Genomic DNA, 137,779 nt, shown 5'->3' with positions numbered 1-137,779 from the left:
TAAAGCAGCGAATGACGCACAAAGATACAAGAGTGAGATCCGTGCTCTTGAGCAGCATATTGCACAACTGAAGGTGTCCTTGGACTCTTCAAAGGTTGCTGCCCCCAAGTGGGGAACTGACAATAAGACCTATGCATTGCATCTTTCTGATGGGAGAAAGAACAGCAATGCCCAAATTTTGTCCAACATAGCAGTACCCCAAGATCTCGATTTTGATGATATACAGCGCGACCGGGAGTGTGTCATGTGCTTGAGTGAGGAGATGTCCGTGGTGTTCCTCCCTTGTGCCCACCAGGTCGTCTGTGCCAAATGCAGCGACCTCCATGAGAAGCAAGGGATGAAGGAATGCCCTTCATGCCGGACCCCCATCCAGCGCAGGGTGTGCGCCCGCCCCGCAGGTTTCTAGATTTCACATATACCATTTGGATTTTACTTTTTTGTTTCACCTTGATTGCTCAGCTTGAGTTGATGGAAGATTGGAGAGAATAATAATGAGGGGTGAGTGGTGAAACTTTGACAATAATACATCGTTAAACATCAAACAAGCCCCAGTGGACAGTGGGTACTAGTTGGGTTTGTTATATGGATATACCGGCTGCTTCTGAATGCTTTGGTTTTGCTGCACTCTGGTTCTAAGTCCTGTACGTTTTGGTAAAAATGCCGGTTTGTGTGATGCTTGGCAGGAAACCTGTTGATCGATGTTGTTATGCCCTGTTGCACTTCATCTGTAGCTATTGAAGTCCTAAATGAAGTGAGCTTCACTTGTCTCCTTAACCAGGTCTCTGGATATCAGTTCTCACGGTGGCACACTCGTCTCCTTAACCAGGTCTCTAGATGTCAGTTCTCACGGTGGCATGGTGCCAGGGAGTTCCAGTTCTATGATGCGAGAGTGGTCTGATTGCAGGCAGTGTAGGCGAAATTTAGACAGAACCTTGTGAAAATACCTTAAAAATGGGACTTGTTTAAACATTGGAGTTTGTAGTATGTATAAATCTCCACTCTCCAACTAGCATTTAACGGCTGTACAGATTTCCAGGTCCATCAGCCCACACAGCAGGCCACGCACAGTAGAGCAGCACAAAAGATTCTGACAGTTTGCAGGTAAAGCAAAAATGACCGGCAGCAACTCGCTCTCAAGAATAAACTAGCAGCCACCAAATAATATTTCTAAAAACACAAATAACTTTCTACATTTTAGTTCACATCTATATCTACATTTTTCTTTTTTCCCATATTATTTCTCTGTTAGCCTCCGCTCGATTTTTTAGTTGTTTTTTATTTTGCTGAGTTGAACGATTAAACTAATGGTCTAACTCATAAACTGGAATCCTAAACAGTTTACTGTCTAATCTAATCTAAATAAAAGTATAATCTCGATAAAGGTTGACACGTGAAAAATCGAGAGGTCTATCATTTATCATGAATTCAGCTGATGGTTTATGCGGCTGATAAGTCAGCTGAAACTGATTTGTTGTGAGAGAAAAACATTGTACCATGGCTGATAAGTTCAAGCGAACAGGCCATGCTAGTTATTATTAAACATGCAAAATTTCTCTCCACACATTTTTTCAATAATGAATACGGAGGCCTATTCCAATACGTATTGGGTTATGCCCTACGTATATCATATATGACTCGGACACATGACCATGCTTATTAAAGTTAAAACAACTCACATCTAACGAGATACAGAGTCTGGTTCCTAAACGTGATTTCGTTGCATCGCACCGGCACATTTGCTAGTAAATAATAAATCTATAAACTAAGAGGGGTTTCTTGATCTCGATACGTTTTCAGATTTTTTTTATCTCGGTATGTTTTCATTTTTTTATTTGCTTTTTTGGTTTTCCTTTCTTTCATCTGCTTCGGTTAGCGGAGTCGTTAATTTTCTAGTCTTCCTTTTTCCAACCGCTAAAATGTATAGAGCTATTTGTATTGTTTTTAGCTATATTACTTTGTTGGCTACCAGTTTTATTTTTGACAGTGAGCTGCTGCCGGTCATTTTTGCTTCACCTGCAAACTGTCGTAATCGTTTGCTTGAAATCGCTTGTGCTGGTCTACTGTGCGTGGCCTGGAAATATGTACAGCCGTGAGATGCTAGTTAGAGAGTGGAGATCGAGGCAAAGTTACATTGTGACTTTGCTTCGTAAAGTCACTGAATCCGGCTGCGGGGCGGGGAATCAGTGAACAGTTCTCGTGAAGCAATCGTGGGGACTGTTGCTTAAATTTAGGATGAATAGTTAAAATGAAAACTATAAATCTCTTGTGCGTTGGATGTGTATTTGTGGACACTTCTTGCGAGTCACTGTAGGTGTTTACAGTTTGTCCATAAGGACCACTCAAAGTCACCTATGTGAAACAACTTGTGAAATTAACGTCGATGCCATGTTTAGAGTTGGGCATGTTTGTTAGGGCAGTTCTAACTTAGGGCCCGGCACGGCTCCTATGGCTCCGGCTCCTACCAGCAATTTCACTGTTCATTCACTGTAGCAGAAGCTAGATTTCTCTCCCCTTTCCTCTCCCTCTCACAGCAAGCGGCTCCACCGGCTCCGTAAACAATATCTGAGCTACAGTGAGAGAAGAAAGCATGAAAGAGGAAATCGACTCTGAGCTACAGTGTTCCTGCAGTGATCGGCGCAGTGATTGTCAGACGGAGCCGGAGCTGCCCGGAGCCGTGCCAAACGGGCTCTTAAAAAGAGAACCGTTTCTATAGAGTTAAATGATAAGACGGCTAAACAAAAAAACTGATGTGGCAATCCAATTACTCTGCCAAGATTTAATATAAGTCCTCCTTCATTTCACAAAAAAAGAAAGAGAAAAACTAGTACAAACGGGTTTTCAACTGAAAAACAAAGGTACTTTTCATGTTGGAAGGAAACAAGCCGTTTCTTGTTAGGTGGGTCCCGCAATGGGAGTGCTGTGCCTATACGGCGTTGCTTGCCAATGTGCCGCCACGCTCAGACCTCATGCACTGTTCTGCCATACCGTTTGTAGTGCTAGATAGAACTAGAGGGAAAAAATTAGTGACAAAAAATAATAACGGATCCACGTGAAGAAATTATGTCCTAAAGTTTTTTATGAATGATCTACTATAGATGTGAGCATCTATGAAAACTACTATAGTTAAAGTTAGGATTACCTCTAGTGTCATTGTGATAATGGGTAGCGGTTTACAACCTTTGCGTTCAACCCCCACCCCCACACACCACCCACTAATATTTGAATATTTGCACAATCCCTAATCTACTTGACATTATTTGATCATACAGGGCGACTAAGACCCTATGAGAGCTTTGGTGATCAAAGTGATATGCTTGAAACATGGTGACGAGTATATGCACAGTAACTATTATGGCGACGAGTATGGTGACATGTTTGACTATACTTACGTCGTGTATTTTATACAGGTATCGTACACCGACAAGCTTACCGTGTAAAATTGCTATATCACATCCTCTTTAGGGTGAATTTAAAAAATAAAAATTTCTTAGAGAAATTATTTTCCTTCATCTTGAGTTTTGTTGCATCCAACCTTCCACCGTTACCACCCCACGAAGGAGGGGCTTGAGACTTAGGATTGGAATTCTACTTATGGGTGTGGATAACCACGGATATTACATTCGATAGGTGTAGTTGTGGGTGTGGATAACCACAGATATTATATTGGAAACTCTAAGTGACGACCCGTCGCGCTTCTGCGCGACCAGCGCTCACGTGGCCTGGCCCGCCTAGTGCATGCGTGCGTATACCGTTTTGATAGTGTTTGGATGATTCACGCCATACGACCGGCCCGCCGCCCAGTGCATAAGGATGAAAACCGACAGAAATGGACGAAAAATACCTCTACCATTTCCGTTTTCATTTTTTTTACGGAAACGGGAGCGGGACAGCTGGGAGCGGAAACGGTAGCGGAATAAACGGTAATACAAAAACGGGTAAATACGATCGGAAAATCAACAGAAACGAACGGTAGCCGGGAACTTAAGCCGGGATTACATATCAGGTATGATAACCAAGATACAAAAGTAGAATAAGTAAACGAATAATAAATCTCACATGATTAGTAAAGGTGAATAAGCTAAACTGCTCAGCTTGGCTACTTCCTGCTGCTACGCTCGGTAACGCTACCAAGTCCCGAGTCCTGACCGCCTGTGCACACATGCATCTAACTAAGAGGAATAGTGACACTACACTGCATGCACACATGTCCTGAGGCTACTTCTTGCTGCTACACTGCATCTACATGCACACATGCTGCCACAGTGCCACACCCAGAGCCAAGAAACAGCGACGCAGGATCAGGATTTGGGAGGCGGGAGGCCGCGAACGCCGACCGAGAAGAACCAGGGTGGCCAGCTGATAAGGCGCATAGTGATGGGCTTATCCCGGTTACGACCAAAACGGGATGAATACGGGATTATCCCGGTAAAATATGGTATACCATAAATACAAACGGACAAACACTCAACCGTTTTTTATTCCGGTCCCAGTGCATTCCGTCTCGTTTGCGGTCCTGTTTCCGTATTTTCCCAAAAAAACGGAAACGGACGATATATAACGGTATACGGTTGCGGACGGAACGGCCCGTCCGTTTCCATCCTTACCCGTGCATGTGAGTGTAGACCATGAGATAGTGTTTCGCTGCAGCTCCTCATGAGAGATGGAGGTAGGCTGCTCTATACATTTTTGTTTTGCTTTCTTTTAAAAATACAATAACTTTGTTATATTTAGTCCATTGTTAGTTTTATATGCACCATTGTATTTCTTATGACGAGATCTATAAAACTAGACCCATGATGCCTATACTTTAAAATATATTCTTTTATACTTATGTTGTATATATAGTAGCTACTTACGTATTTTATAGATTATGGTAATCAAAATAAGTGGACACTTGCTAAAACATAACTTACCGCATACTCGAAATTACACTTGACAGAAGCACATAATTTTAAATGAATTTGCGGAATAGATTAGTATTGTTGAGGCCTCGGGTTGACAATTTTTTGTGTTTTCTTGCTGATCCGAATATTATGATAAGTATTTAGGTATTTTGCGTAATGTTTTTTCTTTAGTTTTTATTTTTCTATTTGTCAATTTCAGTTTATTTTTCTAGTTGTCGATTTTTGTTTCAGTTTTATGTTTTTTATTATGTCTACTTTAGTTTTGAGTTTGTATTTGTCATTAACCGTTCAATTTTCTAGTTGTCAATTTTAGTTTCATTTTCTAGTAATTTTAGTTTTTGTAATATGTTTTAGTTTTAGTTTTTTATTGTGTTTTGAAATTTAAGTTTTATTTCTAATTGTCAATTTATGTTTCAGTCTTATGTTTTAGTTTTTTGTTTTTTATGTGTCTACTTTAGTCTTTAGTTTCTATTTGTCAATTTTAGTTTTATTTTTTGGTTGTCAATTTCAGTTTTCGGTAATTTCAGTTTGTGTAATATGTTTCAGTTTTTTGTTTTTCATTGTGTTTACTTTAATTTTTATTATTTTAATTTTCAATTTCAGTATAATTTTTTGATTGTCAATTTGAGTTTCAGTCTTATGTTTTAGTTATTTATTTTTTATTGTGTTTACTTTAGTTTTTAGTTTCTATTTGTACTATTGAGCCACTTGTGATGAGATCTATGAAATAAGACTATGATGCATATGTTTCAAAATAGTTTGTATGTACTTACAACTTATGTTATATATGTAATAGCTATTTATGTATTAAGCGTGTAGCAACCTATACATTAACCTTCTAATAAATTATATATACTAGCAAGCGTGTAGCAACTTGTATTAAGCGTGTAGCAACTTATTTTTTATTTTTCAATATTTTTCATTTTTTACTTATTTGTATTATTGAGCCACTTGTGAGGAGATCTATGAAATAAGACCATGATGCATGTGTTTTAAAATAGTTTGTATGTACCGGCAACCTATGTTATATATGTAATAGCTATTTATGTATTCAGCGTGTAGCAACCTATATATTAACCTTCCAACAAATTATATATACTTGCAAACATGTAGCAACTTATGTATTAAGCATGTAGCAACTTATTTGTCAATTTCATTTTTTATTATTTGTTCTCACTTTTAGTTCGAGTTTATTGTAATGTTTTGTATAATAACTTGCTCTCGTAGTTAACAGCTTATGCAATGCTTGTTTTATTAATTTGCCCCTCTATGTTGCAGCTTGTCTGGTTTTGAGCCGTTATTCTTATCAGGGGTTAGTATATTTATATAAATACAATTATAATAATTTTATTATATTCCCATGATAACAACTTCAGTATATTTTTTAGTAACAGCTTTAGTATTACATGGTAGTAACTTATTTGATAAATCTCTTAACATATATTTACACATAAATTACTCCTAAAATAATTTTTTTAAACTTAGGTAAATAGGGTCTAGTTTTGTTCGTCTCGTCACGTAGAAGACATCGGTGTAGACAGAATTAAAAACGAATATACCGTTTAAAATCTATAGCAATTCAAAGAAAATACGGAGTAGTATTTTGTTATCTTGGTTTGCGCGCTGCCTTGACCACATGGAGGCAACGGCGGCAACAGGCTTCTCGGGGCACAACCGCACAGGCTTGTCAGGGCGTATGCACTGTCGCACTGGCCTGCTGCGCGCTGGTCCCCGTGTGGGCTGGGTCTCACGCACGGGGTTGGGGTCGCGCGCTTCCGGTATGTGCGACGGGTCACGCTATATCCGCCTCCATATTATATTTGATAGGTGTAGCATGGGTACAAAATTACACTACGTATATACGATAAGATTCGCAATCTAGTTCCACGGTCGATGCTATTCCTATAGTAGGACTTATTTTTTCGTTTCTTATACAATACTCTCTACTCTAGTGTACTCTCTTTTTCTTTCCAAAACACACCGCTAAGGAGGCGTTTGGTTTGGCTTGCGGCGGTAGCTCTTGTTCCCAAAAGTTCAAAAGCCAACCAAAGGTCCTATGGTATATTTATAGCTTTTGCAAAAGCCAGTTTTTACGTAGTTCATTTTCTAAAGTAGGGGGAGAGCTGCTTCCATCGGCTATGGGGGTGAAAAATTACCCGCAATGCCATCCATTATGTACGTACCGGTTCGATTTGCTCATGACTCGTCTTCTTCCGCGTGAAAGAAATAGTGCCGTGTGGCAGGACCGCCCGAAATAGCATGTTTTTGGAGGCACTCGTCTTCTACCAGACACTAAGCACCCTGAAAGTAAGCTATATCGGACGAATTCTGTTGAGCACACCCCAAAGGAGAACTCGAATAATCCACGTTTTTTCTCCAGGATCCAATAATGAGAACGAGTTTACAATGCTTAGTCCATTTCATATAACCAGAGTTCTTAGAAATACATTATTACAATATTAAGTTCAGAATGTGAAATTTAAACAGCGGAATTATAATAAACATCTAATGGTAGAATACAAGGATCCGTCTATATCCACTAGAAGAATCCTCCACACAACAGCTATTCTTCAAGCTGTATCTGCAACATGGGTAAATAAACCCTGAGTACACAATGTAGTCGTAAGACTTACCCGACTAATGAGAATAATTTCCCGACTTTAAAGAATATGATAAACTTTATGGTTTGTTGGGTTTTTTTTTGCAAAAAGCAATACTAGTAGTGAATCCTTATGTATGTTTCTTATTAGCAATCATGATTAGTTTATTATCTAACCATTCTAGGTAAGCACATGTTCTAATTTCAAGCAAGACTTGAGCAAACAGATATATTTCATCATCTTTTATCTTTCAGTTCTTACTACGGTGCTAGATTATAGACAAGTCGTATCGGATTGCCTGGCGATTCGTGAATCAATATGCCCAGCTGGATACCCCGAAACACATGCCCTGCTTGTACCTCAGTCACAAGCAGGACCAACCCATCACTCTCCGGTCAAAAGGTCTAGGTCTCCGTCCAAACTTAGACTCCAAACCTCCACACCTGAGTCCTAGACTCAGTGTGGTGCTTAGACCTCCACCATCCCTGCTTCTAATCAGTCGGTCCAGAAAAGAGCCGAAACCCACGACAAGAGAGCAACGAGCCTTTCCTGCTCCCATAAACAAGTATGTGCTCAAGATAATAAGTCTGTGACCTGACTAGAATCCAATACAATAGCCGGTCCATAGCCGACACGGATAGGAAAAACAGTGTAACCAAGCTATGCCCCATTGGTCGCGGGACACAACCTCTTACACCCACCAATACCCGTACCACATCCCTACCCGGTCTCCATTTCTTTTCATTGTTTTTATCCTGAGAGTGATAATAATAATCACCTATTGTGAGTAACGATAGGTTACTCATGCTACCAATAGTCTAAGCATAGCAGCTACTCGACCTATGCTAGTAGGACTCATAAGTAGGTTATCTATGCATGTAGTTTCTATACAATGCATGTAACATAAATGTACATCACATATATATATATATATTCAATAATTATTCAAAATAAGGGTTATGCATCGGGGCTTGCCTTGGGCAGGCGTGGTGTCAGCTCAGTCAGTTAGTGGTGGCTCTAGGACCTCCTCTTGCATGAGGATATCCTCCTCGTACTCTTCAATCACCTCCTCGAACTCGTGATCTCCGATGGTCACGATCTCCGCCAACTCATTCTCTACATGCATGCGATGATAATGCAACACTTAGCAATTCGGCAACTGCAACTCTTAAAATAAGAATATATCTACCAAGCTACTAAGCTAACTCTAATGACTAAGATGCTAAACTACCCATCCTTTCCACTAAACAGGTATGAAACATTCGAGTATTATCTTAGCAACAAAAAATGCATTTCTTACTTTATTTACGATTTCATATATACTAAAACAAGGAGTACTTAGCTACCCTATTTATCAACCTATTCTAAGGCTACAAAAATTATAGTGAGCACATAATAATACAATGAACCTACTATAAAAATTTTATAGACAAAACTATTACCCATTTGCCATAAAAATTTCTACAAATACTAATCTAAATAATACTAAACACTCGCAATTGATTTAATAGGCCTCACCATCAACCTAGACCTACATATCTAATCATACCATCCGATAGACAATATTTTTAGGAGCCTACCAAAATTTATCTTAGAATTTTTGGACATTCAAGTGAATTGATATTAATTTCCAAAGTTCAGCTTAGAACTAAAATAAAAAGCTATTGCTATTTCTCTACGAAAAAGATAAACCAATTTTGGCCCAATGCGGCCCACGTGGGGCGCGGCTCGAAGCGGAATCAGCCCGCGATGGGGAAGCCCGCGCGCGTTGGCATTTTCGCAAAAATACACTTGAGCTACTGGTAATTCAACCCGAGGTCCGTAACACTATTCCTACAGACTGCTCCTATGTAAATAAGCTCTTCCTCTTTCTCTCCTTTACAATGGCCTAGTCTTCTGGCCACCCCCGCGCGCGCCGGCGATGGCATTGGATGGCCACGCCGGCCAGCTAGGACCCGTGTTGGCTCCACTAACGGGCCGACCCCCGTCTACAACCCTAGCACCTACACTAGCCTAGGTTATAGGAGCGGCAGAGCTCGCGGAAGTGGTGACCATGGTGTGTGGCCATGCGCGATAGTGGCATGGCCATGCCAGCCACCCTAAGCCATCGTGGGGTGAATTAGCTATGCTATAGCATCACTATCTTACCCTGGTTGTGGCCGCGGTGGTGGTTTGGCCAGAGGTTCCCCGAATAGGGCTAGCCACGTGTTGGTGGTGGGACGCGGCGGCGCTCCAAGACGACGTGGCTACATCAGTGGCTATGCGCGAGGCAGAGAGGTGTATGTGGGGGCGTAGGGCGAAGTGGGGATGGAGGCTAAACTAGAGGTGTAGTTGGATTGGCCTGGAAAGGTGAGCTAGAGGCTGCCCCTGGCCGCGGCCATACGTGGCCTAAAATGGTGCGAGGGAGAGGAAGCTCCCAAATTGGGGCTCGTCGTGATGTAAATCAAAGCGGTGAGGTGGTGGTTGAGATGCTGGCGACCGAGCGCACCCATGAGCGTGAAGAATTGATGGCTAGTGCCCACGCTCTGGCCCTCGATGGCCACGATGTGACTGTGGTGAGCAAAGGTGCAGCAGGGGAAAATACGACGGCAGTAGTGGTGTGGTTGTGCACCCTGGCGGGACACGTATGTCATGACTGAGTACTTCTGTCCAAGGCACCAACGACGAGCGTGCCCTCCACAACCAGACACGTGCGCCCACAAGATGGGCAGGCATGGCATGGCCCACGCAGCCACAGCGCCATTAAGGCGAGGCGATGATGCAAGCGCAACGGGGGCACCCCATGTGCACGCCGACAACGTGCAGCAACAGCGTAGCAAGCAGCGATGAGGCGGCTCGTAGCGCAACACAATGAGCGACAGCGAGGCAGAGCAGCCATAGCGGGCAGCAACACAATAGCGGTTCAGCACGGCGGCCAGGGTAGGTGAAAGGGTCGAGATGGCGACTAGAGGGGGGTGAATAGTCCTTTTTAAAAATCTTAATCATGTTGGCTAACCGAAACAAGTATGGAATTAAAACTATCGGTCTAGCCAAGACTACACCCCTCTATATATATTTACTAGCACCTTGCAAAGATACTAATCATGCAACTAAGGTGCCGGGCTAGCTAGAGCTCTCCTAAACAATTCTAGGAGCAAAGTTACATAAACCTATGCCACTAGTACTTTAAGCAATAAGGGAGCTCCTATACTTGCTAGTAAGCAAAAGCACAAAGCTAACTAAGCTCACTAGCAATGCTCAATAACAAGGCAACCAATGCCTAATTAGAGAGAGCAAATACTTAGCTACACAAACTAAGCAATGTGACTAACAAGGTTACTAAAACCATATTAGCCACGCAAGGGAGCTACTTCTATGCTACATAAGCAAGAAGGTAATTAGCAAGCTACACAAGCTATCTAATTACAAGAGCAACTACACAAGCTTAATATGTATAAAAGTAATCACAAGCTTGTGTAATGGGGATGCAAACCAACGAGAAGAACAAGGTTGACATGATGATTTTTCTCCCGAGGTTCACGTGTTTGCCAACACGCTAGTCCCCATTGTGTCGACCGCTCACTTGGTGGTTCGGCGGCTAATTAGCATCACCTGCTAAGCCCACACGTCAGGTGCCACAAGAACCTACCCTTTGAGTGAGGATAGCTCAATGACACGCTTTACTAGAGTTGCTCTTCGCGGCTCCCGCGGGGCGAGCACAATGCCTCTCACAAGCTTTTCTCCAGAGCGCCGCACAAGCTTCTTGTGGGCTTCGACAGAGACCACCACCAAGCCGTCTAGGAGGTGGCAACCTCCAAGAGTAATAAGCACCATTGGCTTGCAACTCGATCATCTAGTACCACTCGATGCAACCTCACAATGCAATCACACTAGAATCACTCACTCACATAATCGGATGATCACTATCAAGTATGTATGAGATGGAGGGCTCCTAAGCACTCTTAAGCATGGACACAAAGTCCCCCAAGATGCTTAGCACCAGCCATGGCTGAAGGCCACTTCTATTTATAGCCCCAAGAGCTAAACTAGCCGTTTGAAAGGTCCTTATTTGGTTTTGGTAATTGAGTGACAACCTAGGTGGACTAATTGTATTTATGTGAGATACACATGTGATTAGTCCACAGGTATATGTGTGTGAGCAACATATGCCATGAAGGTGAAAATGGCTTGGAAATATTGCAAAGCTCACACATGTGATGATGAAGGAGCTTAAATGCACATGAGACATGACATTAAGTCATGTGATCAAGGTGGAGAAGATCAGGACAAGACTTGCCTTGATAGACCGGTTGCAAGCATGAAGGGCAAGTCGAAGGCTTTGGAGTGATGGACCATGTGGCGGTGAAGCTTGAGCAAGATTTGGCGCCGATGGACGATAGCAACGGTGAAGAGCAAGTAAAGTCAAGATCGATGAACCAATATGATCATGTGATAATATAAAGTGGATCATATCATTATTGATTATGTTGGTGCATGTGTTACATCAACATTGGAGGAGATAGAATGGAATACGTAAGGCAAAGGTATAACCTAGGGCATTTCATTTCACCGGTCATAGGTGTGTAGAGAATTTTATGACCGAGTTTAGGATAGATGGCCATACTATTAAGAGGGGCAAACTTATTTGCATATCGGTCATCTAGTGCCACTCTAGTAATCTAACTTTGCATCATCGCTAGGATCGAGTGGCGTGGCAAGTTGAGTGGCTAACATCCTTTGGGAAATGATTGTGAAAAGCTAACACACATACACATGGTGGTGTACACTTGGTAGTGTTGGCACATTTACAAAGGAGATGGTGTTTACAGGGTTGAGATGGGTTTGGGTCCCGCTCGGTGGGATTCGGCGCTTTCAGGAAAATGGAATGCCTATTTTCTATTGCGCTGAATGCAAATCTGTGTGGTTGGCTCATTGGAGCAAGGGTGAAGAAGTTAGAAGTGAAAAACGAGTTGATCGCGAAGACGCTGGCGTCGGTCAACTAACTGGACGCTAGGTCTGAAAGCACCGAACGCTGGCAGGGTGCGTCCGGTCAGGCTAACATACGGTGACGCAGAAGCTAGAGTGTGACCGGACGCTGGGCTATGTCCGATCAAGTGTGACCGGATGCGTCCGGTCGAGGTCGGTACCTTACTGGAAACGACCGGACGCTGGGGGTTCAGCGTCCGGTCAGTTGAAGCTGCTGCATCCGGTCAGGTCAAGTGACCATTGGAATCGGGACACGTGGCCATCTGTGGGCGACCGGACGCTGAGGTCCAGCATCCGGTCAACACGACCGGAGCGTCCGGTCGGCCCAATTTTTGCCTAGTGAAGGGGTAACGGCTAGTTTAGCCCTTGGGGCTATAAATAGAAGTGGCCTTCGGCCATGGCTGGTGCAGAGCACCTAAGGAGACTTAGTGTCCATGCTTGTGAGTGCTTGGGAGCTCTCCATCACACATATACATGATAGTGATCATTCGATTGTGTGAGTGAGTGATTCTAGTGCGATTACATCATGAGGTTGCATCTAGTGGCACTAGGTGATCAAGTTGCAAGCCGGTGATACTTGTTACTCTTGGAGGTTGCCACCTCCTAGATGGCTTGGTGGTGGTCTTTGTTGAAGCCCGCAAGAAGCTTGTGTGGCGCTCCGGAGAAGTGCTTGTGAGGGGCACTTATGCTCGTCCCGCTGGAGTCGCGAAGAGCAACCTTAGTAAAGCGTGTCATTGAGCTACCCTCACTCAAGGGGTAGGTTCTTGCAGCGTCCGACATGCGGGCTTAGCGGGTGATGCTAATTAGCCATCGAACCACCAAGTGAGCGGTCGATACAACAGGGACTAGCGTGTTGGCAAACACGTGAACCTCAGGAGAAAAATCATCGTGTCAACCTTATTCTTCCCGTTGGTTTGCATCCCCGTTACACAAGCTTGCAATTACTTTTATATATATTAAGCTTGTGTAGTTGCTCTTGTAATTAGATAGCTTGTGTAGCTTGCTAATTACCTTCTTGCTTGTGTAGCATAGAAGTAGCTCCCTTGCGTGGCTAATTTGGTTTTAGTAACCTTGTTAGTCACATTGCTTAGTTTGTGTAGCTAAGTTTTTGCGCTCTCTAATTAGACATTGGTTGCCTTGTTATTGAGCATTGCTAGTGAGCTTAGTTAGCTTTGTGCTTTTGCTTACTAGCATGTGTAGGAGCTCCCTTATTACTTAAAGTACTAGTAGCATAGGTTTGTGTAACCTTGCTCCTAGAATTGGTTAGGTGAGCTCTAGCTAGCCCGGCACCTTTGTTGCTTGATTAGTATCTTTGGAAGGTGCTAGAGAACATAAATAGAGGGGTGTAGTCTTGACTAGACCGATAGTTATAATTCCGCACTTGTTTCGGTTAGCCGACGCGATTAATTTTAGAAAAGACTATTCGCCCCCCCTCTAGTCCGCCATCTCGACCCTTCACTGGGCAAAAGTCAGGCCGACCGGACGCTCCGGTCGTGTTGACCGGACGCTGGACCTCAGCGTCCGGTCGCCTGATGACAGCCATGTGTCACCTGCGTTCAACGGCATTCTTCTAATCTCAACGGTCATCTTTTAACCGGACGCAGCAGCTTTAACTGACCGGATGCTCTGGCAAAACTGACCAGACGCAGAAGCCTCAGCGTCAGGTCATTTCCAGTAAGCTCCCCGAGGCATATTTCTTTGACTGGACGCATTCGGTCCACCTTGACCAGACATAGACCAGCGTCCGGTGCAATACCCTTGGTACTGTGCAGACCCGTCAGTTTGACCGGACGCACGCTGCCAGGGTCCGGTGCTTTTAGACCCAGCGTCCGGTCAGTTGACCGACGCCAGCGTCTTCGCGATCAACTCATTTTCACTTCTAACTTCTTCACCCTTGCTCCAATGTGCCAACCACAAGAATTTGCATCCGGCGCAATAGAAAATAGGCATTCCATTTTCCCGAAAGCGCCGAATCCCACCGAGCGGGACCCAAACCCATCTCAACCCTACAAACACCACTATGTGTATGTGTGTTAGCTTTTCACAATCATTTCCCAAAGGATATTAGCCACTCAACTTGCCACGCCACTCGATCCTAGCGATGATGCAAAGTTAGATCACTCGAGTGGCACTAGATGACCGATATGCAAACAAGTTTGCTCCTCTTGATAGTACGGCCATCTATCCTAAACCCGGTCATAAACTTCTCTACACACCTATGACCAGTGAAATGAAATGCCCTAGGTTATACCTTTGTCTTGTGCATTCCATTCCATCTCCTCCAATGTTGATGCAACACATGCATCAATATGATCAGCAATGATATGATCCACTTCATATCATCACGTGATCATATTGGTTCATCGATCTTGACTTTACTTGCTCTTCACCGTTGCCATCATCCATCGGCGCCAAGTCTTGCTCAAGCTTCACCGCCACATGGTCCATCACTCCAAAGCCTTCGACTTGCCCTTCACGCTTACAACCGGTCCATCAAGCCAAGTCTTGTCTTGATTTTCTCCGCCTTGATCACATGACTCAATGTCATGTCTCATGTGCATTTAAGCTCCTTCATCATCACATGTGTGAGCTTTACAACATCTCCAAGCCATTTTCACCTCCATAGCATATGTTGCTCACACACATGTACCTGTGGACTAATCACCTGTGTATCTCACATAAACACAATTAGTCCACCTAAATTGTCACTCAATTACCAAAACCAAACAAGGACCTTTCAGTAGGGGACTTACGTAGTGGCGGCATTGCGTGGGCCGACCGACTAGCCATGACGGCCAACCGAGCATGGCTAGTGCATGCGCATGGGTGTCCGACGCAACAATGTCGTAGCTTGGGAACACGGTGATCGTGCCCATGCGAGGGAAACGACCGAAGACGTGCCGTGCACGTTTTTTTAAAGTGTTCACAAAAACTAAACCGTTGATCCCATTCCAAAACCACCTGTGCCATCACTTAGAGGGTACATTAGGTCACTAAAACAACCCATAAGACTACCCTACTTTTTAACCAGATTGCCTTACAAAATTACCAAACATTGCAATGTCTAGCTCACCAAAAGTTCATGAAATCTTCTAAGTGTTGAATGACTTTCTATTCCTAGTTGCCTTTCCAAACCTTAGGAATATAAGCTAGCAACATTATTTATCAACACCAAGTATTTCATTATCATCTATAAAGTTTATACTTCCAACTTTATTTAAGTGTTGCATATATGTTCTATATTATTTTTGTTCAATAAAAATTGGTTCACAACCCTACTTGATAATTACGCGAATCATGGAATAACTTTCCGATTAACATTCTATTGATCCTTCTACGTTACGACAATTCACCTACTCATTTCATCACATGCATTAACACACAAATATGATGTGCATGACATGTTTTATTAGATGATTAATGGTGTAACACTAAGGGTGTTACACGTTGCTCCTCCGCAAGCAAGCTCGGGCCAGCGGCGCATCTCCCCTTCGGCAGCCCTCTCCCCTTCGATGGCCCCTCTCCACTGCAAGCAGGATTGGCCAGCGATGCATCTCTCTCCCCCACTTGCTTGCTCTCACTCTCCCTCTCTACCATCTCCCAGGCGCACATGCCATTGCCTCCCGCATGAGCTCCGCCAGCCAAATTCACCATCACCAAACCACCTCCACCTGATTCGCCGCCCACATAGCTCTATCTTGACTCCCTCCTTCTTCCCCACTGGTTTGCACCGTCGCTCGTCTAGGGTTGAGGCCCCTCGGGCCAGTTTTTGTTGCTGTACCACCATTGCCGCCCGAGCTCAAGCTCAGCGCGGCCAGGCCATCTTTGGTCGTTTCTCTCCCTCCTAGTGCTTGGATCTAGGTACGGCCCCATCCCTAGCACCGGCGGGCGCTAGCGCGGCCCCATCCCCAGCACCGATAGGTATAAATGTCCATGCAACCTGAGGCACAACGACACAGCACGAAGCCCGCTTTTTAGCCCGACACGAGCACGACACGGCCCGATGACATGTGGGCCTACGTCAGCCAGCCCAGTAGTGACCTGGCCACCCCCTTCCCCCTTCTCACTCCACTCCTCCCCATGACCCAGCGTGCTGCGTGGCCTAGAGTCTGTCTATCCCCACCTCCCCCTCCTCATATATAACACACGCCACGGCCACAGCGGCTCACACCCAAAAACACTAGCTCATTTCATTCGCTGTCTCGCTCGCCTCGCCTCGCTCTCGTCTCACGGCTCTCACCTTGCCTCGCTCTTGGGTCTCACCCTCGTAGTCTCGCTCTCGGCTTTGTCCTCTCTGACTCCGATGAGGTGACCTTGATGATCCACCTGCCACCGGTGAGCAGCTCCCTACTCCTCCTACCTGATCCCTCCCTGCTCCCTCTCTGCCTCTCTCTTTTCCCTATCCCTATCTCCCCTCTAGATCTCGGCGATTATGTGAGTTCATGTCCCCGTCTGCCCCTCCTCCTCCGCTCCCTGTCCTTCTAACTAGCGTGTCATCTTCTCTGGATGGTCCTCGTCTTCTTCGGCATCGGGCTTCGATTATGTAGGTACATTCCTAACCCTAACCCTAACCCCGCTTGCCACCGACGAGTAGCTCCCTACTACTCCTAAGTCCTACCTGATCCCCTCTCTGCTCCCTCTCCGCCTCTTCCTTCTCCCTATCCCTATCTCCCCTCTAGATCTGGGTGATTATGTGAGTTCATGTCCCCATATGCCCCTCCTCCACCGCTCGCCGTCCTTCTAACCTTACTGTCGTCTTCTCTGGGTGGCCCTCATCTTCTCCGACACCAGGCTCCGGTTGCGTAGGTATATCCCTAACCCTAACCCTAACCCTCCTCTTCTTCCATTGATGAATAGTTTGTGGCTGAGTGTTGGTCTGTTGGATGAGAATGAAAAGAATTTTGGAGTTTGCTTAGTTCTTGACTTAGAAGTTAGAATCTGAAAAGAATTTGTGATCAGTTTGACAGTTTATGAATCTGTGATCAATTTTACACTTTGTGACTTAGAAATTCTTGACTTGTGAGTTGAGATTTTGAAATTTGAATGAATGAATCTGTGCTAACTGTTGGATGAGAAGAATTTTGAGGTGACTTACGATCACTAGGCTTTGGGCCGGCCCGGCCCGCAGTTCTGGCCGTGCTTCCCGGGCAAGCATGGCACGAATTTCGGCCCGTAGGGCCGTGCTTGGGCCAAAGGCCAGGCACGACGCCTGGAGGGCACAGCACGGGAGGCACGACGTGCCGTGCTTGGCCGGGGCCCGTGCCGGGCCGGGCCGGCCCGACCCGTTGGCCAACTATACCGGCGGGCGCTGGCGCGGCCTCGTCTCGTCCCCGGCAAACAGGCCCTAACTATGCTATCTAATTCCATTTAGCAGATCATCCCTGAGGCCATGGTATTAGGGCCGTCCCAGTTTTCTTGCTAAATTTTTTCTTCTTTCAGTTTCTTCTTTTCTTTAGATTACATAGTACAACGGAGACGGTCACAATATATGCACACTCACCCCTATAAACCCACGCACGTAAACCCTACCCTTATGATCATCTTCGAAGACTGGCTTGGCAAATCCTTAAGATGAGATTGACGAAGTCACCACAGGCGCCTCGCTGTCTACGAGAACGTCAGCTACATCTGAAAGCATAAAGTCATTAAATCCTGGAATATTTGTTCTATGGGGGGTCGAACCCAGAACCTCAGGTGCTACCAAGGCTCTTGTAACAACTATGTTATAGGCATCAACCTACACATTCTATATATTATAAACAATTTTTTAAGTTGAGAAGTTGTCTAAAACAAATTAAGTAAATATATTGTACCAGATAAGTTATGTATAACTTTTTTGAAAGATGTTAACGAAAATTTATCTATATAAGTTACATTATTCGTAAAATTTTATTATATAAAAGTTACGCTAGAAAATATATGTTGACCATTTTTTATGCTAAATTTGTCCACTTGCAGTTAAAAAAAATGTTGGGTTAAAAGCGTTATATAGAAAAGTGAAAGTTACCATAAGTTTTGTTTGCTGATAGTTATGAACAAAAGTTGAGTTACAAATGTTACATGAATATGAAAGCCTCGGTGAACACTGAGTTATACTCTGGTCTCTCTATATAAGAAAATATCTATGTTTATACTGTGCTCTGTGTATATATAATGATCGATAAAAATATTTTTCAACTCGTATTATTTATCACCGAGCTTATTCAAGACGAGTCTACGAGGCCTAAACTGAAATATTTGGGAAATATGGGCTACTCACTCATTGGACTCTCATGTAGGCCCAACCCAGCTCCAAGTCGCCCTTCGCCTGCAGGCTGCAGCACTTCTCTGCCACCGGCGGCAGTAGCTGACGGCAAGATGCCGTTAAACCGCGGCTTCCTCCCTCTCACAGTCACAGTCTCGTTCACTGCCCGTGCCGCCTAGGCGCCTACACACTTTCGTCGCCAATGGCGGCTCCCGTCCGGGCCCTCCCGCTCCCGTCGCCCGTCGCGTACCCCCGCATGTCCTTGCGGGGCCGCAGCAGCTGCAGCCGGCGCCGCGCCCCCGGAGTTCGCGCGGCGGCGTCGGCGGCGGCGGCGGAGGGTGCTTCGCGGGCGACGGAGCCCGTGGCGGTGGTCGGCGTAGGCAGCCGGAAGGACGCCGTCATTGACTTCTGCCTGGGCTCACGCACGCTGTCCTCCACCCCCATCCGCTTCTGGTACGGAACCGACATCGAATTCCTTAACTCCAACACTGCATTGTCTGGCGGTGTACGCGATGCGGACCTCGTTTTTGGCCTTCAGACCACCTTGGCGTGCCCAGTGTTGTTCAGGGGACTCGTGATTTGTAGAATTGGAACCCCATCTAAGCGAATTGATCAATTGCCGAAGTTAATTTAGTGTCTGACTTTGATTTCCACCGGTGAAATTTAACGTGGAATCATCAATGTGTGTTCCTCCATGATGCTACAATATTTTTTGGAAATATGTAGTTTGCAATTTGCCTTCCCGTAGTGCTTTCGGCCAAACAGAATGGCATAATATTACCCTGCTGTGATTTTGGTGATTTTTGCTCACCATCAGTTTTTTTGTTACTATAATCATTACTTCACCAAGTATTAACCTAACATGTTATTCGACATTGTGAATTTGAAGATTTTCTGCTTACCAGATTAATATTGGGGCGAGCAGGGAGTTGTTTATGAGATTTAATTGGTTATTTTTTTTGTAGTCATAGTACAAAGAACCTTCCTGCAGCATATGGTAACCTTTTTTCTTTGATGGAATCACTGAAATTGCAAGCAAATGCCTTAGTGAACTAACCCATGGCCCATTTCCTAGTGCATTCTTACACACTATTTAGTGTGGTGGAACATTGGTTCCTTTACAATTCTGCAGAGTGCAGACTGCAGTAGGAGTTAGAGTTGTCTCCTGTGCACTAAATAGTAAATACTTCTAAAGTGTGAAACAGAAGCATGAAATATTTGGATACTAATATGTTAATTCGTGAGCTAATTAAGGACTGCATCTTGTACCTTGTCGCTTGATGTACTTGCATTTCCTAATTCAATGTAACGAATTCTTGAAAGAGTACATTGATCCATCTATTTTCACAACAAATTCAGTGTACTGTGCAATTTCTCTGTATTAATATCTCTTTGATTATATAGCTGTGATTACCCATTGACACATAAGAAGATTAATCTGCTAGGACAGATCCCTTATTTTGTTGAGTATAAGCTTTGCATTTTCAAATGAAGTGCATGTTTGCTACTCTTAGTTGTTTTTGCATTTATCTTCTTGTTTTATTCTTTAAAAAAAATTAAACCATCTCTGAATTTTGTTTCAGGACAGTACATGTGATTGATAATTCTAAAGTTCAGTTAATACAAAAAGGTCATGGAACTGGTACTGCATCTTTCATGGACTCAACTTCTTGAGTTGATTCAACGTTTTTTATGCGTACATGGTTTTGTGGTTTTCATTCTCTATCTACTATCTTTAGCATGAAACTGACATCTCTCTGTTTTTCAGATGCAGTGTTCAGAGACTTGGAACCTCCCTTATTTCTTCATCTGTGCCCGCCTGCGGTTATTCTTGTTTGTGCACTTCTCATCTTTCTTTTTGACACCATATGTTGCTCTCATACTGTTCGGCCTTAGGATATTGAGTGTGCTTAGATATTGTGCTATATCCCTTACCACTTGGTTGTATAATGTTAATGAAACACATGCTACAATTGATTTTTGTCATTTGGGACTGAGATCTAACCGCATATTTTGCTATGACTTTTAAATTTAGGTTTCTAGTGTGGGACAAGATGCTGATCATATTACTGCAATGGAGCTTCTTAGCGCTGTCAAATCTGCTGGTAATCTGGCTGCATCAATATTTTTGAAGCCCTTCTGCTTTGAGGGACAAAGAAGGCAAGTAGAGGTAAAAAAAACTTCTGCAGAAATTTTCTTTGTTTTCCATGAACAGTGAACTTTGTGTGTGCAGGTTGCTTAAAAGATGTATAAGTTCTTATAATTTACTATTAATTTCGTCTTCTGCAGGCAGCTGATTTGATTGGCAAACTTCAAACGTGCTCAAACTTTCATATTGGTAACACATTTCTAGCCTACCTTTTACAGCCATGCATTAATGTTTTGCACTATGGCATGAGAGAGTAAAAAAGATTAATAAAAGTTTTTCTCACTCTGTCCTATTTGGGCTTTACACTGCTTCCTTCATAATTGACCTATACTAAGGACTGATATTTCACTAGTTGTGCCTTATGCTCCCGAGTCCCGATTCCTGGATCGTAAGTTTGTAGGCCCTGGTGCGCATATGTCCCACCAAAGGTTGAGATGATGATAAGAAGAAAATGGATGCTGCTTGACATGCTAAACTTAAGTTTTACAATGAGATGGTGAAACTATTCATTATGACAAGCTAAGTGATTTTTGTCCTTCCAGTAATATAATAACACTTCTTTGGTGGTGTGGATATTGATGAATGATGATTGGTATATATACTCAATGTATCAATTTATTCTGGAATCTTGTGGTCTAGTTCTGTTTGTTCTCCATGCAATATTAACATTATTGTAGTTAGCCACATCCAAAAACAACTTGTAGTCTAAAAAATTACAGTTTCATCTATACTTCCACAGTTATTGAAGCTGATTCATTGCTTGAGACGGAAGTGGAAACTCTTGCTGAAGCTTTGGAAAGTGCCAATGATGCTGTCCTGTCAATTATTAGCATGATATCTATCATGATGTCTGTGAGTCTTAAATCCTTCTATGCTGTGCTTTGATTTGAAATATTGCACTCTACTTTTTCATCCCATTCTTCTCTAAATATCAGGGTTACAATAAAATGTTCTGGAGTTCCCTTAATGCACAAATTAAGGAAGTCGATCCTGAGGATGTAGCCAAGGTAATTAAGATATTTCCTTACTATTAAGTTCCATCATCTTGACAATAGCTTTTCTTAAATGATCCTTACAGTCTACAGCTTAACAGCTACTCAGAAGCTATGGGGAAGCTATAGTTGGCTTTGGTGCTGGTTATAACATCCAGTCAGCAATTAAGCAGGCGGTCTTCCAATGTCCATTTCTTCGTGGTGGCATAAAGGTGGAATTGATTTTCTTTTTTTGTAACTTTTAATGTGTTTATTCTATATTCTATATGAAATGTTAAAAGGAAAAAGGAAATTCGTTTATGTTTTGGCATCCTGACTTAAAGGGTGCCTGTGCAAAAGGGCGTACCCAGTACAGAGAGCTCCCGCTCTGTGCGGGCTCTAGGGAAGGGTGTCAGTGGCAAGTCTTACCCTCGCCTGTGCAATGCGAGGAGACTGCAACTCGAACCCGGGACCTTCCGGTCACAGACGGTAAGACTCTACTGCTTGCACTAGGCCCGCCCTTCAAAGGCTGCGTGTGCAAAAAGGCCAAAATCTACTCTACATATGCATCAATGCAACTTGTATATCTGTGGAAATTTGTAGCCAAATCTTTGTGCTGCTTATATTTTGACTGTACTGATTTGTTTATATATCATTTTTGTGTAGGACTTGAACAATGTGGTTTCCTCTCCCTTACAACTGCTCGGGTGTTGTCTGAAGGTGACATGATCTCCATTTTGCACATCTTTCGTCGAGTTACTGGGTTCACCAAAGATATTATATTTTCGAGAAATTCTGAACCTGATTTAGAGCCAAAACTGATAGTAGTTTCTCTTCTAACTATCCGGTAAGTCATCGCATAGCAGCTGATGCAGAAAATTTAAATAACCGGCCTGATTTTCAATGAACCCTTTCATTTATCATTCCTTAATCATAGTCCATGACTTTAATGTATGCTTTATATCATCTCGTATTTTGTTAAGTAAATCTTCCAAGCCAAGGATAATCAAGCAGGGCTAAATCTTTGAGTTGTATTGCATGTGTTGACTATCTGATTGGTATATGAATAACAAACTGAACCTGTGATCTTGGGATAAATGTACAGCTGTGTGTTTTTTAGTATAACACTTTTAGCAGACATGAGCATGAGTTTCTTACCCCTTGTATGACATGGTAGTATATTCAGCTATTCCCTTCCCATTTCTCATCACATTCTTACTCTGAGACTCTCATCTATTTTGGTGGGTAGTGTTATATACTTTCTCACAGTTCACATAACTACTATGGTGCAATCTTTATCACCTTTAGGGCCTGTTTGGATTCTCCCCTCTAAACTTTAGAGCTAAAGCTCCAAACAAGAATGGACCGAGTTCGGAACGATGATATACGTGATCGCCTAGAGGTAGCACCAATTGAAGAAAAGCTTGTCCAACATCAGTTGAGGTGGTTTGGCCATATCCAAAGGAGACCTCCAGAGGCACCAGTGCATTGTGGAGTCCTAAGCCAAGCTAATAATATGAGGAGAGGTAGAGGAAGACCGAAATTGACATGGGGGCAGGCAATAAAAAGAGATTAGAAAGCTTGGTATATACCTAGAGATCTATGTTTGAATAGGAATACTTGGAAAGCAGCTATTGAAGTGTCTGAACCATGACTTGGGGCTCTTGGTGGGTTTCAACTCTAGCCTATCCCAACTTGCTTGGGACTAAAAGGCTATGATGTTGTTGTTGTTGTTGTTGCAAAGCTCCAAACAAGTGGTCTAAAGTTAGCTCTAAACTTTAGCCCACCTCACATTAGAGCTTTAGACCTCAAAAGTGAGCTAAAGTGCTCTAAAGTTTTTAAAGCTCTAAACTTTAGATCTGGGGATCCAAACAGGCCCTTAGTGAAGTCTTTATAGTTGTGGTATCTGATGCCTTTTCCACTTTTCATGGTTAAAAGATTGTCCTGCCATTTTATTGGAGGACCTTCAATTTCTCATTGTTTTCTTGAATAAGGGTATATTTGAAAGAACCATTAATTGATTACTTTTTTCATCAGTTGGTACTTTCTATATTTAAACAGATATGTGCAAAAAATAGAGTGTGACTCTCATTTCTTTCTGATGTGGTCTCATGATGTTACGGATTTCAGCTTTTTATGTGATTGTAGTGTTAATAAATATCACTATAGACTAGTCTAGCAGCATATGTAGTCTAAAAAATAGCTGCGCAAATATTACTACATTTTACTCAATGATGAGATTTGAATTTGTGCTAGGTCAGATATACTGTTATGTATTATGCATAGAAAATTAACTTATACAGTTTTTCTTTACTCACCCATTGGTGACAATTGTTGATATTAGTGGTTGATTATGTGCTGCAATATTTTTTTTTACAGAAACCATTATGATGAAAGTGTTTCCACAGTACAAGAGGGCTTTCTTTCAAATTTGGCCTTGCATTTTCCTTTTATATCCTCTCTTATGGGAGGAGATATCCCTGAGCAGAAACAAATTAGGTCGAAGCATTCCTTTAATCAACTGCCTGACAACAGATCTAATTCTGTAGAACAAGACGAATTCTCACAACTTTCTAATTGGTCATCTGATGCTACTGTTTCCAAATTATTTCCTGAACAATTTGAGGATTTGGAATCTGTGAGGTAACTTACGGACTTGGCTTCTTTCCTTTTGTCCCAGGAAAGCTAGTTCCTTTTTTTTTAAAAAAAATTTATTGTTATGACCAAGCATGCCCACTGCAATTCTGTCTTAGAGGCAGTAATGACAGGAATGAGAGAATAAAGCTAGAATCTCTGGAAGGTAATTTGGCAGTTACTGGAGAAATGAGCAAAGACGATAACAGAGGTAAAATTGTTTGTGTGCACCACGTCCTTTGTTTTGTTTGCATGTGCTTTTCTAACTTAAGTTTTATTGACAGAGCATTTAGTTTCACAGCAGGAACATCGTTTCTTGAGCAACTCCCCTGGTTTTGATATTGCACAATTGTGGGCTAAACAGCATGCGATGGCAAGTGGAAGCAGTAAAAATGATAAGCTTGATATTGTCGCTCATCCTGTTGGTGTAAAACTTAGCAAAGTTCAGTCTGATCATTCTCCAAATACGCAGCCTGAAACTCTTGGTGCTGACACAACTGTTGCTACTGGACATGCTGCCTTTGGAGTACCATTTTCTGATGTTCGTTTGGAGAAAGTAATGGACGTGTGTAGTTCTGCGGTCACATTTCTGAGGAATAGAATGGATAGGTCTCGAAAGCGTGGCTCAAACTCAGTATCCAGCCGGGCTGCCCTGGTGCTCCTTAGTTTCTCTCTCTCCTGCATACTTACCTTGAATGTCATGCTGACACAGTTTGTTATAAGCTTCATTCCTTGTTTGGACACCAAGGGGAAGTAGTTAGCTTGCCCAGATCATATCAACTTAGAAAAGTGCAACATATTGTTTTTTTCCTTGTTTATTACATTCAAAGATAAGGAGGTTTTTTGTTGTTTATTTGGATTTCAGATTCCATATAGGTTGACGAAGAAGGCACAGTTTACTAATCCAAAAATGGATAACTGTGCACCAAAATCATCCTCGTAGTTTCCTCTGGAGCTTCTCATAATGTTTTGCAGCCTCCCTCATCCATTCCATGTGCATAGCTAGCTCAGTAGCTCCCTTTTCTTGTGGTATTAAGATGGGTTTTCCATTCAGTTACATTTGTGCATCTAGGGTGTTATGTACTACTTAGATGTTTTATCAAGGTGTCTTCTGTTAACTCCTTTTTTCTGGTGTGATAAAAATCCTCACATGATGTCAATGCAAACACAATTAGCTCAAGATTTAACTTTGTCGTTAGTGCTGTTTTTCTGTTTCTACTTTTCTGGAGGAAAAAAAGTTTCATTTCAGCCAGAATTTGGAAAACACTTGTGTCTCTTTGTTATGAATCTGCATGTTCTATGGGCCTTAGATTCTGTAATCCATCAGTTTCCTTGTAGGATGCAGAAAGAGAACCAGAAAAGACATGGAGCCCCATAGTTGAAATATGTTATGGAGGGGGAACTTATAGAGGTAGATGCCAAGGTGTCCCTGAAGGAAAGGTGAAATCGGATCACATGTTCTATCCAACTTATCTGGCAAATTCAACAATCTTACCTTGCTAAACGTTACAGGGACGTCTAACCTTCAGTGATGGAAGCTTTTATGATGGACTCTGGAGGTATGGTAAGAGATCTGGTTTGGGGACTCTATTTCACAGTAACGGTGATGTATATCATGGGACATGGAGGGATGACCTTATTCATGGAAAGGTATGGCAGTATGTTACAGTCGCTTTCATCTTGCACATCGCAGCTGTGAAATGGAAACACTAGCAGACTGCTTTTCAGATTTACTGTTAATTTATATACCTGTTAAGCATGATTGCCATGTGCTTAGGGCTATTTCTTCAGGATTTTTTTTATTTGGCATCTTTTATATAAAGACCGTTTGTCTTGAATTCTTGGTTGTAATCCAGCCATGAAATATCCAAGCACCTTAACTTATTCAAGCTGCAAATTCTGAACATTTATTTTGTATCAAGTTGGACAATGTAACACTCTTTACACTCCATGTGATTTACTTTCTGTTTGACGAAAAAAGGTCCAATTTATTGACTTACCCCCGACCCCCAATCTAGGGCTGGTACTATTTTCATTGCGGTGACCGCTGGTTTGCAAATTTTTGGAAGGGGAAGGCTAATGGCGAGGGTAGATTTTATGCCAATGATGGGAGTATCTTCTTTGGCCATTTCCAAAATGGATGGCGCCATGAGGAGAGCCTGTTGGTAGATGCAAATGGATCAAGGTTTCTCTCGGGTATTTTGTTCCATATGTTCTAGAAAGAGTACATTACATGATCTGTATATTCTTTTGACCGAAAAGGGGGACTTGACTTCATCATTGATCATGATTACAGGTGGATTGAAGTTTGGGCTGATGGTGTACTTATTGACAGAACTAAAATGGAGAAATTAGGTTCAGATCTAAATATATTTTTCCAGATATTTCTAAAACTTCGCTTCTCACATGGTAGGGGGCTACGCTTCAAAATCTCAGATGTTGCAAGGCACACTGGTTCGGAGCCTCTCCACTGTACACGAAGTCATTCAATTTTCAGTCTTGAAAGTCGTAAATAGGTGCCTGTTGGAAGCACTGTTGAAGTTTTGATGCCAAATTTCAAAGGGGCAGACTGTAGCCATTTCAGTAAATACCACTAGAAGTATGGGAGGAGGCTTTTGTTCATACGGCTGATGTACCCAGCTGGGAACAGCTACCCAACTGTACCTGAACGTGAAGTGTGTTTGATTAATTCCATTGATAACCCCTAGATATTGTCTTCCCAGATTAGGGTGGTCTGTACATGGATGAACAAGCTCTCGTGGCCGTGCTCCTTATTTCCAACTGAGTGCTTGAGTTTCCACAAATGTGGGCCAAAATTGTATCCTTTCCCCTTTTTAAATGTTTGCATCAGTATCATCTACCCGTTCTTGTTTAAATAATAATATCTTGGTCGAGTTTACTCATTTCGTGTTGCTCAATCAATGTCGGCATCCAATAATTTGAAGCTTCATGTAGGAATCATCATGAAAAAGTTGGTGTAACAGAAGGTCAAAGAGATGCTATCCATTGCGTAGATTGAGCGCAGCTGTTTCTCTTTCAGTTTGGCACGCAGTGCAGTTGGTTCACGGCTTGGATGTGGATGATCGGAATCAGATGAATGCTAATGGAACCCTGAAGGTATGTTATTCTGTTTAGTTGGGAGAGAAGTTTGGGTGTTTCAGTCAGTGAGAGGCAAATCGTCTGTGCAGACAACGACACCCCTTCTTTTTTGGTAATGTGAGTGAAAGGAACTCTTGAATTATACTAGACTAGAGTTTATTCAATTGTTCTGGGTGGACAGCTTAGGAGCTCAAGTGCTACCCGCCTTCTTGATCTGGACGGTATGAGCATCGACCACATTCATTCCATCCACTGCCTTGCTGTTCCAAAATCTGAGTAAGCAACGGAGGGCCGGGGATCTTGCCGAGTAGCCCCGAGATACGCCTGCATGAGAAAAGAAAATTTATCACTAGAGTCTAGTCACGTTTCAAGTGGTTCCAGGTCTCTCTTGCGTGCTATCGCTTCCTGGAGCTGCTATAGCTGATTGCTACTAGTATATTGCGGTATTCTCATATCGGATGCACAAGGGCAAGGGCTTGCGGATTGAACTCGCGCAGTCGCGCCGCGACTCTATGAGGATGCAGTTTGTTTTCATCTCCCCTGACAATCCGGTCATTTGTCCCTTTGCGCCAACCTTCATCTGTGTCACTGTGTGTTCCCTGGCCCCGAAAGGAAATTGAATTTACGTACAATCCGGCAGTGCCACGCTTATACTTGGCCATTGGGCCGGCCCGGTCACCGGACAGGCATGGCCCGGAGGATGTCGGGCCGGCACGGCACGCCGTGCCTCCCGTGCCGTGCCGCTGCGGGCCTCGTGCCTAGCCAACAGCCCAAGCACGGGCCTGTGGGCCTAAATCCGTGCCGTGCCGGCCTGGTAGGCACGGCCAAATCACCAGGCCGTGCCAACCCGAGGCCCGTAGGGTTCAAAAACACATTTACACATCAAAAAATTCATCTCAACAAGAAGTATTCAAATTTGAAGTATTTTTTCCTAGAAGAGCTTCAAACTAAAACCAAAACCATACACACAGAGAACAAGAGGAAATTAAAAGGATAACTGAGTTGTGTGCAATGCTGCCTCATTAAAAACCTTTCTAGGTAAAACTCATTCTTGTGAGAAACCCCAGAAAGGGAAAAAGAGTGCAGCACAGCTCTTATAAGTCTTAAACATGTTCAAAGATTTACATGATACATCACAGATACAGATCATAATCAAGTCTGAGGCTCTCAACTCACCTCTCAAGTCTCTCAATCTCAACTCTCAATCTCAACCACCAGATGCAGAAGCCACAGATGCAGATGTGGTAGCAGAAGAAGCCCCAGAACCAGAAGTAGATGCATCTTCATCAAGATAGAGATGTTTGAAGGAGTCTACCAGTTCTTGGTTGTCAACATCATGCTGCAGTCTTCTTTCACCTAGCTCCCAATCTTTTATGCAAGCAAGCATCTCCACATGTTCAGGCAATAGTCGACGGCGCCGCTCCTCAAGTATTCTTCCTGTCAAGCTGAAACAAGATTTCTGAAGACACTGTTGAAACATGAACTGACATAATGTCTCTAGCCATGATAGAAAACATTGGATATGTTAGCTTATGGTTACGCCACCAGAGAAGTAGATCAAAGTCATCCTCATATGCAGTGACATTGTCACTGTCCAGATAAGCAGATAGCTCACAAGCAGCAGTAGAAGTAGATAAAGGACTGGGAGCAGAGGCAGGGGAAGGTCCAACAACACCAGATGCTCCAGGGCCTCTAAAAATTCTTCCCCATGCATGCTTCCTCTTACCTGTGATGCTTGCAGGATGTGCAACCCTCCTTTGAGACCTAGCTGCACCAAACTTTTCTTCATACTTGTTAAACAACTTGAAAATTTCAGTTTTCACAATACCATAATAAGAATTGTAGTCAAAATCAGTTTTTTGTTGCATTATGGTAAGAACATTAAATAAACCTCTCATTTTACCTCTAGGATCAAGAATGAATGCAAATGAATACAACAGATGTATGTCCTTCCAGTATTTTAGGTATTTAAGCTTCATAGGATAGACAACAGAAAACAGATTCTGATCCTTTGAACTTTCATGCAAATGAGTTATAATATCTAGCAGATGGTGCAGAATAAGTGGACTAGTTGGATAGTAAACACCAGAAAGAGTGACTGTGGAGTCATAAAAAACTTTCAGGAATTCAAGTATTTTATCAGCAAAGGTGCAGGTTCAGAACCCAGATAACCAGCAAACATAGGTGTCAATATTTCCATAGCCTTAGCATTGTAAGAAGCATTGTCAAGAGTAACAGAGAACACCTTGTCAAGCAAACCAAATTCTTCAATCACACAAGCAACTTTTTCTGCAATATTGTCACCAGTATGTTTTACCTCAATCAAGCGGAGACCAATTACCTTTTTCTGCAACTCCCAGTCAGCAGTCATATAATGAGCAACAACACTGATATAGTCTTCCTTTGCATTACCAGACAAAATGTCTGATGTCAGACCAATAGAAGAAGCACCAGGCAACACACAGTTCTTAATTATATTACGTCGTTCATTAAAAAGTTTGCCAAGATCTCTAGTGGTGGTCTGTCTAGAGACCTTCACAAACTTAGGATTATGAGCTCTAACAATGTATTCTTCCCAAGCATCAGTCTCACCAATTCCTAAAGGCAGATCAAGCTTAGCAATCAAATGACATAATTCAGATCTAGCAACTCCAGGTTTATAATCCCAGTTATAAACAAAACCATCAGGATTGTATGAAAGCCTAGATTGAACCCTAGCACGTCGATCAGTTTTAATCCTACATGATTTTTGGTGCCTTTTTAAGTGACCAGTGTTAGCAGAAGATCTAGCAGATAAGGTAGTTTTGCATATCTTACAAACAACCTTGGTGCAAATTCTAGAACCATTAATAACCTTATAGATCTCCTCAAAATCAGCCCACACAGGTGATTTGCGCTTACTAGTGTTACCTGTACCAGCAACCGAAGGACCAGTGCCGTTGGAGTTCGCAGTCGCCGTCCCCCCTTCGCCACCGTCCGCGTCCACATCGATCGGAGCAGCAGAGCCATCCCCAAGATCAATACCGAACAACGCAGCAGCGTCGGCTCGAGTGTCGTCGTCGTTCTCGCCCTCTAGGGCCAGGCCAACCGGTAGGAGGCCATCCTCGTTGGCCATGGCCGCCTCTCCAGCCCCGTTCCTCGACGGGGCGGGTGGCCGCCTTGCTCGCTCTAAGCCACAGCTAGAAGACGACGCATCGGCTACCGACCTGCATAAAGACGTGGAGGAGGAGGAAAACAATACATCAGAATAGATCACAAAGACACAAACCATTCATCAATGGAAGAAGAAGAGGGTTAGGGTTACGGTTAGGGTTAGAGTTAGGGTTAGGGTTTAGGTTAGGGTTAAGGTTTGGGTTTGGGTTAGGGATGTACCTGCGCAACTGGAGCCCGGTGCCGAAGAAGACGATGGCCACCTAGAGAAGACGACAGTAAGGTTAGAAGGACGGCGAGCGGCGGAGGAGGGGCACACGGGGACACAAACTCACATAATCACCCAGATCTAGAGGGGAGATAGGGATAGGGAGAAGGAAGAGGCGGAGAGGGAGCAGGGAGGGGATCAGGTAGGACTTAGTAGTAGGGAGCTGCTCGTCGGCGGTAGGCGGGGTTAGGGTTAGGGTTAGGGTTAGGGTTAGGGATGTACCTGCGCAACCGGAGCCCGGTGTCGGAGAAGACGAGGGCCACCCAGAGAAGACGACACACCGGTTAGAAGGACGGCGAGCGGCGGAGGAGGGGCAGACGGGACACGAACTCACATAGTCACCGAGATCTAGAGTGGAGATAGGGATAGGGAGAAGGGAGAGGCGGAGGCCGGAGAGGGAGCAGGGAGGGAATCTGGTAGGAGGAGTAGGGAGCTGCTCGCCGGCGGCAGGCGGATCGTCGAGGTCACCTCACCGGAGTCGGGGAGGACGAAGCCGAGAGCGAGACTACGAGGCGAGAGCAGCGAGGCGAGGTGACAGGCGAGCGAGTGAAATGAGCTAGGGTTTTCGGGTGTGGCCGCGGCGGCCGCGGCGTGAGCTTATATATGAGGAGGGGGTGTGTGGCCATGACTGCGGGTGTGGGCCGCGGGGAGGCCGGGAGGGGAGGACGGAGGAGTGGAGTGAGGAGGCCAGGAGCCCAAGAGGGGGAGGAGGGTGGCCGGGCCGCTGCCGGGCCGGCTGACTCAGGCCGTGCCGTGCCGTGCCAGCCCACGGGCCTTAGCAGCGGCCCAGGCACGGCCTGCGGCCTCGGGCCGGGCCAACCCGGGCCCGCATGTCACCGGGCCGTGCCATGCTCGTGTCGGGCTAAAAAAATGTGCTTCGTGCCGTGCCGTCGTGCCTCAGGCTGCATGGCCAAGTATAGCCACGCTGCTCTGTCGCTGGCTCGCTGCTCACCCGGACTGGAGCTTCCTTGCGTTTGACAGCGGTTTGCTTAGAATGTTCTCCTGTCCTGTAAAATGAAGCTCATGAGCCTCTTGTGCGCCTCGTCTTCACATCGGATTTCCAGATTCAGCAGTCGTTGCCTAGTGGGTAGAAAGCCAGTTCAGTCTTTGTTGTTGTTCCTTGGGGCCTTGGGCCCGCATGGCAATCTACAGTATGGCCTCACTTGCTAGTAAAAGACATAAACAAATGTCACGTGAGTGAATTGCCCGACTGGCGCACTACGACGTCCATCACCACATCACCTCGACGCGTGCACCTCTCCCGTATGGACGGATGGATAGAAAGCTACTACTACGTTACGTAACACCGGTTGCTGCAAAAAAGAAAGAAAGAAAGAAAGCTAGCTAGCTCTGGTAAATGTCAGCTCGCCACTGGAGTGGCGCCTTGAAAAGAAATGGGTGCTCCAATTAGTGGAAATGCCTCTTTTTTGCATGGTCTCGTGGTCCATCGATCCCGCGTACGACCGACCGGTGACCGAACACCAGCACTGCACACGGCACAGCAAACCGCACTACTCTAGGCAGTAGTAGTAGGCACGTATCCTGCCGACCGTGCAAAGCTGCGGTCGCACTCAGGACGAGCCGACGGCGACCAGTGACCACCGCCCGCCCCGACACCGGGTCAGGTCGCCGTCCCGTCCCGCCGTCCGATACGTGGGCAAACGCGCGTCCTATCAATTGGGTCGCGCTCGCGGCTCACGCACGCACGCACGCACTGGCACAGCTTCTGCATTGGGCATTGGCATTGCCGTGCGCGCGGAGCAAGGCAAGCCGGCAAGGCGCCACCGGCTGGGTGCGTTGGGTGCCCCGACGCGACGCCAGCACGCACACCAGCAGCAACTGGAGTGGACTGGGCGGACGGCGGAACGCAGCAACGACGGCCACCATCACCAGTCCAGGTGGGAAGAAAGGGAGGGAGAATGACTGAATGACACGGAGCCACACCGGGCGGGCGGGGTGCAGGAGGCCCCACCGGGTGCTCCTCCTGTCGGTCGCGCCGTTCCCACATGCCGACAGGCCGAGGGCGGCGAGGCCTGCCACGATCGCGCGCCCCACCACGTGTCCCTTCCGGCGCGCTGCCTGCCTGTGCCTGGGTACCGGTACCGGTCTCGTCGTCTCCGTGGACCGTGACCTGATGGCCATGTGCGTGCGGCGGATGCGGACCGGCCATGGCCCTTGGCCCACGGGTGCGGGGTGGGCGCTCCGCGTACGGTGCGCGACGCGCCCGGGCGTGGCTCGTGACAGGCGGGTACCGGAGAGAGACCATGGTCGGCGGGATACTCGAATACATCGTTGACTTAGACCAGAGAGATCACACGCGTGATGTTTATTAGGGGGGTGTTTGGTAAAAATTCATATCACATCAAATGTTTAGATAATAAGGAGTATTAAATATAGATTTATTACAAAACCAATTACATAGATGGAGACTAATTTGCGAGACGATTTTTAAGCCTAATTAATCCGTCATTAGCACATGTTTACTGTAGCGCCGCGGTGTCGAATTAGTCTATATTTAATACTCCATGCATGTGTCAAAACATTCGATGTGATATGAATTTTAGGAGGGAGTACAGTAAAAATAGGGCCTTAGTATACTAAGTAAGGAGTACTTCTATTACGCACTGCTTTAGCAGAATGGTTTTGTGATGCTTGCTCTCTAGTACAGGAGACTGGAGTAGCATGGTTTCGCCAGATAAGCGAGACCACTTCTGCCGTGAGACTCACCACAGCACAGCACACAATGACACAAGTCATCTGCCAACATACGAAAACGGAGTTGCCATCTCCACCAGGACACCGTCTGAACCTTTCCACGCGCGCCGTTTTGTCTGGTTGCGAATGCCATGCGGCCTGCTAGTGCCGGGCGAAATGCCTCACCAGCCACTTTCACGAACCAGTGAACCACGGAAGGGCGAAGAGCGTCCTCCTCCTCCTGGACAGGAACACCCCCTGCCAACGCCCGCCACCTGGCCTCGCGGCTCCCCAATTCCGCATTACAAAAGGCCCGCCATGCCTTGGGCGTGCGTGCGTGCGTGGAGACGTGGAGTAGCTTGAGCTTGAGAGTGCACGCAGCTGTGGTTGTCATCCGTGCTCCTCGATCGATCTCGCCTAGCTAGAGAGTAGAGAGGCTCGTGGGTTGGGGGTGTCCTCCACTCCTCCCGCGAGCGTGGCCAACACGGGAGCCGCCACGAAGTCTGGCTCTGCCATCTCGCCGCTTTGGAACTCGCGGTTTGGAATCCGAAAACCAGTGGCCGGTCACCTGCCACACGGGAGAGGGCTAGTTTTGTGTTTTTGCAGTACTCGGCCAGTGTCCTGCAGGCAACGGACAAAACTGACGGGAGCCCTGTCGCCTGCTGGCCTCACTCACTCTGTCACCTCTCAGCTCTCAGTCTCCCACCTCCAGCCTCCAGCCTCCAGACCCCGCCCGCCTCTGCTCTCTCGATCCCTCTCTATATAGCTCGGCCTGGTCACCACCTTCCTCAGCTCCATATATCCGCCATCGCCGAGTGTCAGCCAGCCATGATGTCCACTAGCCACGCGGTGAAGTCGCCGGCGTGCGCGGCACGGTGGCCCGTGGACGCGCCGACCCGCACGGCGACGTTCTCGGCCAGGTACGGGAGGCGGTGGCGAGGAGGCCGCGGCGTGGCGCCGGGCTCCGTGCGCGCCGCGGGCTCCTCCAACACCATTGGCTGCCTCGAGGCCGAGCCGTGGGGCGCCGCCGCGCCCGCGCCAGCACTGCCGCTGCGGGGACTCCATGTGGCGGCGCCGGCGCCCGGGGACGACGCGCTCGCCGTGCCGTCCGAGCAGAGGGTGCACGAGGTCGTGCTCAAGCAGGCGGCGCTCGCGGCCGCGGCGCCGAGGACGGCGCGGATCGAGCCCGTGCCCATGGACGGCGGGCTCAAGGCGGCCTTCCACCGCTGCGGGGAGGTCTGCCAGGAGTACGCCAAGACATTCTACCTGGGTAAACGAGATCAAAATTCCCGCTACTCCCCTTGTTCATCTGAATAGAGTCTAGTTTAAGAGTACTCCTAGTTTAATGACCAAAGGGTCTGTTTGGGTGGGGTGACCAAAACCTATCACGTCGGGTTTGTTTGGTTGGTGACTAAAATCTGTCGTGCCACAATTTCTTCAGCGCTGTTTGATTCACTGTTACACCTATAGCACGTCATACTTTTTTAGCACTTAATCCACATGCCATAGAATTATCTTCATGCCAAACCTTATCATAAGTGTGACTTCGATTTTAGTCAACACACTTTCTTTAACAGCCACACTAAAGATTAGGCGTGGCAAGTTTTGTTCGCTACGCCCCAGCCACAAAGGTTTTGCCGTGATCGAGGCACATGCATGTGTCACAAGTACTAGTGTGTTTTTCTCGCAAGCTGTTTAATAAACAAAGTAAAAAAACAAACTTTTTGTCCTAAAAAGGACAATAGGAAAAGGATGAAAATCTCAGTCATGCATATCCTTGGTCGAAAGAAGCCTGAACCGACCGTCCGAGTCCAACACCTGCCTTTCCAATTTGCTTACTGCACCGGCTAGTATATTTAATTTGATTAACTATGACAATGATTGAAAAAAATTGACAGCATGCTCATGAAAAGTAGAGATGACTTTCCACATGAGTATGGACTCGATCTTGGACGCATGCATTGAGATGTTAATCATACTACATCAGGAACAATGACTATTTTGCCATGTAGTTGTGGACACCACATACCGAATACCGACCAGTCAGCTTCGACAATCAGTGCGCACATGCATGTGCCTGACCTCTGAATCTCTGATCTGATGAGATGCCGCTGTTCTTCTGTTGCAGCGACGCAGCTGATGACGCCGGAGCGGAGGAGGGCAATCTGGGCAATATACGGTAAGCAAGCAAGCAGACCAAACCCCGCATGTCCCGGTTTCTAGTACCGTCTGCAGTTGACACCTGACAGTCGGCGCAAAAGGTTCCTTTCGTTTTCTGAATGTTAGTAAAACAGTAAACCGCCTTTAGACGACGACTTGTTGCAGCATAGGACATGCAGAAACGATACTTGCTGATGCTGTCACCCAAAATCCAGTTCATACCTACCGTATGGCTAAGCATGCAGTAAAAAAATGTTTACACTCTGATGAGCTAGAGATTAGTTTATGCACCGGCACGATGATTTTTCCTTGATGATTGATCAGTAGGGAAGGGATGACAGTGATGGATCGCTGACGTGGTGTTCCATCTGTGTGCGCGCGTGTTCAGTGTGGTGCAGGAGAACGGACGAGCTGGTTGACGGGCCCAACGCGTCCCACATCTCGGCGGTGGCGCTGGACCGGTGGGAGTCGCGGCTGGAGGACATCTTCGCCGGCCGCCCGTACGACATGCTCGACGCCGCCCTGTCCGACACCGTCGCCAACTTCCCCGTCGACATACAGCCGTTCAGGGACATGATCGAGGGGATGCGCATGGACCTGAAGAAGTCCCGGTACCGGAGCTTCGACGAGCTGTACCTCTACTGCTACTACGTGGCCGGCACCGTGGGGCTGATGAGCGTCCCGGTGATGGGCATCTCGCCGGACTCGAGGGCGGCCACCGAGACGGTCTACAAGGGGGCGCTGGCGCTGGGCCTGGCCAACCAGCTCACCAACATCCTCAGGGACGTCGGCGAGGAGTACGTCATCTCCAATGTCAGCGTCCGTCCTCGCCCATATATATTGCCTACAATACTTACATGCGTGTGCTTCACGTGTGCCAACAAATAACAGCGCCAGAAGGGGAAGGATCTATCTCCCACAGGACGAACTGGAGATGGCGGGGCTCTCCGACGCCGACATCTTGGACGGCCGCGTCACCGACGAGTGGCGGAGCTTCATGAGGGGCCAGATCACCAGGGCCAGAGCCTTCTTCAGGCAGGCCGAGGAAGGCGCCACCGAGCTCAATCAGGAGAGCCGATGGCCGGTGAGTCTAGCTGAGACGCACACATCACCATCTTTACTTGCCTGGCTTCAGAATTCAGATGATTGAACAGCCTGCATGCTGCAACTGCTGTTTCAGGTGTGGGCTTCTCTGCTCCTGTACCGGCAAATCCTCGACGAGATCGAGGCGAACGACTACAACAACTTCACCAGGAGGGCCTACGTTCCAAAGAGGAAGAAGCTGATGGCGCTGCCCAAGGCGTACCTGATATCACTGGTGCCCCCCTCTTCTCAGCAGGCTGAGAGACAGAGACGCTACTCCAGCCTAACATAGAACGGTCTCTGTAACGTTCGGTACATAGCAGTGAATGATATGATGTACAAATTTCTGGTCAGGCCACATGTATCAATAGTAGTACATGGTTGGCAGGTGGTGGTGGTCGGTGTTAGATACTTGTACTCCGAGTTTAGCCATGTACTACAAGCACTGGATGTATCATATATGTGTATACTAAAAAGAGTAAAAGTGAAATAAGATAGTGGGTAACCTTCTTGCATACAGAGTATGTTTCTGTAGCTACCTTGATTGGCCTAATTAGTAATGTTGTGACATGCCATGCTGTCACTCACTGCTCAGCTTCACTAGTGAAACAAAAAAATTTTCTCCATGAGCAGCTCTATTAATAACATTGACCTTGTCTTGATGAACATTTGACAAAACAACCTCTCGTGATAGAAAATAAAGATTAAAATGACCATAATGCTCTTTCCCATGGTCTCTCTTTCTTACTCATCTCCTTCTCTACGGCCTCTCTTTCTTCCCAAATCCTTTCTTCCTCGTATCTTTCTTTCCGAGTCCCGACATGCCAGTGCGCCCGCAAGCGAGCCCCGGCAGCCACGTGCTCCGACTGCTGCGCCCACGCCCCCGGTGGCCGAGCCCGCGCACTCCCTCCCTGCGTAGGGGCAAATGCGGCCTATGCGTGTGCTGTTCCCCATTGCTGTGAGTGGGAGAAGCCACTATTTTTAACTTGAGTTAAATGCACCAGAGATCCATTAACCTATGAGGAAGTTTCAGTTGAGTCCATCAACTTCCAAAGTGGCGTTTTGGATCCATAAACTTTTAAAATGGTTTACTGCAGTCCATACCTATTTATTTAACCTTAAATTCAAAACACATTTGTAGAAAACTCCTTCCCACACGCATGCAGTGCATGCGTGGCCGGGTTTAGTGCTTTACTTGCTCGTGCCTTCCTCCACGTACGACCATCTCGGCAGTGGGTGGGAACGCCGGCCACCTGCACATCAATCGGTGAGCGCGACGGCGGCCTCGTGCACGAGCGGCTGGGTGGCGTGCGCGACGCCCTCGGCCTCGCGCTCCACCTGCTCCCGGCACGCCTCCCGTGCGCCCGGCTGGGACATGCGCTTGACGAAGGCGGCGAAGCGGCGCCAGTTGTCGGGCTGGAACAGATCGGGCCCCATGCGCAGGTACGTGAACGCCACCATGCGGTCCTCGGCGGCCGTGGCCACCACCTGGTCGTGCGCCGTCTCGTCGTAGCGTGGCAGCGCGTTCTCCCCGGCCAGCCCGACACCGGCCTCCCGCGCCGCGGCGGCCACCTACTGCACCAGCGCCTCGGGGCGGCACTGCGCGTCCTGCGGCTGCTCGTGGTCCCGCATCTCGACGCACGTGAAGTTGAGCACGGCGCCGTGGCGCGCCAGCATGCGCGCAATGGGCGAGTACCTGTCGTGCTGCCGGGTGTTGTAGTACCCCGCCGTCAGCTCCGCCGCGTGGGACGGGGTGCCGTAGTGCCAGTGGATCCCGGCCACCTTCACCGAGATCTTCACGCCGGGGGACCCCGTGAACACGCCCGTCACCGCCGACAGGATGCGCTCGTCGTGCTCCAGCAGCATCCTCGAGTACCAGCTCATGAAGAACTGCCCGTACTCCGTGCTCCACCCGCCCTCACGACGGAAGAAGCCCGTGTCCTCCGGCCAGTCCTTGTAGCCGCCGGAGTCGCCAGGACCCACGTTGCCCCACTCCGGCTTGCCCACGGCCTCGGCAGCCGCCTTCAAGCTACTCAACATGTACTGCATGAATGCACATGGATATCGCACGCAACAGGTCAGTTACAAGCTCTGAGAGGGGTACAAAAAAACGAACGAGCACGCATGCTGTACCCTGTCATAGCACTGGAACTCGCCGATGCCAGGGAAGGACCAGGTGCCGTTGCTCTCCGGGTAGGACGGGTAGCGCAGCTCGCCGGCGGGGCCCATGCCGACCTGGACCTCCACGATCGTAGTTCCGGCGGCCGCTCCGGTCGGTGTAGGCCAGGTCCTGGTCCTTGTCCATCTCCTCCACAACCCATCTCGGGAGCGGTATGCTGCAACGTCCAACGGCAATTAAGTAGTTCGTCAGTGTCTAATTCACAAACCTTGTCGTCGACCTTACGTTCGGTCCACATCCACTAGTGTGTAGTGGATGCAATTTTCGGACTTTCCAGAGTAGAAAAAAGTCCAGTTAAAAACAAAGGAAAAAGTGCAGAATGATGGAGCCCAAGACGGAGTGGCGCTCGCTCGTGATGGTGCGGCCAGCATGGTGGCCCGGCAGGACCCCGAAGACGCGTCCATGTCCAGCTCGCCATTTCCATCCATCCCTCCGCCGGGAGCTCCAGCATGACGCCCTCCTTGCTGTGCAGAGCGCTGGAGGCCTTGCCGAGCTCGAGCGTGCGCTGGTCCGAGATGAGTGCTAGCTGCAGAGCGTGGCCAGGAACTGGAGCTCAGAGCAGTAGGACGCCATGGCGATCTCGGCGCCCTTGAAGCCGTAGTCCAGGCTCGGGTTGCGCCCTCCGGACAGGTTGGACGGCAGGCCATTGTTGTAGAAGTCGTTCACGAGCTCCGAGAACTGCGCGAACATGAGCTTGCCGATCGCCGCGATGGCAAGCCTGGTGTTGTCCATCGACAAGCCGATGAGCGCGTACCTGTCCTGCTTCGGCTTCATCAGGGGGTCCAGCCGCCGAGCTTCTTGGCGAGCATCATGTAGGAGCTGCCGTCCAGGATGTGCTCCATGATGGCCGCGGACTCGATCTGCCCCGGGTGGTGCTTCAGCTTGTGGGTCAGGTGGTCGGTGTACTCGGGCTTGCCGTTCATCACCTCGCAGAACACGGCGAACATGACCTCGGCGAGGACGGCGAGGACGTTCGCCTCGAAGAGCACGATCGACGCCAGCCCAGAGCCGACGGCCGTGCCGTTCACCATGGCGAGCCCTTCCTTGGGCTGCAGCTCGAAGAAGCCGTGCTGGATGCCGGCGATCTTGAACGCCTCCGCGGCGTCCACCTTCCTGCCGTCGGGTGCCACCGCCGTGGAGTTGGCCCGGCCGGTGACGAGTCCCGCGATGTAGGAGAGCGGGACCAGGTCGCCCGACGCGGTGATGGTGCGAACTGAATGAACTGAATGAACTTATCAATACCACCTCAAATATACAAGCTGAAACTCAATCTTCGGCTCCCTCAAACTATCAAACCAGCCCGATCCAGTGAAAGGTGTAGTAACAAAAATTGTAGAGCTAGAAGCGATCTACAAGTTTGTTTACATGACTTTGGGATTATTCGGTTCGGTTTGCAAACTACACCCTCAACTGGTACTTCGGCAACAACCGAGAGCGTCGTGAAGAGCTGCGTGCACGCCGGCAACACCAGCAGCGTGCTCGACCAGCACCGACCGCATCTTCTGCATCAGCGGGTAGTTGGTGCTGTAGGGGTCGTCCGCGTACGCGAACACCGCCTCGCGGTCGATCGCCGTGAGCAGGTCCTTCTCGCAGAACTGCGCGCTATGGAGGCCCTCCGTGGCGCTGGTGCTCAGGGTCTTCTTGGCCACCGTCATCACGCAGCTCTTCACGGCGCTCTTCAGGTTCTCCTCCAGGTGGCGTAGGTCGACGGTCTGGCACAGCGCGATCAGGAACGTCGACGATATGAGCTTCAGCACGTCGACGGCCTCGGCGGCCAGATGCAGGGCTGCACCTTCACGCTCGGCCTCGCCGAGCCCAACCTCGCCGGCAAGCCCGTGCTCGAGTACGAGTTGCACGCGCTCGAGCCCAGGCCAGCGCCGGAGCCATGCATGCACCTGCATGTGTGTGGGGAGGGGTTTTCTGCAAATGTGTTTTGAATTTAAGGTTAAATAAATAGGTATGGACTGCAGCGAACCATTTTAAAAGTTTATGGACCCAAAAAGCCACTTTGAAAGTTGATGGACTCAACTGAAACTTTCTCATAAGTTAATGGATCTCTGGTGCATTTAACTCTTTTAACTTCATCTTCCATTTACCCCATGTGAGAGTATGTTGTGAGGAGGTTCACATGTGGAGTTATTTGCAAAAAGATTTGTCTGGCACAAAACAACTTCAAACAGCTCATGAAGCTGGTGAAGAAGTTATGTCAAAACAAACAGGACTTAAGTGTGCTAAACTGATAGCTGCTGGATTACAGAAAATGGATCTAAATAATTCTGTAAAAAAAAAGATACAATCTTTAGTCGCAGAGCTGTAAGGTTTGGTAGCCCAAAGAAAATTTCAAATTCCTGATGGCCTTAGGGAGTACCACAGATGGCACCATTTGCCACTGTGAAGAAGGATCATAGCATGAGCTCACCAAAGATACGCCTGTGCAGGTGTTCTCCCTACGGACACGGGAACAGCCATGCCTGCGGCGTCAGCTGTTGCAAGTAAAAAGTTTCCGCTCATCAGTCCGTGTCTACAAGATCCTGTTGAAATCTAAACGTACTTATTTAGCCCAAAATTCCAGTGAAATGTCACGTCGCTGGCTGCATCAGCTCATCAGACGGATCTTGAGATAACCTTGCGTGCTTCTTTCTCCCAGTCCCAGGCTCTAGTTTATTCAGCACAGAGACTGAGGAGTTTGCTAAGTGCTAAATGCCGGGTGCCTGGGTGACGCAATTGTACTCTTTGTCCCAGAGGAAACCGGAGATTGTTTATGCTTGTGTGGTTGAAAGCAACCGGATCTTTTTCACATCCTTTTCATGTTTTATTTTACGTTATCTAACAATATGCCAATCTGTTGGCTGTGCGTATGGTCAGAGTCTCGCAAACCGTCGGCCGAGCATTGTGTTTTGTGTTGCAGTAGTAGGAATGTAGGAAGGTCAAGGAATATATGGCTCGAGAAGGAAGAAGCCTGTTTGTGTACAGCAGCAGCAGCATTGGCTGTAGGAATTGCAGGGATGCTGGCCTTCCATTCCTCGTTGCCGAAAATATTTTAGAGAGGGGACCTGTGGAAGGGACGGCTGATACGCAATATGCCTCCTGCAGTCCTCCTGCTAATTGCTAGTCGTCCTACATACGTGTTTTCATGTCCACACATCACGCATTTTTTTTTTTTTGATAACAACACATCAAGCAATGTTGGTGGCAACTGGGAACAAACAACAGACAATGTGGTACCAGACCAGCTGCTTCTTTAATAAGATTTTAGAAGCAGCATATAGTAATCGCCTCGTGTGCACCAGTAGGCAGGAGTAGCACACCTAGCGACGCACATCTGAATCCTGAGGCAGAGTGAGTTTCCATGTCCAGATTTGATTCTTTTCCCTTGAGAAAAAGAAATGTTCTGTCTAGCTGAGAAGAAAATTTCTGGGCCAGGGACGTTACGTTAGTGCCGGCCCAAGAAAATGAAACACAAAGGACATGTAACCTAATTAGTTGGCCCAAACAGTCGTTCAATGGGCCTAACTCTGCGGCCCATGACGAAGATGCTGCGCAGGCAAAATATATGTCCATCCATTTCAAAAATACGTGGACAAAAAAAAAAAAAAAAAGACACGCAATGCCATAACAAGATCTGCATCCGGCCTAAAATATTAAGGTTATCAATGCATTAAGTGTTTATTCAAGGTCGGTTGTAAATAAAAGGGAGATTGGTGTTCTTGCCCCCTGCTCTGAAGGCCAATTGTAATTTTAATCTCGTTTTTTTTCAACTTTGTGCCTTTACCTTTAATTTTTAAATCCGAAGCAACCATCCCCCTGTTTTAGATTCTGTTAGATTAATGTCGAATAAACAAATTAAATAAAATGGAAAAAAATCAAAAGTGATTAAGCATGTTGAACTTGTTAAACATTGCTTAAATTTGAATTATTTGCAATTTTTTCTAAAAAAATCTTTTAAAATGTTGTCTGAATATTCGATGTCAAAATAGATGTTAAAGTTACATAGTACTCCCTCCATTCCAAATTATAAGTCGTTTTGACTTTTTCGGTACATCGATTTTGCTATGTATCTAGATATATTGTTATATCTATATACATAGCAAAATGGATGTACCAAAAAAATCCAAGCGACTTATAATTTAAAACGGAAGGGGTACTAAAATACGTAGGGGCAAATTCCCATGGGAAAACCAGTCTTTTTTAGTTGAACTTGCTATGTTAACTCGTCTAAATGATACATAGGGGTAAACTCTGCTTTCTTTCTGAAACAGAAGGGCAAAATCACAAAGTTAAATAAATGGGGAAGAACATAAGAGTCCCAAATGTAATTGTGTCAACCAAAAAGAGCTTATGTGTATCTACTATAGGATCAGCCCAAACTAAATCTTGGGCCTCTGATTCTCCGAGGCTTGACATATTGGTTATTGGGACGACTAGTAGGCGGGTAGTACTCATTTTGCTCAAAAAAAGTACTCATTAGTATTAGTAATTTTGAAAAAGCAAAAAAAAAAAAAACTCCATCAGTTTCGTAGGAGTCACGTACACTCCTGTCCGCGAAATCTCCATCTGGTAGATTTCGCAGCCGGCAAGTCACCTCCTCCCTATATAAAGCAGGGATAGAGCACGTCCTTCCGTCAATAGCTGGTTTCGATAACCTCGTACCACCACGAAACCGAAAGGAGCGGAGGGTGAGACGACGCGACGTGGGAAGCAAGATGCAGATCTTCGTGAAGACGCTGACGGGGAAGACGATCACGCTGGAGGTGGAGAGCAGCGACACCATCGACAACGTGAAGGCGAAGATCCAGGACAAGGAAGGCATCCCGCCGGACCAGCAGCGCCTCATCTTCGCGGGGAAGCAGCTGGACGACGGCCGCACCCTGGCCGACTACAACATCCAGAAGGAGTCGACGCTGCACCTGGTGCTGCGCCTCCGCGGCGGCAGCAGGGGCGGCTACCCCGAGGGGATCCAGCCCAGCCTCCGCGAGCTCGCGCAGAAGTACAACGAGAACAAGATGGTCTGCCGCAAGTACGTACTGTATATATATACGCCTTTATTACTTACTGATGATCCCGCTCGATCGTTTCGTTCAATGCAAGTACTGATCCAAGCTCTCTGCGCATACGATCCCTAACTTTGATCTTTGATCCTCCGTCTTCTCCTGCAGGTGCTATGCACGGCTTCCTCTCAGGGCAACCAACTGCCGCAAGAAGAAGTGTGGGCACACCAACGCGGTGAGAATCCATCAATCAGTTTAACTTGTGTTCATCCAGTAACTTTTGATTTGTTATATACTACTTCGATCGTTATATATAGACTATCATCTTTCATGCTCATTGGTTTTAGTTGATGTTAATGTTTAGGCTTTGTTCAGTCGTCATATACAATACTTTGTTTCAGAATTACTGTCAAGGTTATTGCTTTGGCATCGCTGCTGTGAGTAGTACGTCATGCTTTCAGATTAATTTACTCGTGAGAATAGTTGGTAGCGTTTATGGGTCATCCAAGTGTACTTTTGCGGCTTTGCCCCTTCGTTCGTATATTAGGCAACCATTGTTGTTGTTGTCTCATGTTTTTGGTTTTATATTAGGCGATCGCAATTTTTTTTTTGGCTTTTCCAGTCATCGTATATCTATATAGCAAGATAGACTTTTAAGTTTTAACTGACGATGAGTTTACTGCTATGCACACTTGATCTGCAGTCATACTTCAATTATTACTATCAGCACATTTGGTCATTCTTTCATCTGACCTGTGCCATCTAATTTTTCAGCTGAGGTCAAAGAAAAGGTTCATGTCCAAGATTGGTGGAACATGATCGTTGGAGAGCCTGGTCAGGCATCATCAGTTGGAATTTTGGGATGCTTAATAAATTTTACCTTCCGCTCCTTTTTATGAATAAAGTTGTAGTATAGTAGGAAAAAGTGTGCTACACTTGGTTAAGATGTTTCTAATATAATTATTATTATATACATTGGTTATATAAGTGAGATATGTATCTACATGTATAAATGGCGGAATATCATAGTATAGTTCTTCGCTGTGGGTTTGCTTGCCCACGTCCACCACCCCCACGTGCCGGCGTCCCATCCGCGCGCGATGCCCCCTGGCCCCGGCACAAACCCGTTGTGGGCTTACTTGGATATGCTCCTATTCAACTGAATCCACGTGTGTTTATATTGAGGTGAAATTTAAAACTAATTTTTATCTCAATCCACTCAAACACACGTGATTGAGATGGATATAAGTGCATCCAAACAAGATATGTGGCAAGGACGCCGGGTTGCACCCAACCCTGGGTCGCGCACTCCGCCATGCTTCTCTCGAAACATGCCCAATTACAACCTCATAATTACACAGCCATTTACTGATTTATTTATAGTCTCCTCGTGGGAATATCGTCGAAGCCACATTTACTGATTCATTTTACAGTCCAGAAATCCTCATGGGAATATCGTCGAACATATAGCACGCACCTACTTGTTTTCAGCCCCCACCTGACCCGATCTTATTGCGAGCATACACACCTAGCAAATGATGAATATGTATCAGCTTCGCATAAAGCACGGATCTTCATTCTTCACCGGCCTCACTGCTTCGCTTCTTGGAGTTGATGTAGTCCTGGTCTCCTGGAGCGCCTCCATCTGCTCCCTGGTCGGCGGCTGCTCGTTGTTCTTGATGGACCGGTGCACGTCGTACGTCGTCGCCCCAAAGAACACCAGCCTGCAGTTCATGTTCAATCGAGCATGCACCTCAGCGATGACGCCGCCGCCCGGCTGCAATTGAGGAGAGATCGATAGGAGAACGACGGAGGAGGTACCTACCCTGCGGCGAACAGGGCGATCTGCCTCGGGAACACGTGTTTCCCGAACAGCCTCATGCTGCTCCGCCTGCGCTGTGCACCTGTGACCTGTGATGCTTGGCGCTCGCCATTTGCGGGATATGTAAAGCAGTTTTTGGTCCAGGGTCCAGTAAGAACCATTCGCGGCCCATGGGCTGGGGGTTTTCCCCACACCTCACAAACGCAAACTGCTTTGTCGCTTCTCCTCGCCTTTCGATGCTTACGCCCGCGACCGCCGGCCACTATCTCCCGTCCCTGCAGAAGCTGCTGCGCCAGTGCCGCTCCATCCAGCGCCTCAACCAGCTCCAAGCCCACCTCCTCGTCCACGGATCCTACTTGTCCGCCGCATCCGATCTCCTCCTCGCCTCTTACTGCGCCCTCTCGGTCTCTGCAAACACCGGACATGGCGCTCTCTGCCACGCGCGCCGTCTGTTCGATGGAATTCCTGACCCGGACAGGGTCATGTACAATACCATCATCAGAGCCTACTGCAACAGCGACTGCCCGCGGGAAGCGCTACGCCTCCACCGCGGCATGCTCAGGCGAGGGATCCTGCCCAATGAGTTCACTCTGCCCTTTGTTGTCAAGGCATGCACGAGAGCGCAGGCGCGGGAGCACGCGCTGGCCGTCCACAGTGTCGCTCTGAGGCTTGGCCTTGTGGGGCAGGTGTTTGTGGGCAACGCACTTCTGCACTCCTACGCGTCGGCCGGATCACTGGGGGACTCAAGGCGGTTCTTTGATGAGATGGCGGGCAGGAATGTTGTGTCGTGGAACTCGATGATCGGTGGGTACGCGCAGGCGGGGGATACTAGAGAGGCGTGCGCCTTGTTCGGAGAGATGAGGCGTCAAGGGTTCTTGGAAGATAAGTTCACGTTGGCCAGCCTGCTTCTCGCCTGCTCACAAGAAGAGAACCTTGAAATTGGTCGCCTTGTGCATTGTCATATCTTGGTTAGTGGATCTCGGGTTGATCTGATTCTTGAAAGCGCTTTGGTGGACATGTATGGTAAGTGTGGGGATCTGTGGATGGCTCGTAGGTGCTTTGAAATGATGCCCATCAAGAGTGTCGTTTCATGGACGTCCATGCTTTGCGCTCAGACGAAGCATGGTTCAGTTGATGCTGCAAGATGCTGGTTTGACCACATGCCAGAGAGGAACATAGTCTCATGGAATGCCATGATCTCTTTCTATGTTCAACGTGGCCAGTGCCATGAAGCATTGGATCTTTATAACCGAATGCAATCCCAGGGTCTTGCTCCAGATGAGGTTACCTTAGTGGCTGTCCTCTCTGCTTGTGGGCGAATTGGTGACTTGACTGTAGGGAAGATGGTACACCTTTATATTAGAGACAATATCTATAATCCTGATGTCTCTCTAATTAATTCACTTCTGGACATGTATGCAAAATGTGGTCAGGTAGACACAGCAATCAGCCTGTTCAGTGAAATGTGTAATAGAAATGTAGTTTCTTGGAATGTTATTATTGGGGGGCTGGCATTGCATGGTCGTGCATTGGACACAATCACGTTCTTCAGGTCAATGGTAAGAGACTCCTTCTCGCCAGATGGGATTACCTTTGTGGCCCTTCTTTCTGCATGCAGTCATGGGGGTCTACTAGAAACTGGACAGCATTACTTTGAATCTATGAGACATGTTTACAATGTTAAGCATGAAGTTGAGCATTATGCTTGCATGGTTGACCTTCTTGGCCGACGTGGTCATCTTGAAAAGGCTGTTTGTCTAATAAAAGAGATGCCAATGAAGCCTGATGTTGTGGTCTGGGGTGCATTGCTGGGAGCCTGCAGAATCCATGGGAATGTCAAGATTGGCAGGCAAGTGATCAAGCAATTACTTGAACTGGAGGGCATCAGCGGAGGTCTGTTTGTTCTAATTTCAAACTTGTTATACGAAACTCACCAGTGGGAAGACATGAAAAGGCTCAGGAAATTAATGAAAGAGCGGGGGACGAGAAAGGATATGGCTGTTAGTTCAATTGAAATAAACAACCGCATCCATGAATTTGGAGTGGAAGACATTAGACATGAAAGCTCAAGCAAGATTTATGCAGTAGTTGATCAGCTGTCGTATCATTTGATTTCTTTGCATCTCTTGGCTGTGCATCCAGAAGATCTATGTGTGGTAGAGTGAAGGAATCTATTTGGAATTCTTTTCAGGATCAGTTACAAGTTCATAACATTTCTGAGTCAGGCACTATACAAAATGAAGATGAATGTGGCTGGCACATTGCTTTACAAGGTACCCCCTCTGATTCCGAACTTCTTTCAAAATACAGGTCATCCTAGAACTTTTAGCTATATTTCCCTTCCTTTCTCGCCCTTGCCAAATAAATGTTATTCACAAATAAATGAGACATCTGTTTGCAGTGTTGTATAAATGAGGGCGGTGACATGTATTTTGAGCTGGAGGGAGTAATGTTCATTGCCAAGCACACCTCCTGTTGAAGCCTTTGAGGGTAGGTAGTGCTGACCAAGCACATTTCTCAAAGAGTGTCCAGGTTCATCAGATCCATGAATAAAATCATTGTGGACGTATAATTTAAGTTACAAAGTCCACCTACATAGAAAATACTGGGACGACTTACTCTTTTTGCTTTGGTTCAGTTTCAGAAATAAGTTGTCCACTTCAGTTTTCCGTATTGACCATGTAATGTAACCCTTCATTTGTCTTGCTAACTGGTTGTGTTTCTGGTTTTCTGTAGATGTCATGGTTCGCTGGGCAAGCCACTCGACCAACTCGACTGGTGTTCTTACGCCCACAAATTCAGTAGTCACTATCCCTTGTGACTGTGATGTTTCAACAATATATGTGGAGAGAGAGACTAAAGCTCGGCAACAAGATCTCAGCACACGTTCACAGGTCACCCTTACGAGTTGTCAACAAGGCAACGATCTTAACTACTAGCTTTTTTAAAAAAAAAGAAGATTACCTACTAGCTTTTTAGAGACAGAGCTACATGCTGACATACATTTTTCTGTTCCTCTATCTCTGGGCCAGATTGAGTATACCATGGTAACAGAGGCGCTGACTCCAGATGTAAAAGCAGAGCAAAGATAGCAACATCATTCAAAGAATCACAGTTTCACTTTTTTTTTTCGCTGCGCGAGCCCTGCAAATTTTGTTCCGAGGAGAAAAGATTGGTTGGTTTAACTGAACGGCCGCAAGATGAGGTGGGATGGATCCGTGCCTACATTAATCAGTTCGTGATGCCTGCCACGTGCTTCTCTTAATTGTGCACCGTGAGTACATTACATTACAGCGCATCAGTCAAGTGAGTGTTCGGCTGGCATTAAATTTCTACTGTAGCAGCTGGAAAATATTGTTCATGTTAGAATTTGGTGAGAGAAAAACACTGCTCTGGCAGGAGAAAAAAAAAAAAGGCCAGCCAGCCAGCCGAAGCTGACCAGCCGAGCTGCAAGTAAGTGGGGGCCTGCAGTTTGCCGCTTGCCAGTTGAAGGCAGCAATGTAAGTACCAGCGTGCCCATGGGGCCACCATGCGTTGTGCTTTGGCAGTTATTAAGCGCCGAAAAGTAGTGAATTCCCATCGGCACAACGCAAGCACTACTGGCTAATCAAGGGTTCGAGAGTCAGTCCAGGATGCCAACGGCACGTGGCCACATCACTTCGCCGATCTGGTTGGTACACATTTCTTGTGATGCTGCTTGCAAGTCCATGGCTAGATGATTTGGTTCCGGCTAATGGGAATATATTGATGCTTTGTGAGGTTGCTTTGCCCTTCCTTTCTTTCTTTTTTTTACTTTAGAAATCATGGAACTGCTTTGTTTTTTAAAGTTGTGATGGTGGATAAAGCATGTTCCTGGAGCTTGCTTATGATGACTTGCAATCGGGGTTTTTTTTTTCTCTAATAGAGCAGCTACCTACCAGAATGATGGGTATTTTGGTTCTATTTTTTAAACTGTATGAATGATCACAAGCTAGGACTGGGAGGATAACCTACTAGAAAGATCTGTTATGCTTACAATTTTCTCATTTGCATGAGTGAAGATGTGCCCCCCTTTTCTAGATTGTGATCAGGGAAATATATATTTTCCCATCATGAGAAAAAAAAAAGCTGACAAAATCAAGCTAGAACCTGCAAGATAAGCAATATAATTTGGATTTTCAAATGAACCTTAATCCCGTGAACGTATGAAACGGCGTGAAGAAAGTTGTACACATGCCGGGATGCCTCCTCCATGAATACCTAGCGGATAATTCGACAACATTTGACTATGCGAAAGCCAACCACTATTAAATCTCTGGTCTATAGTCTGTATCTCTGGTCTATAGTCTGTACTCTATACAGACTACTAGGATAAGATCAGCACGCTGTTAGGTTGATGATTTCTGCGACTGATAAGCCGGCTGATGCTGTTTTGTTGTGAGAGAAGCAGTTTAAATGAACAGGGCGCAGGATGATTAAGCCACAATGTACCAACCGAATGAGTTAATGATGGCCTCGCTGGATCTGTACCAACCGAATGAGTTAATGATATATTTAATCATGGAGATGAGACTGACAACCATCACAAATTAAGGAGCGTACAAGTGCACTCAAGGTGGTTAGTTTAGCTCTTGACAAACAGCAAGCAACAAGAACTAGGGCTCATCAATTAAATATGAGTCTGATCACTGACACAGAATACAAAACAATTTCGGGAACCATGAGTATGAATAGTCACTGTAATGTCAACAAATAAATGAATGATGCAATAGCTGTGATGTAAAACATCATCATCATCATGTCTGTTCATGGAAACAACAAATCTGTGCAAGCAGACTATAGGGAGAAGAAGAAGAAAATAAAAAATAAGCAGCAGCTACAAGTGCAGGACGGCCATGGATTTCAGCCTGCAGGACATGGCGTCGGCCTCCGTCGCCGCGTTTTCCCGGCCAACCCGGCTCCACTTCTGTTCCGTGTCCGAAACCCGGCAGGCCGTAACGAAATCGAGCACCTTGCCGAAGATCCTGAACATCTCGACGGCGTAGACCCTGTCCTGCCCGACGGCGAACGCCGCGTTGGGATCCATCGGCGCATCCGGGTGCCCCGACGCCTCGGTCCACTGGAGCGAGCTGAGGTCGAGCTCGAACAGCTTCCGCACCACCTTCTCCCTCCGGTTCACCGGCCCGTGGCGGTCGCACCACGACACGCAGAGCATGAACAGCCGCGACGCGCAGCACACCAGCGTCGGGGCGTAGTCGCGGAGCCGCGGAGGCGGGGGGAGCGTCTGGATGACGACCCAGGAGCCCTTGTCCAGATGGTAGGCGACGAGCGTGTCGGACTCGCAGTATACGTAGAACATCCGGCCACAGACGACGCCGGAGCAGGCCAGCCCTACGTCGGTGGGAAACCCGGCAATCTCGACCCACTTGTCGACCAAGGGATCGTATATCTCCCCGGACACCAGTGGCTCGTCCCAGCGGCCGCGCCCACCGACGGCGACAACGGCGAGCCTCCGCTGGCCTTCCTCGCCCTCCTGTCCGGCGGATTTGCCATGATGATACGAAGCGAGGTCAGTGGAATCAGTGTCCTCGTTCAGCATGTCCCTGAGGCGGAGGCGGCGGAGGGAGAGCCGGTGCGGGTCCTCGTACACGGCGGATGCGCCACCGAACCGAGACTTGCCGCGTCGGACATTCTTCTCTGCTCGAGTGGGGAGAATGCTGCAGCTGGCGGACATCTCAAACACGCCCAGCACCGGGCGAGACCGCGGGGTCCGCATGGGCGCCGCCTTCCGCCACGAGCCGGTGAGAGGGCTGAACACCAGCACTCCCTTGTGTGTCTTCACCTTGCTCGCATCCGAGCCGCCGGACCGGCCACCGACGACGTAGAGGTCGTCCCCGACGCCGGCGACGGAGAACAGGAACCTCCCCTTCAGCCCGTCCACCCTGACACGGCACCACCGGTGCGCGGCCACGTCGAGCGCGTGCACGGCCGGGGCAGGGGCGGCGCCCCACCCGACGTCGCCGTCGACCCCGAACAGGAACAGCCACGGCGTCCGGTACGGCCCGGGCTCCTCCTCGCGGCGCATCCGCAGGAACTGAGGCGCGACGGTGAGGTCCCTCCACCGCCTGCACACGCACCGCGCCGCCAGGAGCGAGGCCAGCGGCAGCCGGCACAGAACCATCTCCATCACGTCGTCCGGGAGCCCCGCCAGGGACGCCGCCGCGGCCGCCTCCGTCACCAATACCTCACCCGCACCGGCTCCCGACGGCCGGTGCGCCGCGGCGGCGGCACCCTTCTTCCAGGCGAAGCACTGCACTGCGGCGCCATCCTCGTCTTCGTCGTCGTTCCCCGGCGTGCGCCGGAGCGGGGCCGCGGCGGAGGAGTCCATCTCGTCGCATGCGCAGACGCGGCACCCACCGGCCCCGCCGAGGGGCAGCCGGAGGCAGCTCCTCCTCCTCCTCCTCCTCCTGCGGCGTCGACCATCGCGCTCGGTCCGCTTCAGATCGAGGACCACATCGTCCGGTGTCTCGGCGCGGAGCAGGGAGGCCAGGCTGTTGCTGCCAGATCTCTGCAGAGCTCTCGGCATGGCAGCAGCAGAGCGAGTTCACCGCTAGGTGGAGAAGAAGTGGTGCGCGAAGGACGGGATGGTGGGGGCGTGGAGGTGGAGGAGGATGCCCCGGAGGAGGATAGCGAGGAGCTTGGTGAGGAAGGAGATAGAGAGCATGGCGTCGCGACGGGACGGGTACGCGACGCGGGATTATTTGGGCGGTGGTGTGGTGGTTGGAGTGGGAGTTGGGGAAAGCGGACGAGGCGCGGGCGCCGATGAGGGGTGGGTGACGCCACGCGCGGATGGACGGGCACGGGACGGGAGCGGGAGGACATCACCGGCCGGTGGAGATCGAAGCGGGCCAACCGAACCGGTCGATAGAATGGGCTGCCGTCCGCGCGATTCACGGGGCTTATGTTTTGTGGCGAGGCGCTGGCGCGGGGCGCCGATGGACCGGCACGCGTGTGCGCGGGCGGGCGCTGGATGCCTGGATCCAGTGCCGAGGGACCGGGCCACCGGGGACGCAGGGAGGCGAAGCAGGGGCCGGAGCTTCAAGCTCCGGGGATCCGGTGAATGCGCGGTGCGATAGTGTGCCTAGCCAAGGACGATCTGACCTTCGCATGTGACAAATCTAATGTCATTCCGTCTCTATAACGATGCTATTCTATTTCGGACATATTTGTTTTAGTTTTCTTGTTGCTTCTGCTAAACAAACAATGCAGTTGTTAAAAATGACTTGAAAAACTAGAAGGTTGTTTTTTAAGAAAATAAAGCTGAAGAACATGCTGAGATTTTTTTTTCTCAGAATCCAAAACCGAGGCATGTAATAATTTTTCACTCATCATGTGTCTCCGCTACATACATCTGCACAAACTCTCACCATGCGTGTGTTCAGTTCCAAAAATAGTTCCAAAAAAGTGCTACAATACCCGTCACATCGAATCTTGCGATACGTGCATGGAGCAGTAAATGTAGATGAAAAAAAACTAATTACACAGTTTGGTTGGAAATCGCGAGACGAACGTTTTGAACCTAATTAGTCCATGATTGAACACTATTTGCCAAATAAAAACGAAAGTGCTGCAGTACCCAAATTCCAACTTTCCCTCCAACTAAACACAACCCATGTTCATTTGTTGGTTTCAGCCAGCCCAAACCAACCAGCCAACGGTATTTTCTTCTCATAACAAATCAGCACCAGTCAACCCAAACCAGCCAAGAAACCAACCAGCGATCAGGCCGTCTATATAATTAGAATCGACAAATTCTTTGACTATTGTCAGCTTTCTCTTCTTTTCTGCCCACTTCTATCGTGTGGTCATGTAATTTTCTATTGAGGGTAAACCAAGGTGACTCGAATTTTTTATTGGTGAGCTTCTGTCACTAGGAGAAAACCGAGGCATTGTAATTAGTTAAAAAATGACTATTCGGTCCCTCTGGTCAGCCCGATCCATCATACGCAGGGGAGGGGATATGATCGAGCGGTGGAGGTTGGGCCACTCGTGCGGGAGAACAAGTTACAATGTAGATTTTATTCATGAGGGGTCATTTGCAATTTTCAAGGTAACAATATGTATCAGGTATTACCTTTTAACATTCATTTTTTATTTTCTAAGCTCTCATATTGAACTATGCTTCTTTTCCTGTTATAATTGTCAACAAAAGATAATTCAAATTGCAGTCGCAAAAGAAAAAAGATAATTCAAATTGCAATTTGAATCTCCTTTTATTCCATGGTGAAGATTCAAGTACTTGGCCAACATCAAGAGGTTTTCTATGATTAATTTTACATTATCAGATTGAACTATGTTTCTTCTTTTCTATTATATTTGACCAAAAAAATGAACTGCAACTTTGAATCGTTTTATGTTAACTTTGTACTCTTAAATGGATGAGGCTGCCACATACATAGTTCGCTTCATTTTCTTTAAAAACTAAGGATACCCCGCGCGTCGATGCATGAATTGTGAATGAATTTTGCTTGATGGCGTGGTATGCTAATGTGGACAAATAAATGCATGTCTCCGGCACGGGTCTGTGGTGGGAGATCCGACAGCGTCCGCTGCGAATTGGGTTCGGCTCTGCCGCGAGGGTTCGGCATCACGGAGAGTGCGATGGGGAGGGAGAGGAGCGAGGATGGCTGCTGCTATAGGGGAAGAGGAGAAGGGGGGCATTTTGGTCTTTGTTCAGCGGCTTTAATGGCATTTAGACTATCTTCAACAAAGTACCCATAACGACACCCAAACCCAAAATGGGTCTTCGATAGTACTATTTGAGCATCCAATTGAGTACCTATACGGGAGACCTATTTTGGGTACTAGGAGATGTACAACCTAAATGTGAGCATCCTCTCTCCTGAAAACCTATTTTATAGAAAAAGATTCTCTCTTGGGTCCTGTTGTTGGAGAAGACTAAACATAGGTATTAAACTATTTGCCTGTAGTGCTACCTAAACATCGAATATGTCTTGTATTTTGGGTGTCGTTGTTGGAGATAGTCTTAGTCTCTGGATCCAAACAGGGTAGAGACTAAAGTTCAGCTCAGAGACTAAATGATCCAAACGGGCCCTTAGTGACTAATGTGTCCTGCGGATGTAGATAGCTTGCATGATAGATATATGCTATAATTGCTTGCACTTAGGCCTACTTTGGAAGCAGCTTTCCCCGCGGGGGTCCCGCCGTTTTCCCGGGGCTGGAAACCCACGCGGTAACTTTCCACGCGTCGCGGCTTGAGTCCATTTGGAAGCTCTCCGCATGGGTGTTTCGGCCCCGCGGGAGTCGGGTTTTGATGGGGAAACCTGCCTGGCCTCCAGACACGGGACGTCATTCCCGTCCCTTTCTAGCTTCCCCTCTCGCGACTCGACTCCCGTCGCCGCCCCTTCGCCTCGCCTTGACTCTCCGTCATTGCCTCGGCTCCTTCGGCCTCGACTTCTCCTCTATCGCCATCACCTTGCGGCACCAGCATCTACGTCTCCGCAGGTGAGCTCGCTTCCACTTGCATCTCCCTGCACCGTATCTAGGGTTCCTGATCCTATCCTCACATGTTTCCTATGGATCTTGGGACTACGGATGGCCACATCTTCCTCCCCACTCCATCCTATGCATCCGCTCGCGAATCGCGACCGCTCGCACAGCTCTTCATCCGCCGCCCGCTGACCCGACCACGACGGCTCCACCACTACTCCGTGACTAACCGGCCTCGTCGCAAGATCTGGTGAGCCATTGTGTCGTTTGCGAGCAACACCGACGTCACCAGCAACACGACACAACCTCTGCCTCTACAAGTTAATCTTCAGTCCGCATCTCACACCCCTTCTTGTAGATCTGGCCAAACCAGCTACTAGGAAGATCCGCCGTGCTGTACCAAGGTTGTTTTAGATCCAATTGCTTCATGTAGCTTAAAGAACTCAACTGTTGAACTACTTTGCTATTCATTAGTAGAGTGATTCTATGATTTCTTGTTTGTGATGTGAAAATAGATGTAGCTTAAAGAACTCAACTGTTGAACTACTTTACTATTCATTAGCAGAGTGATTCTATGGTTTCTTGTTTGTGATTCTATGGTTTCTTGTTTGTGATGTGAAAATAGAACTCAATTGCTTCATGTAGCTTAAAGATCCAACTGGTGAGCTAGTTTCTATGTTCAGAACACCATTGCAATAGAATAGGATGGCATGCCGTGATGGATTTTTTTCTAGCATTGCACAACAACTATATGCATGCTTATAACGGTCCAGACATACACTGGTTGGGATGTTTGGTAGTCTTGCTATTTTCTAGCATGCAGACTAGTATAGTAACCGATCACTGCAGTAGCAATTTTCTGCATGGTGACTGATGCATTTCTTTTATCCCATTGCAGTAGAGAAAATAGAATGCAATTTATTTAGGAGCTGAGCACCTAGTTTTTCAAGTTTATGGGGGCTTAGCTGTGGCAATCATGCAAGTTTAGAGGAGCAAACCACAACTGAATGCCTTCTCTCTTTTCCTTTTTGTTTACACTTGTTTTCTCTACTTGTTTACCTTGCATTGAGGTGCACATAGCTCAGTTCTCAAGTGCATACGACTCTTGCTAAATCTCTCCGACTAAAGAGGGCATGATGCTTTTGCAGGAGGGATTTTCTGCTGCGTCTTGGGACGGGGTGACACTGGTGTCAGGTTAGTTCCCCCCACTATTGTTTTTTCCTAAATTGTCTTGGGACGGGGTGACACTGCTGCATCTACGTCTTGGGACAGGGTGACACTTGTGTAGGGACAGTTATGGAAAGGGGTTGTTGTTTGAGTTCAGTGGATGACCAGTACTCTAGAATCAGATTGATTTGTGTGGCAGGCATATGTAATGAAAAGTGACAGTATGCAAGTGCAGTTGAGTTGGGTTGTCTGGCGTTGTTAAGCATAGTTGGTCATATTCCTTTGGCTTTAAAATTAATAATTTGGTTGTCGTTTTTGTTGTTAGTCATGCTCTAAAAAAATTGAATGCATGCATGCCTGGATGAGTAGGTGCTACCTGGATGATTAGGTGCTGCTGGATGATTAGATGTTTTCTCCACTTTTTTAGACTTTTAATACTTCTTGATGCTACTATGTGAGTTGTTGGTGATTTTGTACAGAGAACTTTGTGGTATGGATGAGATGATGCATGTAGCCTTGTGATTAGTTATCCAAAGGTACAGTAATTAGCTAGCTACTGGGCAAAGTTAGTTAGGGTCCATGTAGACTTGAGATGCTGCATGTAGCCTTGTAAATGTTTTTCGCCCACTAGTTAATCATGGAGCTACTGAAGGGACTGGCTTCTGGTTCTAGGTTTCAGACTTGAGCAGCTCGTCACTCAGCTAGGGCAGCGATAGTTGAAGTTTATTTTCTATGATGTGCTTGAGTTTATTACATATGACACTTGTGACTTGTTGTGCTTGAGTATTGGCCTTATGCCTTTTATTTTATATATATGTAATAATATAATTTCATATATGTAACACTAGATGGCTTCTTGGGAAGAGCTTGCTAGAAATTTTTTGTTGGAAGAGAAAAAAGAAGATGAGGAGCTATTCTTTATTCTTCTCCCTATTGTAATGCCCTTTCTCGATGAAGAGAAAACACCTGAGCATACCTCTTCTCTTCCTGGTGCTAAAAAGGTTAAAGAGATTCTCGAAGGACACGAGAATTGGTGCAAGGAAGAATTTAGGACGGAGGCTAAAATATTTAGAGCTATAGCAAACTTTCTTAGGGCCGAGAACTTGCTGCGTGACACACGTGGTATGAAGTGTCAGGTACCACGAAAAGGGGTCCCCTAAGCAACAATCGAAAAAATCGCTTAGACTCCGTCAAAGTCAAAGCCAAGGGAAAATTGTTGGCTAAACCCCGGCCATGTCCGAAGCCGCCTACTCTCTACCTCGCTAGAGGCCTCGCACGAAAGGCCTTGGCCGGCCTACTGAATCTCCGCCTCGCTAGAGGCCTCGCACGGAGGGCCTCGGACGGCCTACCGATTTTTCATCTCGCTCGAGGCCTCGGCCGAGGAACCAATTCTCCATATTGCCCGAGGCCCCTGCGCGTACAGCCTTGGACGAGACGCCAATTCTCCACCTCGCTCAAGACTAGCTTGGCAAAATGACCCCGTCGCCTCGGCCTCAACCAACTTCTCGGACAAGACATCGTGTCCGACCGACGTGTTCGACCACTCCCGCTATATCAGCCGAACGATGGCTCGACATAGCGGCATGGCCGACTGGACGCCAGTCACATCGAAGCCATGTCGCCCGGGATAGGATAGGACAGGGGTTACCAACCATTGTGCTCGGTACTATGCCCACAATCGGCGTCTGTACTGCGCTGTGCTACCTAACCCCTGCTCCAGAAATAACGCGACGTGCGGAGTCAAGTCCAGGTTACTATAGCCTTGAAGTCAGTGTATAGAACCAACTGCTCCCTCCATGCCTCGGCAGTCTACTTTGGGGTCTCGGCAACCTCGGGATTCGCGCCTGCCGAGCCCCTTACAACGGCTCAGCCTCGGCACCAACTGGGCCTCGGCTCGTCACGCAGTCAACGCACAACAACCAACACGTTGCTCACCAGGCCCTACGTCCAGCAATCACTGGAGCTCCCACATCGCACAAGTTCGGATGTGACCGACGCGTTGCTCCAGCACTTCAAGGGCAGGATCACTCCATCGACCATACCGCCATAGTAATAGGTTACAGGGCTCAGACATGCCGCCTTTGTTCGCACGACGCCGCATAGCTAACACATATATCACCCATGTCCCCCTTCAACTATAAAAGGGAGGGATTTGAGCCGTTTCAGGGGAGAAGGGGATAGATTCGCGAGGTAGATGAACACACACTCAACATTCTGTAACACACACGCTTCTCCGCCGCTTGAGACCAAGATCTCAAGCAATCCATGCCACTCCACGCAGAGACCTAGGACTAGCTCCCTCTCTCGCCCTGCTTGTAAACCCCTACTATAAGCATTTCGGTGTAAGGAATACAAGATCGATCTCTCAGACTGGACGTAGGGCACTCATTGCCTAAACCAGTATAAACAATGTGACTCTTTGCATCACCATCTGAGATTAGGGGCACGCAGTATGTTTTTTACTAGTTGGTTGAGGGCCCGCTGGTTCAAAACACCGACAGTTGCTGCGCCAGGTAGGGGATCGCTGCGTGCCAGCTTCATCTCCCTAACAAGTTCTGGATGGTAGATCCCGTACGACCGCTGCGTCTCGACACAGTGATCTAGTTCAGGAGCCTAGAGTTTATGTCTCTAGAATGTGAGTATGATATGGTACTTCTCACACCCCGAGCCCCACCGACTGATGACGACATCATGCACGGCCGCTCTCATTGCGCTCGCCAGGCATGATGCGAGCAGAGCCACCCCGACACCACGCGAACTTAGGGCGACACGCCGCCCTTCACTGGTATCCCACGCCCAGCTACTGGCACAAGGTCCCTGGTTGGGGAGCTATCTAGCCTGAGGCTGGATGAGGGAAAGACGCCGGTGGCACACGACGACGTCCCGTCATCAAGCTCTGCCCCGCCACGTCCTGAGGAGTCGACTTCGGTGGAGCAAAGCTCGGCGATGGCACCATCCCCGTACCCCTTCGGGTTGAGAAATGCCGCTGCCACCTATGCTTCCGCCTACGCTTCTGCTCATGCAGAGCCCTTGGGATGCTACCATCGCTTTGCCCTCGACTTTGGCACCATGACTTTGACTCACGCCCATGCTGACTCCTCGAAGGAGGACGAGGCGTGGGCTGGAGTAGACTTCTCTAGACTTCACGACCCTGAAGCCATGCGCCACATCCTAGCCATGAGCGACTACTGCTTTGGCTACTCCGACTCTGACGATAAAGGCACTTACGATCCCACTCGTGAGTGCTTCCACGTCGGGCTCGGGATGCCAAGCACGGGCGATGAGGACGAGGGGGCAAGCAACCATACCCTGCTTCACTAGGGAGTGGGCGATGCCATGCCCTCACGTGTTGTCCCACTAGCAGCACAGAATGAGAGCCTCGCCCTCGGACAACTTTGACGCCCGGACCTAGAGCAGCTTCGTGAGCTTCAGGCCAAGGTCGAGCAAGACCAACTCCTTCTGCAGCAGCTCCGAGACACTCTCGAGTAGGAGCAGCAGGGCCGTGGTGATGGCAGAGGAGCCCGGTGGAGGGCCCGCGATGTCCACCACCGCATCAATGGCGACGAAGGGGGTGAGCAACCCCCAATCTTCAATCGTGCTAGCCAGAATGTCGCGGTTGTGGCAATGCTAGTCTGAACGATGCTCGAACCCTCTACTACGGAGGGGCGACGGGTCCGCGGTGAGCTCCGGGATCTCCTCGAGACCGTCGCGGTGCAGCAGGCCGAGAGTTTCGCCTCTTAACGGTGCAGAGGCACCTCGGACCTTCCCATGGCACTGCCTTGGTAGGACAGGGAGGCCTCGGCTCGTCCCAAACCCGATCACGCACCGACGATCAACAGGGTCCCCTTATTGTGCGACCGCCTTGGCAACCAACGCGAGGCATAGGGCGACCACGAAGTGATCAGTAGGCGACGGCAACACGACAATGAGGGGCCCATCTAGGGCTACCATCCGCATCGAGGTGGCCGCTACAATAGTGGGGAAGACCGCAATCCTTCCCCTAAGCCACCTGGCCCTCGAGTTTTTAGCAGAGCTATCCGAATTGCTCATTTCCCGGCCCAGTTTTGGCAACCGGCCAACCTCACGAAATATAGCGGCGAGACCAATCCCGAACATTGGCTAGCTGATTATCGCCTGGCTTGTTAGCTAGGTGGCGCGGACGATGACCTGCTCATCATCCATAACCTCCCTTTGTTCCTATCAAACTCGGCGTGAGCCTGGCTTGAACATCTCCCTCCCTCATAGATCCACGACTGGCGCGACTTAGTAAGGGTCTTTGTCAAGAACTTTCAGGGTACATACGTGTGCCTTGGGAACTCCTAGGACCTCAAAAGTTGTTGCTAGGGCCTAGATGAGTCTCTCCGAGACTTCATCCGGCGCTTCTCCAAAAAATGCACCGAGCTGCCAAGCGTCGGCGACTCAGAAATTGTCTAGGCTTTTCTTTCCGGCACCACCTACTGAGACCTGGTCCAAGAATTGGACTGGAACATACCAACCTCGGTGGTTGCACTCCTCGACATTGCCACCAACTTCGCCTTGGGCGAAAAGGCTGTTGGGGCCATCTTCCCCGACGACGATGCCAAGGGGAAGCAGAGGGACGAGACCCCTAGGGCCTCGGCTCCCCACCTCCCCAAGAAAAAGAAAAAGGGTCGCCAGGGGAAGGAGGAAGTTCTCGAGGTCAGCCTAGTCGCGATCGTAGAGCGCAAAAATCTCCGAGGCCCCGAGGCCCCAGGCTCTTTGACAACATGCTTAAGAAACCCTGCCCTTACCACCAGGGCCTAGTGAAGTATGCCCTCGAAGAATGCACCATGCTCCGATGTTACTACACCAAGCTCAGGCTCCCCGACGACGATGCCAAGAAGAAGGGTGCCGGCGACACGGACGATGATAAGGACGACGAATTCCCCAAGGTGCACAACGTCTTCATGATCTTCGGCGGGCCTTCGGCGTGCCTCACGGCACGACAACAGAAGGGGGAATGCCGGGAGGTCTTCTCGATGAAGGTGGCCGCTCCCCGGTACCTCAACTGGTCTCGGGAGGCAATTACCTTTGACCGGGATGACCATCCCAATTACGTCCCGAACCCCGGGCAGTACCCACTTGTCGTCGACCCCATCATCGGCAATACTCGGCTCACTAAGGTATTGATGGACGGAGGTAGCGGCCTCAACATCCTCTATGCCAACACCCTAGAGCTCCTGGAGCTCGACCAGTCGTAGCTCCAGGGTGGCGCCGTGCCTTTCCACGGCATCGTGCCAAGGAAACGCACGTGACCCCTTGGGCGCATCGACCTGCCCGTCTGCTTCGGTACTCCCTCCAACTACCGCAAGGAGGTCCTTACCTTCAAGGTGGTTGGGTTCAAGGGAACCTACCATGCCATCCTGGGGTGGCCGTGCTATGCCAAGTTCATGGCGGTCCCCAACTACACATACCTCAAGCTCAAAATGCCAGGCCCCGATGGCATCATCACTATCGAGTCCACGTACGAGCATGCATACGACTGCGACGTCAAGTGCATCGAGTACACCGAGGCTATCATGGAGGTTGAGACCCTCATCGTCAACCTCAACCAGCTCGGCAACGAGGTGCTCGACTCCAAGCGTCACGCTGGGACTTTCGAGCCCATAGAGGCCGTCAAACTTGTCCTGATTAACCCCACCTGCCCCGACGACCGGGCGCTAAGGATCAATGCCACCCTCAACATCAAATAGGAAGTCGTGCTTGTCAACTTTCTCCGTGTGAATGCCGATATGTTCGCATGGAGTCCCTCGAACATGCCGGGCATACCAAGGGAGGTCGCCGAGCACGCCTTAGACATCCAGGCCGGCTCTAGGCCAGTGAAGCAGCGCTTGCACCGATTCGATGAGGAAAAGCGCAGAGCCATCGGCGAGGAGGTGTAGAAGCTTTTGGAGGCCGGATTCATCAAGGAAGTGTCTCATCTGGAGTGGTTAGCTAACCCTATGTTAGTCAAAAAGAAAAATGGGAAGTGGAGGATGTGTGTAGACTACACCGGTTTGAATAAAGCCTGCCCAAAAGTCTATTTCCCATTACCTCGGATCGACCAAATCATTGACTCCACTACAGGATGCAAAACCCTGTCTTTCCTTGATGCGTATTCCGGTTACCATCAAATCAAGATGAAAGAGTCTGACCAGCTCACGACTTCTTTTATCACGCCATTCAGCATGTACTGCTATGTGACTATGCCATTCGGCCTTAGAAATGTAGGGGCCACATACCAGCGGTGCATGACCTAGGTCTTTGGCGAGCACATCGGGCAAACCATCGAGGCCTATGTGGACGACATCATGGTCAAGTCTAGAAAGGCCGAGGATCTCGTCGACGACCTGGAGATGGCCTTCAAATGCCTTAGAGAAAAGGGCATCAAGCTCAACCCCGAGAAGTGTGTGTTCAGGGTTCCCCAAGGCATGCTTTTGGGATTCATAGTCTCGGAACGTGGCATCGAGGCCAACCCGAAGAAGGTCTTGGCCGTGACCAACATGGGACCGATCTGAGACCTTAAGGGAGTACAGAAGGTTATGTGATGCCTCGTGGCTCTGAGCCGCTTCATCTCACACCTTGACGAAAAAGGCTTGCCTCTGTACCGTCTCTTGAGGAAATCAAAACGCTTTTCTTGGACTCCCGAGGCCGAAGAAGCCCTCGCCAAACTCAAGGCATTGCTCACTAATCCTCCCATCCTGGTATCGCTAGCCAAGGGCGAGGCTCTCTTACTTTACGTCACCGCAATGACCCAAGTGGTCAGCGCAGCCGTAGTAGTCAAGAGGCAGGAAGAGGGGCATGCTCTACCCGTCCAACGACCTATCTACTTCATCAACAAAGTACTCTCTGAGACCAAAACATGCTAGCCCCACATCTAGAAACTGATCTACGCCGTAGTCTTGGCTCGACGCAAGCTGCGTCACTACTTCGAATCCCACCCGGTAACCATGGTGTCGTCTTTCCCGCTGGGGGAGATAATCTATAACCAGGAGGCCTCGGGTAGGATAGCCAAGTGGGTCATCGAACTCATGGGGGAGGCTCTGTCCTTTGCGCCTCAAAAAGCAATCAAATCTCAGGTCTTGTCCAATTTCATGGCAGAGTGGACTGACACCCAACTACCACCTGCCCCAGTCTAGGCAGAATGCTGGACCATGTACTTCGATGGGTCTTTGATGAAGACCAGGGCAGCATGGGTCTGCTCTTCATCTCACCCCTTAGAGTACACATGCGCTACATGATTTGGCTTCACTTCGCCACCTCCAACAACGCAGCCGAATACGAAGCCCTCGTCAACAGCTTGCAGATCGCCGTCAAACTTGGAGTACAGTGCCTCAACGTGCAGGGTGACTCGCAGCTTATCATCGATCAGGTGATGAAGGAGTCAAACTACCATGACCCCAAGATGGAGGCATACTACAAGTTGGTCCATCACCTTGAAGACAAGTTCGACTGTCTCAAACTTAACCACATCACGCGCAAATTCAACGAGGCCGCGGACGAACTAGCAAAGATGGCGTCAGCATGGGCCCCGATCCCCCCGAATGTTTTCGCCAGAGACCTCCACAAGCCTTCCATCGACCACATCTCAGCAGTAGGAGAGGGCCCACCGATCAAGCTCACCGTAGGGCTCGAGGCCCCCTCCATCGCCGAGACCCCTTCGGCTGAGCCCGAGGTTATGGAAGTAGACGCAGAGCCTCCCAAGGCCAACTAGGGCATGGACTGGCGGGTCCTGTTCCTTGATTGCCTTGTCCGAGAAGAGCTCCCTGCAGACAAGACCGACGCCAGATGGCTTGTGCAACGAGCCAAGACTTACGTCCTCAGCAACAGTGAGTTGTACCGACGAAGCCCATCTGGTGTCCTCCAGCGATGCATCACCACCGAGGCAGGCCAAGCCCTACTTTGGGACTTGCACGCAAGGGCTTGTGGGCACCATGCGGCGCCTCAAACACTCATCAGAGACGCCTTCCGCCAAGGGTTCTACTAGCCGATGGCGGTTGCCGACGCCACCAAGCTAGTACGCTCCTATGAGGGATGCCAGTACTATGTGTGGCAAACGCACCTCCCAGCGCAAAGCCCTCCAAACCATCCTCGTTACATGGCCCTTCGCCGTGTGGGGGCTGGACATGGTTGGGCCTCTACAGAAAGCCCCCAGGGGCTACACCCATCTGTTGGTAGCAATCGATAAGTTCTCCAAGTGGATCAAGGCTCGTCCGATCAATCAAATAAAATCCGAGCAAGCGGTGTTGTTCTTCACTGATATCATCCATAGGTTCAGGGTTTCGAACACCATCATCACTGACAATGGGACGCAATTCACCGACCGCAAGTTCCTGATGTTCTGCAATGACCACCAGATCTGTGTGGCCTGGTCGGACATGGGACACCCTAGGACGAATGGCCAAGTAGAACATGCTAATGGCATGATCCTACAGGGCCTCAAGCCGAGAATATACAATCAATTGAAGAAGTTTGGCAAGAAATGGCTCGCCGAACTCCCATCAGTCATCTAGAGTCTAAGGAATACCCCAAGCCGAGCCATGGGGTTCACATCGTTCTTCTTGGTCTATGGGGCTAAAGCCATCCTCTCCACTGACTTAGAGTATGGTTCCCCGAGGCTTCGAGCCTACAATGAGCAGAGCAACCGCACTACCTGCGAGGACGCCCTCGACCAACTGGAGGAAGCCTGAGACATTGTGTTGCTACATTTGGCCAAATACCAACAAGCTCTATGGCACTGTCAAGCTCGGCGCGTTTGAAGCTGAGACCTAAGGGTGGGCGACCTGGTGCTAAGGCTGATGCAGAGCAACAAGGGCCGCCCCAAGCCGACCCCGCCATGGGAAGGACCGTACATCGTCGCCCAAGTGCTAAAGCCAGGGACCTACAAGCTAGCCGACAAGAAGGGCAAAATCCTCACCAACGCTTGGAACATAGAACAACTATGTCACTTTTACTCTTAAATTCCCAAGCATTGTGTACATTGTTTCCCGAAATACAATTAAGAAGTGTTCTTTAATTGTTCTAATTTTTCGAGAAACTCGCCAAGCCCATCACGGGCCTTGGCATTACGATAACACCATAAGGGAGACTCAGCTCTGCCTCTGTAGAGGTGCCCACTATGGGGCTCACATAGGACACGGCTTTGCCTCTATAGAACCGAGCCTCCCTCAGGGGCTAGAAGGGGGGACTCCCCCCCTAAGTCCCATGCACCATTTTTAGTCATTTTTTGAAAAAAAAAATCCTATGCCAAACTCTCTAGCGTGCTCTGACAAGTCGATTGTGAAAAAACCTAAGGACCGAAAGACTATCTCAAGGCCAGAAGGCCGGCTGAGTCATGAGATGGCCTACGCCTCTAGGCTACGGCACTCCCTCACCACCTTTTGCCCGAGGGGCAGCTTAGGCTCCGAGGAAGTTTTTTGCAAGAAACTTGTTCAGAAACGAGACAGAGGGTAGAGGCTCAAAAATACAATGAAAAATAATTAAAGAAGCGTAGTCACACGATTACTTTAAAAAAGCCTCGACGGCCACTAGCGTCATGATAGGGTAACATAATCTTAATCTATTTATATGGCCTCTTGGGCCCAGGTCAAGGCTCAGGGTCTCCAGCATTAGCGGATGACGTGGGAGGGACCACCTCCTCTTCGAACAGTTTGGCTAGCGTCGTGTCGGGGCCCTCTGCCACCTCCATCAGCTTCGCCACCTCCTCGTCGGCCTCCCCATCATCATTAGGCAGGACATAGCCATCGCTGATGGCCTTGATGTCGACGCCAATGTAGTGCGAGGCGATGACAGCCAGGGCACGCTTAACGCTCGTATGCAGCGCCCCTCGGAGTCGCTCGCGCACTTGGCCGCTCAACGCAATTAGGTGGCTACCGAGGGAGCTTCCTGACTGGACCCCCTCAACCTCCAGGGCCTCGCAGGCGGCACGGGTGGCACTCTTCAGCGCATCGTGCTCCCCGATCTTGGTCTCTAGCACCGTCTACATGGTGACAGAGGCCTCGGCTGCCCGGGTGACCTCCTTCTCGAGCTCTGCGCCAAAAGAAATGGAATGGGGTTGAGCACAAAGGAAAACAAGCCAAATAAGGGCAGAAGCCTATGGGACTCACCCTCGGCCTTCTCCTCCCAGCGTCAGGCCTCAACCCGAGAGGCCTTGGCTTTCTCCTTCCAGCGCTGGGCCTCGACCCGAGAAGCCTTGGCCTTCTCCTTCAGGCGCTGGACCTCGACCCAGGAAGCCTCGGCTGCCCTAGAAGCCTCTACCTCTAGCTCTGTATCACACCAATGAGTTAGGGGCCAAACACAAGAAAAACAAATAAAACACAGGGAATAAGACTCACCCTTGGCCTTTCCCCTCCAGACCACAGCCTCGGGCCGGGAAGCCTCAGCCGCCTTGAGGGCCTCATCCAAGGCACCTTTCATTAGCTGGTGCGCACCCTGCTCCATCCCCAGCTACCCAGCAAGGGCCTTGATAGAGGTCATGGCTTCTCTAGCCCAGGACCTGAAGGCGTCCCAATCAACTGGCCATGCGGGTCAGCTCCTCCTCCAAATCCTTGACCCGCGCCGCCAAGGGGGCGACCTGCTCCTGAGCCACCACCGCCGCTGCCTTCATGTCGGCACTACATAGGCAGAGGTCCTCTACCTCCGCGCTCCACGTCGACAGAAGCTCGTTGGCATGGGTGAGCAGGTCCTTCTGCCGCTGGAGCTGGTCCTAGACGTCCCTCTCCCGCCGGAGAAAGGCTGACTTCCCAAGAGACTGGGTCTCGAGCTCCTAGGTAAGCAGAATATGGGTCATTCACTACAAGAAAACTTGGAAAAAGATGACACCACATGAGAAAAGAAGGCGTGAACCTGGGCGACCCCAGGCAGATCGTCGGCCACCACGGACAGCACCATCCGCAGTGATCGCTCTGCCAGCTGGCGGTATTGCTCGAAGGTGTCCTAGCGCCCACCCTCGGTCATGTCCTCGAGGGTGAACAGAGGCTCCCCCTCAGGGTCGTCCTGGCTCTGCCATAGGACACACAGGTAATCCCACCCATGGGGCTCGGGTCATACCCGCACAAGGGCCGAGCTTCCCTCGCCCGGGATCGGAGCCGGCTACTCCACGGTGCCGGACACCTCGGCATCGACCACCTCCTGTGCTCGAGAAGTATCATCGAAGGAGATCGGATGGACCTCCGCCTCCCGAGCGCTCCCCCGCAACAGCGGCAGGCCTTGGACCAGGGGTGCCACCGAGGCTTCCGCCGCCTTCATCTCCACTTCCTGGGCCGATGGCTTCGCCATGATCACGTCGGCCTCGGTGGTCCTAGGGGCTCCGACCTCTGCTATCATGGCCTCAGTGGTCTCGGGGGCTCCGGCCCCTGCCCCTGCGGCCTTGGTGGTCCTAGGTGCCTCGGCATCCGTCGCCTCAGCCTCGGAGGCCTGACGAGCCTCGACCTCGGTGGCCTTGGCCACTGAGGGCGCCTCGGCCCCATCTAACTCATGAGCCTCAGCCTCGTGGGGCGGAGGCGCTCCCTCCCCCGTCTATGTCGGGGTCGCCTCGGTAGCCCCTCCTTGGGCGATCGGCTCCTTCGGGTCAGCCCTTGCCAACACCGTGCCATGTTGTGTGGCGGCTTGCGCCTCCACCACCCAGTGGGTGGTGGAGCTGGGGCTCGCCTTGAGCGCCTTAAGTGGCACTAAGGTGGGAACCTCCGTAGGACGCTTCTGGCTGAAGACGAGATACTTATGGGGTCAGCATGAGACCGAAGAACAAACGGAAAATGCTGCAACTCAGCCGAAAATACGCTTACCTCGAGTGAGGCTGCAACCGCTTCGGCACGATGACCCTCCTTTGCAAAGGCGGTGGTGGCGGTAGAGGCACGGCCTCTGTATCTACCGGCGTCGGCCGGTCCTCGATGGACCTCAGTGCCCCTCGGTCCTCTGCGGGGCAGTTGCGTCGCCCCCGCCGCCACCTGCTCCACCACTACCATCAAGCCCACCGTGCTGACGGCGCGCTTTCCCAATGCCCGTGCCTCGGGCATGTCGGCCTCGGCCTCGGGGTGGGCGATCGCTAGCCTCGAGGCGTCTCCTCCTCCTGGGAGCGCCGGGCTACTTGCCGACGCCCCGGGCACCGTCTCCTCGACGTTAGGGAAATGGTCTAGGGGACCCCACCCCATCTCACTCTCGTCATCTCCATCCGAAGCATCTGTCAACAGTGATGGCGATGGAGACACCTCCAACGGGAGACCGTCCGGCCTCTGCTGCCGACAGCGTTTCTCTAGTCCCTCGCGCACAAGGATCTTCCTTGTATGCTTTGCCTCCTTGGTGTCCTTCCACCTCTTCTGCGCCTCGACATGCGCCCGGTTCAGCACCTGCTACGCCGTGTCCTCGGGAACGGGCGACGGGGAGGCTCGCATGTCCCTCATGCCCTGTAGGAACAGCGAACGCAAATAAAGGACCGAAAAACAGTAAGGAACGAGGAGGCCTCGGGGGCCGTGGCAGCATGTGACTTACCAGAGAAAGGTACCCCATGACGGGCGCATCGCGATAGGGGCTAGACCATCGCTCCTTAGCTTCCCATCCACCGTCTCCCTCACTCGACGTAGAATCTCCTCGTCGGGGAGGGCGAAGGCGGACATCCGGATGCCTTCGATCGGCTCATCCGATCTCATCTCAAACAGGCACCGCCGCTGAGCCATCGCGGCAGCACCCTCTATTGGTGGAAGGCCACCACGACCACAGCCACTATGAGGCCATGGTCGCACAGCCTCTCCAGTCCCTCCAGGAGCGGCTACAGCTTGGGCTGATCCTCCTTCGGGATGCCATACCTCCACTTCTCCAGACAGCTCTCCATGATCTGCCCGGTGTAAGGGGGAAGCCCACCGTCGTCGTTGTGGAGGTAGAACTAGCTGGTATACCAGCAGTGATTGGTAGAGGTGAGCTAGGCCAGGATGTAAAGGTGCTACCGATCCTGGCACACTTGGAGAGTGCAGCCGCCAGCCCTCACCGCCCTCCTCGCGCCCGTCGTGATCGGCTTGGTGGTATGCCCCGCTCGGAAGAGGTGGAGCCACAACTCCCAATGGGGAGCAATCTCTAGGTACCCCTCGCAGACGGTGACAAAGATGGCCGCCTACATGATGGAGTTGGGGTTGAAGTTGTGGAGCTCCACGCTATAGTAGTGCAGGAGCGCCCGCATGAATCGATCCACCAGCAAGCCGAGGCCACACTCATGAAAGGACACGAAGCTCACGACATAGCCATCGCGTGGCCTCGGCTTCGGCTCGCTCGACGGAGCGATCCACTCCGGCCTGTTGGGGTCGGTAACCAGGCGAAGAAGTCCGCCGCCGACGAGCGACTGAAGCGTCTCCATGGTGACGTCGAACTGACCCCAAGAGTCTGCCTCAACAACAATGGCGCCAGCCATGGGTGCGATGGAGAATATGACTACGACGGTGAGCCTCTCTCGCTCTCTCTACCTCACCTCTCTCTCTCCTTCTCCCTAGCGCTCTCTGCTCTAGCAACGGCGCAAGGGCGGCAAAGGCGAATGCAGGCAAGGTAAGGAGGAGAGGGGCAAGGCTCATTGCGTATTTATGCAGGAAGGAGGTGAAACGGGCAGGTGACAAAATCGGGAAAGTTTCCCCCAGATCTGGCGCAGTTAATCCAGATCCAATTTTACCACCCATGTACCCACCTTTCCCTCATTAATCGTGTGAACAGTTATGTTCCATCCGCTGACATGGCGTCGTGTCCGACTGCTGCAGTGGTAGGCGCCGTTCTGCCTCCCTAAGAAAATTGCCTCAAAAGGCACACCTACTGTTGTCAAACTAATGAGGGGAGGGAATATCCCCCACCCGATTCCTTTCAGACAAATGAACTGGGCACCGAGCCCACTACGGTCTAGGGGTTCGAAGGCTGGGCCCCCGAGGGTTTCGACAGCCGCCCTAGGGCAACAGAGTCAGGGACGACTATGGGCGAGCCCATACAGGGCTGAGACCCAAGCAAGCAAAACGCTTGGGACGCCCTAAGTCGTGTCCGAGACCGGCAGGGAGGTCTCCAAATGAGATCCCACCATAGAGAGGCACCGAGCCACCGGGGCCCAGCGAACGGCCCTGGCACCCACTAGAGAAACCCTCTGGTACTCTTGGAGTGCATCTCTGGACCGCTAGCGGACCCCTAGCGAACAGGGCATGGGCCTCCACTCAGACTTACTCGATAATAGCTCACCGGAAGTGCCACCGCTCGCGCCCATCGAGGGTAGCCTAGCATATTCCACCCCTCCTTCTGAATAAAAAGGAAGCACGAGGGTCATACAAAAAGCCAGGGGAACCCCTGACGGCCCTCTCGCTCTGTGTAGAGGCTAAGGGGCTCTTCCTGCAACCATGCTGAGACCCAGCAACCTAGGCTTGCACTCGAGGGGGCTCAGCAAACAACCCCTCCTTCTGAACGAAAAGGATGCGCGAGGGTCGTACAAAAAGCTAGGGGAACTCCTGACTACCCTCTTGCTCTGTGTAGAGGCTAGGGAGCTCTCCCTACAAATATGCCGAGACCCCGTGACCCAGGCTCGCACCCGAGGGGGGCTCGGCAAACAAACCCTCATGCGCGAGGGGCGCACAAAAAAGCCAGGGGAACTCCTAATTGCCCTCTTGCTCCGTGCAGAGGCTCGAGAGCTCTTCCTACAACCTTGTCGAGACCCAGTGACCCAGGCTCGCACTCGAGGGGGCTCGGCAAACAACCCCTCTGTCCAAACGAAAAGGACACGCGAGGTGGCACGAAAAGCCAGGGGAACCCCCGATCGCCCTTTTGCTTTGTGCGGAGGCTCGAGGGCTCTTCCTACACCTAGGACGAAGACAAGCGACCCAAGCTCACACTCGAAGACTCGAAAAAACGCAATAAAGGGCATCGAGCCCATTACGGTCCAGGGGTTCGAAGGTTGGGCCCCTGAGGGTTTTGACAGCTGCCCCAGGGCAGCAGAGTCAGGGACGACTATGGGCGAGCCCGCGCATGGCCGAGGCCTAAGCAAATGATCGCTCGGGATACCCTAAGTCATGTCTGAGACCGGTAGGGAGGTCTCCGAATGGGATCCCACCGTAGGGAGGCATCGAGCCATCGGGGCCCAGCGAACGGCCCCGGCATCCACTAGAGAAACCCTCTGGTACTCTTGGAGTGTGTCTCTGGACCACTAGAAGACCCCCAGCAAATGGGGCACGGGCCTCCACTCGGACTTACCCGATAATAACTCACCAGGGGTGTCACTGCTCGCGCCCACTGAGGGTAACATGGCACCCTCCACCCCTCCTTTCGAACAAAAAGGATGCATGAGGGCCACACAAAAAGCTAGGGGAACCTCTGACGGCCTTCTCGCTCCGCACAGAGGCTAGGGGGCTCTTTCTACAACCTTGCCGAGGCTCAGCGACCCGAACTCGCACTCATGGGCCCAGTAAATGCAATAAAACTCCTCTCACAACGCAAGAAAAGCCCCTAGACAAATAAATCCACTCCTCTAGGGCCTCAGGGGCTACACCTGGTGGGTGTGCTCGCACACACCCACCGAGGCCTCGAGTACGAAACACCATCCCGCCAGGAGCTGCTGCAAGCCGAGCCTCATCAAAACCTCAAAGAGAGCGCTCACACTCTCCCTGAGGCTCAGGAGCTACTGTCAGGTACCACGAAAAGGGGTCCCCTAAGCAACAATCGAAAAAATCGCTTAGACTCCGTCAAAGTCAAAGCCAAGGGAAAACTGTTGGCTAAACCCCGACCATGTCCGAAGCCGCCTACTCTCTGCCTCGCTAGAGGCCTCGCACGGAAGGCCTCGGCCGGCCTACCAAATCTCTGCCTCGCTAGAGGCCTCGCACGAAGGGCCTCGGATGGCCTACCGATTTTCCATCTCGCCCGAGGCCCCCGCGCATACAGCCTCGGACGAGACGCCGATTCTCCGCCTCGCTCAAGGCTGGCTCGGCAAAACGACCTCATCGCCTCTGCCTCGACCAACTTCATGGACAAGACATCGCGTCCGACCGGCGCGTTCGACCACTCCCGCAATATCAGCCAAACGACGGCTCGACACAGCGGCGTGGCCGACTAGACGCCAGTCACATCGAAGCCGTGCCGCCAAGGATAGGATAGGATAGGGGTTACCAACCACTGTGCTCGGTACTGTGCCCACGACCGGCGCCTGTACTGTGCTGTGCTACCTAACCCCTGCTCCAGAAACAACGTGGTGTGCGGAGTCAAGTCCAGGTTACTATAGCCTCGAAGTCAGTGTATAGAACCAACTGCTCCTTCCACGCCTCGACAGTCTACTTCGGGGTCTTAGCAACCTTGGGATTTGCGCCTGCCAAGCCCCTTACAACGGCTCGGCCTTGGCACCAACTGGGCCTCGGCTCGTCATGCAGTCAATGCATAGTAACCAGCACGTCGCTCACTAGGCCCTGCGTCCAGCAATCACTGGAGCTCCCACGTCGCACAAGTTCGGATGTGACCGACGCGTTGCTCCAGCACTTCAAGGGCAGGACCACTCCATTGATCATACCGCCATAGTAATAGGCTATAGGGCTCGGACATGCCGCCTCTGTTCGCACGACGCCGTATAGCTAACACATGTATCACCCCTGTCCCCCCTTCAACTATAAAAGGGAGGGATTTGAGCCATTTCAGGGGAGAAGGGGACAGATTCGCGAGGTAGATGAACACACACTCAACATTCTATAACACACACGCTTCTCCACCGCTTGAGACCAAGATCTCAAGCAATCCACGCCGCTCCACGCAGAGACCTGGGACTAACTCCCTCTCTCGCCCTGCTTGTAAACCCCTACTACGAGCATTTCAGTGCAAGGAATACAAGATCGATCTCTCAGACTGGACGTAGGGCACTCATTGCCTGAACCAGTATAAATCTTGTGACTCTTTACATCACCATCCGGGATTAGGGGCACGTAGTATGTTTTTTACTAGTTGGTTGAGGGCCCGCCGGTCCAAAACACCGACATGAAGATTGAGGAGCAACTTGGTCTTTTTATGTTCATGCTCTCTCATAATGCAAGCACAGAGAGGCTAAAGAAGGAGTTTCAACATAGTGGTGAGACAGTGCATAGAAAAATATATGATGTCTTCAATATCATTCCAACATTAACCCAAAAATTCATCAGACTTCTGAATCCATGCCACACACACATGAAGATTACATGTGACCCTAGATTTATGCCATTCTTTCAGGTCGGTTAATACATACAGTACACTTTCCTTAATACCATTCATAAATACAATCAAAATCTTTAGTAAATTTTCTTACCTGCAGAACGGCATTGGCGCTATCGATGGTATGCATGTCCCAATCACAATTGGACAAGACAAGGCCAATCCCTATAGAAATAGGAAGGGGACACTATCGCAGAATGTTATGTTTGCATGTGACTTCGACTTGAAGTTCACTTTCATCTCATCTGGTTGGGAAGGATCCGCATCTGATGCAGGAGTGTTGTGGTCTGCTCTTGGCAAGGGATTTACTGTGCCAACAGGCAAATTCTATCTTGTAGACGGTGGATTTGCAAACACACCATCATTCCTTGCTCCCTGTCGAGGAGTTAAGTATCATCTCAGTGAGTTCAGGAGACGTGGCCAGAGGGGAAATGCATATGCCAACTATAAGGAATTGTTCAATCATCGGCATGCGATTCTTCGAAATCACATTGAGAGGGCCTTTGGTGTTCTCAAAAAGCGGTTTCCAATTATGAAAGTGGGGACACATTACCCAATTGAATCACAAGTTATGATTCCAGCAGCTGCTGCTGTGTTTCACAACATCATTAGAGGGTTGAATGGGAGTGAAGAGTGGCTAGACATCCTACCTGATAATATCAACCCATCAAACTATGTCGACATGCCAGAGGGAGACCCTAACTACCCAAGTGAGATGGTATCAAACCATGGAAATACCCTACGAGACCAGATAGCCCATCAGATGTGGGCTGCCTACAATGTGTAGGATAGTAGTGTTTGGAATGTAATTTATGAGTTATGAGTTATGTATTTCTGTAATACATTATGTGATGCAACATTCTGTAATAAATTCTCCAATACATTCTATAATATGTTATGAGTTATGTATTTTCTGTGTGATGCAACATTCTGTAATAAATTCTCCAATACATTCTATAATATTTTATAAGCTATGTATTTCTGTAATTATTTCTTGCAGCAATGTCGAAGGCAAGGGCTACATGGAACTCTAGATATGAGAAAGGGCTTGTTGACATTATGAGGGACCATGTGAACATCCCCTTGTTCAGGGGTCAGAATGGATGGAGTGGGGAGGGTTGGAGAAGTATCTCAGAGAAGTTTACCCAAATGTATCCTTTAGCATGCTTCACAAAGCAGCAGCTACAAGAAAAGGAAAAGGAGCTAAAGGGCAGTTGGAAGGCGATACATGTAGCGTTAAAGGATAGTGGTGTTGGTTGGAATGACTCATTGGCCATGGTCATTGCGGAACCGAAAAAATGGAAGAAACTGATCAATGTAAGATTTTTTCACTGAACCAAAAAATTGTTGCCATATTGGCCCCGTTCGCTTGTCTTAAAATGGCTTGTTCGGCTTCTTTTTTCAGCCAGAATAGTGTTTTTCAGTCAGTTTCAGCCAAGTTTCAGACCAGCAAACAGAGCCATTCTAGTTGCAAGTACTAACTATGCTGTTGTCTTGGTATTAAATAGGATAATGGAAAAATGGCTAGGTTCCAAAAGAAGTCGTTTCCTTTATATGAAGACTGTACGTCATTGTATGCTGGTATGTTATTTGAAACTTCTCTCTAAAGTTATGTAGCCTTATTGTTCTACTTGAGAGTAAAGCACCATCTAACTTGATAGTATGACTGTGCACTGCTTTTAGTTTAAGTTATAGTATGCCTGCACTTGAAGTATGATTGTGCACTATTTTTTTTTGTATAGGAAGTGTTGCTACAGGAGATCTAAACTTCACATCAACTGAGCACTTGCAGCCTGCTCCTCTTGTTCCTATTGCTGCTCTAGCTGCTCCGGCTGCTCTGGCTGCTCCAGCTGCTCCTACTGCTCCAGTTGCTCCTGTTGCAGTGTCTGATAGCACAAGTCCAGGTGCTACTTTTGATGGGCTAGACGTCTCAAGTGCACGCAATGAAGCTCAGTCTACACCTTCCAATCAAGATTCTGTGCAAGGAGCGAGTAGTGGGAGAAAACGTAAGCAAAGTCACATTGGTGCTGCTATTGATGGTTTTGTGCAGTTTAAGAAGATGCAAACAAGTAAAACAATGGAAGCACTCGATGAAAAGAAGAAACAAGACAAAGCATTTTCAGTCGACAAGTGTCTCGATGAAGTTGATGCAATGGAACTTACTGATGTGGAGAAGGTATATGCTATGAATATCTTCAAATCTGAGATGGACAGGGAGGTATTCATGCAAATGAGAAACAAAAATATTCGCTTGATTTGGCTCAAACAGCAGATTAGGTAATGCTTAGCTGCCACTGGATTAGTTTACTTTGGTATGCCTTAGCAGCTAATGTTTTTCCTTGTGCTTACTTGCAGTGGTATCAGTGGAGGCATTGCTGGTGGAGACAATGTTTGAATTGAGAAGAAAAACGCAGCTACAGTCATTGTATGCAGGTATATTATTTGAACAACAACTTGTATTTGCCATCAGCTATGAGTCCTGCAGATGTAGATAGCTTGCATGATAGATATGTGCTATAATTGCTTGCAGTCAGTGGGTTGCTGACGTGGATGTCCTATATAGAATTCCAGTGGGGGAACCGCCTTGGCCTTGGCCTTGGCAAGTGGCAACCTTGAGGCGGGCAGGTCAGCTGCTGAGGAGGACACAGATGAGGGAAATGACAAAGCGAAACGGTAGGGCATTGCAGAGTTGGAGCTACAAAACAGAAGCAAAGCAAACGATTTGTGGATCAATCCTGGCCTGGAATCAATCACATTCCTCCCTAAAATAAAATAGGTGTTCAGTTAGCCTGTGAAACCCTATATACCGGGTCTGTTTCGATTATACAGCTGCACCTCCGCCTACAAATACCTGGTTATACGGCCGCACCCCACCAGGAATGAAACCACTACTCTGGAGTCATGGAACGAATCCCCCGGAGGCGAGCGCGACGGCTGCGGCGCTAGGTCCTCCCACGACATCGGCACAAGATCTTGTATACCTGCGAATTGGAGGACTCGTGATGGTCAGTCTCGCTACACACGTACCCCTGGTTCAATCCCTCCTGGATTGGTTCCACTGCAACCGAACATGGCCTTAAGCAGTTCGATCGACTTGGTAAAAAACTGCAAGACGCATGAGCGCATGTAAAACATGGAGAGAGAAAAGTCCAGGAGCTGGCCTCACAGGGAGTGATGACCGACGGCAGCGGGGACAATGCCATCCAAATTCTAAGTTTTTTCGCTCTCTCCATCACATTAATTTTTAGCCGCTTGCATGGAGTATTAAATGTAGGTAAAAAAAATAACTAATTACACAGTTTAGTTGAAAATCACGAGATGAATCTTTTGAGCCTAGTTGGTCCACGATTGGACAATATTTACCAAATAAAACGAAAGTGGTACTATTTATCGGGTTTACTTTTTTTTGCAAAGTGAAGGCGGGCTGAGAAATGATAAACTGGAGGGCTAGGTTGTAGTAGAGATACCGGAGCTGCAAAACGTACGGGAGCAAACAAGTTCAGTAATATATATTGATATATATTAGTACTAGACTAGAAGCATATTTTGCGCGCTGTTGCGGAAAACGTAAATAAATTTTAATGAATTATGTGGTATACTGATGTCAACAAATAAATGTATATTAGTGGATCATGTAGCTTGTTGGCATAGATAACTTCTTTGAATAATATATGCTATAATTGTATGTGTTTGTTCAAATTCAAATAATTCAACGTAACCTTTTTTTTAGAGTGAAATATAATAGAATTAAAAATAAAGGAGATAAAATGAAATGAAAATAAAGGAATTCACAAAGACAAAGGAAAAAAGAAAAAGAAAACATGAAAATAATGTATGAAATAAAGAAAATGATTCATAGAGTAAAAAAGAAATATAAAAATATAAATAAAATGAAAAAAGTAAATACCACATAACAAAGAAGAAAATAAAAGGTAATACAAGCAAAGAAAGGAAAAAAAACTATGTACGTACCTATACGAGTTGGTGAAAAGGGTTAAGCAGACATTTTAAAAAAAAATGTTTATTTTGGTAAATTAATTAATCGTAGTTCTCATGATTTACTGTAACAAATAAAATTATGTGGTTTGGATGAGACTGCCACCTACAAACCTAGCTTCATTCTCTTTAATAACTAGAAGGATACCTCGTGCGCTAATGTGGGAATCACGGAATTGAATTTTTAGTGGAATAGTGTGGTATGTTGACGCGGATAGCTTGTATGGATGTCTTCCGCGTCGAGATAGAATTCTAACGGGGCTTAAAATAAGGTAGATATACATGGAACAAAAATGGAACCCTCCACTTCCATGATTGTGTTTGAACTATGCCAATGGCCGACTAATAGGTCAGCCCATCAGTCCAACAGAATAAAATAATAAATAATTACCTAAATGACCATTTGATCATAGTCTACTGCCTATGTATATATACTGCTTTATATATATTCTAAACAGGTAGGTTTAGCTCTTGCTCCGACTGACTCTCCTTGAGATCCATCATCATCCCCCTCCTTTCCTCTTGCTAAGCTGAATGTTTTGAGCAGCACCAGGCTCAGAAATGCGACCGTGCGTTGGTTCCGGCGATGGATTCAATCAAGACAGAATGGACATGAAGATCGTCGACCACGTCGTCAGCGCAACCGCGGCAACGAGGTACGTCCAGAGAAAGATCACGGAGCTTTCCTCTTGTCCAACGTCGAACAGCTGAGCCATGGTTCCTGAATCACACGAGTCTCAGGAAACAAGCTGCCAAACATAGCAGGAACAGAGCGCCATTGATCGGTTTCAGAGTTCCAGCGCGTACCGATGTTCATCGCAGGAGGCACGGCGAACTGCACCATCAGCACGTAGCGGTACAGCGGGTCGCGAGAGAGGAACCCGAGCCCGTACGCGGCGTGGACGACGGCGATCCCGATCAGGGGGAGGAGCACGAAGCGGATGCACAGGATTGTGACGATCACCCTACGCTTGAGCCCCGACTTCCGAAGCCCTGCACGCACATTCAGATTTCAGAGCAGTTGCACTGGACATGCTGGATCGCCGCTGAGTCTGATCAAAATAGCACCCACCTTGGGTCAGGTTTCCACCTAGGATGAGGGTGATGCAAGGAATCGCGCCATTGCTGCAAGAGAAACAAACAAACAAACCGTGAGTAACCTGAAGAGGTATTGACAGACAGCAGCACTAGGCAAAAATGAAATACTCATATGTGCTTACCCCATCAGCTGGAGGGAATCCTGTATGACTTTAAAAGGAGCTCCGTCACCGATGATTAGGGATTTTAGCCATGGGACCAGCCCAACAACAAACCCAATTATCTGAACCAAGATGTAGTATCACATCAGATTTGGTCCTTCCAACTACGTGCCACTGTGAAGTGAGAAGCGAAATGCTGAAACTGAAACATACTGCGGATATGGTTGGTGGCGCCATCAGCTCCTCGATGAACTGGTGGACAGCGTCCTTCAGATTTGTCCAGAACCCCTTGTCAGCGACCTCGCTCTCACAGGACAAGAGAGGGGCCTCCTGCATTTCCATTTCTTGCGAGTCAGTTTGTCTGAAGACGCAGCGTGAAGAAACGACCATGGCCGACGATGCATGCAGTCAACTGTTGTAAAGTTATTACCATTTCCCCGTGCTCGTGCTCGCCAGGCTTAACTGACGTCGGAAGAGGTGCCTCCTCGTCGTCGGCGTAGGCAGCTGAATGCTCCTCGTCGCTGTCGGCTGGGCACTGGATGCTTTTGGAATGCATCTTGTGATACAGCTTACCTGACTTCTGCATGAGGCTGTACGTGTGTGTCCATATGAAAAGGCCACCCAGCTGCCCAATGCAAGATCACTCAGACTGATGATAAACTAGACTCGTGTATGCGTATATATATATCTGTGAACAAAGAAGAAGAACAAAAAGGAAAACTTACAGCCATGGACAACGAGGAGTAGGAGAGACCGCGTGAACGGCAAATGCTTGGATCTTTCCCAAACGGGCTCCCGTCTTCGTCGCATACAGCCGGAACAATTATCAATATCAGGTTTCCAAGGTTTCCTGCATTTGTCAGTAGAGGCCATTGTTGATTTATGTTGTGCATATATGAAGGCTAGCCGAAGAGGAATGAAACATGAACTTCCACTGACGAAACTGAACCTGCTGAGCAGAAGGCCATGATCAAGCCCCTAAAGTGCTGTGGTGGCTTCAAGATGTTGCAAGCTATCCAACCCAGAGTGCCACCAATCATGAACGTGATCCCTATATTAACTGGCATAAACCACCTGAAGAACAGAAGGCGTGTGTTCATTAGCGCACTTAGAACAGTTGCAAACTACCATGTTCGCTTGGCTGATAAGTCATGGCTGAAAATATCGTTGGCTGGTTTGTTGTGAGAGAAAAATACTGTTCATTTACTGAAAAAGTACATATTATAAGCCAAGCGAACAGGGCGATAAAAGTGCAGACTTTCAGTGACTGCGTTCAGTACTACTTCCTTCCTCAAGGCTCTGAAAAATATGATGATGCATACTACTACGCACCAAGAAATGACGTCTGCGAGCGTGACCGTCTTCGCGAGGCTGGCGAACATCAAGCATGGGGTGAATACAGTAAAAACAACCTGTCAGCAATTTAACTGAGATTAGGTTTTGACAACGTTCACCAAGCTAGCTAGCTGTGAAAAAGTTGTGTGGAGGAAAACTGACAGAACTCACCTTGTTCATATCCCTTCGAGCACTGGTCGTCAGAACGTTGCTGAAACCAGAGGCCAGGAAAGCTCCAATGGCACCTATGAGCAGGACCTGGACGACTGGCATAGAAGCCACCAGAAACAATGAGAAGAAACCCATCCTCGTCTGAATTTGTAGGATTAAGCCCTTGTTGATCTGCTTGATTGGCAAACGCTAGCTTAAGGACGATTCCAAACGTCTCCTGAATACGTGGCAAGAGGTTATCCGAATTCTGTGCAGGATGTTCCACCCTGGTAAAATAATTCAGAGAAAAGGGGGAATAAGCATCTGGAAGAATCTGAAGGAAAAAAAAAAGCAGGAGTTCGTGGTTAATAAGGCCCTCCCTACTCTATAGCACATTCTGGTTGAGATTTGAAAAGGACAACTCCACATTGCTTGGACCGCATGCATGTTTCGTTTTTTTTTTAAAGAAACATACTAGATGCAAATAAAAGGCAGAATTTATCCCTGGAAATGGGGATAAACAGCAGAAAATCCAGGTCCATTCATAGCTTTTGCCGGCCCTATTCGCTTCTTTTATAATCCGTACTTTTCAGTTTATCTTTTCAGCTAAAACAGCTCATAACAAATCAGTTGGAACAGTGTTTTGTCTTTTTTTCAGCGAAGCAAACGGGTCATTTGCATGCCCCTTCCAACGGCTAATAAGCGTGCCGGTCCTGTACTCATTTCAGGAATGTCTAGCTGGACGCATGGCCCATGTGAATTGTGCTGGCAAGTCGAGGTTCATAAAGCTTAAAATGCAAGGAGGAAAATGGCAGTTGCTCAGCTGGATCATGCATGCATTTCGGCAGTGACCTGACCAATATACAGGTACGGTGTTGCGAGTCTGAAGTCTTCATCGATAACCAGGCACGGTACCCTACCCGAGATCCCCCCATACGACGCGAATCAAAGCCCGGACACCAGAAGAAAACCAAGCAAGAAAAACAGAACTAAAAGCTGTGATGAATTGATGATACGGACGGCAACAACAACGCGCAAGACGGAGAGGAGGCTCACCTGACCGCCTGATGTAGGAACGCGCGATCGCCGGTGAAGGAGACGACAAGAGAAACTTGTGGCTGACTGACAATGAGACGACGGCGGAACAGAACCGTGTATCCGTCTATCTGTTCCTGCGATCCGGGGTCCGGGGAGGGGAGAATGGTGAATGGGAGATGCGGCCTTTATATACCAGGCCCGCCGGGTTCAACTCAGTCACAGCCAGGCGAGGCGAGCGCAGCCGCCCGGGAGATGGCGCCTACACTGCATCCACCCGGGCGCCAACGCAGCGGTCAGCTGTCGGCTACGGCACCTGTCGCCGTCGTGTTACCTGTCCAAGTCCTCCTGCTCTCTCTCCCTCTGTTGCAGTGGCCAGTTCAATCTCGTCTGCTTGGCTTGCTGCTGATTAGTAGGAGTAAGTACTCGGTAGGAGCAATTAATTATACTATTTGTGAGCGTTTCGCTGATTCTTTGCTTCCTGTTACGTGTGCTCGTCGCCATCCTAATCTCCCGTCTCATTCCAATTGGGCTGGCATGCTGGCTGCAGCTAAGAATAATTAACGCACATGTATGTGTATGTGTATGTCTACTTCTTCTCCGTGTCTTAGCGATTGCGAGATTTGATATGTCTAGGCTGACTGTGATGCGTGCATGTGACAAGAACCCAAATCGTACTTGGTTTACACAGCCAGCCGCCGAATTATCATTTGCAAACGCAACCAAACATTTAGCACATCTGAATCATGACCGATCGATGACTAGGATGACAGTACTACCATCCTTCGAAAACGCAGCGATTGTGCTAAACCTATACTGGTCCCATCCTCCGGTCTTCCGGGAGGACTAATGATGCGTGCGTATCACGTTCGTGTTTTAATGTTGTGCTAAACCTATACGGTTGGCATACATGCTAGTAGTCCTGACTTGTGAATCTGGTCAGGGATGGATGGTCAGGCGAAGAATGAGAGCTTCCTGTTCAACTGGGTGTTCAGTCAAAGCCCGTAAGCTATTTATGTTTCCTCAGCACAGCAGGCCAGCAGCCAGCTTGGATTACTATTAGCCTATAGTATCTGGACGGGGCCTATCGTTTTCCAAGTGGCCAGGACTGTCAATTCCAGCATCTTCCAGTATTTTCCTTTTGTTGCTACTCATCGATATGATGATCGCTACCGATTATTCCTAGTGCATTTCCGTGCGTATGGCATGTGGAGCCGGTTGGATAAATGAAGCGGAAAGGTAAAGATGCATGATTTGAGAGGAACACATGTGGAGACGGTGGACAACGCGCGGAGGATTTTGCGAGGCGAGAGGCTCTCGCAAACACAGAGCACCGTGTCACGGACGGTCACAGCTAGCCCACGTTCAAGACGTACGTACGGGAAATAGGTTGGCGGCCGCGGGAGAAGAGAAACGGGGGGGCTCACCTCGCGCCAGTCCGTCCATCGGGCTGGCACATTCCCCGCGGACGTACAGTTGGGAATGAATGACTGAATGATGAATGACTGAATGAGAGAGAGAGTGTGTTGGCCGGAATGGGAACACCAGCAGGGTACCTGAAACTTGTTACTCCGTCCGTCCCATAATAATCGCAAGTCTGTGATACGAGCCTGCAAATTAGTGCGGCTGAAAAATTACGTTTTTACCTCTACACTGGTACGAGGTGACATGAATACAGAAGCTGCAACGCTACTGTACAAAGAGATAAGGACAGACGGCTGGTGCTGCAGTGCAAAAACAAGTGGATGAGAGCACCCGCACTCCGTCAGTTCCCTCCGTTGGTCCCACGCCGTTCCATAAACTTTTATTTTCTACTACTATAGACATTGGACTTCATGCCTATGTGATCGATTAAATTAGGAAAAAATTTAAACTCTAGACGTCCATTTAATCTCGAACGGAGGGAGTAGAATGGTTCTAAACTCTAGGTGTAGATCTAGCGGGTAAAATAAACGTTTGTTGGTGTACCTTGGTAGTTAGTGTGTCCGCAGCGATCGGAGATAAAGTGCAGTCGTAGTCCCTACGACGACGCGAGGTACAGCGTCCCAGTAGTGGCACTGTAGAGGCGACGGCAAAGTCGGTGGGGCTTTCCGTCGCTGGCAGCACTCACTTTAGATCGGGTTAGGTTTTTTTTGTAGGTGGTTACGACGGCTTCGGTCAACCTTATTTTCTGAGTCCTAATCCCCATCTCTCTTTTTATAGTGTTGTGTGACAGGGGTTCACCAACCATATTAGGGTTGGACGCCCCTGATCAGGGCGCAGATCCAAGGGCCCAGGACCTATTGGTGGAGATCAACTAACATTCTCCCCCTTGATCTCACTACCATTTTTTAATTTTATATCATTTACTTTTGTTCATTCCATTACAGATTAGCGCATAGAGCAAGTTTCATTGTCACGATCAATTGTCGATAGATTTAACAGCTACAACACACCACTCTGTTCTGAAATAGATACTTAACTTTGGGTTTTCTTTTGTCCAGGAATTATAGGTTTTCCTTTAAACCCATGCTAGCTACATGTTCTCTGAATAGATTGGGTGGTAAGTCTTTTATAAGCGGATCCGCGAGCATCTTTCGGTATTTATATGCTCAAGACTTATGACATGATCCCGAACTTTATCTTCACAACATAATACTTTATATCAACGTATTTGGCAGCACCACTTGACTTATTGTTATGAGCATACTGTATTGCTAGATTATTATCGTAGTATAACTTAAGTGGTCTATAGATGTCGTCAACCACCTTTAAACCGGGTATGAACTTCTTTAGCCAGTTCACCTGCCTTGTTGCCTCATAACACGCTATAAATTATCATACATTATGGACGATGTAGTGACGGTTTGCTTTGAGCTTTTTCATGAAATAGCTCCCCTTGCGAGAGTGAATACATATCCAGACGTGGATTTTCTATCATCTCCACATAATCAGAATCCGAATATCTCACTATATGGAGTGAATCAGATCTTCTATACATTATCATGAGGCTTTTCGTTCCTTGCAAATAACGCAAGACTTTCTTTACTAATTTACAGTGTTCTCTTCTAGGATTGCTCTGGAATCTGCCAAGTAACCCAGTAACAAATGCCAAGTCAGGCCACGTACATACTTGAGCATATTGCAAGCTTCCGATAGCTGAAGCATATGTAACCACTTTTATTTGATCGATCTCATATTGGTTTCTAGGGCATTGAAAATCTCCATATCTGTCGTCCTTGACTATAGGAGCAGGCGAGGGACTACATTTGTGCATACTAAATTTCTTTAAGATTCTTTCTATGTGTGTCTTTTGTGACAGTCCTAATACCCCTTTACTTCTATCTCGGTGAATTTTGATCCCTAGAACGAATGAGGCTTGATCAAGATTTTTCATATCAAATTTTGAGGACAAAAACTTCTTTGTCTCCAGTAGTAGACTGACATCACTACTAGCAAGTAAGATATCGTCCACATACAGAACAAAGAAGATAAACTTCTCATTCTTAAACTTTGCATAGACACAATTGTCCTCTATATTCTCTTTAAAACTCAAAATTCCTTATTGTCTGATCAAACTTTAAGTACCACTGTCTTGAAGCTTGTTTTAATCCATAAATGGATTTCTTTAGGCGACATCCCATTCGTTCTTTTCCTTCTATGATAAAACCTTTCGGTTATGCCATATAAACATTTTCCTCCAAGTCCCCGTTGAGAAATATCGTCTTTACATCCATCTGATGTAATTCTAAATCATAATGTGCCACTAATGCCATTATGATTATGAAGGAATCCTTACATGAGACTGGAGAAAAGGTCTCATTGTAATCAATCCCTTCTCTTTACGTAGAGCCTTTTACCATAAGTTGCACTTTATATCTCTCTATATTTTCTTGAGAGTCAAGTTTTATTTTATAGATCCATTTACAGCCTACTGTTTTGGCTTCTTTAAAAATTATTTTCAAGTCCTAAACTTTATTGGCATTCATAGATTTCATTTCATCTTCTATGGCCTCAACCACTTTGATGAATGATCACTTCTCATGGCTTCTTCAAATGAGGTGGGATCATCCTCTATTTAAAATTCCTCTGTGTTGTATATTTCATAGTCAGCAGAAATAGCTGATTTTCTAACTCTTTAAGACCTTCTAGAGGCCTCCACATTTGACACATCTTCTGTTTGAGGCTGTTGTTGCTCCCCCTTATGTGTGTCAATAGGTTCTACAAGATCCTGAAGAATAGGTTTCTCATCGTCATTCATTATTGCCATAGACGGAATAACAACAGGAGCTGGCACCATAATATCCTGCACTGTCGGTGCAGCAATAGCAGGTAGTGAGAAAAATAGCTCATGAATCATCAGAGTGGGCGCATACACCCGCTTCTCTTCAAGGTTAATTTCTCGAGCTATCATGCTCCCTCTTATCATTTCATCCTCTAGGAAGACAACATGTCTCATTCTCACAAACTTTATATGTCTGTCTGGACAGTAGAAACAAAAACATTTTAACTTTTCTGGGTAGCCAATAAAATGACAACTTACTATTTTGGGATCTAGTTTCCCAATATTTGGGTTAAATACTTTAGCCTCAGCAGGACTCCCCCATATACGTAAGTGGTTTAGTGAGGGTAGTCTCCCTGTCCACAACTCATACGGTGTTTTGGGCACCGACTTACTTGGTACTCTATTGAGAATATAAATGATGGTTTTTAACGCCTCCATCCATAGGCTCAATGGTAATATAGAGTAACTTATCATACTGTGCACCATATCCATCAGGGTACGATTGCGTCTTTTAGCTACTTCATTCTGCTGAGGTTCGCTCAGTATAGAATACTGGGCTACTATGTCATTCTCCTGTAAGAACCATGTAAAAGGTCTAGGAACTTGGCCATATGGGGTATGTCGACCGTAGTACTCCCCCACGGTCGGATCTGACTGTCTTAACATTTAAATTGTGTTGGATTTTAACTTTCTGCCTTAAATATCTTAAATTTATCCAATGCTTTTGTTCTTTCTTTGATTAGATAAATGTAGCCATAATGGGAGTAATCATTTGTGAATGTTATGAACGAATCATAACCATCCACGCTCTTTACAGGAAACGGACCACAGATGTCTGTGTGAATAATTTGTAAAATTCCTACGCTCCGTTTGGCATCCTTCTTAATTTTCTTTACATACTTTCCTTTTATGCATTTTCTGCATTATTCTAAATCTGAGAGCTCTAATGGAGAAAGAATATTATTCTTAACTAGTCTTTCTATTCTCTCCCTTGAAATATGATCTTAACGACAGTGCCATAATTTCGATGACGCATCATGAGCTCTCTTATCCACCATTTCCAGAGTAACTCTTTGTCACCAGCTGCTTTTATCAGCTGGGTAGCATATATCTTTAAAGAGCCAATGAACTGACTCTTTATTTTATCGAGGTACTTGGTGACCATGTCACACTCTGGGATTGAGTTTACAATTACAGGTTTAATCATGTTCTTTATCACAGCCAAATATTTCTGGTTGTTAGTGACCCACTTCCTATGCTCAAGGTCATAGAACATCTTTTGGAATTAAAAATCCCTCTCTTTAGTTGTCCAAGCGGCATCAGCCACATTTGCCTCCCTCACCGATGTCACAGGATCAGTAGGACACGGTGAGGTGACTACCCAGTCCACCTCGGCCGAGATGAAGGCTAGGTCAATCTTTTTCTTAACATAAAAATAACAACAATTGCATATCTTGATTCCAACGTTAGTCAAAATTAAAACATACAACTGTTCTTATACACTATTTTTTACATCACCGTTGGGCAGAAATAGAATTAATGCATAAAATCATTAAAATTATGATATTGTTATTAACAATGTTGGTCAGAAAATAACAACATCATAATCACATCAAAATCTCTTTTTGTCCAATTAAATATCACTTTGGTTGATTACGGTATTGTTATTAACAACGTTGGTCAGAAAATAACAACATCATAATCATGTCAAAATCTCTTTTTCTCCAATTAAATATCACGTTGGTTCAAAATAACTAGAGAATAAATTATTTCTTTAGCAGCGAAAACATAAAAATTTCATTATCTATTTTTCAGAAGCAATAAACTTTTCTCAAATATTGTCTAAAAAATTATCACGTTGGTTCAAATTTTAACAGAGATATTAAACTAGATTTATCGAAATATGCTTCTGAAAATTAAACAAACTCAGAACTCTATTTACTGTTCACTGTGGCTCAGCCTGCAGCTACAGTACCGGCCCAACAGCAACAGTGCGCGGCCTGGCCTACCACAGCAGCCCACGCACACGCGCTGCCCACACCGAGGCCACAATCTGGAACTGGGCCGGCAAAGTGGCCTCCTACTCGCGCCCTCCTGGGCCTGATTCTGGTTCGGTTGATCTACGACGTTGATGCAGATCGGACAGCCATGCGCACGTCTCGACGGATCAAAACGGTGACCTTAGCGCCTCCGCTAAAACCCTAGCATCATTCTCTTCCTGCCCTTTCTCTCTCTTCGCCTCTCTCCTCAGCGTAGCGAGCAGCAACCGAGCGAGCGAAGCGGTGGAGCGGGCAGCCATGGCGCCATCGCTGGCCCCCTCGTTGACGTGCGCGCTCCCCAGCGGGTGAGCGCGCCGCTGTCGAGCACCCTAGCCGCGACGCCCCCTTGGCCGAGCTTGGGCGAAACAGCTCCCCCGGCTCGGCCTTCTTCTCCCGCGCCGCGAAGGGTCAGCCCGACACACGGCAAGGTAGGTCCCTTCCCCTTTTTTCCCTTCTTCTCCGATTTGGATCTTGTTTGTTCTTCTTGGATTCAACCGATTTAGGGATCTAGGGTTAGGGTTTCTTTTCCCGATTCGATTCGTTCGATTCGATTCATCTCTTTCATTTGATTTCTTTTCTTTTCTATTTGTACCGAATCGCTCTCTTCCCCTTCCTCGTCACGAGTTAGGGTTAGGGTTCGGTTGAACCCAATTCGGTTTTTCTCTCGGTTTTAATTCAAGATCGGCGAGATAAGCCCCTTTCCATCTTCCCCTTCTTCTCTTTTGGATCTTCTTTCTTTTCCTTTTGGAGTTGAACCGATTTGGGGTTGGGGTTAGGGTTACGGTTTGACTCACTGGAGTCACTGTTCTTCTTCCCCAGTGAGTGCTTTGTGGGTTAGGGTTCGGCTTTGATTCTCTTCTAGGCCGAATCCCTCTTCTTTTGTTCGGCCGAATCCCTCTTCTTTTATTCTTTTCTTCACCCAGTTAGGGTTAGGGTTAGGGAACCCCTTCTGTCTGCTCAGATCCGAAAGGAGGTCTATTCTTTTCTTGTCACATGCCGACGAAGATGTCGGTGCGGCACCTTTCCCCACGCGGTGGCGGTGGTGACCGAGAGTTCAATGACGTCCGCCACCCCCAGTCTCTTTTCAATTTTCTTTTACCCGGTTAGGGTTAGGGTTTCAATCCAAAACAGATCGAACCCTTGTTCTTTCTTTGATTTATTTTCAATGCTTTACCCCATACTAGATCTACACATTGGCAACCTTGGCTCTTGGTACCAATGTTAGAATGGTTCTAAACTCTAGGAGTAGATCTAGCGGGTAAAATAAACGTATGTTGGTGTACCTTGGTAGCTAGTGCGCCCGCAGCGACCGGAGATGAAGTGCAGTCGCAGTTCCTACAGCGACGCGAGGTACAATGTCCCAGTAGTGGCACTACAGAGGCGGCTACAGAGGCGACAACAGAGTCGGTGGGGCTTCCTGTCGCTGGCAGCAATCACTTTAGATCGGGTTACGTTTTCTGTAGGTGGTTACAGCGGCTCCGACCAACCTCATTTTCCGAGCCTTGATCCCCACCTCTCTTTTTATAGTGCTATGCGACAGGGCCCACGAACCATATTAGGGTTGGATGCTTCCGATCTGGGCGTAGATCCAAAGGCTCAATAGGCTGTTGGGCCTATTGGTGGAGATCAACTAACAAAACTGACATGCGGCAAAGTTCCCTGACAATTGCATCGACAGGGTGAGTGCGGCAATAATGCGAATAGACCATGAGGCGCGCACATCACGTTGCGTCGCGCGTGGTCGCCGGCCGCGGCGTGGGGATCGGGATCACCAACGGAGCACCACCAGGCACCGATCGATGCGACGGCGCACCGGTAGCAGGACAGGAATAGGAGGCACGGGAAGGATACCTACAGCCATATACTAGGTTGTCGCTGCGGCGGTCGCATTCAGGTTCAGATTCAGATTCACCGTGATCGCCGCGAGAGGCCTAGGCTCTCCCGTCTCTCCACACTAGTAATCCTTCCTTGGTAGCAATAGCAGGAATGCAGGATGGCAAACCGTGCCGATCGAGCTACGGTCCGCAGACGAGGATCCTCGCCCTTCGTGCGTGGCTCTCCTTTTTCTCCTGCTGATGAGTGGTGGAGCAAGCGGTGACGACTGCATATGCACATGCCCCGTCGCCTTCGTGGTCGTGGCCCATCATGCCGTGTGTTTGGCAGTGGGAGTGGGACGCCAGGCTAGAACTGCGGTGTCCGCTTCACTTGCGGACCGCCGACGGGCCAGGTGGTAGACCGGTAGTAGTAATTGGTAATAAGTATCCCTAAAGAAAGTCGTTATGGGATACGTGCGGATTAAACTTTCTCAACTTTAAATAGGTTTATACAAAATACGTGCAACATTTATATCTTTCAATAAATTTATTATGAAAATATATTTAACGATCTATCTAATAATACTAATTATATATATAAATATTAATATTCTTTTATATATAATTGGTCAAAATTAAAAAAAAAAAGGAAAGGAGAACGACTTCACTCGTAGGTACATGGCTCCAACCAAACGTAAACTATTCGATAAACTTGTCACAAAATATCATCAACATTTATATCTTTCAATAAGTTTATTATGAAAGTACTTTTTACTAGACAGGGAGAATTTGCATGTGCGCCCACGACTCATTGTGTAGCTTCGACACTGGGTTCATGCATTTCTCTTCTTCTCTGTTTGGCATCCTTGGCCAGTGTAATTGTGTAAAGTAGCACATGCTATCTGGGCTAACTGTCCCCCCATGTCTGCTGCTATAGTGGGCTAGGACTTTCAAAGTGGGCCGTAATTGTTTCTCTACAGAAAAAAACGAGAGCAGATCACCGTTGGGCTACAAGCCTACAACAGTGAGTGACACTGTGCTGTCTCATGCCTCGCTCGTCCTCACAGTGTGCGTGGAGAATCCAAAGGGGGAGTTTTTTTTAGGCCACGATGGGATCCATATCCACCTAAAAAAAAGATTAGCAGTGCACAGTGGTCGAGGCAAAAAATGGATCTGTATAAAATAGATAGATTCCAAAAGAATTCTAGCCCATGAAAAGGATAGAATTAGGTTAGTCTTGTATCAATAATAAAGCAGCCTTACACAGCGCTTATGCTATTATTCTTTGATGAGATAGCAATGGATGCATATAAAACCTAGATTATTGTATATCCGGGTTTTCTTTGGGGGTAATGATTCTAAGAAAACAATATGGATTACTGTAATGGGATATTCTTTTACGTACAGACCTAAGAAATATGCACGGGTTGTCTAAGAATTCAAATCTTGACACCCAAAATAAATAACTGCTTTAAAAATGGCTTTTTCACTCGTTTAATGGAAATGATTGTGGTGACAGTTATCAATAAACAGATACACGGGCACTTACTCACACTAGCATAAGTGAAAAAGAAGATGAAGGACTAGTGAGAGTTTCGTCTGTCAGATCGTTGGTTCTCTTCGGATCTTGGTGGCAGTTGGTGTGTTTATCAGGAGAAAAAGTCATTGGCTCTCTTCACTGTAATTTCGACATCTTCTTTTGATTTGTTCTATTGCAAGGTCTGGCATCTCCAATACTCTGATCTGATAGTTAAGGATTGTAAACATATGTTCCTTGGAGGGTTCCTCTGGCCGATGTTCTTTCAGTGGGTTCTAGATCTCGTTGTCAGCGATAAGTGGATTTTGCGGTCTTCAAATTATATGGCGAGGGTGTATGTAGGTGTTCCTTTCCTTCTTCGTCAGGCAATGGAAGATTAAAGGAAGAAGATGACTGGTTTGATCTTTAATTTACTCTTACTTTTTAGAGGTCATTTGGTGTCGAATTGTCATATTGTATGAACTATTGCTTTCCTTGATATATATAAGATATGAGACACTCTATTGAGTGTCTTTCTCCGAAAAAAAAGAAACAAGGAGATTCACGGTTGTTCTGTATTAGGTTTATGAAGGCTAAAGAATCCTTTACAAGCTTGGGTTCTTTCACGGTTATTAATAGTGGAATTTCAAATTAGATCCTTATAAAGATAAATAGTTGGGAAACACTCCTCTTACTGAACATTATCATGTTCTACATAACATAGACCATATGAAACACAATACACAATAGCTAACATGTTGAGTACTTATGTAAAGCATTGGTGCAAAATAAGTTAATCGTTTGGCATGATCATGTTTATAAAATATAGACTAAATAAGCAACTTGATCTTTTTCCAAGCATAATTTAAGTTAAAAACGGTCTCTTTCTCGGTGTGGAACCTATGTATAGGAATTTGATGTGGACAATGATCTAATTTAACTCAACACACTCGATGCTTGTGGAAATTAGAAACGTCTTTGAAGATGAAGATTTTTGTTGATATTTTGTATTTGCACAAAGGAATGATTCTAACTAAATCAAGATAACCTAATTAAATGAAGTTAGCAGGGTAGCAAAATGTATTGTTTTAATGATGATATTAATGATGACAAACAATTCAGCATCTCTTTTTTTAAGTGCTATTATGCCAGGTTTCATTGGATAATTGTTTATACTACTTTTGGTTTGTATCGTCCAAATAATGTTTTTCATGTTTTTAGTTCTTGGCTACGTGGAGTAAACAAAAAACTAACAGCAGACCCTGGTTGGGCTGCAAGCCTGCAACTATATATGTTGGTATGTATGGTGCTATTTGAAACGACATTATGGTTATATTTGGTTGAGCTTATGAAAAGTGTTTCTACTTCCAAAAAACAGAGCCAGCCAATAGGTGAAAACAGAAGCTGCATTTTTAGAAGCAACTACTTTGTGTAGTACAGTTTTGGAAACACCTTAGGCTTTGCTTTTAAGTTTTGGCTTTCTACTTTTCGAAATGGGGTAGAAATAGAGAGTTGTTTCACAGCTGTTTGAAGGGAGATGCTGAGAGAGGTGTAGGTTTTTATATCTGTTTCAACTAAACAACTTATAACTTTTCCACAACACATAGCTCAAAACAGTTTTTTCATAGCTTACGACTCGACCAAACAGATTCTAAAACATTGTCTATAACTTGAAAACTCCTAAATTGCAACGTTGAAGACCCCGGTGAAGTTTTTCTGCTGCCTTCACCTGATGCAACGGTGCCGCACGTTAGAGACGACGACACTTTGCGAGAATGCAAGTCACGGTCGGGGCTCAGCGAATCAGCGATAGAAGAGGCTAAGATCAATGGCTACTAGGCTGTCACGAAACACCAGTAGTCCTATAATACTCCTTAGTATTGGCCACGTAGGAACTGTAATGTGTTTATCCCATTATGTATTTTTTTTTAATAAACATCTTCAATTCCTCGTGTTGTTGAAGGAGTGAAAGAAAAAAAAACAAGCTCAATGCGATCCACATGGGAAATTTTCTTGAAGCTGATCCAAACCACCTGGGATGCTGACCAGACCAACTGTATGCATGGCGTTTTTCTCTGCCACAAAGGGCCAGTGACCCGGGACAAGACTCACTCGGTCAGCAGGGAGGAGGGCGATGGGCAAATTACACACGAATAGTAACGCTTGGCCGTGCTCCTGACAGTGAGAGAGGCCAGAACCGCCAGACCAAGTTCCAAAGGGCAGCGAGCGCCCGTAGTAGGCAGGCAAGAGGTCGGATGAAAAAGTTTTTTTTTAAAAAAAAAAAGAAAGCAAAAGGAAAGGGAAAAGAAGGCAGGGACGGGCATGTTTATCGGAATCGGAACAGGAAGGCGCCGATGCTGGCAGGACAGCAGAAAGACAGCAGCGCCCCAATCCCGATCGAGAAGGCCAGAGAATGATGCCCGTTTTGACCGCTGAGGCTGAGGCAGGCCAAGAGCAGGGACGCGACACCAACTTCCCCGTTCCGTCGTTGCCCTCGAGCGCTCCTTGACCTTCTCTCTCTCGCGTGACGTGCAGTCGTGGCCCCGCATCTCCACTCGCACATTGCCCAGGCCGGGCAGCAGCTAGCCAGAGCCGGGCGCTTTTGTTAGCGTATCTGGGTTATTAAGGTGGCGTCGATCACCAGTCTCGAGTCACGACAGTCACAAGGCTAGCTAATCTAATCGCGCACTTAACCAGCTAACCTGATGGATGAGCCATGAATGGAACGGCTGAATATTCTACCTTATCCTCTGCCCGATCCATGGCATGCACTTTCATCCCGTCCTTGCACTGCGCTCCTGGGCCTCCCTTAGCCCCTTTTGATCGATTTTTCTAATCACCATGATTGCCCTGGAGAATTCACTTGGCCATGTGGAGATAACGGGCAGTGGCTGACAGAAAGAAAAGAAAGAAACGTGATCGAAAGGAGGGCGGAGGGCCCAGGTTGGGGGCGCAGCAGCATGCCACCAGCAGCTGGTTTGCGCCGAGCTGGGGCCTGCCGGACGACGCACTACCCGTCGTCCGCTCTTTTGCCTATCCGCTTTATAATCTGCGCCGATCCCGCGTCAAGAAACGAGGAAAACACGGTGCCCTGCCCTCCCGCGCTCTCGCTAGTACAGGTACGGCGTGCAGACGTGCACTGCGTCGGCGAGGGCCCGGGGCCGGGTGGGCAGTGCGCGGCGGCGGTGTTGCTTTCGGATCACGCCCACTTGCCCCGTTTCACCGGTCACTCGGGCAGTGGTCGTTTTAGGCCGCGGCGAGCACGGGTGGGCGCACCATTCGCGCCGCGCCGTGAGCCACCCTTTGCCGGCCGGTTCCAATGGAGCTCCCCGGACGTGTGAGTGTGCCTGTGTGGTATCCACCATGTCCAGGATGAGGTAAAATACTAGTCTGTGGGTGGCTGGGAGAGAAGAGAATGAGGAGGCGACGACATGGGCATCGTACATCGAATCTAGACCAGTTTTTGCGTCCTCGTCCTGCCTTTTTAAGCGCGGGAGATCAAGAGGACCGCCAACAGGCAAGGAATGACCGAACGAGCAAGGGATAAGCATACCCCTCTCCGTCCATAAAAAAACGTAGCTCAGAATCTGGACAGGACGGAGAGAGTAAGCTAAGACCCGGTACAGAAAAGCATGGGTGAAAAGGCTGGTACGGTGCTGACTGCTGACTGTGCCGTGCAAATATTGTACGTACTTGCACTTTGACATGTGTACCTGACGTGGCGGGGTGTACCCTACACGTGGGCCTGGTCGGCCTCGCGCTACGTATACTAAGGGCGGTCGGAGGCTCGGAGAATACACCTTTTTCCTCCGATCCTCCACAATGCATGCATCTCCGGCATTATTGTTGTTGTTGTTAGCGTTTGATAGTGGAATCACATTCTTCCAAGCTCAACGCGCACTGCACTGCACTGCACGCTTTCCTTTTTTTTTTCCTTCTCCGAGCTTAAAGCCTGCGTAGATGCTGTACTTGGTCCATGCTCGTTTCCTAGGTCGTTTTCTTTTCCACTGCAAGTTGCAGGCGGAAGGCTTGCTTGATCATGGACTGTGCTTTCAAGCCAGCGTGATGCCTGGCTGAACATGAACTGCACCTCGCCACCTCGGACGGAAACTGTCACAGACCTGTACAAGGGAACGGACCGGAGGGATAAAGTCGATCACGCCAGTTGTAGCACTTGCGTCCAGTTGTAGCAGAAAGGTGTGTACCAGCGACACAGACCGGATAAATAAAGCGAGGAGCAATGAACCACGGCAAGGAATTTTCCAAGAAGAACAGTGCGAGAGTGACACTCCGCTTTGTGGAGCTGCTTGCTTTGTTCGTGAATGAACTATCCCTGTTTGTAATGTATATACTAATCGCCGTCTCCTGGCTGACACTATAAAAACGCAGCCCGGGCGCCTAACCCTGGCCTGGCCTCCTTCCCATTCCCCACACCACCCTGACCTAAACTGGCCCTCTGCTGCCTGTGCCCCACTGGCCACTACTCGTCTACTCCTCCCACCGAGCATGCGGCACCTGCAGGGCACCGTCGTCGAGCACCTGGCCGGGGTGGCCGCCGCCGCCACGGCCACGCCGCCACCGTCGTCCGTCCACACGGAAACGTTCGTCATCCTCGCGGCCGTGCTCTGCTTCCTGCTCTGCGTCGTGGGGCTCGCCTTCGTCGCGCGGTGCTCGCGGCTGTGCAACCCCTCGTCCAACTCCGTGGACGCCGCCGCCGACGAGGCGGCGGCGGCAATGCCGGCGGCCGCGGGGGCGCCGCGGCCGCGCAAGGGGGTCGACAAGGACGCGCTGGAGAAGCTGCCGACCGTGCCGTTCGAGGCAGCCCAGGACGGAAACGACGAGCGGCCCGAGTGCGCCATCTGCCTCGCCGAGTTCGCGCGCGGGGACGAGGTCCGCGTGCTCCCGCCGTGCGGCCACGCCTTCCACGCGGCCTGCGTCGACACCTGGCTCATCTGCACCTCCACGTGCCCGTCCTGCCGCACCGCCCTCGTGGTGGTGCAACAGCAGGCGCCGGCGCCGGCGGCGGCATCCGCGGATCCCCTGCAGTGCTGCGCGTCCGCGCAGGCCTCGGCGGGACCAGCGGAGTTCCCCGTCACCCTCGCCGTCGTCGTCGTCGAGCGCGGACCTTGCCGGACGTCGGTACCGTAGGCTGGAGATGGCGTGAGTCCATGGACGCCGATGACACCTTGTACATACTCGCCGGATTGTACAGTGTACAATGGTGCATTAGACAATCACTTCACTTGTACTGCTCCCATGTCTGATTGCTTGTGACATTCTAATCTGTGAATTTACCGGCAAGATAGTTTGTCCTCTTCCCGCTTGCAAGTCTCGACGTGCACGCAAAAAAAAATGTTTTCTGCTGCCTGCTAGTGGTTAACTGCAGATGTACAGTACGATAGAAAAAGCATTGCGAAGAAAAGAGCATCAATTTGATGTTTGATGAGCGTGTCACTTTTTTGTACTACCTACTGTACTACACTAGAGATGGAATCCAATCCATCGCGGGGCCGGGGAGCGGGCCGCCGGGCCCGGGGTCGACCATGGCGGCGGTCGTGTCAAGTGTCATTGGATGGATGGATCACATCGTGGCCGGCACGGTGCGGTGCCATGGTGGAATGGGATATTTCAGTCGCTGTACGATTCGCCGAGTTGGCCTTGTTTAAATCCTGGGAGTCGTCGCATCGGGTGTTATATTGTACTTTTATTATAGCACCAGATTGTTAAATCATTATCTAGTTATACTTACAAAGTTACAATCTATATAATTAATTATTTTTAATCTATATTTAATACTTAATGTAGGTGTCTAAACAATCGTATCATATCCTATGGGATAGAACCAAACCTTAGGCCTTGTTCACTTTGCAAATTTTTTAAACCCAATAAATAGTACCACTTTCGTTTTATTTAGCAAATATTGTCCAATCGTGGACCAACTAGGCTTAAAAGATTCATCTCATGATTTTCAACTAAACTGTGTAATTAGTTATTTTTTTACCTATATTTAATACTCTATACAAGCGGCTAAAAAATAATATGATGAAAAAAGTAAAAAAACTTAGAATTTGAATGGCATCTAAACAACGCCTTAGCTAGAAACTAAACAAGACCCGTCGTGACGTGTGCGTACGGACATCCGTGTGAGTACGCACGTACGGACATCCGTGTGAGTACGCACGCGCCTCGATGCCAACTGCCCTACCATCGAGGCAAAGGTTTCATGCATAGTACTCGGCCGTACTTGCCGTACGCGTCGGACGGGCATCAGGAGTGAGTTCAGGACATGGGCCGCCGCGTGGCCGGATTTGCATTTGCTCGGCGTCGTATCGGCTTCGTTTGTTTTGCTGAAAAAATATGTCAAAACATTATTTTAGTAGATTTAGTGTAAAAAAAATATTATTCTAATTAAAAAAATAAATTAAAAAGTATGAATTACAAGACAAGCGAGCCATTGCCGAACAACGGTTGCAGGAAGATCGGATGTACGCGATGTATATACGGATATATACGTCGCGCGGAGAGGCGCACTGCAGCGCAATTATCAATCAAAGAAACAAAAACTTTGGTGGAACACACAATCGTGGACCTTATGGCGACCGCACGCGTCATAGATACGCAGCAAATGTATGTTTAAATGGGAAGATCGACTAGCAGGTTGACTAAGCTAATCTGATGGTCGTTCTTCACCTGAAAAATCCACAAATACCTTTTGAGAAGACACGTAAGAAAGAACTTGAATATTTGCCAAATGTCGTTGAGAGAAATGTTGAATTGCAAGGGAATCGAAAAAGATTGAGATGGAAGATACTAATCCATCCCACAAAAAGAGTTGCTATGGGACTCGTGCTGGTCAATCTTTTAAAAAAAATCTGACCATGTTTATAGAAAATATTATCAACATCGTATCTCCAAATAACTTTATTATAAAAATAGTATATATTCAACGATCTATCCAATAATATCAATTATATACCATAAATATTAATATTTTTTATATATTTGATTAAAAATTAAAAATCTTTGACTTTTGGAAAGTGAGAATGGCACCTTTTATGGGTCGGCGGGAGTACAAAATAACGATAGATGTGTTTTTAACAATTGGATAGATGAATCTCACAATGGGCCGTTATGATGAGGACATCACTCCGTCACATACAAGCCAATGAGAGGAGGAGGTCCAGCATGAACGTACAATTCATCTTTCTCATGGTGGAGGCCCAATCCAACTGAAGTTGAAGCCTATCTCGGGTTTCAGGACCAGTCTGTCATAAAATTAATCAAACGGGCGCATCCGGGCTCTGTTTTCGACGATCCACATATGGATGGAAAGCTAATTAGATAAGGAAGCCTATGCAACTGGTCTCACATCAAAAGCCCTTCGGAATCAACAGGAATCGTCAAAATAAGTCAGCGTCCAGAATCTGCCAGGGTGCTGCGATACCGTCTTTTGGTCCGTTGGACCGTGTATCGTGTTTGGGCCCATTAGGCGCGCATCCAGGGGTGACGCCCAAGACTATATTATACCGCCATCACTCTCGTTAGGGTTTTGGGTTTTGTTTAGTTCTTGATTTCCTCATGAAACTAACGTCGTTTTGCTGCAACTGTGCCGCCAAGGCCGCTTGCTGTGAACCAGGGCCCCCTGTTCTTGATCTTGTTCGCCTGTGGCGATTAGTCCTTTCGAATAAAGACTTAAACTCCTTCTCGTTATCATAAGCCTCATATTTATTTGTAATTTCATATTGCGTTCATCCCGTTCTTACTTATGTTCTCGATTCGCTTATAGAAAAGCCTTATCGACGAGGTCAATCGCGTTCGCGTGGTTGATAACCAATGGAGCAGTGGTGTAACGGTTGCAGGGTTCCGAATCAGTCTTGATTCAAAGCCTAGACCGTAAATGTTGAGTCTCCACCAATCGACGCTATCGTACCTATTGAAAGATCGGGTCTTAGGTATACTCCTCCTTTCTTGAATTGAAGTCGTCCTCGACTGAAGTAGATCGTCTCCTCCATTGGATATCAGCAATGATGGCTCCGGAAGAAGACGTTTATCTTGACGCCCAATCCTTCGCAACGGCGGTTGCCATGATGGCCTCCCTACTAGAAATTCATCATCCTTCTCCTGTAAAAGGTTAGTATCAACAAGAGGCATAGCACTAGAAGCAGGACCAAGCGGACATATAGGCGATGTACAAGTTAAAGCATAACATGGTTCATCATGATCAACAAGAGCAGATTTAAGAGCAAATAAAACTTCTTTCATGTTACTTGATGGTTCATTTGCTGGTTTGCTTGAGTCTTTATCATGGGCTTTCTTTTTCTGTTCAGCAAGTTCCTTTTCATATTGCACAATTTCAGCAGGAGTTAAAAGAAGTAAAGCAATGGTCTTTCCTTTAAACATAAAAGTATATCTATTTTGCCTACCATGATATATAACATTATTATTGTATTGCCAAGGGCAGCCTAATAAAAGTGAACAAGCTTGCATAGGCACGACATCAAAATTAGCATAATCATGGTATGATCCGATAAAAAAATGCACACGAGCAGATTATGTTACCTTTGCTTTACCACTATTGTTGAACCATTGATGTTGCTATGAATGTGAAAGAGCACGTGTAAATAAACCAAGGGTCTTGACAAGCTCGGAACTTACCAAGTTATTGATGCTCTCTCCATCAACTATGACACGAACACGGAAATTATTAATAATGAGGAACATTTGAAACAAATTATAGCGTTGTAGCTTGTCTGGCTCAACTTGTGTACTCAAAACACCTGAACAAGGATTGATTTATAGTTTGCAGTGCATGCCACACCATCAATTACCTCATCAGGATCTTCAGCACTATCCGTAAATTTATCTGCATAAAGATCAGTTGCAAGTGCAAATTCATTCTCTTCATCACTAGCACTAGCATACCCACCATCATCAGTAGCAATATATGTGTGTTTGCTGGGGCATTCTTTAGCAATATGTCCTATGCCCTTGCAGCGGTAGCAACACAACTTTAGAAGAACTGCCAGAGGAAGGTATAGCAGATCCACTGGAAGAAGGTGTGATAGGAGAACTCTTCTTTACAGGCATTGGTGGTGTCTGTACATTAGAAAATTTACTCACCTCGGTTGGACATGAAGGAGTGGACGGAGTCATAAAATGCATAGGTTGTCATCCCTATACTTCTCTTTCAGCTTTCAGAGCATAATGATATAATTGGGAAAATCTAGTCTATTCTTTATAGTCAAGAACATCCTGTATTTTACGACGCGGACCTCCAAAAAATCTAGAACACAACACTTATTCATTTCATTCTCTTGTATGTTACTACGTGCTAGACCAATTAAAAGTACCTGATAATATTTTTCAATAGTCTTACTACCTTGATTTAAACGTTGCAGTTTTAATCGTAGATCACGCTGATAGTATGGAGGAACAAATCTCGATTTCATTCGTCATTTAAGTACAGTTCAAGTTTGAGGTATTTGAGCATTAGCATTAGCATTATTGCAAAAATCATTCCACCAGAAAAGAGCAAAACTAGTAAACTCATTAGTTGCAAGTCTAACTCTATATTCTTTAGGTACTTGATGGGAGCTAAATTTTTTATCTACAGTCATCTCCCAATCTAAATATGTTTCAGGATCAGTAGAACTAGAAAAAGGAGGTATCTTAAACTTGGTTTTAGAGAAAGGATTATTATTACCTCCAATTCCGCGTCGGTTAAAGTTCAACCGATTACGGCTACGTGCATCCTCAGCACGTCGAGCTTTGGCTTCAGCTTCAACCTCCGCGTCGCCATCCTCCTCCTCAGCATCCTCGCCTTTGAGATCATCATCATCACCATCTTCAGGATATGGTTCAGGATGTCGTTGTTCAACATCTTCAATCCTCTTAGCCAAATTGGTGATTTGTTGAAGGATCTCATTAAGCTTGTCATTAGCTCATTCTTGGAAACACAGTCATTGAAATATATAGGTGTGTCCTTGTTTTCTTTGCCGCTGGCTCTGGCTTTTCCTGACATGGTTAGTAGAAAAGGAGAAGACAACACAAATAGTATTATCCCTACCAACTACTTAGGCTGTGGACAAGGAAAAACAAGCCAATCAACTCTCAAGCGTCTTAACACGGTCTTACAAGTGTTTTTACCAAAGCAACAGGCGGTGCAATCGGTCGGTGACTGTGATACCGTTGTAGCTTAAGTGTAACAGTTGCAAGGCGAACCTGTACTTGATTAGAAGAAAGTGGAGCTTGGACATTACAATATAGTAGCAAGGAATAGCAATATTCGTAACTGAATAGCAAAGCTGAATAAGTATCTTGAGTACTTATCTTAGTTGCTGGCCTATTCATGTTTAAAGTACCAGATGTATCAAGTGATGTGAACAGCAGGAATATGATTAGGAACAAGGCAGAAATCGGCATATGCAAACATAGCTCAAATGACGCTCTCTATGTGCCCCTCTAGATATTGTTCCACTTTTATCTCTCTTTTTTTTCTCTATTTTTGGGTTGTCATTGTTTTTAGGATTCTTTAACGTTTTCTTTTTCTTTTTTTGATATTTTTTCTTCACTTAGGAGTATAAAAGAAGTATCCACAAAACATATGAGCTTAAACAAGTGAAATGCGTGGCCTGTGGAAAATTCAGAAAACATGCTCAAAATTGACAAAAAGCTTGTGACCACGAAAAGAGGAGCTTGTGACCAGTTTTTTGCCAAAATAAAAAAAAAATTGAACCCGACAAAGCGGTGGACGAACGGATCCGAAATTTTTTCTGATTAATTTTGATATATGGAACGTCGAAATCCGAGTTCGTATGTGAAAACTAGGCTAGTTTTGAGAATTGACTCCGAATTAGAGGATAAAACGGGAATAATACGCGCAAAAGTTGTTGCGACGGCTATGGATAGATGCAAACAGTGAAGATAAATGTAACAATTTAGATGGCCTGGACTACGGTTTGATGGATACAAAGGAAACACAACAAGACTTGAAGTTGTTCATGGATTATGATGAAAAACAAAGGAAAAGACACAAACTGGACTAAAAACGATCTAAAACCAGCAACCAGAACTTGCCCTAGGACACAAATTCAACAACGCGAAACGGAGACAAAATTGCACGGCACAATGAAGCTATAGGACAGAGAATATGAGGCGATGTATTTTTTTACCTTTTTATGGACTATAGGTAAAATAAAAACAGTAACAATCTAAAAGAGAAAAATAAAAGTATACCTAACGGACAACAAGGGTTCTGATACCATTTGATGTAGACAAGGCCCGATCTTCCGATATGTACGATAGCATCGATTGATGGAGACTCGACGTTCACGATCTAGGCTTCGAACCAAGACTGATTCAGACCCCGCAACCGTTACACCACTGCTCCATTGGTTATCAACCACGCGAACGCGATTGACCTCGCCGAAAAGGCTTTCCTGCAAGCGAATCGAGAACACAAGTAAGAACGGGATGAACGTAATCTAAAATTGCAAATAAATATAAGGCTTATGATAACGAAAAGGAGTTCAAGTCTTTATTCGAAAAGACTAATCGCCACAGACGAACAAAATCAAGAATAGGGGTCCTGGTTCACAGCAAGCGGCCTTGGCGGCACAGTTGCAGCAAAACGACGTCTGTTTCATGAGGAAATCAAGAATTAAACAAAACATAAAGCCCTAATGAGAGTGACGGCGGTATAATATAGAGTCTTGGACGTCACCCCCTAGACGCGTCCCTAATGGGCCCAAATACGATACACGGTCCAACGGACCAAAAGACGGTGTCGCAGCACCCTGGCAGATTCTGGACGCTAACTTGTTTCTACGATTCCTGTTGATTCCGAAGGGCTTTTGACGTGAGACCACTTGCATTGGATTTCTTATCTAATTAGCTTTTCCATCCATACGTGGATCATCGAAAACGGAGCTCGGACGTGCCCGTGTGACCAGTTTTATGACAGACTGGTCCTGTAACCCGAGATGGGCTCCAACTTCAGTTGGACTGGGCCTCCACCATGAGAAAGATAAATTGTACGCCTATACTGGACCTCCTCCTCTCCTTGGCTTGTATGTGACGGAGTGATGTCCTCGTCACGTTATCCTTTCATATAAATTGAGGGACAATTTTATTCCAGCAGAAAACTTATTTCACATGTGTTTCTCATGAGATCGGATGAGTTTCCAAAGAAAAAACAAGATTTAGGGCTCATACACCAAAACTGGCCTGGGCCAGTTCAAACAGTTCCACACAAAGACTCAACAAAAGAACGGATTGGGCCAGTTTTTATGAGATGTTGTAAAATCTGTCCAATTTGATATAAATTCGATCGTTTTTGCTCTTTTTCTTATTTGCACTTATTTTCCCATTTATTTTCAACTCTTTGATCATATCTTGGTTGTCAACATATGTTCCTCTGTTTTTAACAGAAGTATATGCAAGTTTAAAAACACATGACAACCATAATCTTTATGAGATACATTTTAGGTTGTTGTTCTGGTGAGGAGAGTCTGGCTCGCACCTGGGAACCAGACTGCCTTTGTTTGGTTAAGTGAAAATAGGAGACCAGGAGTGTTTTGTTTGATTGCTTGCACTAGGACACATTGCATCAATTTAAAATTAAAAAAACAGTACCAAGATAATATTTATTTTTCATGAACCAATTGTATATCACTTATCTTTTATCATTAATTTACTTTTATATAAATCAATGTGTTTTAAATTATACTAATCTGATACTAACATCATTACTAACATCTTAAGTTCGGATGAGTTTTCAAAGGAAAAACACGATATAGGGCTCATAGAGCCAAAACCGGCCTAGGCTGGTTCAAATAGTTCTACATAAAGACTGAGCAAAAAGAACGGATTGGGCCGGTTTTTACAAGATGTTGTAAAATTTGTCCAATTTAATATAAATTCGATCATTTTTCTCTTTTCATATTTGCACTTATTTTCCAATTTATTTTCAACTCTTTGATCATGTCTTGGTTGTCAATATATGTTCCTCTGTTTTTAACAGAAGCATATGCAGGTTTAAAAACACATGGCAACCATAATCTCTATGATATATATTTTAGGCTATTGTCCTGATGAGGAGAGTCTGGTAGGAGACCAAGAGCGTCTGTCTGATTGCTTGCACTAGGAGACATTACGTTAATTAATTTAAAATAAAAACAAATGTCAAGATAATATTTTTAATAAATAAATTGTATATCACTTATCTTTTATCATTAATTTACTTTTATATAAATTAATGTGTTTTAAATTATACTCAGATACTCGTATCATTATTAACATCTTAATATAAATTAATGCTCTAGAAAAACAGATTTTATTTTCGTTTCTCAGGAGTCAGACTTGCTAGCTACTCTGGCATCCACGGAGCCTAGCCTAAACCAATATTAAACGTTGTGCTGCTACTTTCAAAGAGCCTTACCAACGATTATTCTGTCCGTTTCGTCGTAAACGATCATGGATTATTTACTGCTGACTGGTTTGGTGCGAGAAAAAAAAAACTATTTCAGCTTATAATCTATGATCGTATATGAGCAAGCGAACATGCTCATATACAGGCAACAAATAGGTTAATAGTCTGTCTGAGATGTTTCAAGATATATATATTGTTATTATTCGGTAAACCAGACTGCTCCGTAAAAAGACCATCAGCCCGTCCGGCTGGTTCTGACTGGTTTCAGCTAATTCAATAGTGTTATATGAGAGAGAATAAGCTAAAACAAGCGAGACAAGTCCAACCGAACGAGCTGCATTTTTCACGGTGCGATTCCACATTTGGGGTATGTTTTGGACTGGTCTTTCCACTCTGCACCACAAACTTCACTATGGAGCAGCTCCATGAAAACATAGAGTTTTTACCGCACCTCTCAACTTCATCTTTTTTTTCCTAGAGGAGAGTCTGTGGAGGTGCACCCGTTTGACTAGAAAATGTGGAGCGAGACGGTCTCAAACATGCCCTTAGTAAAATTTCATGATACATTGTGTGGAGACACACTTAAACCTCTTTAGAAAGCGGTTTTTTTTCCTTCTGTTTCTACATTTTTCTTGTGAAAAATAAATTGATTCATGTAATTCTTATACAATTCTTGTAAAATTATTGGGTCGTAAAGGGCCCATAGTGAAATTCTACGACTGTGATTATTTACATGAGCCACGATGTTGTATTTTCGATACATTTTACTGGACGACGGAGAACATGTTTTGTTTCATTATTACAGCCCAAAAGGCCCAACTGACGAGCATAAACAACTTTTTCCTTTCATTCTCTTTTTCAGAAAACGCAGCTACTCCTTCGTGTCCGTCACCGACGGGCAACGGCTGAACCCTAGTCTCCGACGACGTGGCGCGGGTCTCGCCGTCCAATTTTTTCTCCTTCTCTGTCTCATGTCGGTACTACATTGTTGATTTGGTATCCATTCACGTCGACCTCTTTCACATTTTCATTCCATTTCGGCATTTCACCAGTGCCGTACCGGGTGGAGGCGGGGCCGCGGGGGGCAGCGCGGAGGCGCTGGCGCTGGGTTGCTGGGAAGCAGAGCGCGCATTGCGTTCCCAAACGTGTGCCCAGTTCGGGAGTTGATGTTCTGGCTCGTTTGGTGGTTCGTTGGGGGAGGCGTTTCAGTCGCGTCACCTCGTTTGTGGCTTCTTTTGATGGTTTACGGATTGCAGGATGCCCCCGTGTGCAAGGCGGCGCGGAAGGGTCGGAGGAAGATCAGAACCTAGCTGTTACTGGGGGCGATGGATGATTGGGTTGTTGGGTCGTTGTCTTGTGACTCTTGTCTGATGCTGATCGAGTCAGTTTGACTTCAGTGTATATGCACTTTTTCTGAAACCAGTCTGAAACTTGTGCTTTTGAGCTATAGTATTAGTATGCATTGTATTTTGAATAGGCTCTGTCAATGGGCGTTTCTGAGTGGTAGACTGGTAGTATATTTTATGTTTTGAACAATACCATTGTATTAGTATCTTGTCGAGGGTTTGTACTTCAAGCAAGGTCCACGAAACTTTTGTGTTTACTTTGTGGTGGTATAATGGGTTAAAGCTTCATGTTTTAAGTTGCAGGTGCGTTATTGTCTGATGAATGTTTTCAATGTTGTACTGGGAAGGCAAGCTCGTCACGTCTGCAGTATCAGATCCCAAATGAATGGACATGAAGACAACAATGGTAAACCTGCTGTTTTATCCATATGTAGCAATAAACGAGTAATCGTTTCATGTAGCTGAACACTGAAAATATAGTTTTTGGGATTGATGTTGACTTGGACACTTATGATCTTTGTCATCCCATATGTTCACATTGGTTGCCATTTTTATCTCATCAGCAATAGTGTAGATTTGATAACTTTTTGAAGTGGAAAAGGATGATTCAGTCCTTATGAAGGGATGCACCTTTCATTTTGAAGTAATTCTGCACATCAGTCAATTGTTTTGCTAATTATAGTAACAACATTTTACTAAATGTGACGAATATTCTTCATAGGTACCTGCACAACACTAGTGAACAAACTGTCTGTTTGTGACTTTGGTGTATCCCTCGGCTACAAAGAATGGCTTCACTGTTCATGTGGCTAGTTCATACGAGGCATAGTTAGCTGTCAGGTTTACGCATGGTTTATGGAGTCAATTAACCCCCATAGTGTTTCTTCTGTCCCAAAGACTAGAGTTGCATAAAGCATTGAAACTTTTTAATCCCCAACATTATTTTAAGATGCTATCAAATTTCTTAGAAGGGATATAGAAAGAAAATTGCCACAAAGTCAACGTATGGCATAGCTTGCAAAGGGCGTATCACTTACACGTTACCAGTGTCTTGAATAATAGTTTGTGGATTTTTCATTTTTTCTAAGTGGGTCGAATAGCAGATACCACATACCAGTGGATATCAAGAAGTTTATTGTGATATCTTGGACCAATATTTCTGAGACTAAAGTTTCTGCTATGCATATACAATATATTAAAATAAGGCATTATCATATTCGACAACATCCTTTTTTCTGTTGGCGTATTATGTGATATTGTGTGTATTAATATATGCGGCACAAAAGATTGTTCTCAATTATTGACTAGTGCATTATAATATTGTTAACCCTGTTTATATTTCTCAAATGTGATTGAGAAAGTAAATGCATAATCTTTGTGCGATACGGCTAGATATCATTTCATGCATGCGGCACACAGTTTTTCCATTAATCAAGTAGTCCTATATGTTCCCTTTAATAAGGCTTGACTCTCTTTGACTTAAGAAAATCCCAAAGCTTCCTCTCTTTACCAAGAGTGGGAAGATTAGATCCTTGCTCACGGAAAACCGCTAGATGGTTGTGTTGTTCTGATCCTGAATTGTTTTTGAGGTCAAGCAACCTGAATCGAAGGTAAGGGAAATGACTTTTTTTTTTTGGTTTGCCTGGCTTATTTCTTGCCCATGCAAATCTCAACTTTCAACTTCAGTTGGATTCGATATGCACTTATGTTTATACTTTACAATAGGGGACACAAATTCGTGGAAGTTATGGATCTGAAGGCTATCCAAGAGTGGACATCATGCGAAACAGCAGAGTTCAAGGCACTTTTTGCTGAGTTAAGGAATGAAAAATCATGTGACAGGATGGAAGTGCTTGAAAAGAGGTTCCCTTCAAAGACTATTCACCAGTTGAGAGATAAATATGCTGAAGTCTTTGCAGATATGCTCTATGGTGAGATAGATGATGAACCCATCAGAGATGACACGACTAGTGATTTGCGTGATTGGTACAAACTTTTAGAAGGAGACACCCATGACTCAGTTCTGGGACCATCAGTGGAAACATCTGTGTTCCAACCTTCCAAACAATTGGTATTAAAAGCAGCTAGAGATCAGGAGGAAATTCAAAAGCCACACTGTGAATCATCACGGAAGGAGAGACAAACTTGGACTGCTGAGGAACACAGGTCCTTTCATCCCCCCCTTCCCCTCTTCAATTTAGTTTTATTGACTTCTTGTTCCTTTATATTTTACTTCACAGCTTATATGGTTATGTATGCCTCTGTTCATTGCATGTTAAATGAATAAAGAGATGCATAGGTAAAGAATTATTTCTGGGCAATCTGTAGATTTCCACTACATATGGCATTTCTGTTCCACTAAATACACCATAGTGGGTTGAGGTTGACTGAAAGCTGTTCATTGTGAAATTATGATACATATATAAGGCCATAAGGGTAACCAAAACTCTAATGCTCTTATCTTCAGGCACGCCACTAATATTCAGTATACTACATACAATATAGTATCTTGAAACTTTGATTTCTGTCTTTTTATTAGGAAGATATGTCAGAACTATGCTTCAATATAGATCAAGCAATATTTGATGGTTTGCTGTATATAACTATTAAAGAAGCTATGCCACTGTCCCACAAAATGTTTTAGCCAAAAATTGTCATGCCAAAGGAAGTACTTTTGCTTAAATTTCATTGACAAGCACCTATAAATGACTTGCTCTTTATTTTGGAAACTCGAATTGTTTGCCCATTAACAGTTCTCCCTCTGTTCCAAATTGTAAGTTGTTTTAGCTGTCTTAAGTCAAACTTCTCTAGCTTTGACATAGTTTATAGAAAAATGCACAAACATCGCACATCAAATTAGATTCATTAGATACACCATGAGGTATATATTTTGATAGTGCATTTATTTGATATTGTACATGTTAGTATATTTTTCTATAAACTTGGTCAAAGTTAGATAAATTTGACATATGACAAAGCTAAAATGACTTACAATTTGAAACAGAGGTAGTAGGATGTCTACAGCTATCAATTATCATACAAGGATGTCATATTAGGTCATTAAGACCATGGGTATTTTAGGAAAAGACTAAAAAACATCATTTATGCCGACCCTTCATTACTAAAATGGTCTGTGAAAGGCATACTTGCAAAATGACATGGCATTTTTTCTTTCCTATTTTACCAAACCTGTTTTCACTTTCTTTTGCTGGAAAATGTTTTGTTTCATACCACAGTGATCCTTTGTAGTGAAAATGCCTCTTTTCTTTTTATATATTCACATATTGTCAAATGTCAATGAGCATCCACACCAGCATTTTCAAATAGAAATATGTATTGTGGATATTGTAAATCGAATTCCGTATGAGACTCAGATGCAGTCACTTGTGTTTATAGTCTATTGAATTATAATTTGTAGTTGCCACTTCACGTTGTCTGACTAAAAAAATAGTCATCACTTCATTGCCTAGTAGAATGCAGCTTATCAATCTACCTGCAAATGCAGGCAATTTCTACATGGTGTACAACATTTTGGGCGAGGTGAATGGAAATCCATTTCCAAGTTTTTTGTTCCCTCCAGGACCCCAACTCAGTTGGCAAGCCATGCTCAGAAGCATTTCGACAGAATAAAGAATAATGAACTGGATGATAGGAGGCAGAGGCATACCATCAATGATGTCAGGCTTGTCAATCGTGATATGAATAATACTTCCCACTCCCATACTGAACCAGGGAAAGGAAAACCAAATGCATCAAGCATCCCACTGCCAGTCCTAACAGAGGACATGGATATTCTGCATGATCTGACACAAGGAATGCCTAATTTTGGGCAAGCGAGTAACAATCCAAGTAACTTAGCAGGACAGACAACACATTGCAATCATACAATCGAGAGCTTCTTCCAGTGGCAAGGCCCAGGCACCGCGTCACCAAGAGAGCAGTGGAATGTCCTGCTTGCTCAAAGCAGGACAGAACATTGGACCTGGCCTCGCCGCAAGAGACGTCTTGCTGCAACCACCAAACGTAGGCGCAAGAATAACAGAAGAACCCTCCCCGATGCCCTCACTGCCCAAATCCCACAAGAAGTTCTGCAATTTGCACAAGGAAGTGACAGCGGAGCCAAGTTATCATGTGAGATGGTGCCCATCAAAGGGCGCGATCTACGCACAACCATACTGCCATTCTGAAGTTCGGTGGAAGCCCTGTTGCCTGGTAGAGCATGCTTTGAGTATGCTCTTCCAGGTGGGTTGGCTAGCAGCGTCAGGCTGAACTTTGATTGCCTGCCTTCATAATAAGGAAGTCGTTTGTGGCTTCATCAGCACCTGGCCCATGGTGTAATATATGGGAAACCAGCTAATGTTTGCTTTTATATGGTACAATTATGTTATAACTATCCACCGTTGCTTTTGTTTGAGATGTCTATTTGACTGTTGGGTCGTTGAAAATCTTTTTTAACCGTTGGGCTGTTGATCTTTTTGTTTTTGTTATACTTGCTAAGCTGTGCCTCGTGTGTTCTCTGGTGGTTCTGAACTTACAAACCCAAAGGTCGCGGCCAAATGCATGCCTGCCCGATTACCAGCTCTGAGACCTAACTTATAGACTATGCTGTTGCTAGCTGGGAACTTGTTGCGTCCAAGTTTGCTAATGCCAATCATGCCTTGTTACGATTGCTTATTTGCTTCAGTCATTGAAGTGCTTTTTTATCATTCTTGATTTCTCTTTTCTACCTCTGGTTAGAATGTTAGATCCCATTTGGACGAAACATTTTTTTTCCACAGGATCTGAGAAAAATCCTTACATCCAAACATGACCTTTGTTTTTTTAATTGAACAGAATGGTCTGATAAAACAAAGAACCTTTTTCTTTCCGAAACATGAAAGGTTGAAAGCAAAGAACCCGGTACTAGTACTTTTTTTTTTTGATTCACCGGTACTAGTACTTTGTCAAGTGGTGGAAGGAACCTGTGGGCTTGGCATCTTCTCCTTTTTGCCGCCTCTCGAGAGGAGAAAGCTGTGGGCCTGTGGCATCTACAAAGCCGGCCTATTCTTTCAGCAGTGCAGGCGTGCAGCCCACCCCGACCCAGCTATAGCTGTCCCGGTGTCCCCGCTGGACGGCCCAGGGAACCTTCCTCTAATCCTCTTACGTTCGTGGTGCGCTCGCTGACATGCGGACCATTCAGCTAGGGTTTAAGGTCCTCCTTCCGATTTGACAAGTCAGCTGTTCAACGCCAGGAAAACGAAGAGAGACAAGGGAGGAAGGCACGCGCCCCCGCTACGTGGTCCATTTCCAGTCCAGTGAGTCTCCAACAAGGCCGGAGCGCAGGCGAGCACGCTGATCGATTCCGATCCACACACGCACTCCCGCCGCGAATGGGCGATGCGGAAACCGCCTCGAGGGCGGGGAGGAGGGGGACGGCGGCCGCCGCGGGGATGAGGGTGTTCTCGCCGGAGTACTACGCGCTGTGCGCCGGCGGCGGGATGCTCGCGGCGGGCGCCACCCACCTCGCCATCACCCCGCTCGACGTGCTCAAGGTCAACATGCAGGTGAGTGGATTCTTCTTGGTTTGTGGAGTTCTCAAGTTGCAGTCCTGCGGCGCTGCCGTGCGGCACCTTGGTCCGGGGAGAGCATAATCTGAGGCCGTTTGAATCATGGCGTCATGGGTTTGTTGTAACTTTGTACCGCAGTTGTGGTTTCCTAATGCTATGCGAATTTGGTTTTTTCTAGTATTTCTGTTTAGCAGTGAGCGTGATATGTTAGCAGTGCACTGAAACTTACCGCCGAAATGCTTCCGTCGAGAATCATTTCAGTACAAGAACTTTGTGAAAGATGTTGAAATAGAAGTAACATGCTTGGCTTTCGAAATGAACAGAGGATGGAATTGAAGGATAATTGTAGATTTCAAATAATGAAACCACTTACAGTTGCAAGCCTTTTGATTATCTACTGTAACACCTAAGAACTGATTCGGAAAAAAAGGCGGTTTATAATTACTTTTCCTTCCTTTGTTTGCCAGGTGAATCCCATGAAGTATAACAGTATATTTTCAGGACTAAATGTTCTTGTGAAAGAAGAGGGACCTTCGTCACTTTGGAGAGGCTGGGGAGGGAAATTTTTTGGCTATGGTGTTCAGGGTGGCTGCAGGTTTGGCCTCTATGAGTATTTCAAGAAGAGGTACTCTGACGTGCTTGTAGACAGTAACAAGAGCACCATATACTTCCTTAGCAGCGCCTCTGCTCAAATCATTGCTGATGTTGGCCTGTGTCCGTTTGAATCGGTGAAAGTCCGTGTTCAAACTCAGCCCATGTTTGCAAAAGGTTTGGTTGATGGCTTTCCAAGGGTGTATGCAACTGAAGGCCTGTTTGGGTAAGCTATCATGTATAAGATACTCCCAATTTGATGCATTCTGCGTGTGCTTGAAGATACAAGCCTTCATCTACCGCCCTGAGAAAAGTACATGTCTTGTTCTATTGCAGCTTTTACAGGGGGCTTTTACCTCTTTGGGGACGGAACCTTCCATGTAATTGAACTTCTCACTATTCTGTAGTTATTCCATTTCACAAAATGCTGCTTGATCATATAAAGTAATGTATATGATAGTCATATGACTTGATGTTGCATTAGATCTGATTAGTATTGAATCTTAGCATTTATTTCTTTCCAAAGTTGTTCCATATATGTGTGTAAGAATGAATATGAGGTTCTTTGCCTTCACTGATTCTTCAGACTGAATTACATTTCTTACCCTGGTTATTAAGTCTGAGAACCAATCGCTTCTGCATCAGTATCTCTACTGTCAAAATTCTGTGTTTTGAAGATAATGGTATTTCTGCTCAGTGAACTAGAAAGTCTTAGAATCAGCATCAGCAATCTGTCCCTGCTTCTAACATCTTGAAAAGTCCCATTTGTGCAATGTTTGAATATTTTCCCCGTTTCTCTACTGTGTCAGTTCATTAATGCATCTTACACTTTCAAGATAGCATTCTTATCTTTTGGATGTCTTTTATCTTTTTATTTTTAGGGAATGCTATCTTTTATTTACCATGTTTTCTTCTTCTTGTAGTTTCTATGCTTATGTTTTCGTCTTTTGAGCATACCGTGGACTTCCTGTATCAGAAAGTTATTCAAAAGAAAAAGGAGGACTGCTCAACAATCCAGCAGCTTGGTGCTACTTGTCTGGCTGGTTATATCTCTGGTGCCGTTGGTACTGTTGTTTCAAATCCTGCAGATAATATCGTCTCATCCCTGTACAACAAAAAAGCTGAAAATATCATACATGTAAGTATATAAATATAAATTTCCAGCCTAAGAAATCATTGTTGTCAAACTCCACCGTATCATTTTTCTAATGATCTCATCTTATGCTTTCAGGCTGTGAAAAGTATTGGATTTCGCAATCTGTTCACAAGAAGCCTGCCCATTCGGATCACCCTTGTTGGACCCGTCATAACCATGCAATGGTTCTTCTACGATACTATCAAGATATTGACTGGATTGTAAGTCTACTGTTTCCATGTTAGCTCAAGTGTATTCCTGTTTTATAAAATAAATAAGTATGGTTTGAAAATCATACAAGTGGATTTTAGTTTTACAATGCCGAACTGTTTCATGGAATGTCACACTATACAACAACAACAACAACAACAACATAGTTTTTCAATCCCAAGCAAGTTGGGGTAGGCTAGAGTTGAAATCCACCAAGAGCCCCAAGTCACGGTTCAGACACTTCAATAGCTGTTTTCCAAGTACTCCTATTCAAACATAGATCTCTAGATATATTCCAAGTATTCAAATCTCTTTTTATTGTCTCCCCCCATGTCAATTTCGGTCTTCCTCTACCTCTCCTCATATTATTAGCTTGGCTTAGGACACCACAATGCAATAGTGCCTCTGGAGGTCTTCTTTGGACATGGTCAAACCACCTCAACTGATGTTGGACAAGCTTTTTTTCAATTGGTGCTACCTCTAAACGATCACGTATATCATCGTTCCGAACTCGGTCCATTCTTATGTGACCGCAAATCCATCGCAATATACGTATTTCTGCAACACTCAGTTGTTCAACATGTTGAATCTTTGTAGGCCAACATTCTGCTCCATACAACATAGCCGGTCTAATCGTCGTTCTATAGAACTTGCCTTTTAGCTTTTATGGTACCCTCTTGTCACAGAGAATGCCAGAAGCTTGTCGCCACTTGATCCACTCTGCTTTAATTCTATAGCTAACGTCCGCATCAATATCTCCATCCCTCTGTAGCATCGATCCCAGATACTGAAAGGTATCCTTTTTCGGCACTACTTGACCTTCCAAACTCACATCTTCCTCCTCCTGTACAACTCCGCCAAAGTCGCATCTCATGTATTCGGTTTTAGTTCTGCTCAATCTAAAACCTTTAGACTCAAGGGTCTGCCGTCATAACTCTAGTTTCCTATTTACTCCCGCCTGACTTTCGTCCACTAACACTACATTATCAGCGAACAACATACACCAAGGGATATCCCCTTGTATGGTCTTGGTAACCTCATCCATTATCAAGGCAAAGAGATACGGGCTTAAGGTTGACCCTTGATGAAGTTCAATTTTAATCGGAAAGTAATCTGTGTTACCATCGTTTGTTCAAACACTAGTCACAACATTGTTGTACATGTCCTTGATGAGGGTCACGTACTTTGATGGGACTTTATGTTTGTTCAAAGACCACCACATAACATTTCTTGGTATCTTGTCATAAGCCTTTTCTAAGTCAATGAAAACCAAGTGGAGGTCCTTCTTCTGCTCTCTAAACCGCTCCATAACCTGTCTTATTAAAAAGATTGCTTCTGTGGGTGACCTTCCGGGCATGAAACCAAATTGGTTTGTTGATATCTACGTCGTTCCTCGCAGGCGCTGCTCGATGACTCTATCCCATAACTTCATAGTGTGGCTTATCAACTTAATTTTCCGATAATTAGTACAACTTTGGATATCTCCCTTGTTCTTGTAAATTGGTACCAATATGCTTCTTCTCCACTCCTCAGGCATCTTGTTCGATCGAAAGATATTGTTGAACATCTTGGTTAGCCATACTATAGCTATATCCCTAAAATATCTCCACACCTTGGGATACCATCAGGGCCCATCGCTTTGCCCCCTTCCATCCTTTTCAAGGCTTCTGTGACCTCCGATTCTTGAATCCTCCGCACAAAACACCTGTCAGTGTCTGATCTCATCCTCTTCAAACGAGTCGTTTAGTTGAACGGTGGTGTTCTCGTTCTCACCATGGAACAATTTATCAAAATACTCTTGCCATGTCTGATCTCATCCTCCTTCACCAAGAGCTGCTCCCTCTCATCCTTTATGCACTTGACTTGGTTGAAGTCCCTTGTCTTCCTATCACGAGCCCTAGCCATCCTATAAATGTCATTCTCTCCTTCCTTCGTACTCAAACGTCGGTAAAAGTCCTCATAGGCCCACCCCTTTGCGTCACTCACCGCTCGTTTTGCAGTCTTCTTTGCCACCTTGTACTTCTCTATGTTGTTTGCACACCTGTCATGATACAAGCGCTTATAGCACTCATTTTCCTTAATAGCCTTTTGCACATCTTTATTCCACCACCAAGTGTCTTTCGAGTCGCATCCGCTCCCTTTGATCACTCCAAGCACCTATGAAGCAACCTTCCGAACGCATGTTGCCATCTTCTCCCACATGTTGTTTGCATCGTCTTCATCATTCCAAGGGCCCTCTTCAATGACCTTTTCCTTAAAGACCTTTGATGCCTCCTCTTCTAATTTCCACTACTTCGCTCTAGCAACCCTAGCTTGTTTGTTCCCACGAGCTTGCACCAGAAAGCGGAAGTCAGCCACCACCAGCTTGTGTTGAGCGACCACACATTCTCCAGGTATCACCTTACAGTCCACGCATGTTCGTTTATCCCTCCTTCATGTAAGGACAAAGTCGATTTGATTAGAGTACTGGCCGCTACTAAAGGTCACTAAATGGGACTGTCTCTTATGGAAGAAAGTGTTAGCTATCATCAGATCAAAAGCTATGGCGAAGTTTAAGACTTCATCTCCCTCCTGGTTCCTACTACCATATCCGAAACCCCCATGAACCGCCTCGAAACCTGCACTTATGTACCTACATGGCCATCCTCTTCCTCCTGGTTCCTACTACTTGATGTCACACTATATGATTATAAAATGACCTGCTTATCCCGTCAAGGAAAGAAATGGTGTATGCCAGTGCAGGTATATAGGAATAAATTGAAAATGTGTTGAAATAGAGAACAAGTTCTATTGAATTGGTAAAATATGAAAAATTGTTGAAATTAAGAACATGAGTACCATATAATTGCATTAAATTAATAAAAACACGGAAAGGTGGTTAAATGAAGAGCATGAACATCATATAATTACTAACTGTTAGCTGGTGTTTGGTTTCTCTACATGAGCACCGTACATTCAGGTACACCAATAGTGCACAACTACCAGTTAGAAAACATGTGCTCTTCCTTGTCAGTATTAACAAGGCTAACACATAGATATCTATCTGAATATGGCAATATCCATTTCTGTTATTGTTGGCATGCTGCATTTGCTTGGATTCCTGATACATTTCTGTAATAAGTTTATTAAGACTGTAAATCTGCTCATTTCAGGCCACCGAGTGGAGGGCTTCCGCGGGAACTGAAAGACATATAATCTGACCAGTTTGAGATAGGCTTCTCGATGCACTTTTTGGCATCATAGGGACAGAATATTTGTCTATGGTTCTGACTTGCTAGGGGAAGAGTATGATTGGTAGTTTCAGGGGAGAGACAACTGACCCAAACACATCATGTGTAAGATTTCTGCGTACGAAAGATTTCCTCGTGTTGTATGTTTTTCCACGTCTTAAACAACCTTGAGGTTCAGCACCCCTCCAGGTACAGCATTGTGGCCAGGTGGTGCTTTATTAAGTGCATCCCTTATACTCTTTATTTTGTAGGATTTGATGTATGAGAAGAATGCACTTCTGATGTATACACGCAACCTTGACTGTAAATAATCCCTTTGAAGGACCGAAATTTGAAGTGGAATTCTGTGTTATGCTAGTGCTCTTAATTTTTATTTTCCTGTCACATGGTTGATATTTCCTAAAGGTATTCATCTTTACCTTGTAACTACCTCCAAGCCATCTTTATATGACGTTCTGGACAGCAGAATAGAACTGCTAACAAGCCCTGAACTTCATTTAAAGTTGACTGGAGGGAGTATGTTCAGATTCAGCGGCAATGCCAGCTGTCTCATTGCATAAACTTTCTTTGCTACCTTTGCATTTTTTTGGGGCCAAACCTTCTCTCATTTATTGCAACAGTAGTATTCATGTTTTATTGCAAGAATTCTTACAACTTTATCAAGCAAAATAGAAACAAAATGCACAAGGATATATGTACCTCATGCCTTAGCCACTAGACAGTCCTTATCAGTCCCAGTGCAGGAATGAAATAATTTATAATCACGAGCTGCAGGAACAAGATTTCTGGAGCTATTTCTGGTGGATCTTCACGTCCGGGTTGCGCATCGGCCTGAGCCACATGTCAGCCATAACCCTCGACGACATGCTCCACAGCACTTCATTCCCGACCTTCCCCGCCACCGCGGCCCGGTTCTTCCTGCCGGCCTTGCCTAGCCCGTAGGCGACGAGCCAGTGCATCGCCGTGAGCCGCTGCTTCTCGCCGTCCCACATGTTGCGCCGGTCCAGCGACTTCAGCCGCAGGCCTCCGAGGTGCAGGTTTGCCACCTTGAACCTCGGCTCGTCGTCGCTGCTGCCGCCGGCCCGCACGGCCTGGATGATCACGACTGACGGTGCGCCCACGGCCTCGTACCGGCGCAGGGGGTCCCTCATCTGGACCACCACGAGCAAAGTGACGGCGTCCACGCCGGCGCAGGTGCTCGCCCACTCCTCCGGTGGCACGGCGGTGTCCAGAAGGTGCCCGGCCTGTGTCGTCTCTGGCGATACCTCAAACGGCGCCTGCTCGTCGGTCATGCCGGCCTGGACCTTGAGCGCTTCTATGGCCATCGTCTCTATCTTCTGCAGCGAGAACGCTAGGATCTCGTCGACAGTCACCGGCGCCTCCTGGGCGTTCCAGATGCCGGTGGCGATCCTTTCCTGGCGCCCGTAGTTCATCGCCACGGACATTGTCCGGAGCAACGAGACGGACTCGGCCGCGCTGGAGCTCGCGACGAGATCCTTGCTCCGTGCGCTGATGATCGCGGAGGCCATGCCCTCGAACGCGATATGTTCGGCTGTCTTGCCGACGACGTCGTCCATGGAGATGAGCGCGGCCAGCTTCGCGCACAGTGCCTCAGACCCGCCCGCGCACAGGCGTTGAAACACCTCGGCGCCACCGCCGGGAAGCTTCTGGTCGCGGAGAAGGAACGGCTTCGACAGTTGCATGGCGAGCTTGGGGAGCTCCTTCCGCTCCACCGGGATGTCGAATGGGTTCGTGGCCGCCAGGTAGCCGCCGTCCCGGGTCTGCACGACGGGGCCAAGCCCCTTGCCGAGGTCAGAGATGTAGCACGTGGCGTCGACGCCAGGGCCGGGCTTCGCGCCGGAATTGAGAGAGGACACCTGAGGAGCCAACGACTTGGCGTTCGCGTCGTTGTCCTCTCCTTGTTCCATCAGCATCAAGAACTCTCTAGTCACTTCCTCCTCGTCGGCATCGAGCACCGCGACCTCGTCCTCCTGCCGCTCCGGCGACTTGGCGCCAGCCTCCAGCAAGTCTCCGTGCATCATATTCTCGAGGGCCTTGATCTGGTTGGTGATCGCCTCGAGTTCGTTGAGGCGCCACGTGTGCGCGCTGTCGAGCACTACCTCCTTGACCACCTCATCGCCGGCAACCGCTGAAGCATCCTCCTCCTCTTCCACCTCCCTGGTTTCTTTCTTGTCGTCAGCCTCTTCTTTCGGTTCATCCTCCTTCTCTTCTTGCACCTCTACGCCCTTGTCGATGATGTCGAACTCGAACTCCGGGAACTCCGAGTCATCGGCTTTCGCGTCCTCGGGCACGCGCTCCGGCTCTTTCTCCTGCTCCTGTTTGACCTTGGCCACCACCGGGCTCGGCTCATCGAGCTTGAAATCGTCAATGCCCAGCAAGTCCGGCGATGGCGCGCCCTTGGGCGGTATCAGCGCCGGCTCCGAACGCACAACCTTGGGGCTCGTGATGCTGAACGACGACTTGCTATGCTTCCGAGCAAACGAGGAGGAGGACGAAGAGGAGCTAGTTTTGCCTGCAACGGCCGGTTGGCTGTACAGCCCGACGCCTCCGTCATCCATGATCTGGAACGCCAGCTTGACGACGAGCTCGCCGCCCTTGGCCTTACCGGCGAGTGGGAACGCCATGTCCCACTGCCTGACGCGCTCCCCTTGCTGGCTCCTTTCTGAGGACTCCTTCACGAGAAGGCTCAAGTCCACGGCATTCCGGCCCAAGTCGAGCTCCGGCGCCTCCACGGCCACCGCAGATACGAGGAACACCCGGGGCTCGAACTTGAGCTGCTTACCCGTGGCGCCGCCGCCGCTGCAGTAGAGGTTGCACCGGACGAAGAGCGTCTCCTCGAAGTCGGCCGCACCCTGGTGCACGCGCGACGGCATGGTCTGCACGGCGCCGTCGCGCGTCTCCTTCTTGCGCACGGCCACCGCGAGGCGCAGCCCATTCATGGACGTGGGCAGGCCCTCCGCGGCCACCACCTCCACGGAGAAGAGGCAGCCCATCCGCTGCATGCCGATGCGCGACAACGCGCGGATCGGCTTCCATCCCCGAATGCCCTTCTTCTCCCCGGCCACGGTCGGCGATGTTGTCACCGCGGCGAAGCTCTGGCTCTTGGACGGCCGCGCCGCGCCGACGTCGTCATCGTCGTCGTCTTCATCATCAGCGTTCAAGTTCTTGTCGAGCTTAGGCCTCGACCGGAACGGCGACATGGACAGGCGGCGGGGGAGCGGGCGCGCCGCGGCGCGGACAGCGTCAGCGCCGCCTGCATTGTTGTCGCCGGCCGAGCGAGGGAGCGCGAGCGAGGCGGTGCGGCGCTTGTTGTGCGCCTGGTAGAGCGTGTGGCTGAGTGCGTCGAGCTCACTGAGGATTTGGTCATTGGACTTGCCGTCGTCGGCCATGGCGATGCACCAGCGCTCGACCTCACTGGCAGCTGGTAGCTTGCTAAGTTCGTCAAGCCAAGAAGCAAGTAGAGTCTGTCGAGTGGATAAGTGAGGGAGTGGAGGAGACGGTGAAGTGTATGGCGGGATGAGATGGAGGACGTTGACGGCGCCATGGTTGGTGACAGTTTTGGAAGGATTTGGAAGGAGCGGATGGAGAAGAGGCGGGCAAACTTGTGGTGTTCATGTGGCCGTTGGTTTGGCGCCAAATTGATGCCGATATATATGCTGGATGAATAGTTCGATTCCTTGTGCTGTGAATGACACATCGGGCACACACAAGTTTTACAAGATAATGTGTGGATGATATGTGGCAGTCCACGTGGCACGCTGGATTAACAGACGTGATCGCGAATCTACTTGTGAGAAACTCGTCAGCAGGACCTGACAATCGTGCCATCCACACAATCCACTTATAAGTCATCAGATTTGAAAAATGGAAATGGGCGTACTACTACTACAGTCAACGTCATAGATCATACTACGCTCTTGCCTTTTTTATCCAGGGAAGTGTAGGTGCTACGCTCAATACGTTGGCAGCTTCGAAACAGAACAAAAAACGGGCTCAAAAAAGAACTGAAGAAGTGGCAACTGAAAACGTGTTATTCTAGCGCCAACTTAAGAGCATCTCCAAAAGTCTTTCTAAAGCTCACTCTCTAAATTATCATTTAGAGAGTCATTTGCATAAAAATCGTTTTCTATATCTTTCCACTCTTCAACAATTTTCCATTCTCGTTTTATCTCTTTGACTAGTGAGATATTTAGAATAGAAGAGGAGTATATTTGGATAACCGAATAAAGAAGCTGTTGGAAGATATTTTTTTTCATCAAAATCTCTATTCCTATTAATCAGGAATGATAGAAAGAGTCTCTTGGAGGTTGCTCTAAGGTCTCACAATTTAGATTAAACATCACACTCATTATTGACTTGAATTATCGCACATAAAGGACATGTGTTTTTATTGTTTATTACGCCACAATATAGATTAACCATCACACACATTATATGAAAACTCTAGTTCAAATGAACATATATAAGGTTGATACATACCCACAAAATGAAACTATTACAGCCCATGTGCCAGCTATTGCTTGGAATTCTCCTGCTCTTCCTGGCTGCCTTCGCTGCTCGTCCCTGCAAACCCCCGTCTCTCATCGGCAGACGCTGTTATGACCGGCATCCAGATATCAGATGTGCTGCTCAGGAGAGACTTCACCTCTGGATCTGAGGCCATGGCAGATGATATCATCTTGTCGACGTTATCAAGCCTAGATGATAGCTTGTCCAGCTCTGCGGCTATTTCTAGCTAAAGAAGGCCAAATGGGAGCCGATAAGACAATTGATAATGGTGCATGGTAAAGAGAAAAATTAAACATGATAAGAGCATCTGCATTTTACCTCACTGAGCTGCTTAGGCGCCTGCTCTGGTACCTTGGTGACTTCTAATCCTAATGCTTCGATCTTAGCACGCAACTCTACTTCTTCCTGATTGCTCATTGACTCCACCTACATTTAAAAAAAAATGCCCATTGTTCAATAATCAACCAACAGATACAAGTTTTTCTGTCTTCTGCTACCATAAGTCAGAAATATGAAACAGAAAAGAATAGTTTCCAACTGAACAGACCAGGATTCAGTTTGAAAGACAATGAATGAAAAAGAAAAACAAATCCGAAATGTCCGTGGTAGCAAAATAGCACAACATGGCAACCACTATACCAGAGTATTGCTCTTTATGTATTATGCAAATGAATGCAAGCACAATACAGAACAAACAAAAAACCACCCAATATCATAGAATAAAGATGATGCTAATATGTAAAGGGTCCAGTTCAGCATTTCTCACAAGTTTCAACAGACATTTCAGATAGCCAAGGGTTCAATTCTCTGCCTTGTGTATGGTGCGAATATGGGTGGGACTTTCCTAAGACCAGCTTCCAATACAAAATAGTTCTCTCTAAGGTGTGAATGGACAGTAAGTGGCAAAGTGTTTCCGCTGGCTCCAACAATGTTTGCATTTTTTTCCCCTTTTTAAAAATAGGATCAGAGTTATGCTCCTTGTTGAGTGAACTGGCAAAACTAAATGGCAGATGTCCCTAGTTGTTTTCATCCAGACTGGCTTCAGACAAACTGACAAGATGAACTAAGCTGGCTCCACCTTGCCGCTGACGGAAGCAAGGGAAACAGCACAGGTACGATTCTGATTATCCCTATTTTGTCTTGTCACGAGTTACGACACAAACAAAATTATTATGTTTGTCCCTGTTTTTGTCTTGTCACGGCACAAGCAACATGCACACATTATTTTGAAAGGCTGACAGGAAAAGATGATTGTTTAGGAACTACAAGGAGTTAGGAACCGAAAGGAATTAGTGTCCATCAGATAACCGGCGCCATGAACCGAATTACACGCAGGAAATCCAGCAGTAACCAGATGAGCACGCCATTAACAGATTCATGCGAGCATGCCCCTTGAGCTATGCATTAGAGGCAGTACCTACCGCCACAACTAGTTAGGTTTATTCAAGGGCCTGAGACGACGATACGAGATACACGTGACTCCAATGTACGAGACTAATTTGAATGCAAAAGTTATCGATGATACTACCAGTACTTTGATGTCCTAATCGGGATCCACGAAACAAAAACTATGGAACAACGAAACGCAGCAACGCTCCGAGTCGGCGAAATTAGTGCGGCCGCGCGGCAATTCTCCATAAATCAGCGGTCATGGAAGAACTGAGTCGATTGGTAGATTGGAACCGCGGAGGCACAGCTGCGTACCTGCTGGAGAAGGTCGCTGAGGAGCTGGAACAGCGGCAGGTCCGGCTTGGACCCATCCGCCATCGAGACTCGCCTGTTTCTGTGCTCGAAACCTTGGATTCCTCGGAGGAATTCGCGCTCTGCTCTTGCCCTTCTGGTTCCTCCCCCGCCCGGCCGCTCCGCTCGCTGGTGTTGCCGTGCGCCGGTTGGGGATTTGCCGGGGCTGGATAGGCAGGGAGCTGCTGGTGGCACCCCGACCCCGTGATTCGTTCGGGAAGACGGAGAGCGGTGCGTGGGCGGATTAGGCCCGAGTTCTCGTTGGGCTTTCCCAGGGCTGAGAGGCCGTTATGTTCCTTTCCGAGACGGACAGTGCGAGGCCCAGGTTGTCCGGTGAGTTGGGCTGGTCGTGCGAACGAAGGACAGTCCATGGCCCAGGTTATCTGATGAGACTACTGACACCACGCATGACGCCTGGCCTGCCGCGTGGCGCACGCACCGACGTGCGCTGACGAGGATGGTCTTCCGAGTTCCGAGTGGGGAGGCGGCAGCGGGCAGCGCGGCACACCAGAACACGTCGGTTTACTTGTTGGGCGCGTGGAATCCGCGGAAAGGTACCGTTGCAACAGGCACTGCGGTGATCCGGAAAGCAACCCGTTCGCTTTGGGCGATCCAGTCCAGTCGCGGAAATACGATTCCGCCGCCGCAGATGCAATTAGGAGGAGGGCATATGCCCAGGTCGGCGGCGGGCGCTGCGTGACACTGCAGGGTGCAGGCGCCAGGGCACGGTCGGGGTCGGGGTCGGGGTCGGTCTCGGTCCGTCGGTGGCGTCTGGACGTCTGGGGGCGAAGTGGGAGAGAGGTGGCCGCCTGCCCGGGTCGTTAGGCGGGCTGGCTGATGCCTGATGGGTGGGTTCGCTTGGCTACTTGGCTCCCTCCCGGTCCCGGTCGAGGCGGGAGTTGGGACGAGGTCACGCTGAAGTGCTGAACCGACGACGCGCAAGCAGAGCAGCAGCCTGCAATGGTAGGCACGCAGACGCGGCAAAATGTTTGGCGGGAGTCAACAAAAGAATGTGACGAAACTGATGGGACCATGCGAGGGGGCGTCTATGAGTGTCATTTCTTTTTCTTTTTGACTTTCCCTTGTTTTCTTTCTTGTTTTTTTATAGTAAGTAAAAAATAAATAAAAAGGTTAATACATATGTCGTTTAGTCAGGGCAGTTGTGAAGACACGGCTCCGTTCGGCTTATCCCATATTCAACTTATTCGACTTCTTTTTTCAGCGGGAACAGTGTTTTTCTCCCACAACATTTCAGCCAAGATTCAGCAAGCCTGGATGGTTGAGAAATCTATCTAGACCAAACAAAGATCTCAAACGCCCAAATTTGAATGCTCAGGGTGAGTGGTGCATTTAGAAAAATAGATTTGGATGGCTTCTTACATTAACTTTTATCTCTAGCCCGCTCCTTTTAAGCTTCTATGGTACTATTCTGTATAGGGGAGGTTAGGAGGGGTTTCATGCTTCGATTAGCGGTAGCTGGGCTGCAGCCCACCTCTACCCCGATGCTAGATCCACCCATGTCTTGGTTACAATTGATTGCCAGGACTAGGCGAGCCTAGCAGGGTACGATCCAAATAAATTCTAAGTATTTCGATCATGTTAGCTATGTAAGCCTGAAACTCATGGATGTTTTGTCATTGGCTGTGCCGGCGAGTGGTCAACGAGCAAAAAGACTTGCGCAAGATTTTGTATGTTGAGACCTTAATTTGTTCCATCTTTTATATTCACTATAAGGCCTTATTTGATAGAGCTCATTCTTAAGGGCTTCTCCGGAGGAGCCGGAGCTGTTTTGGAGGAGCCATAATTTATGGCACCTCCAAAACGACATCGGCGGCTCTTCTTTTTTTCTCCTTGAAAAATGGCTCTAAACGGCTTCTCCTACTAACCCATTTGGTAGGGTTTCTCTGCAAGAGTCAGAGCCGGAGCGACGGGGGAAACCTACCAAACGGGCGTAATAACAAAGGTGTCACTCTACTGTAGAATGATGAGCATATTATGAAATAAAAATGATCATTAACAACATTTCCAAATATAAGAATCACATATCCCAAGCCCCAACGGTTGGGACTCCAGTACTCCACTGAACCCACTCCTGCCGCATGGCGCACGTACGGTCGCTAGCTGGGTCCGGCAAGCGACGTCTTTGACTCCGTTCGTTTGGAGGAATTCTGGAGAAATCTGGATAAATCTGGAAGAATTTGTAAGAGAAAAAAATTATTTCGAATGAAAAAAGAAGTGAATCCAGCTGGATTTAAGAGCACGCGAACGAGGCTGGCCTTGCCGCGCGGCGTGCCGGCGTCCCGCGTCCGGTCCGTGTACTAGATCACAGGCTCACAGCCAAGCCAAGCGATCGTTTGCTTTGCTCCGGGTCCACAGTTCGCAGCGGCGTGCTCCCACGGCCCCGCCTGGTCGGTAACGGGCATGCAACGAGCACTCGAGCAGCGGGGTTTGCATTGTGCGCCTCACTGCGTGGGACGCAGGCGCACGACGGCGCATCAGCGCATGAACGCACACACGGTCACGGCCGGCACGAGCACGACACGGCACGCACGGCACGGTGGCGCGCCGTCCGGACTCCGGGTACGGATAGCCCAGCGGGCGGAGTAAGAGCTGACGTGCGGTGGTTGCCTGGATCCACGTTTCCACGAGGGGCGAAGGTTCAGTAACGCGGAAGTATCCATGGCGTTACTTGCTAGCAGCCTGCTGCCCTGCTGGAAATGGTAGACAGCGACTAGTTGTATTATAGTGGAGTCAAAAAGAGAAAGCAATGAGGGTAGGGCGTCTGAATAAGGTTTCTTTAATTTTCTTTTCGACTCGTCATTGAACGTGATCAGCTATCACAACTTTCGTTGATTTGTTCATTCTGATTATAAGTCGTACATATATGCATGCACGAGTTATTAAGTCAAAACTATCGAAGAGTAATATATTAAGTATGTGTGCATATATCTATAGACGTTTGCGTAAAAAAAGAGAGAAAAATTCTGGTTTCTATTCCCTTTATTACAAAGGAAAAAAGGCTGAAAGTGTATATATATGCAATCGTGATTATGAATTATTCTACTTTTTATTAGGTGGTGTACCCCGCAAAAAAGTTTGCATTGTACGGTTTCCTCCTTTTATAAATAAATGGGTGACACATTGTGAGTGGTATTGGATGAAAGAAACGTGGTTTTGTAATTTGTTATGTAAATGTAGAAACAGAAATTATTACTCGTGTACTGCCTAAAATTGACTAGAATTGCTAGCTAGGAAGCTATGCAATGTTACGTACCTTAACTCAGATAGAGCTTTTTTTTTCTCGAATACGCAAAAGATTTGCATATCATTGTAATTAAGAAGAAGAGTTGTTTAACCATACACACGACATGCTTCTAATGAACTCAGACAAAGCTTAAGACTCGTTAACACAAAAGCACTACTCCTCCATTCATTTCAAAAAACTTGTAGTCTAGCTTCGTCCTATACAAACATTTCTACCTTTAATCATAAAATCTTATAAGGGTAAAAATACAATTTTCAAACACCAACTTACATGATATGATGATAGTCCAATCTTCAATCTTATACTACAAACCAGAGTAATTTGGTGCCCTCCAATTACCAAAATGGGACAAATTTGGTCCTCTTGTTGGTTTCAAAGGTGGTTATCTATTATATAAAAATAATAAAAATCTAGTAAAATTCATAAATAGTTTATCTTAAAACAAAAACATATGAACTAATACATTTTAGGAAATGCTATCCACCTATTTATGATCTATATATAGTTATTTGAAATTGATTATTTATGTGCTATTGCTTTTTTGCTCATAGTCGTGCTCATTTTTTATTTAAAACAAATTAGGCCCAAATGATTTTTTTTAAAAGGAAAATGTACATGTTGCATTGTTTATTTAAAATGAAATAATTATCAATATTTAGAGACTCCGTATTTTTACCACTCTTAGAAAATAGAAAGACCAACTTTGAAGTCTACTAATGGATCAAATTTCTCTAGTTTTGACAGTTATATGGTGTCTATTACTTGATTTGGTAGTTCAAGGTTGAAAATCGGACTTAAGTGCAACTTGGGGCTGAAAAAGTGTACTTTTATCTTTCCTGTAATTTTGTATAATTCAACAACATGTGGATTTTATTTTTATATATTGTGAAACATTTTTTATGCTGAATTCCAAAACATAAAAATTGCGGTGTCGAACTATAGGAATCAATAGAAAAATGATGGTTAAAAATAGAAATGTTTGGTTTCGGATAAAACTAAAACAACCAAGAAAGTACCGAGAACAGTAGTACTTTTTTATGGTGAGCTGTAACAAGCGAAGTCGAAGATCCATGGAAATTAGTTGTTTTTGTCTAAAGATATAACTATCACAACTCATGAAAACTGTTTGGTCTATTTTTTATTACAATAAAAAACACGCAGAAGCAATGCGCCGGTGCCAGAAGAAGCAAGAACATTTTCAATAAGCTCGTTTTTAAACTTGTTTATCTAAGAGAATGTTAAAAACTATCCAATTTACTAATAACGCTAAAGCCATGTTCGGTTCCTATGAATTGGGATGGATTATGAAGTGATTTAGTCCCGTTCGCTTGGAGGAATTCTGGACGAATCTGGAGGAATTTGTGAGAGGAAAACACTGTTCCCGATGAAAAAGAAGCGGATCAAACTGGATTTAAGGGCACGTGAACAGGGATTTATGGGAAACACTTTTTAGAGAATATCTCTAAGAATTCCCTAAATTCCTTTCTAATACTTGGTTTTAAGTAAGATGAGAAAAACTCTTTCCAACAACCCATAATCCGCCCTCCAAATCTTTTAGAACTTACGAAGTCATCCTGTTCCGTGTAAAGTTACGCGTTTTCGAGTTGCGCGTATCTCCGAGTCGCGCGTAAAGTTACGTCAGAATTAGATCGTCTCCTTGTTACCGAAACAAAATTCCAAACGAAAAGAATTTAAATTAAACGGCAAACGTAAACGTTCTCCCAAAAAAATAATAACCCGATAAAAACGGGAATGCGTGCGCCTTTTGGCGTTTGCTTCGTAGCGCACCCAAGCAGAAGGCGTCCCATGGCGGCACAGCCCGTGCTGTCCATCCACGACACGCAACCGCCCGCACCCCTCCCTGTTCCATCTTAGCCGTCCGTACACCGCGGCCCCGGATCCAGCCGTCGGCCTCCCTCCCACCTCCCTTTATATACCCACGTACCCCCTCTGCCCCGTCCTTCCAAGGCAACGCCGTCTCATTCTTCCTCTCTCCACCACTCTCTTCCTCCCCAAATCCAGATCAAACGAATTCGTTAAATAATCTCAGAAAACACACGATTAACGGGATCGAAGGGATTAAAACGAAAACGTTCCGATCCTGTGATCAGGCCTCGGGGCTAATCGTGTGATTTTTTGGGGGTGTCTGGGCTTGTGATTTAGTGTTAGGGTTTCGGATCTGGAGGATTAGTTCTTCGGACTTCCGAGTCAGACCATGAATGAGCAGATGATGCGACCCCCTGCGCCGCTGCCGTTCCACCAGATGTGGGCGGCGGTGCCGGCGGTTCCCCCGCCGGCGATGGAGCCTCCGGTGGCGGGGTTCAAACCGGCGCGGCCTTCGTGGAAGCGGTCGGCGCGGACGCCCTGGAAGCGCAAGGCCCAGCCGCCGGCGTCGTCGGTCGGCACGAGGTGGGGCGGCGCAGCGGCCCCGCGCAACACGACGTCGTTCCTGATCCGTGCGAAGCGGGCGGGGGGCGTGGCGTCGCTGGTGTCCCCGTACCCCGTGACGCCAGCGGTGCTCCCGACGCCCGTGCTGTCGCCGGCGCGGGAGGTGCTGGTGGAGATGGCCAAGGAGGCGTGGGGCGTGGACGGGTACGGGTCCATGAAGGGCCTCATCCGCCTCCGCGCCGACGCCGGGGACGCCGCCGGCGACGACTCGGGCTCCGGCGAGAGCGACGTGGAGGAGCACGTCGAGGTGGAGCGCCGCCTGGACCACGATCTCAGCCGCTTCGAGATGGTCCACCTCCCGGCCGCGGCCGCGGCCGCCCTGGGCGGCGGCGGGGAGGAGGACGACGAGGCGCGCGCCGCGAGGCTGGAGGAGGAGAACCTGACCCTGCGCGAGCGCCTCTTCCTGATGGAGCGCGACATGGACGACCTCCGCCGCCGGCTCCTGGCCGTCGAGGAGCTCTGCCGGGACCGCCACAGCGACGGCTGCGTGGTGGACGCCGCCACCGCCGCCGCCGCCGAGGCAGTGCTCTCTGAGAGCGCGGCCGCCGTCGCATCCCCCGGCGCCGGCGCCGACGAGGAGGCGGACACGGTGGACGCCATGGCCATGGAGAAGTGAAAGCATACAGTACCCGCTACCTGACCAGACAAGGCCCTCTCGGGCCGTACTACTGAAACTGTACATACGGTTTCCATTTCCCTGTGCAGATGTCGCTGTGAAGAGTAGGAAGAAGCAGCAGCAGCAGCAGCTTAGAAAGCTTTTAGAGTTTTACTCTTCGTTCGTTGCATCTTGTTAGTTTGATATCGTCTAGCTTGATTTCATTTCATGTTCTTGTAGAAAGAATCATCAGTCAGGAAAGAGGAAAGCCCGTGGACGACGACGGAATATGCGGGGAGGAACACGAGATCCTGGTGTCCCCCTGCTCGTCCAGATCCTCAACCACTAGTCCCAAACTATTACCAGCTTTTTTTTAGAGCAGCCAGTAACCTGTTGTTTTGTTGTGAAGAAAATTGTTATTCCGAAATGTTCTTTTTTTCGTACTCCAATCTCTGCTGTGCTCACGGATTGTTCCGTGATTGGGTAGGGTGGGTAGATGCGCGGTGGCGCCGGACTGGAGCATCTCTTCATCCGATTGACGAGCCAGCCGTTGGAACCCAATCACAAAATCTTATTAGGCCTCCGTTAGTTCCTCCCAAAACTTTACACCATATCCCATCTGAGCGTAAATATTGACTAAAAAATAACTAACTGTAATGATTACGACTACTTTGCGAGACGAATCTTTTAAACCTAATTAGTTTATAATCTGAAAATGTGGTACTACACTAATATATGTGCTAACGACAGATTAATTAAATTTAATAAATTCGTCTCGGGTTTACTAACCGATTCTATAATTTATTTTTTATTAGTATCTCCTAGATAACATCCGGACATCCCCACCGACGCCCTGATCTAAAGAAGACCTTAGTTGTTCGTGTCCGGTGTGTGTGCCCAAGCCTGTCAAAGTGCCGCAGTTGCGGGTTGCCGGTTAGGTGGTGAATGGTGATGGATGCCTTCAAAGCCGTCCGGTTGGATTTGCTAGTGGTATTGTGCCGTGCAGACTGTCAGCTTGCAGTTGCAGCCAGGCCGGCACCGGATGGTTGGGCGCAAATGGGCAACGGACGCGGGACGCCCCGGGCGCTCCGAGGAGGGGAGAACTGGAGGAGTGGTGTATGGCCGTCGCAAAGCGAGGGGGGAGGGAGAATATAGCATCGGGAAAGCTGTTGGCTCGAGGTCTCGAGGAAGATGCTGAAAGCTCTGACTCGCCTTGGAGCCGGCGAGACCGGGGCCTTCGTATTTTCTTTTTTCTTTTAAAGGAAAACCTTTGAATATTCGCCTGTTTCTTTTCGTTCTCTCAGCTCTTCTAAGATTTGGCGCCAAGATTACCGACTTAGTTTATTTTTGTTCAGTATAAAAAGAACAACGTTCCCAGTATTTTCGTTCTGTTCGCTTGGTCCTGATCAGGACTCGGAACACACCTTGTCACCAACGACTTGACCAGTCCAAATGGAACGATCCCAGTAGAACGGCACGAAGCATGAGCCAGATGGTAGCAGCCCAGATCGTAGCACAGCGTTCCCAACACCAACAAGGACTGGACCTGCACCTGGACGACAGCTCTGCCTCTGACGCGACGAATCCAAGCTCCAAACCAAACAATCATCATGCTGTTCATGAGCCCGAGGGAGATGCGATCCAAACTCGAAACGGCTCGATCGTGTGTGCCCGTGCGCGCGTGGCCGTTGATGCGATCCAAACTCCAAACGGCTCGATCGTCGGCTCACCGACGACAGGAACCGAGCGGCATGGAGATGGAGCGCGGCCGCACTAAACGTAGAGTAGTAGCTTGTGACTCTAATCGGCAGGCCCACACCCACCATCCTATAATGATTTTGATCGAGTCGGTTGTCCATTCCCAAGAGGGACGTGACGTAGCAGATTGCCAAAACAATGGGCTGCACCTGCACCTCCTCCTCGGATAGATAGAGATCACCGTAACGTCCCTGCGTGCAAGTTGCCTAGCAGTAAGCCAGTAACAGGTTTTTAGCGCGCACGGAGATTTTGGAACTGCCCTGGATCGACATCAGCACGTACCTTAAACCTAGCAAGAAATTTTTGTCCTGCCACAGCGGAAAAAATTACGATATGATCTGTGTTTTCTCTTTCAAAGCGCGAGTAAATCGATCGTATATACTCGTAGTAGACTATAGAGTGTATGAGGCATGAGAACGCACATTACCAGTACTAGGATGGAAGTGACGATGGAATGGAACCATACAATAATAGATGTGAAAGTACAGAGTTGACCTTGCAACCTCTTGCTTTTCTTCTATAAATTATGGCCCTCGCTTTTTGTCACCGAAGGCGGTACGATAAGCATCTTATTCTCGATGTTTTGTTATTTTGTCTGTGGTATTGCAAGTTCAGTGCGACATCCCGTTTACAGTAAACCTACCTGCTGTCGAGCTGTGGCTGGGCGCAGGAAGATGTACTCCTATCAGCCTGGCCTGCCTTCCTGCCGCACAACGCAACTTTTCCAGCTTCCAAACTCGATGCTCACAAATGCTGGAGCAACCTGTCTGTCCTGCCAATTATTCTGCTCCAAATTAAGGTATTTATGCATTTTGGATGAAACTGAAGAACGAATCCCATGTAGTTGCAGTCAGAGGTCTCAGCGCCACGCTAAGTTATTTAAGCTTATTTGCCACGCTGGTCTCTCTATCATCCTGGCGACACAAGCAAACGGGATGGCTTAGAGAAGTAGGGAATAAAAGTCAAGCTATATAAGGAGGAAGGCCTTACTTGCATATGTGGCAATGCGTGTACAATCGTAATGCGGTGGAGTCAAGCACGATTTGTACGTCTTCCAACCTGAAGAGCGAGCTCGGTGTCTATCTTGAGAGAGATGTCAAGTGCCTTCACAGAATGCGTTAATGCTCCACTGGAACAAATCAAACAAGTCGTTGAACTAACTGTATAATGATTCCAGCGGGGGGTTGTACTTGTATATTAATTCGAAATACATCAGTGACCTAAACACCAGACAAGCTCTGTCCCATTAAATACAAGTTTAAATCAGTAGAACCCTGAAAAAGAAATAGTACCTTGAAATATAGGTGACTCCCGCTTCTCCGATTTTCTTTACTGTATCAACTGTCACATTTCCAGACGCCTGCAGAAAAGAAATATATTACCACCTCCTAAAAAAAATGTTACTACCCTTCAGCACCCAAATCTGCCAGTAACAGAGAGAACTAGTCGCTTTCAACAAAACAACATTACTACTAGCACTACGTCATATAAGAACTGTAAGCCTTGCAAAGTTGAATTTGCATACCTCAGTCTCAAATCTATCATTTATCAACTGAACTGCGTCTTTAAGCATCGAAACATCTACATCCCCATTTGCAAGAGGAACAACCATATTGTCCAACATTATACGGGTTAATGAAGTTTTGTTCTCAGCAGCATACTTCAACAAATCTGTCACTTCTTCAATTGTCCTTGTCTCGACCTAATTTATTAAAAAAGGCAAATGTCAAGATTTGTGATTTTCTTTCTTTTTCTATGGGAATATGTGGACATATAGTTGAATAAAACATCATAGAAACCAAATCAGTCTAAACAAAGGTGAACCACAAAAATATTAATACCTAGACACATAGGTTTGTCCTTTTCAACTTGCGCATCAGTAAAAAAGTACCTACCTCAAGAGGAATTGTGAGTTTTTCCTTCTGCAGGAATTGATCAACAGATCCCATTGCATTTGCAATCCCACCGGCAACAGAAATATGATTATCTTTTATCATAACCATATCAAATAAACCAAGCCTGTGGTTCTTTCCACCACCAATCAGTACCTACATGAGACAAAGGGCAAGCAAAATTGCAATGAGGACTAAGAAAGCAGACCGAAGAGGCAGTAGGGGTAGGCCCCTCCTGTTTTACCTCAAAAAAGCAGACCGAAGAGATGAACACTAACAACGTAAAAAAGGTATGCTTACTGCCCACTTGTCAATCAGACGTAAACCTGGGGCGGTTTTCCTTGTTTCCAATATGCATGCTGGACGGGCAGCATCAGACATAGCCTGGACAGAAGAACAACAGAAGCTTTACTGACATATCAAATGACAATGATGTGATCTAAAAGGATAGGAGGATTGTGAAATATAAAATCTGAAGAACTAGCATTTGACAGCTATTGTGCCAATAAAAAAAGCAACAAAGGTGCAAGTTCCGAGACAACAACAAAAAAAACTTTTTGGCTGGAAGTATCCAAATGGCTGGAAATTAAATATTATGCATGTGCTGGACATAACAAGAAAATAATCGAGGAACACATAGTGACTCTCAAACTGTAGCATAGACAAGGCCCTAGGAGTCTAGGACAAAAAGGAAAAACATTCCAGTTTATCCAAGAAGCAGCTTAATCATGTAAATAAGGCAGAAATAACCTTTGTTAGGGTCGCAATGCCACTCATCCGCTGCATGAAATTTAGCACAACCCTTTCAGCAACGATGATGCTCCGGGCACACCCTTAATACAAAGATAGCATTGGGGAAAATGGTTTCACTTAAAAGCATTAACAAGTTCAAATTTTAAGTAGGCTGACTACATTTTACATGCATTTTACCATATACTTTTCCAAACTGCAATCCTTTATGGACATAATTTCCATCACTTTCAAACCATTCAACCTGCAAATTCGGTCAACAAAGAACACTTGGTATAGTTAATACTGCCTGTAATATCTAGAGAACCAGATCTTTTCCCAAAACTCAAATGGGAGAAAAGATGCAAAGTAGATACCTTCAAAGATGGGTCAACCTGGTTAAATATCATATCTGCTAGGCTTATTCCAGCAATGACACCATCTGCTTTAGCAATAAATGTGGCTTTGGCTTCCACATCAGAAGGTATGGTGGCTAAACAAGATACATCCCCTGAAAGTGTTGACAAACAGACCAGATGTACATACATTAAAAAAATGCAAATAGTTTCACATAAAAATATGAAAACGTAGCATGCTGCATAGCAATTTGAGGAATGACCTAAGTGGACAGACTAGTGGTATTGATCTTTTAATTACGATACCCATTGTCTAAAGTCTGAGGAGGAAACTGAGTGGTTAAGAAAATAAGAATTAAAAACCTTGTGTGTTTGAATTAAAATAGGGGCCCATATCACCATATGACAGAAACAATTAGAGCTTCTTGTAATGTTGAAGGGCAGGGACTAAGCAGTGCAGACCATGGAGACAGGATATAAATTGACTATCCACAGATGACAGATCCTTAACCATTCTCTTCATTCTACCTTCATGTATAATTTTTTCTACAGTACATACAGCACAAGCGTAGAGAAGAGGAATTGGGCCAACAGAGATTGTATTACATCACTGAATGGTATAAGTACATGTTACAACAGAGAGCGCACTCGCAGCACACAACGCAGCTCGTGGGCGACGTCGTGGCCGCCGCACCTGACCGCTAACTAACTCAGTCAAAACTGTATGTCTCAACAACAAGTAACCAAGAAGAAACCTGAACTGTGCATCCCATTCATAACAACAATGTTTTCAAGTCGTCTAGTCGAACCTAGTCGCCATGGGACCGACCAAGCAACTACTCGCGATTACTCGTCGACTAGGCCGATTAGTCTAGCAGAGTGGATTGCTTCTCTTTCCTTTGGAACCAGAGAATAGCAGAGGGACAGCAATACAGCACAGCAAGCAACCTAGCAGTCTAGCAGAGAGCCAGAGAGGCTACAGAGTGAGGGATGGGGGAGGAGGGAAGAAGATGGAGAGGAGAAAGGCACATACCGTCGTCGGAGCAGCTCATCACGAAGACCGCGGCCACTTGACCTGGTAGAGGGCGCCATTGGCTTCACAACTCACCAGAGAGGAGAATAGCGTGCGAGGGAGGGGAATAGCACACGAGGGAGGGGAATAGCTCACGAGAGAGAGGGAATCACGCGCGGGAAGGGGAGGAATCGCGCGCGGGAGGCAGGAAACGCGCGCGGGGAAAAATTGCGGCCGCCCTGCGTTTGCCACCGTGCCTGCGTGCCTACGGTATTTTGGGGTGCCTATTCTAACCCTAATAGGCCAAATTGGAAGCCCAATAGGCCACATATAGGCTCGGTTGAACAGGCCCAAAAAAACAGAGCAACCACACTGGTCGTCCATGGCCTAGTCGGACGACTAATCGTGATTAGTCGTCGACTAATCGGACGACCAGCTTTCTGGTCGAGCTAATCGAGTCGGACCTCCTAATCGAACACCAGGGACAGATTAGGACGAGTAATCGTGATTAATCGGACGACGTGAAAACATTGCATAACAAATTGGACAAGAATCACAGCTCACATGACCTATGACATCCTACGGAAGTGTGCTGATTATTCAATGTGGCAAGGCTAATGTGTACAGTAAAGGTTTAAGAACACAGATTGCATTCGTATTTTCTTCTACTATTTGCAATCAGTTGTAGCCTAAAGTGACTGGACAGCATCATTCCAGGATATGAAAACTAACTTGCCTAGTACTCCGTCCTAATACCCCAGCTCTGCCAGATGCCACTGCGCTCATTGACAATGAGATGACCACACAGCAGCACAGGATCAGATTTTTGCACTAAGCGCCAGCAGAACTATATATCTGGTCGGTGGTTATCACGACATCCTGAGACCAATTGCGATCACAACACTAGAATGCAGGAATCAAATGATTTTGCGCTCCGCACCATGGAACACCGTAGTGCTAGAGAGCAGTGACAAACAGCTAGGTAGCGCTCTCGTGGATTCCGAATCCCAAGGGGGGTGAACAGCACGTCAGCGTGACGCACCACGTAGTTAGCTGCGTACCTCGGTCGCCGGCGTCCTCTGCGAGGGCGAGCGCGATGACGGCCTTGAGGTCGTAGGTGGGGTGCGCCGGCGGCGCCACCGGCGACGCAGGTGCCCGCGCCTCGGCGGACATGGGAGCGGCCTGGGGGCGAGCGGGCAGGCGCAAGAGGCCGGGCGGGAGCCGCTGGTGGTTAGAGCACGGCGATGGGTAGGAGGCGTGGAGGCTGTGGCGGCGGGCGAGGAGGAAGCGCGCGGGGCAAGGGGCTGGAGCCGTGGGGATCGCGGGCATCGCTCGCAGCTGGCGCGCCGGGCTGGGAGCTGGGACGCGAGCGAGAGAGGTTGGGGGAGGAAAGGAAGGGGGTGCTGCGAGGCGGAGTGGGGCGCCGCCTTTTTGGGCGGCCTGCGCGGGGCGCGTCGATTTTGTGATCTTTGGCGGCTGTTGGTGACGGCGGCGCGGGGAGCCGTGGACGGGGGCGGGGATCGCTGATCGAGAGCTGGTGGCCGCACCTGCACTGCACGGCAATACGGTATGCTTGGAAGCGCTTGCGTGTTTTTACGCTTTTTTTTTATTTGATCTATACCATTACAATTTTATAAGTTTGAAAATATGCCATTATAATTCGTCTATTTGGAGAACTGCCATTATAATTGTGTCACTCATTCATCCATACCATTTTATATGTCTTCCACCTATATAGGCCCACTGTCAGACATGTATAAATACAACAAACGTGTATAGACGTCAAGTCCCACGTACTCCGTCAAAACAAGACAGCCCGTGGCGGCCAGCGCGCAAGGTGGAGGGCGGCACTCGCCCCGGCAGCCTGCGCGCTAGGCGGAACGGCGGCCTGCGAGCGAGGCAGAACGCTGGCTCACAGCCGTAGCGGCCGGCGCGCGTGCAGAATGACGGCGAGGCGACGAGCGCCCGCGGTGGCCTGCGCGCAAGCGGCCGCCGTCATTTGCGGCCATCTCGCCGCGGTGCTCGTCCTGCCCCGCATCTCGGCACTCCGTGCGTCATCTGCCGCCCACAACGTGTCCGCTGCCATGGGCGCCGGGTGCGCGCTCTCCACGACCACCGTCTTTTTCTGGGCGCGCGTGTTCTACCTTTCCAAGGTGTACGAGCTCGGTAACACCCGCTGCTCATCCTGCTCGCCCATGTGCTACGTCTGGCTTGCCACGCGCCAGTCCTGATGCCCATGGCGCTCATCCCTGATCAACACTGTCCTAGGTCGGCGACGGATTGGAACGCAACAAGCTAGAGAATTTCCCATACCAGATCGAAGCATCAAAATTTCCGTTCAGAAAAGGGACAAAATACTTCTAGTGCTGGGCTAGAAAAACAAAGTGACGCTAGAAAAATGATGTCCAGTCCAAAGCTTAAGCCACCGGAACCACGGAGGCAATGAACCGTGAGATCATTGCACCGGTCGCCGCACGTTCGGCGCACTGACCGGTGAGCAGCAGCCAGCCAATCTCGTAAGATACGGACGCGTTGATGCAGGCGTACTGGACCTGCTCCACGGACAGGCGCCGCGCGTCCCACTTGCTCATGGTCACCGACTTGGGCTTGTTGATGAGCACCCCCATGACCTCGCGGAGCGTCTTCAGCGACGCAGTCCGGAGCTCGGGCCTGGCGAGCACCTCCGCCGCGACAGCCCCTGAATGCCCATTGACGTGCGCTCGTCACCAATGCCGCGGCGGCGTCCATCGGTGGGCGCTTCTTCCTGGACTCGCACGACCTCTACGCAGGCCGCCGTGGGCACTCTCCGCCGCGCCGCTCGCGCGCAGGCCACCACGGGCGCTTGTCGCCTCGCCGCCGCGCCGCTCGCGCGCAGGCCACCGCGGGC

At 47.4% G+C, this 137,779-nt stretch overlaps 15 protein-coding genes and 3 pseudogenes across 24 annotated transcripts in view; 11 read left to right on the top strand and 7 right to left on the bottom strand.

Moving 5' to 3' along the window:
* LOC136542245 (putative E3 ubiquitin-protein ligase RF298) overlaps window positions 1-974 on the top strand; it is a 4,983-nt gene extending 4,009 nt beyond the window's left edge. The window contains 1 exon segment of the mRNA XM_066534588.1: window positions 1-974. This exon segment is cut by the window's left edge and continues 119 nt beyond it. Within this exon segment, the coding sequence (XP_066390685.1) occupies window positions 1-406 (406 nt within the window). The 3' untranslated portion in view covers window positions 407-974.
* A 17,839-nt stretch (window positions 975-18,813) lies between these two features.
* Window positions 18,814-26,902, top strand: LOC136542246 (protein ACCUMULATION AND REPLICATION OF CHLOROPLASTS 3, chloroplastic-like). Of its 4 annotated transcripts, none has more exons than XM_066534591.1 (16): window positions 18,815-19,166; window positions 20,297-20,355; window positions 20,482-20,546; window positions 20,749-20,883; window positions 21,003-21,051; window positions 21,602-21,714; window positions 21,798-21,869; window positions 21,956-22,066; window positions 22,178-22,322; window positions 22,500-22,680; window positions 24,213-24,476; window positions 24,602-24,678; window positions 24,752-25,907; window positions 25,980-26,117; window positions 26,537-26,663; window positions 26,764-26,902. In XM_066534591.1, exons 1-13 carry the CDS (start codon window positions 18,916-18,918, stop codon window positions 25,222-25,224), a joined length of 1,995 nt encoding a protein of 664 aa, XP_066390688.1. In that variant the 5' UTR covers window positions 18,815-18,915; the 3' UTR covers window positions 25,225-25,907; window positions 25,980-26,117; window positions 26,537-26,663; window positions 26,764-26,902. The 4 variants fall into 4 exon arrangements, with proteins under 4 accessions (XP_066390689.1, XP_066390690.1, XP_066390688.1 ...); XM_066534589.1 differs by having other exon boundaries at window positions 18,816-19,166; window positions 24,587-24,678; XM_066534592.1 differs by lacking the exons at window positions 25,980-26,117; window positions 26,537-26,663; window positions 26,764-26,902 and having other exon boundaries at window positions 18,814-19,166; window positions 24,562-24,678; window positions 24,752-24,807.
* A 7,096-nt stretch (window positions 26,903-33,998) lies between these two features.
* Window positions 33,999-37,462, top strand: LOC136542249 (phytoene synthase 3, chloroplastic). Its single transcript, XM_066534596.1, has 5 exons — window positions 33,999-34,948; window positions 35,807-35,857; window positions 36,227-36,635; window positions 36,730-36,922; window positions 37,019-37,462. The coding sequence occupies exons 1-5, from the start codon at window positions 34,507-34,509 to the stop codon at window positions 37,211-37,213; spliced, it is 1,290 nt and encodes a 429-aa protein (XP_066390693.1). The 5' UTR covers window positions 33,999-34,506; the 3' UTR covers window positions 37,214-37,462.
* Window positions 37,463-38,181: 719 nt separating this feature from the next.
* LOC136542255 (beta-amylase 2, chloroplastic-like) lies at window positions 38,182-39,253 on the bottom strand (annotated as a pseudogene).
* Window positions 39,254-39,432: 179 nt separating this feature from the next.
* Window positions 39,433-41,080, bottom strand: LOC136544310 (phenylalanine ammonia-lyase-like; annotated as a pseudogene).
* A 2,664-nt stretch (window positions 41,081-43,744) lies between these two features.
* Window positions 43,745-45,075, top strand: LOC136542254 (ubiquitin-ribosomal protein eL40A fusion protein-like). The gene is made up of 3 exons (XM_066534599.1): window positions 43,745-44,117; window positions 44,257-44,323; window positions 44,863-45,075. The coding sequence occupies exons 1-3, from the start codon at window positions 43,804-43,806 to the stop codon at window positions 44,905-44,907; spliced, it is 426 nt and encodes a 141-aa protein (XP_066390696.1). The 5' UTR covers window positions 43,745-43,803; the 3' UTR covers window positions 44,908-45,075.
* A 1,022-nt stretch (window positions 45,076-46,097) lies between these two features.
* LOC136542247 (pentatricopeptide repeat-containing protein At2g22410, mitochondrial-like) lies at window positions 46,098-49,861 on the top strand. Its single transcript, XM_066534594.1, has 4 exons — window positions 46,098-48,183; window positions 48,312-48,400; window positions 48,647-48,804; window positions 48,943-49,861. The coding sequence occupies exon 1, from the start codon at window positions 46,147-46,149 to the stop codon at window positions 48,073-48,075; it is 1,929 nt and encodes a 642-aa protein (XP_066390691.1). The 5' UTR covers window positions 46,098-46,146; the 3' UTR covers window positions 48,076-48,183; window positions 48,312-48,400; window positions 48,647-48,804; window positions 48,943-49,861.
* A 675-nt stretch (window positions 49,862-50,536) lies between these two features.
* On the bottom strand, window positions 50,537-52,619 carry LOC136546721 (F-box/kelch-repeat protein At5g42350-like). The gene has a single exon (XM_066538690.1). The coding sequence runs from the start codon at window positions 52,473-52,475 to the stop codon at window positions 50,766-50,768; it is 1,710 nt and encodes a 569-aa protein (XP_066394787.1). The 5' UTR covers window positions 52,476-52,619; the 3' UTR covers window positions 50,537-50,765.
* Window positions 52,620-61,974: 9,355 nt separating this feature from the next.
* On the top strand, window positions 61,975-62,277 carry LOC136544309 (uncharacterized). The gene has a single exon (XM_066536517.1). It carries the CDS (start codon window positions 61,975-61,977, stop codon window positions 62,275-62,277), a length of 303 nt encoding a protein of 100 aa, XP_066392614.1.
* A 12,267-nt stretch (window positions 62,278-74,544) lies between these two features.
* LOC136544307 (uncharacterized) lies at window positions 74,545-76,127 on the top strand (annotated as a pseudogene).
* A 1,886-nt stretch (window positions 76,128-78,013) lies between these two features.
* LOC136546720 (protein PIN-LIKES 7-like) lies at window positions 78,014-81,623 on the bottom strand. Of its 3 annotated transcripts, XM_066538688.1 has the most exons (11): window positions 81,469-81,623; window positions 80,434-80,699; window positions 80,260-80,339; window positions 79,877-80,001; window positions 79,653-79,777; window positions 79,358-79,552; window positions 79,141-79,257; window positions 78,949-79,049; window positions 78,801-78,853; window positions 78,536-78,721; window positions 78,014-78,449 (listed from the first exon to the last, which is right to left on the bottom strand). In XM_066538688.1, the coding sequence occupies exons 2-11, from the start codon at window positions 80,566-80,568 to the stop codon at window positions 78,325-78,327; spliced, it is 1,242 nt and encodes a 413-aa protein (XP_066394785.1). In that variant the 5' UTR covers window positions 80,569-80,699; window positions 81,469-81,623; the 3' UTR covers window positions 78,014-78,324. The 3 variants fall into 3 exon arrangements, with proteins under 3 accessions (XP_066394785.1, XP_066394784.1, XP_066394786.1); XM_066538687.1 differs by having other exon boundaries at window positions 78,014-78,721; XM_066538689.1 differs by lacking the exon at window positions 81,469-81,623 and having other exon boundaries at window positions 78,014-78,721; window positions 80,260-80,298; window positions 80,434-80,567.
* A 13,875-nt stretch (window positions 81,624-95,498) lies between these two features.
* On the top strand, window positions 95,499-96,643 carry LOC136546719 (RING-H2 finger protein ATL74-like). The gene has a single exon (XM_066538685.1). It carries the CDS (start codon window positions 95,587-95,589, stop codon window positions 96,226-96,228), a length of 642 nt encoding a protein of 213 aa, XP_066394782.1. The 5' UTR covers window positions 95,499-95,586; the 3' UTR covers window positions 96,229-96,643.
* An 8,709-nt stretch (window positions 96,644-105,352) lies between these two features.
* LOC136546718 (transcription factor DIVARICATA-like) lies at window positions 105,353-110,251 on the top strand. Of its 3 annotated transcripts, XM_066538683.1 has the most exons (5): window positions 105,353-105,482; window positions 105,562-106,261; window positions 107,340-107,465; window positions 107,581-108,021; window positions 109,361-110,251. In XM_066538683.1, the coding sequence occupies exons 4-5, from the start codon at window positions 107,603-107,605 to the stop codon at window positions 110,040-110,042; spliced, it is 1,101 nt and encodes a 366-aa protein (XP_066394780.1). In that variant the 5' UTR covers window positions 105,353-105,482; window positions 105,562-106,261; window positions 107,340-107,465; window positions 107,581-107,602; the 3' UTR covers window positions 110,043-110,251. The 3 variants fall into 3 exon arrangements, with proteins under 3 accessions (XP_066394780.1, XP_066394779.1, XP_066394781.1); XM_066538682.1 differs by lacking the exon at window positions 107,340-107,465; XM_066538684.1 differs by lacking the exon at window positions 107,340-107,465 and having other exon boundaries at window positions 105,370-105,486.
* An 862-nt stretch (window positions 110,252-111,113) lies between these two features.
* LOC136542242 (mitochondrial phosphate carrier protein 1, mitochondrial) lies at window positions 111,114-116,924 on the top strand. Of its 2 annotated transcripts, XR_010780635.1 has the most exons (7): window positions 111,114-111,398; window positions 111,869-112,218; window positions 112,329-112,372; window positions 112,916-113,130; window positions 113,224-113,348; window positions 116,490-116,672; window positions 116,819-116,924. XR_010780635.1 is itself a non-coding variant. In XM_066534586.1 (6 exons), exons 1-6 carry the CDS (start codon window positions 111,225-111,227, stop codon window positions 116,530-116,532), a joined length of 951 nt encoding a protein of 316 aa, XP_066390683.1. In that variant the 5' UTR covers window positions 111,114-111,224; the 3' UTR covers window positions 116,533-116,924. The 2 variants fall into 2 exon arrangements, 1 of the variants encoding a protein (XP_066390683.1); XM_066534586.1 differs by having other exon boundaries at window positions 116,490-116,924.
* A 205-nt stretch (window positions 116,925-117,129) lies between these two features.
* LOC136542241 (protein PLASTID MOVEMENT IMPAIRED 1-like) lies at window positions 117,130-120,483 on the bottom strand. Its single transcript, XM_066534585.1, has one exon. The coding sequence runs from the start codon at window positions 119,975-119,977 to the stop codon at window positions 117,359-117,361; it is 2,619 nt and encodes an 872-aa protein (XP_066390682.1). The 5' UTR covers window positions 119,978-120,483; the 3' UTR covers window positions 117,130-117,358.
* A 431-nt stretch (window positions 120,484-120,914) lies between these two features.
* LOC136542244 (uncharacterized) lies at window positions 120,915-123,075 on the bottom strand. The gene is made up of 3 exons (XM_066534587.1): window positions 122,802-123,075; window positions 121,416-121,523; window positions 120,915-121,323 (listed from the first exon to the last, which is right to left on the bottom strand). Exons 1-3 carry the CDS (start codon window positions 122,862-122,864, stop codon window positions 121,102-121,104), a joined length of 393 nt encoding a protein of 130 aa, XP_066390684.1. The 5' UTR covers window positions 122,865-123,075; the 3' UTR covers window positions 120,915-121,101.
* Window positions 123,076-128,056: 4,981 nt separating this feature from the next.
* LOC136546717 (uncharacterized) lies at window positions 128,057-129,588 on the top strand. The gene has a single exon (XM_066538681.1). The coding sequence runs from the start codon at window positions 128,318-128,320 to the stop codon at window positions 129,164-129,166; it is 849 nt and encodes a 282-aa protein (XP_066394778.1). The 5' UTR covers window positions 128,057-128,317; the 3' UTR covers window positions 129,167-129,588.
* Window positions 129,589-131,393: 1,805 nt separating this feature from the next.
* On the bottom strand, window positions 131,394-136,459 carry LOC136546716 (nicotinate-nucleotide pyrophosphorylase [carboxylating], chloroplastic). Of its 2 annotated transcripts, none has more exons than XM_066538679.1 (10): window positions 135,954-136,459; window positions 133,902-134,035; window positions 133,726-133,789; window positions 133,546-133,628; window positions 133,096-133,179; window positions 132,799-132,951; window positions 132,429-132,605; window positions 132,196-132,263; window positions 131,894-132,032; window positions 131,394-131,817 (listed from the first exon to the last, which is right to left on the bottom strand). In XM_066538679.1, the coding sequence occupies exons 1-9, from the start codon at window positions 136,219-136,221 to the stop codon at window positions 131,936-131,938; spliced, it is 1,128 nt and encodes a 375-aa protein (XP_066394776.1). In that variant the 5' UTR covers window positions 136,222-136,459; the 3' UTR covers window positions 131,394-131,817; window positions 131,894-131,935. The 2 variants fall into 2 exon arrangements, with proteins under 2 accessions (XP_066394776.1, XP_066394777.1); XM_066538680.1 differs by lacking the exon at window positions 135,954-136,459 and adding an exon at window positions 134,914-135,928.
* Between the last annotated feature and the right edge of the window lie 1,320 nt (window positions 136,460-137,779).

Source organism: Miscanthus floridulus, chromosome 3 (assembly GCF_019320115.1).
Source record: "Miscanthus floridulus cultivar M001 chromosome 3, ASM1932011v1, whole genome shotgun sequence".
NCBI classification, from domain to species: Eukaryota; Viridiplantae; Streptophyta; class Magnoliopsida; order Poales; family Poaceae; genus Miscanthus; species Miscanthus floridulus.
Note: the sequence above shows the minus strand (reverse complement) of the source record. Positions and strands in the feature narration are given on the sequence as shown.

What these genes read in the sequence shown, in the direction of transcription:
- LOC136546718 (XM_066538682.1), top strand. Translation starts at nt 107,603, where the DNA reads ATGGATCTGAAGGCTATCCAAGAGTGGACATCATGCGAAACAGCAGAG. An exon ending in TGGACTGCTGAGGAACACAG is followed by an intron (nt 108,022 to 109,360) that starts GTCCTTTCATCC and finishes CTGCAAATGCAG; the next exon opens with GCAATTTCTACATGGTGTAC.
- LOC136546720 (XM_066538687.1), bottom strand. Translation starts at nt 80,568, where the DNA reads ATGGGTTTCTTCTCATTGTTTCTGGTGGCTTCTATGCCAGTCGTCCAG. An exon ending in CTCGCAGACGTCATTTCTTG is followed by an intron (nt 80,002 to 80,259) that starts GTGCGTAGTAGT and finishes TCTGTTCTTCAG; the next exon opens with GTGGTTTATGCCAGTTAATA. An exon ending in ACTCCTCGTTGTCCATGGCT is followed by an intron (nt 79,553 to 79,652) that starts GTAAGTTTTCCT and finishes TGCATTGGGCAG; the next exon opens with CTGGGTGGCCTTTTCATATG.
- LOC136542244 (XM_066534587.1), bottom strand. Translation starts at nt 122,864, where the DNA reads ATGGCGGATGGGTCCAAGCCGGACCTGCCGCTGTTCCAGCTCCTCAGC. An exon ending in TCAGCGACCTTCTCCAGCAG is followed by an intron (nt 121,524 to 122,801) that starts GTACGCAGCTGT and finishes TTTTAAATGTAG; the next exon opens with GTGGAGTCAATGAGCAATCA. An exon ending in CGCCTAAGCAGCTCAGTGAG is followed by an intron (nt 121,324 to 121,415) that starts GTAAAATGCAGA and finishes GGCCTTCTTTAG; the next exon opens with CTAGAAATAGCCGCAGAGCT.
- LOC136542246 (XM_066534589.1), top strand. Translation starts at nt 18,916, where the DNA reads ATGGCGGCTCCCGTCCGGGCCCTCCCGCTCCCGTCGCCCGTCGCGTAC. An exon ending in ATCCTGAGGATGTAGCCAAG is followed by an intron (nt 21,870 to 21,955) that starts GTAATTAAGATA and finishes ACAGCTTAACAG; the next exon opens with CTACTCAGAAGCTATGGGGA. An exon ending in GAGGATTTGGAATCTGTGAG is followed by an intron (nt 24,477 to 24,586) that starts GTAACTTACGGA and finishes ATTCTGTCTTAG; the next exon opens with AGGCAGTAATGACAGGAATG.
- LOC136546716 (XM_066538679.1), bottom strand. Translation starts at nt 136,221, where the DNA reads ATGCCCGCGATCCCCACGGCTCCAGCCCCTTGCCCCGCGCGCTTCCTC. An exon ending in AGAGGACGCCGGCGACCGAG is followed by an intron (nt 134,036 to 135,953) that starts GTACGCAGCTAA and finishes CAACACTTTCAG; the next exon opens with GGGATGTATCTTGTTTAGCC. An exon ending in GTCTGATTGACAAGTGGGCA is followed by an intron (nt 132,952 to 133,095) that starts GTAAGCATACCT and finishes TGTCTCATGTAG; the next exon opens with GTACTGATTGGTGGTGGAAA.
- LOC136542242 (XM_066534586.1), top strand. Translation starts at nt 111,225, where the DNA reads ATGGGCGATGCGGAAACCGCCTCGAGGGCGGGGAGGAGGGGGACGGCG. An exon ending in TGCTCAAGGTCAACATGCAG is followed by an intron (nt 111,399 to 111,868) that starts GTGAGTGGATTC and finishes TTTGTTTGCCAG; the next exon opens with GTGAATCCCATGAAGTATAA. An exon ending in ATCAAGATATTGACTGGATT is followed by an intron (nt 113,349 to 116,489) that starts GTAAGTCTACTG and finishes TGCTCATTTCAG; the next exon opens with GCCACCGAGTGGAGGGCTTC.
- LOC136542249 (XM_066534596.1), top strand. Translation starts at nt 34,507, where the DNA reads ATGATGTCCACTAGCCACGCGGTGAAGTCGCCGGCGTGCGCGGCACGG. An exon ending in GGCAATCTGGGCAATATACG is followed by an intron (nt 35,858 to 36,226) that starts GTAAGCAAGCAA and finishes GCGCGTGTTCAG; the next exon opens with TGTGGTGCAGGAGAACGGAC. An exon ending in ATCAGGAGAGCCGATGGCCG is followed by an intron (nt 36,923 to 37,018) that starts GTGAGTCTAGCT and finishes CTGCTGTTTCAG; the next exon opens with GTGTGGGCTTCTCTGCTCCT.
- LOC136542241 (XM_066534585.1), bottom strand. Translation starts at nt 119,977, where the DNA reads ATGGCCGACGACGGCAAGTCCAATGACCAAATCCTCAGTGAGCTCGAC.
- LOC136546719 (XM_066538685.1), top strand. Translation starts at nt 95,587, where the DNA reads ATGCGGCACCTGCAGGGCACCGTCGTCGAGCACCTGGCCGGGGTGGCC.
- LOC136542247 (XM_066534594.1), top strand. Translation starts at nt 46,147, where the DNA reads ATGCTTACGCCCGCGACCGCCGGCCACTATCTCCCGTCCCTGCAGAAG.
- LOC136546717 (XM_066538681.1), top strand. Translation starts at nt 128,318, where the DNA reads ATGAATGAGCAGATGATGCGACCCCCTGCGCCGCTGCCGTTCCACCAG.
- LOC136542254 (XM_066534599.1), top strand. Translation starts at nt 43,804, where the DNA reads ATGCAGATCTTCGTGAAGACGCTGACGGGGAAGACGATCACGCTGGAG. An exon ending in AACAAGATGGTCTGCCGCAA is followed by an intron (nt 44,118 to 44,256) that starts GTACGTACTGTA and finishes CTTCTCCTGCAG; the next exon opens with GTGCTATGCACGGCTTCCTC. An exon ending in AGTGTGGGCACACCAACGCG is followed by an intron (nt 44,324 to 44,862) that starts GTGAGAATCCAT and finishes CTAATTTTTCAG; the next exon opens with CTGAGGTCAAAGAAAAGGTT.
- LOC136544309 (XM_066536517.1), top strand. Translation starts at nt 61,975, where the DNA reads ATGGCGGTCCCCAACTACACATACCTCAAGCTCAAAATGCCAGGCCCC.
- LOC136546721 (XM_066538690.1), bottom strand. Translation starts at nt 52,475, where the DNA reads ATGCCGAGAGCTCTGCAGAGATCTGGCAGCAACAGCCTGGCCTCCCTG.